Here is a 144,179-nt window from a genome sequence, read left to right on the forward strand (position 1 = left end):
AGCCATTTAGTCTTCATAAATCTTCATTTCTTATTCATAAAATAGGGTAATAACAATATCTATGTCATGAGGTTGTAAAGTACCTCAAAACAGATTTATGTAGCCATTCAACATATATTCATTCCCTTCCTTCTTCTAAAACAAACGTTCTGTGAAGTTGTGGTAGAAACTCATCCTTCACTGAAGCAGTCTAACAATGATGTTTGGCAGAAGTTCCAAATCCCTCCTATTGTTCTCACCATATGGCATTGAGGATTCTCTATAAATCAAGCCCAAGACCATGGGGACTGTGTAATTTCGTTAGGCAGGTAAACTCTGCAGCCATCTCCTTGGACTAACATTCTGTTGACTTCAGTAGCTGTATGACCTTCCATGAGCCACTCAATCTTTCTGTGCTTCTGTTTCCTCATCTGGAAATGAGCATTTTAATAAAACCTACCTATAGGTTGTTGAAGAAATTAAATGAGTTAAGATATGTAAAATGCTTATAACAGTGCTTCAGAGCACATACGGTAAGTTCAATAAATGTTAGTTGCTATTATCAATCTAATGAATTTGTATTTAAAATTCCCGATTATTGCAGTAATAATATGGGTGACTTTTAATGTATGCATGTTTTAGAGTATGCAGATATTTTCAGATAATTTATCTATCTCATCTAAGGCCCCTCCAGACTCTGTGAAACAGGCATTACCATTCCTCTTTTACAGATATGGAAACCGAAGTTTAGAAAGTTTAAGTACTCTACTTCCCCCAATGGCCAATAAAAAGTAAACAATGGAGCTGCAAGTTGGTTCAAATTTTTCTGATTTCAAATCCCACATACTCTTCTTGGTGCCACAAATGCAATCAAATTTTTGATTGGCTTTTGGTATAGCAGATTGTATATGAAAATCTCAAAACTCATTACTGAGAAAGAATGTTTTAAAAAGCCGGATGAAGGATTTTCCTGTTGGCAATTTCTGTCAGTGTAGGAACAATTGCTTCTTTCCTAGAAGAAAGGCAGCTGTAGTTAGCCTCACCAGAGTGGCAGGTCCAGAGTGACAGTTCTTTCTTTGTCTAGTGGCAGTGAAAAGATTGGTTTGAGATATCAGATATATAAAAGGCTCAAGAGACAAGTTTCAGTATGGTGCTGGGAGATTTTCATGTACTTTAACAGAGCAAGCTAATCAAACTCATGGAATTAAACATCATTGTTCATGGCATTTACATATTGTGCGGAAGAAGAAGAGAGGAAAAATAGAGTTCAGAGGGGTTACCATAGGGAACAGCAGCTTTCCAATGAGATGGATACTTAGCCAGACTGCCTGATTTTAAATAGGGCATCGAAAATAGGTTGGATTCTTGGATAAGGCAAAGATTTAAACCAGACACAAAAAGAGCTAACCATAGATGCCAAGTTGGTCTTCATTGAAATTATGAACTTGTGTTTATTAAAACACATTGCTAAGAGTGTAAAAAGACAAGCTATGGAGTATGAGAAGATATTTGTAAGAATTTGCAAGCGAGGTATTCATTTATGTTCTTTCTCTGTTACTATAAAGATCAGTAAGAAAAAGGCAGAGAATCCTTTCCCCATTGCTTGTTCTTGTCAGATTTGTCAAAGATCAGGTGGTTGTAGATGTGTGGCATTATTTCTGAAGCATCCATTCTGTTCCATTTGTCTATATATCTTTTTTGGTACCAGTACCATGCTGTTTTGGTTACTGTGGCCTTGTAGTTAGTTTGAAGTCAGGTAGCATGATGCCTCCAGCTTTGTTCTTTTTGCTTAGAATTGTCTTGGCTATACAAATTCCCTGTTTAATAAATGGTGTTGGGAAAACTGGCTAGCCATATGCAGAAAACTAAAACTAGACCCCTTCATTACACCTTATACAAAAATTAACTCAAGATGGCTTAAAGACTTAAATGTAAGACCTAAAACCATAAAAGCCCTAGAAGAAAACCTAGGCAATACCATTCAGGACATAGGCATGGGCAAAGACTTCATGACTAAAACACCAAAAGCAATGGCAACAAAAGCCAAAATAGACAAAAGGGATCTAGTTAAACCAAAGAGCTTCTGCACAGCAAAAGAAACTATCATCAGAGTGAACAGGCAGCCTAAAGAATGGTAGAAAATTTTTGCAATCTATCCATCTGACAAAGGGCTAATATCCAGAATCTACAAAGAACTTTAACAAATTTACAAGAAAATAAAACAACCCCATCAAAAAGTAGGCAAAGGATATGAACAGACACTTCTCAAAAGAAGACATTTATGCAGCCAACAGACACATGAAAAAATGCTCATCATCACTGGTCACTTTGCAAATCAAAGCCACAATGAGATACCATCTCACACCAATTAGAATGGCAATCATTAAAAAGTCAGGAAGCAACAGATGCTGGAGAGGATGTGGAGAAATAGGAATGCTTTTACATTGTTGGTGGAAGTGTAAATTAGTTCAACCATTGTGGAAGACAGTGTGGTGATTCCTCAAGGATCTAGAACCAGAAATACCATTTGACCCAGTAATCACATTACTGAGTATATACCCAAAGGATTATAAATCATTCTACTATAAAGACACATGCACATGTATGTTTATTGTGGCACTGTTCACAATAGCAAAGACTTGGAATCAACCCAAATGCCCATCAATGATAGACTGGATAAAGAAAATGTGGCACATATACACCGTGGAATACTATGCAGCCATAAAAAAGGATTAGTTCATGTTCTTTGCAGGGACATGGATGAAGTTGGAAAACATAATTCTCAGCAAACTAACACAGGAACAGAAAACCAAACACTGCATTGTTGTGATTCACTTAGGATGGTGGAGAAATATCAAAAAGAAATATTAAGGAAAGTTATAGGAAATAGTCACAAACCTTTTAGAAAGACGAAAGGTTACATAGCTTGTAATAATTGAACAGGCTGAAGGCAGGAAGTTCTTACCTCAGAGCATTAAGTCATAAGGTAAATACTGAGGACAATAGAGGCTTCCCCAGTTAAGTCTGTTTACCCTACTCCATTAACTAACCTTTGAGCCAGATAGCCCTCTCAGGAGAAAGTCGACTAAAGATATTGCCCCCTAATAGTATTTACTTTAAACAGCAGTACCCGAGCTTTAATAATTCCTAGAACTACTCTCTTAACTACATTAATAATCCACAAGTGTGTTGACTCAGAACTTCTCTTATTAATTGTATACAAATAAATGCCTAGAGTGCGAGTTGTTCAAGGCCAGCCGCAGTAACAAGCCTCTCTTGGTGTGTAGGCGGTTAGACACTCAGCTGGACTGGCAAAACAGAGTATCTGTGTGCCAGTATACGTTTTATTCATCTGTCATTTAGGTCAAGGTCTGCAGGCAGAACCCCCACAGCTAATGGCCTCTTGTGAATAGCAATACCTCACTGCATGTTCTCACTCATAAGTGGGAGAGTTGAACAATGAAAACACATGGACACAGGGAGGGGAACATCACACATTGGGGCCTGTGGGGGTGGGGGGCTGGGGGGATAGCATTAGGAGAAATACCTAATGTAGATGATGGGCTGATGGGTGCAGCAAACCACCATGGCGTGTGTATACCTATGTAACAAACCTGCACGTTCTGCACATGTACCCCAGAACTTAAAGTATAATAATAAAAAATATTTAGAAACAAAACAAAAAAAGAAAAAGGCAGAGAACCCAATAGGAAAGTAGGCAAAAGACATAAACAGGTATTTAATAAAATAGGACTTCTGAAATTCTAGTAAGCATAGAGAAAGGCAATAGACTGTATCAGTTATCAGGGAAATGCAAACTGTAACGTGATACTACTAGCCACTGACCACATGGCTGCATGACTGATGAGAGCTTAAATCCGTACAAATACCTTGAAAAATTCTTTGATAGTATCAATGAATTTGTCATATCTTATGACCTAGCAATTGCACTGTGAGAGAGATCCTACTCTTCAGAGAAATATGTAAATTCATGACACCAAAAACATGTATATGAATATCCACAGTTAGCACTATTTATAATAACCTCAGACTGAAAGCATCTCAAATGCCCGTGAATAGCAGATTGGATAAATGAATTGTGTTATACTCTTACAATGGAATACTAAATAAAAATGAGAATAAACGAACACACACAACAAAATGATTCTCATGTACATAATGTTGTGCTTAAAGAGACAGGCATGTAAGAGCACACATGGAGAAATTCCACAGAGTTCAATGCAGGCAAAATTAACCCATGATGATAGAAGTGAGGACAGTGGTTAACTTTGCTAGAGAATAAGGACTAGGAGGAGACTCAAGGTCTACCAGGATGCTGGTAATGGTTTCTTTCCTGACCTGGTGTTAGTTACAATGGGAAGTTCACTTAGTGACAAATTATCAGGCTGTTCACTTAGAAGTTGTGCACGTTTCTGTTGTATGTTGTACTTCACTATAGAATTAAAAAATGGATTGGGTTGCAGAGAATCTTATATGTCAAAGAATATCTTTTCTTTTCCCCCTAAATAACAAACGCATTTCATTTGCTTCACTCTAGAGGAGCTCTGAAAGAAGCCAAATGCAGAATGCGCATTTTATTTAAAAAGGAAAAGGAGATCAAGACCTTTGGCAGTAGGAATTTCTGTGGAGGCCAGGCGCGGTGGCTCACACCTGTAATCTCAGCACTTTGGGAGGCCAAGGGGGGTGGATCACAAGGTCAGGAGTTGAAGACCAACCTGGCCAAGTTGGTGAAACCCCGTCTCTACTAAAAATACAAAAAAATTAGCCTATAATCTAATAGTGGTGGGTGCCTATAATCTCAGCTACTCAGGAGGCTGAGGCAGAGACTTGCTTGAACCCAGGAGGCGGAGGGTACAGTGAGCTGAGATCACGCCACTGCACTCCAGCCTAGGTGACAGAGAGAGACAACGTCCCCTCCTGCCCCCCCCAAAAAAGTTTCTGTGAAACAGAAGGACAGTGGCCAGTTTGGACATGGGTCCAAGGCAGCTCTGGATTTATGGAAACCACAGATTTTTTTACTCCTCAAAGCCAGCTGAAAGGATCAGGAAAGTTGACTCTGGCAGCCTTAGCCATTTCTCAGCTCAACATTCGGCAGCTGCCACTCGGCTTCCACCAGGAAGGTTCTGGCCTGATTTGTTCCATTTCTCAAAGAGTGGGGCGGCTGTCCTGGCATCCTCCTCTTCACGTCTGGTTGGTCTGAGAGACACCATTCAAGTCAGGTTCTGCTGATCTTTCCAGACTGGTAGCTCCGACTTGAACACATGTTGTACAGTGTTACCCATGGTTCAAGTGAGAAACCCTCTCTCATGAGGGAAATGCAGTGGGAGCTATTTAAGGCAGTCACTGTTGTGACACAGAGCGCATTTCTGTGTTCAGCTGCTTCCTGGTTCTTTGTTTTCTGCTTCATCCCCTTGTTATATTTAAGCTATTTTAAAAATCATTCTGCTAAAATGACGATTTTAATCACGTCACAGTCATTTAGTGGGGACTTTTTGAGCATTTGGGACAACACTGTCCTCTTCTATCCTGTGACAAGGACAGCTCTTCATGGAATACATCACAGGCCCCTGCTGCCACCCCTGATGCAGGAAAGGAAAGCTTGTGAGAACATGAGAGGGATGTGAAAAGTGGTGGCTCACTTACTGTGTGTGACCCCAGTGTGGACCGCTGACAGCACCTCTCTTCCCTATACAATGAAATTATTTTCAGTAATAATTTTAAAATGGCATAAATAATAATAACAGAGGCCAGAAAAGAAATACAGACAATAAGCTCTTTATTTTATTGAAGCTTCTAATGATGCCAGGAAAAACAATTCTATTCAGAAAAACGTAATAACACCAAAATGTTGCAAACGATCCAATTCTGACCACCATTAAAAAGTCACATTTTATTTTCTTGGATGACTAATAATTAAAAACAAACACATTTCACATTTAAAGATATTGCTTAGATTCAGTAAAATGTTTTATGCATAAACTAAAATTTGTAAAATTTATTAATTTTGTAAAACAACAAGTTTGTGTCTAGCACACTGTTTTAAATTTTAGATGTACATAAAAACTCCAAGTGGTCATATAGAATGGCAGAATTGAAATAGCTCAAATTCTATTTCTTTGTTGTCATAATTACTGTTCTATCATTTTTCATTTAGAATATATTTTAATGCAGGAAGATGTAGTTCTCTAAGAGTTAGAGAAATAAACTGCACCTGAAGTTATATGAAACCTTCCTGTTATAAACATACTCTCCAAAAGAACTTGTGCAGTTGAGTCTGCATGTCTTGGGGATTGACTGTACAACGGGCATTCTGTAAATTAACTTCCTTGCTGAATATAATGTTTATTAAAAGATAAGTAATAGAAAAATTCTAACTTGAAGCATACAAAGATAGTATTAAAATGCAACAAATCAACAAAAAACCCAAAGCAACCCGATTTAAAAATGGGTAAGAGACTTGCATAGATATTTCTGCAAAGGAGAAGTAGAAATGGTCAATAAGCACATGAAAAGATGCCCAATGTCAGTAATCATTAGGGAAACGCAAAGAAAATCACAAGGAGATACCATGTCACATCTATTAGGATGGCTACCATCAAAAATCAGAAAATAAGAAATGTCAGCAGGATGTGGAGCGATTGGAAGGAACCCTTGTGTACCATTGGTGGGAATCTAAAATTGTGCAGACACTATGGAAAAAATCAGCATGATGATTTGTCAAATGACAAAAAAAAAAAAGAATTATCATATGGCCAGCAATTCCACTTTTGGGTATGTACCAAAAAGAATTGAAAGCCATATCTTGGAGAGATAATTACATACCTATGTTCATAACAGCATTATTCACAATAGCCTAAAGGAAGAGGCAACCCAAGTGTTCATACACAAATGAATGAATAAACAGAATGTAGTATACACATCAATGAAACATTATTCAGCTTTCAAAAGGAAGGAAATTCTGACACATACTGTACCATGTGTGAACTTTGAGGACACTGTGATTAATGAAATAGTCCAGCAACAAAAAGATAAATATTGTATATTTTCACTTACATGAGGTGCCCACAGCAGTCAGAATCAAAGAGACAGAAAGTAGAACGATGGTTGCCAGGGCCTGAGGCAGGGAAGAATGAGGAGTTGTTGCTTCATGGATACAGAGTTTCAGTTTTGTAAAATGAATGAAAAAAGTTCTGGAGAAGGATGATGGTGATGGTTGCACAAAAATATGGATGTACTTCATGGCACTGAAATGTGTACTTAAAAATGGTTAAGATGGTAAATTTTATGTTATGTGTATTTTACTCCAATTAAAACAAAACTCAACAGAAAGCATAGCAATGATCTAGAATTTAAACCTAAAAAGATGTTACATAGAAGACTATTTTGTCACTGATATTGTTTAGAACTCTTGGGGCATGGTGATAATGAAGAGCAAACTGGCTCTCAGTTGGTTTTTAAAATTTAAAATTTTCTACAGCCACAGCCCTTGCTTCAGCGCCACCTCTAGACAGGGCTGGCTGCCTCTCTGCCCAGTAAGGCTTACAACCATCAGGCCTGCAGCCTCTGGGAGGGAGTATAAGAACAGAGCCTCATCAGAAAGAAAATAATTTTGCTATTACCTTGTCATTATTACCGGTCATGTCCCAAAGGATGCTGTGATCTTTTACTCAATGGAGTCATTTTCCAGCTCCCAGGCCTTCTGCCTTTTCTCACCATCATCTCTGTGTGGTTCTGTCCTTGTCCACTTCCCCTAAGTGGCAGCTGCATTCATTTTGGTGGCTGGAGAGACTTTGGTTCCTTAGAGTTGGTGATGCTTCTTCTGCCCCTTTCTTATGACATAATCTCTGTGGGAGTTCAGGACTTGTCACTCCAAAGCATACCACTTTGGCATATTGATTGTTTTGAACAGACTGAAATTAAAAATCAGCCAATGCAGGAAAAGGTTGTTACCTCCTGTATTAGCCCGTTCTCATGCTGCCATAAATAACTGCACAACAGTGGGTAATTTATAAAGGAAAGAGGTTGAATTGACTCACAGTTCTGCATGGCTGGGGTGGCCTTAGGAAACTTACAGTCATGCCAGAAGGGAGCAAACAGATCCTTCTTCACATGATGACAGGAAGGAGAAGTGCCAAGCAAAGGGAAAACAGTCCCTTATAAAACCATCAGATCTTGTGAGAACTCACTCACTATGATGAGAACAGCAGCATGGGGGTAACCACCCCCATGATTCAATTACCTCCCACTGAGTCCCTCCCACAACACATTGGGATTATGGGAACCACAATTCAAGATGATATTTGGATGGGGACACAAAGCCAAACCATATCATTCTGCTCCTTACCCCTCTCAAATCCCATGTCCTCACATTTCAAAACACAATCATGCCTTCCCAACAGTCCCCCAAAGTCTGAAGTCATTCCAACATTAACCCAAAAGTTCAAATCCAAAGTCTCCTCTGAGACAAGGCAAGTCCCTTCAACCTATGAGCCTGTAAAGTCAAAAGCAACTTAATTACTTCTTAGATACAATGGATATACAGGCATTGGGTAAATACACCCATTCCAAATGGGAGAAATTGGCCAAAAAAAAGCGACTACAGGCCCCATGCACATCTGAAATCCAATAGGGCAGTCATTAAACCTTAAAGTTCGAAATGATTTACTATGACTCCATGTCTCACATCCATGTCACACTGATGCAAGAGATAGGCTCCCACAACCTTGGGCAGCTCCTTCTTGTGGCTTTTCAGGGTATAGCCCCCCTCTAGACTGTTTTCACAGCTGGCATTGAGAGTCTGTGGCTTTTCCAAGTGCATGGTGCAAGCTGTCAGTGGATCTACCGTTCTGGGGTATGGAGGATGGTGGCCCTCTTTTCACAGCACCACTAGGCAGAGCCCCAGTGGGGACTCTGTATGGGGCTCTGACCCCACATTTCCCTTTCACACTGCCCTAGCAGAAGTTCTCCATGAGGGCTCCAACCCTGCAGCATGCATCTGCCTGGATATCCAGGTGTTTCCATATATCCTCTGAAATCTAGGCAGAGGTTCCCAAAACTCAATTCTTGTCTTCTCTGCACCCACTTGCCCAACACCATATGGAAGCTGTGAGGGCTTGAGGCTTGCACCCTCTGAAGCCACGGCCTGAGCTGTACCTTGGCCCCTTTCAGCCATGGCTAGGGCAGCTGGGGTGCATGGCACTAAGTCCCTACGCTGCACACAGCAGGGGGGCCCTGGGCCCAGCCCACTTTTTTCTCCTAGGTGGAGACATTTTCCCCGTTGTCTTGGTGATTACCATTTGTTTCCTTGTTACTTATGCAAATTTCTGTAGCTGACTTGAATTTCTCTCCAGAAAATGGGGCTTTCTTTTCTGCTTCATAGTCAGGCTGCAAATTTTTCAAACTTTTATGTTCTACTTTCTCTTGAAGGCTTTGCTGTTTAGAAATTTCTTCCACCAGATACCCTAAATCATCTCTCTCAAGTTCAAAGTTCCACAGATCTCTAGGGGAGGGTCAAAATGCTGCCAGTCTCTTTGGTAAAGCATAACAAGAGTCACCTTTGCTCCAGTTCCCAACAAGTTCCTCATCTCCATATGAGACCACCTCAGCCTGGACTTCATTGTCCATATCACTATCAACATTTTGGTCAAAACCATTCAAGAAGTCTCTAGAAAGTTCCAAACTTTCTTACATCTTTCTGTCTTCTGAGCCTTCTGAGTCTCTAGGAAGTTTGAAACTTTCCCACATTTTCCTGTCTTCTGAGCCCTCCAAACTGTTCCAACCTCTGCCTGTTACCCAGTTCCAAACTGGCTTCCACATTTTCAGGTTCCACATTTTCAAGTGGCTTCCACATTTCAAGTAGCAGCAACCTACTTGGTACCAATCTGCTGTATTCTTATGCTGCTATGAAGAACTGCCCGAGACTGGGTAACTTGTAAAGGAAAGAGGTTTAAATGACTCACAGTTTCTGCATGGCTGAGGAGGACTCAGAAAACTTACAATCGTGCCAGAAGGGGAAGTAAACATGACCTTCCTCACATGATGGCAGGAAGGAGAAGTGCCAACCAAAGGGGGAAAAGCGCCTTTAAAAACCATCAGATCTCATGAAAACTCACTCACTATCATGAGAACAGCATGTTGGTAACTGCCTGTATGATTCAGTTACCTCCCACCAGGTCCCTCCCATGACACATGGGGATTATGGGAACTACAATTCAAGATGAGATATGGATGGGGACACAGCCAAACCATATCACCCCCTGTCAACTGCCTAAAGTATTTAATATAAATTTCCCCTTTTTAGAGGAAATTTACATTTATAAAGAAATTTTCAAAGTAAAGATATTGTACCAGGAAGAGAGCTATTCCAAGACAACTTCCATTACCTGGGAGACTCCTGGCATAAAAGGACAAGGCTCTCTCCCTCTCCTTCCCATACTTTGTCTCTACACCTATCCCCCCAGACAAGCCCCAAACCCATATTCTTTTCCGTAGCTCAGGATAATATGTAAGTCTCAATCATCTGGCTCCTTCCTGGAGTCTCATATTTTTGTTGGACTCTTGCCTGTATGTACGTCATTAATATTTTCCCTAGTTAATCCATCTATGTCTATTTAATTTTTAGTTGAGCCAGAGAACCCAAAAGAGTAGAAGGAAGTGCTTTTTATTCCTCACATTGTTTGTATGTTTGTGCTAACAAGGACTGTGTCTCTTCACTCAGGCTTAACAAGGCATCCACCTATACAGAGAAGTAGGGAGCAGCATGGAGAAGAAGCAAAAATTAGGGAACTAGGAGGAAAAGAAAGTTGTGCCATAACTGGATTTTAGGCTTTCATCCATGGTTAGGACAGGTGGGAAGACATCCAAGTCCTTGCACTAAAAAGTAGGTCAGCACGAAAGTCCTGGCAGGGCCAGGCTTGCAGAGACCTGCAGGAGGCAGAAAGAGCTGTTCTGCCTTCCATACGCAGCAGGGGGCTGAGTGTTCTGCCAGATTTCTGAGTCCTCTTTGGACAGGACCAAAAAGGAGTACAGTCAGCAATTGTGTATCATCTGGGCTTTGTAGTGAAACTACAAGTAGAGGAGAAAACTATTTCCCCAGGGTGAGCTGTCCAAACATGGTACCTCCGTAACCTGCCTGCATGCTCTTCCAAAGAGCATGAAACCTAAAGCTCCAACAGGACTACCCTGACAGTTTTTGTACTACTGAACTTTGCCCTCTTGAGCTTCCCTGCATTTCTGATTTTGTCTTGATCCCATTCTTTTTTGCTAATGACCCGAATATATTCTCTCTCATGTCCATCCATGCCTTGGCATTTGGACCTTGGCTTCTACCATGACAATCATATTGATCTGTCATCTAACCTTGCTACAGGCCTCTCCAGGTACACTCCATGCACTTTGGCCCAGGCTGGAATGTCTCTACTCACACTCATTCTCTAGAGATGCAAGAGTGAAAACTGGACACCCTTCTTCTCTTCTCTGCCCAGAATTAAATCTACATTATTGGAAAGGTCTACACATTAATTCACTACAAAGGGTATTGAATGTGACCTTATACTGATTGCTGGTCCTTTCTTACAGCTCTCTAGACGTGTTGAGCTGGTCTCAGGATTTGCCTTGGGTCTCCTCTTTCTCCTTCTCCTTGCTTCTTGCACTTTCTCCACTGTTCCTTTTTCTTCTTTCAGTTCTTTTCTTTTTTTTTCAGACAAGGTCTCACTCTGTCACCCAGGCTGGATGCAGTGGCATGATCATAGTTCACTGCAAGCTCCAACTCCTAGGTTCAAGTGAGCCTCACACCTCAGCCTCTCCAGTAGCTGGTACTACAGGTGTGCACCACCATACCCAGCTGATTAAAAAAATTTTTTTTGAGTAGAGATGGGGTCCCACTATGTCGCCCAGGCTGGTTTCAGACTCCTGGGCTCAAGCAATCATCCCACTTTGGTCTCCCAAAGTGCTGGGATTACAGGCATGAACCACCGTGTTCAGCCCCTTCTTCCAGTTTCCACACTCACTTTTATGTCCCTTATTTCTTATTGCAGGCTTTATCTGGTGAGAACGCCATTTTTGCTCAGGGCCCTATTCATTGCAGAGAATTCTTGGTCTTTGATTATACACTTACTTGAAGTACAGTTTTAAGTACTAGGTTTTTATAATAAATTTCTGTGTAAGGCTCTGCAGAATGCTGGCTGTTCTACCATCTCTGGCTGCAATGAATTCCCTGGTGTTTGGCATACTGAATGATTTCCAGGTGATCATCTCTCTCTGTGAACTGTAGGGACCTTGCAAAGCCACTTTGGTGGGAAGAGTCACCCGCTTCTTGGAGCAGGAGCTGGAAACCACTGTCCTTATGGGCAGGCCCATGACTCTGCCGGAGTCCAGGTGTGGGTTTCTTCCCAATAATAGCAGCTCACAAGCATTGCTGCGTGGTCACTTCTAGGCTAATGTGTACTTCCACTTGTAGAACACTTGTGTTCTAAATTATTGTATGTGAAACCCTGGTTCTAAGAGATTTTCTGAAAATAAAAATGGTCCTGAAACAAAAGAAAGTTTAGAAGACCTGAAAACCAAACTTCCATCAAGATTTGCAATATGCATTAACACATTGAAAGCTCTAAGGAAGCTTAAGGTAATAAATCTGCTTGAATTTGTTTAGCCTAGTATCTCTCAGACTTAGTTGATCATACATTATCTTTTTTCTTTATGCAACACCTATTAACTTCCTGCAGAAGTTAGGTTATTCAAAACATTCTTTGAGAAATGCTATGTTACCTTATTATTACATTCATTTTACAGACAAATCAACAGATCTCTGCCAAGTGGTACAGCAGAGGTCAGGTCAGGATTCTGTGACCCTCTTCTCACTCCCCTGGGACTAAGACATAAGGCTTGGGGTCTAAGAATGGCAAACAAACAGGAGAAAGAAGATTAAGACATACACACACACATTATGGTAATTCGAGTAAAAATAATGCCATTGTTTATGACATTTTATGAGTGCCAAAGTGAATGAGACACTTTATTTCTCATTCACTTTTCCTGCCAGCAGCTGCAGGTCAGGTCTTATGACTTTGTTCCAATTTCTTCTCTGGGATCTAGACAAGTCATTCTTATCACAAAGGGAATATAGCAAAAGGCTGCTGGAAATTCCCTGAGTGATTTGCCTGTCACAACAGACATCACTTCAGGTCATATTTCATTGGTCAAAGCATACCACATGGCCACACCCATTTCTGGTATTGATTTTGTATTTGTCTGCTTTGCAACAAGCGGTGGTAACAAGAAACCTTCCAAATCTTACTCATGTTGCACAGTGGTTACCATAAGCTGGCTGCTGTGCACCTTTTCCATACCTCATCTTATTATTGCACTACATGCTGCAGGAGCAGCGATTCCCATGGCCTTCTCATCGCAGACATACCATTCTCATGGCAGTGGGAACAGAATGAGATGGTTGGGAAAAACTCTTGGTGCCTCTTGGCCAAAGTACCTGAGCTGGCCAAGCCTAACAACAATAGGGAATGGATGTTCTGCTTCCACAGTGAGGGAGCACTGCCAGTTATATGACAATAAATAGGTGGAGATGCACAATCCTCTTAGAAACCAGAGGGAGACAGTAATTAGTTGGGAGTAATTTCACTTAAAAGTAGCAGAATATCCAACTAACAATGCCTTAAACTGGTAGGGGTTTATTTTTCTCATAAAGTATAAAAGAAAGTCTGGAGGCAAATAGTCACTAGTGTTAGTTTGTTAGTTGTAGTTTCTCAACAATGCCATCAAGACTCATTCTTTTATTCCCACTCTCTTTCTTTCTTTTTGCGTTTTTTTTCCTAAGACAATGTCTCACTTTGTCACCCAGACTGGAGTGCAGTGGAACAATCATATCTCACTGCAGCCTCAACCTCCAGGTTCAGGCGATCTTCCCACCTCAACCTCAGGAGTAGCTGGGACTACAGGCAGACACCACCATGCCTGGGTAATTTGTATTTTTTGTAAAGACAGGGTTTTGCTATGTTGCCCAGTCTGGTCTCAAACTCTTGGGCCCAAGTGATCTGCCTGTCTCAGCCTCCCAAAGTGCTGGGATTACATGTGTGAACCATTGCACCTGCCTCCCTCCCTGCACCCAGTCTTGATTACACTATCTTCAATGTGTTAGTCATTAATATCTATGCACATTGCCTTTATATCACAAGAAGGCTACACACCTCTAAGAATCACATGCATATTGAGGAGAGGAAGAAAGAAAAGGGATAGTGTAATTTCATTAATTTATTTTATCAAAAATTCAAACACCTTTCTACAAGCCTTCCCATGCCCCACAGTGAAGACGTTTACTTTCATCTCATTGTGTGGCACATGGTTCCTCTGCATTGCAAGAGAGGTTAGAAAGGAGGATAAGAAAGATTCTAGTGAAGACAGGCAAAGGAGAATGGAGCCTGAATGTCAGTTGGATTATCCACCAATATTGTCTTTCACAGAAAATTATTAATGAGAGTAGATGTTTGAATTTGAGCTTCCTTTTTCATTGTTTACAGCTAGGGACAAAAGGCAAATTTACATCCTCTGTTGGTTTAATTAGTTAGCTTTTCATTTGTTATGCACATAATTTCTTTAGTAATGCTATTAAATCCCTCAAACAATATAGTTCCATAGAATTTATGTAGGCGTGTTTTGCTATTAAGATTGTTGTTGCTACATATGTAATTTACATCTTCCCTAAGAGAGAAAAATGATATCCAGTTATGAAATTCCATTGCTTGATAGGCTTTAGGAGAAAAAGAAAACTGTTCTTATCATTTGACTTGCTTATATTTTAAATGCTTTGTAATTCTTTCAAAAGGACTCTTTTGTGTAACTAAAACAGAAATAATTGTGTTGCCCAAGGTGATACATAGATGTCAGGACTCGTTTCCAATGACAGAAACACATTCTTGTTTCTTGAGAGGGATGTGTTATAAATGTCTCTCCCCTGTTAAAACTGTGAACTGCTAACAGGAGTCTGACTGATTTGTGATAGTAGAATATTTTAGAAAAGTCTAATGAAGAAAATATATTTCTTTTACAACAACTTGGTCTTGATTTTCTATGAATCCAGAAAGGAGATAAGTATGAATTTTGGAAGGCATAGAAGGTAGGGACATGTTCTCCACCTTCTCCTGGTGCCATCTCCCTGCTCTTGAAATCACAAAAACCACTGCCTATGATTAGTCATTAAGAATGGAAGGGCCTTGACTGTATTCAGAGGGCCTTGACTGGATATCTGGGAGGAGGTCAGTCAAGGGGAGTGTACTGGTTTCTTAGGGCTGCTATGACAAGGGACTACAGGCCAGGTAGCTTCAACAACAGGAATTTAGCTCCTCACAGCTCCAGAGGCTGGAAGTTCAAGAGTCAGTGGGTTGGTTTTTTTCACTTGTTTTTCCTTCTGTGCATGCCTGTCTGCTCTCCAATTTCTTCTTCTTATAAGGACACTAGTCACATTGGATTAGGGCCCACCCATATAATCTCATTTTACCATAATGACCTCTTTATTTTATTTTATTTTATTTTATTTATTTTATTTTTTATTTTATTTTATTTTTTTAATTTTATTTTTTTAATTATTATTATACTTTAGGTTTTAGGGTACATGTGCACAATGTGCAGGTTTGTCAGATATGTATCCACGTGCCATGTTGATTTCCTGCACCCATTAACTCGTCATTTAGCATTAGGTATATCTCCTAATGCTGTCCCTCCCCCCTCCCCCAACCCCACAACAGTCCCCGGAGTGTGATGTTCCCCTTCCTGTGTCCATGAGTTCTCATTGTTCAATTCCCACCTATGAGTGAGAACATGTGGTGTTTGGTTTTTTGTCCTTGCGATAGTTTACTGAGAATGATGTTTTCCAGTCATAATGACCTCTTTAAAGGCACTGTCTCCAAATACAGCCATACTCTGAGGTATTGGGGTTAGGACTTGAACATTTGCATTTTGAAGGGACACATTTCAGTCCATAACAGAGAGGTATATAAGGAGGTGTTTATTTCTCCAATCACTGATAGCCTATATCCAAAATGTTACTTACTTCTGTGTCACTACTGCCCAGTGAGTTTCCTTTTTTTCTGCTATTGCTTTTGGGTCTGTTCCTACTTCACCTTTGCGGACAAACATGCATCACAGATAGTGGTAGTGGTGTCTGTTAACCCCAAATCTCTCTCTCCTCTCTCTCTCTCCTTCTCTCTCTCTTTCACTCTCTTTCTCACATACACACATGCACGTGCACACACTGCTTTTGCTGACTTGTACATGTCTATTCTGACTGTTGGCATCAGGTACCCAAGGCCAGGAGAACCTCCTGTCAGTCTCCTATCAGCTGGATTTCATGACTGAGTTCTATTTACCCAGTCTGGCCAATGCCAGTTATTTAAATCAAGAAAAAGAAGAGTTACACAATTTCACAATAAACTTGCTATTTGCGATTTTGTTGATGTATGTATTTATTTTTAGGACTGCATACTCAAAAGTAAGCAAGCCACATCTCATTTAATTTTCTCAGTATCAACATTTTTTGAACTTGGATAGAAAATTCCTATTTTGATATTTTACTTCATCAACAAAAAAGGCTAGCATGAACCCAAATGCGTAGAACTTTGTGATTTTTAAATATAACAAAATCTATATCTACTTCTCTAAGGAACAGGAAATCCAAGTGCTTGAAGCAGCCATTGGACATGTATCAACTCCAGCTCATGACAGTCTTTTCTGTGCTTCACCACCATCACGTTGGTTTGTGTACCTTTACTGGAGTGAAAATTATGTTACCAGAAACCTCTCCAGTAGAAGAAGTTCAAATTCTGTTTTGTTTGACAGAGGTGCCCTTGAGACTCTCCAGGCTTGGTTTATTTACATAGAGAGATGGAAGAGTCTAGAAGGTAGCAATCACAAATCTTAAGGACAGCAGCCGGTTTCACTCTGCTGACATAACTGTTGTCTCCCCCTGAGGGGTGGGATCACCCAGAGAGCTGTGAGACTCACCGGCTGTTCTCAGGCAGAAGCAAAAACCCCCTTTGCATCAGAAAATCCAACTGCTTCCCGTTTCTGGTTCCAAACTGGCATTCTGAACTGTTTATTTTTGCACTGCAGCAGCAGGCATTGTAGCTTTTGAGTCTGGTTGCTGGTCACTTAGCAGCATCTCATGGCAGCAGGATGCAGATGCACGTCAGGTGGACGTGGCAACCTCGAGAGCAACGTGAACAGAGACAGGTTTTGGCTGTTCTTCAACTGGTCTTTTATTTGTCTGCTTCGATCATCACTGCTGCTGTAACCTGAATAGGTCGTTCCATTAAATGTGAGCTCGGCCAGTGCCTGGAAAAAGCTGATAGATTTATGTGAACTTGAAATGCTACTTTTACAGTCAAATATATGGGGCTCTGAAGAGCAGGCACATCAAGCTGTGAAGAGCTGTAATGACCCAAAGGTCTTACTAGCCATTGAAGCAAAACTACCAGAGGCAGCCCTTTATTTTATCAATTTCAGATGTACTGCCAGTGTTTTGAGAGACAGGCAAGAGTTGACTATAATTTCACAGCCAGGCTTAAGATGTTTAGAGTGTTATTGAAAGGAATGGGTTCCCAGGCTGGGAAGAGAAGAGCTAGAGTAGATTGTGTGGAGGTTTGCCCACTGTCTAGCTGGAGAACTTGTCATGGGTGGAAGGGAGTGGGGTTATGAATTGACCCTACAAGTAGATAAGCAAACATACCCTTCGCTGAAGGAGCTGGTCGCGTATTAACAACAACAACAGCAACAATAACAACAGAAAGGTAGTCAAGTTTGAGGATTTTAAGTGTTGAAACCCACAAATTTCTAACAGGTCTATGTAATAAAGCACAGGTTTATACTTGGGCATTAAAATTAGTTCTATGACAAATAAGGCAAAAACCCCAAACTCATTAGGTAAAGTGGCTTTGATTTTTGACTCTAGGAAGCATACAAATTCATCTGTTGATTTTTTCCCTGGAAGAAAATATTTCAAAAACTTTTAACAGGTCTATTCTGAAAAGGATCAGCATATGGGAAAAAATATTCTTAACCATAATTTTACAAAAAAAACCCCACAAAAGCAAAAACGTTTGGCTGTACATGTGTACCTACTCTCTGTATAGGAAGAGAACATAATATTAAATTAAGTCATAATAAAGGGAGTCTGGGAGAGGTGTGTTAGCATAGAACAAACGTTTTGTTTTCTTATAAGTTTATTTAAATGCAGGGCAAGAGCTTAAAAAAATTCTAATAACACGATTTCTGAATCTTTGAATGGATTCTGAGTTTTAATCACTTCACAATTGTCTTCTAATGATAACAGTGAAAATTTTTCACAGCACATGATTGATTGCAGTGAGAGTGAACAGTTTTGATACTAGTCATGAGGAAAGAAGAGTTGGCATTTGGCCATGAACGTTGGTAGGGTGGACTTGTACTTGCCCAGAAAGCAGCAGGACAGGCATAGCAGGGTCACCATAGATGGAGCAAACCGATTGTTCTTTCAAGAAGAGTTTAATAGTGTCAAGCTGTCATTCTACTGATTTACCCACCAAAGTGTCGTCTGCATCTTACTACAGGAAAGTATGACATTAGTCATACAAGAGAGTATGGCATTTTAAAAGTAAGCTACATTGATTTATATTCTTTCCTTAAAAAAACATCATTAAGACTTTGGTATTCTAGATTTTAAAAATGGCCTCCCAGGATTAGCTAACCGCCAATTCTAAGTACACCTTTAGAAAGCTCAAGTCTACCAACTAAATCTTTGTAAAGACCTGCCAAATACAATTGTTTTAGTTTCAGCATAATTGGTGCTAATCGATTTCTTTGGAAAAGAGGTTTCCAAAAAATTTAACTACTCCTAGTTACAACTACCAGAGTAACTAAGTAACTAACTAAATAAATAAACAAATTACCACTACAAGGCAACTAATAATATCTTTACTTGCTGTAACAAGGGAATGTTAATTTAATTATTTTAGTCATTATACCATTTTCTTTTTTAACCTTAAAAGCTTATTTTATTTTATTATTTTTTTGAGATGGAGTCTGACTCTTTTGTCAGGCTGGAGTGCAATGGCGTGATCCTGGCTCACTGCATCCTCCACCTCCCGGGTTCAAGCGATTCTCCTGCCTCAGCCTCCTGAGTAGCTGGGACTACAGGTGCGCACCACCATGCCCAGCCAATTTTTGCATTTTCAGTAGAGAAGGGGTTTCACCGTGTTTTTAAGCTTACAGATTGTTTAAAATTAGGTTTGTATAACTCACTCAAATTGGACAACCGACTTCTTCACAGAAGGGTGGCTGAAGCCCTGAAACACAGTCACTTTGCAGTGGCTGGGTGTCACTCGAATGGAAATATGAAGTCAGAGAACAAATAAATGGGAAACACCCTGAGGCTCATGCCTGTGTCTGCAGCTTTCCTTCCTCTTCCCTCATCTTCAAGGCTGATTTCTTCTCTCCTGCTTTAAATCCCATCCCTTCTACTTGCTATGAGTTCTTGCTCTAACAGTTACTCACTCTCTTCTTTATTTACAGTGCCTTTTCTCTCCTGGCTCTTTCTTCACAATCTAGAAACACAACAGATTTCTTGTACCACAAAAAAAAATCCCTTCCTTAATTCTGTGCCTGCTCATATCTCTCCTTCCTTTCATAGCTAATCTGCAAGAAAGCACTGTCTAATCAACCTTTCCTTCCCTACCTCACCCCTGGCATATGTCTCTGTGGCCAGGCTTTCCCCTCCCTTCTTCCTTGAATCAATTCTGGAAAACATTGCCAGGGACTGACTTCCTAACACCCAAGCCCAAGCACCGCTTTTTTAAACTCTCATTTTACCCAATCTCTTGGGAGCATTTTGTAGATAATTTTCTTAAAACTCTTTTCACTCTTGTTTTCTAAGAAACCAATTATTCCTGTCTCCTTTTTTTCTGATTGCTCTTTCTCTGCCTTCTCTAATGGCTGTTTTCCTTTCAAGAATAATCTGCACTCCCCCTGGTTCCCTCTCTGGCCCTGTTGACTTCTTACCTGCAATATCTCCGTGGTGGATTTTGCTGTGGTCTTTATAGTGATGACTATAACCTCCTTAGCTCTAGCAAGGCATATCCATCTGCTTAGCAGATACTTCCAGTTGGATGCTCCCCAGACATGCAACTTTGTATGTCCAGATTGAGCCATTTTGCCTTGCCTCTCAAGTTGCAACTCTGTCTAGGCTTCCTGCCTTGTTTTGTCATCAGCCCTTAATGCAGTCTCCTCAGTGAGAAACCCTGTGAGTCCCTTGCCTTCATTTACAACACCTGAAAAGCAAGCAAGTAATTGCAGTAAGACACCGAGAGCTTTGAAGTGGAACTTTGACAACATAAGCCTTCAGATCATGAAAGCTGATTTCACTTTTTAAGCTCTCATACTTTGGTGAGAGGTTTGCTTGGCTCACATTAGAATGAAGGAAGTGTGATTTGGAAACAGGACCATTTCCTGGAGCTCTCTGTTTCATGAGCACGCCCAGGTTATGTGTACATGGATTAATGGAAATGGGAGACTTGGCAGTCTGGAAATATGGTCTTGAGCTTAAAGTATCTGATATTTGCCAAGACTTTGGATTGTGTTGAATTGAAAATAAGATTTTTTTAAAAAACATAGGCATAATAAAAATAATCATCCCTGGCCAGGCATTGGTGGCTGACGCCTATAATCCCAGCACTTTGGGAGGCTGAGGCGGGTGGATCACCTGAGGTCAGGAGTTTGAGACCAGCCTGGCCAACATGGCAAAACCCCGTCTCTACTGAAAATACAAAAATTGCCTGGGTATAGTGGTGGGTGCCTGTAATCCCAGCTTCTCGGGTGGCTGAGGCAGGAGAATCGCTTGAACCTGGGAAGTGGAGGTTGCAGTGAGCCAAGATCATGCCACTGCACTCCAGCCTGGGCAACAGAGCAAGACTCAGTCTCAAAAAAAAAAAAAAAAATCATCCCTTGGTTATGCATGATATTTACAAATTACTAAGTGTCTCAATCCAGGAAGAAGATAATGAAAAAAGGAATATGATGTTAAATGTGCCAAAAAAATTGCCTTGAAATACCCTATTTTCAAAATTACTGATATATGATTGAATTTTCCTTGCTAATGGTGTTAAAAACATGGCAATATTTTTTAAAAAGTGTTATTGAGAACAAATAACTGCTATAAAATACAGCATTTAACCACTAGGATCAAACTTCATGAGAACATGAACTTGGTGCCTTTTGTCCATGCTAAGAGTACCTCCTGGAATTATGTACCTGCTGAAAAAAAGGTAGGTGTCAAGGTAAGACTCCAATTATGTCTTCATATTCAAATGATTAATTCTGTAAATGTGTGTTTGTTATATTCCCTCTGATGTTGCTTATGAAAAGCAGTAAAGAATCTTAAGAAACAGAAACTATAAAGATATTCTGAATTTGAAGAGGGACTGCAATTCATTTATTTCCATGCCCTGGTTGTATCATGGTCTTTGATGTATAAGTAAAATATCCAAATATTGCATTAATGTAATAGTTTAGATTACATGAACTTAGGACTTAATTTTCATTTAATCAAATGAAAACCATTTAGCATGTATAATTTATTGTTATATTGAAAACACATCTTTTGCTTCCAAACTTGCTGATGATTATTTAAGCTTAGGACTATAAAACTGACAAATATAAAACAGCACGATTATCACTTGGATTGTTCATTAAGATTCAGAGGAAGATAAATAAGAAACAATACCTATTTATTCAAAGCCATCTGGAATAATGTTATATATTCTTTCAGGAATGAGACTTACATAAAAAGGAAGAGTTTTAAAAATGATACAGACTGGGGGAAGTCATTGTATGGATGACTATCAAGAACTATTCAGATCCGCTCAGATTTGGCTGTGATAGAAGGCTGTTAGATTAACTTGACTTACATTTGCCTTTGGAAAGATATGTTTGGAGAGAACAGCTTTTAACTTGCTTATATCAGCATTTACTAACTGCTGCCACTATTCCTAATAACCTTTTTATTAATAGCTTGCCAACATCTGCACTAGGGGATAATTAGAGGATCATCAGATTCCTAGTGGAGACAGACATCTGATTTCACTTTAAATATGTTATTGACTAATTACACGACCATAATTTGGGTCTGCTGTAGTCTTTTAAAACAGCACTGTTTGTTCTTGTGATAGACTAAATGTTTGTGGGCCTCTCAAATTTACATGTTGAAATCTTAATACCCAATGTGATGATATGAGGAGGTAGGGCCTTTAGGAGGTGATTAGGTCATGAAAGTAGAGCCCTCAGGAGTGGGATCAATGCCCTTATGAAAGCACTCTCTTGTCCTGTTTACACCATGTGAACACACAGTGAGAAGCCAGCAATCTTCAACTCAGAGAAAGACCCTCACCAGAACCTGACCATGCTGGTACCCTGATCTCAGACTTCTAGCCTCCAGGACTGTAAGAAATAATATTTTTTTAATAAGCCACCCAGTCTATAGTACTTTGTTATAGCAGCCTGAACAGACTAAGAGAATTTGTACAAGCAAGAGACAAGAACAGAAAACAAAGTGAGGATAAAATCTAAATCAAAGTTTTCTGGAAACTAGGTATTCCTTCAAATTTATTGGTGCTTATTTTTATTTGGAACCGTGATGCCATATACACCTTGAGCATTTTAACCTGAAAATCTGGAATCCGAAATTCAAAATACTCCAAAATCCAAAGCTTTTGAGTGCTGACATGACACTCGAAGGAAATGCTTATTGAGATATTTTGAATTCAAATTTTTGGATTGGAGATGCTCAACCAGTATTTGGATGTTCTTTGCATTCTAAGCTTTCAGTGGAAAGAAACTTTCTATTTAGAAAGTGCTTCTATGAGATAAGGAAGAAATGATGAAATAAAATTATTGGTTTCATAAACTAAATAATTCATTTTTCAAGTTTATACCCAACTAGAACAAGGCCAAGTAAGCAACTAATATTCATTAGAATCTAAGGAATAAACACTGGGCTAGATACTGGGGTTATAAAGATGAATTAGACATGTTCGGTGTCCTCAAGACAGTGTAGGGAGGGGATAGACAGACAGCAATGCTAGAAGGTGCAATACTCAGTGCAGTGTGACGACTTTGGAAAGTCTCCCTTTGCCTGCCTTCTCTCTCCTCTGTCCTAAGTCTCCTACCATGTGTGTCCAGAAAATACCATTGTCTATCCTATGACTAATTCAATCCACTCATTCACTCATCATGCATTCTTTGAGTGCCTCCTATTTGTCCAACTCTGTTCTGTGTGCAAAGGATACAGCAATGAAGGAAACATGTATCCCATCATCATAGAATTACATTATCATAGGGGGCTGATAATACCTTGATAGCATATCGGGTAGTGATAAATGCAATAAAAGAAAATCAAGCTGGTTAAGAATGATAGGAGGGTTAGAGTTTTAGACATTTCAGAGAGGTTGTTGGGAAAGTTCTTCGGAATAAGCTGATATTTGTATAGAGAACTTGCGACATAATGACTGGGGTCCAAAACCTGCCAGGTACTTAGTGGAACGGAGTGAGTCCTACTTGTCTCTGCAACCCTGAGATCCAGTAGGGTTTGAAACAAAGAAACTGCTCATTAAATATGTGTTGGGTAAATGGGTTTCAGAGTGAGAAAACTCATTCTCATAACTTGGACATGGGCATTGGCAACAGGGTGGGCTGGAGAGTAAGAGTCTTGACAGTTGGAAACACATGGGCTCTAGGAGTGAGTCCAGAGGTCCAGGGCAGCCTGGGACTCAGTTCTGGAAACCATCAGCACTGGGCATTCATCAGGTAGGCAGCGAGGTGTAGGGGATGTAGCTGGATATCAATGTCTTTAGTGAGGGTTGCTTCATAAGGCTGAGGAGGTTGCACACTGAAAAACCCTAAGAAAATATCACAGAGTCAATGTCTATGTTTGCTACAGAAGTCTTTTGGCAGATGGCAGTAAAACATCCTGCTGTGACACTCCATTAAGTGTCTTGGCAAAGCCTACCTGGTGGATGCTAAAATACGTTCACAGGGTTTCAAAGGCGCCACGAAGGAGACTGAGTGCCAGTGGTCAATTATCCTTTTTTTGTTTGTTTGTTTGTTTTGTATTGTTTTCTTTTTTTGTTTGTTTGTTTGTTTTTGAGACAGAATCTCGCTCAGTCACCCAGGCTGGCGTGCAGTGGCGTGATCTCCAATCATCCTTTCAGGATCGCCTTCAGGTTCAGCTTTATGCCTAAAGCTGGACTATTTGTCATGAATTCTCCTTCCAACTTTGTTAATTTGCGAAGTTGCAATTGTCACAGGAAACTCCACTTTCTGTGAGGACCAGCCCCTGCCTGATTTTTCAGACTCTGCCTGGCACCACAATTCACAGCTGGGCCCCTGGTGGCCTCACTTGTGATTTCTGGGGCACCGTTTCCAATTCCTGAGTTCAGTTGGCTTACGACAGGAAGTGGATCAGCAGCCTCCATCTTCTCTCCCACCCCAGCGCTTGTCCATTCAAAACCTGTCCCTCAAACAGAACTGAAGGGATTGGCCTAGGACTGCTCACTGGGCTCCTAAATTTTCCACCTGAGTTTCTCTGCTTAAGCCCCTGCCTCTGTTGGATGGGCAGCTGGCACCTGCCGTCCCCACTCTGCTCTCCACAAGCTGACTTTAAACATAAAGCAGGCAGCATTTTTCCTAAGTCTATTAATTACTCAGCTAGTATAATGGTCTTTTCTGGGATTACAGCTCTATTCTAAACCCTGTCACTGGAAGCAGGGTCCTGCGAGTCTAGTCTTGGGAGCCTGGGGTCCTGCCGCATTTCTAGCCTGGGGTACGGGGCCCTGCTACTCATAGACAGGTTTATTTCCTTGGTGCCTGGGCCTCTGCAGGCACAGAGGTGACTTTGTGTGAATTAGAAAACAGCACTGTGAAGAAATAAATAGATACATTTATCTATATACATTTAGATATATATTGTAAAAATATATATGTAAATATATATTGTGATGTATGATATGTATGTTTTCTCCTAGTTTCTTCAGTGGGTATGTAAATAATATGAATGTGTATTAAGTAAGTGTTTGCAAAACTAAGGTCATATTAAATATGCTGTTTTTGAACTTTCAGATAACATTGGCTTAGCATTTCTTTTACCATTAAATATTTGTTGACAATGCACTTTTAATATGGGTGCATAAGATCCCATCATCTAAAAAATATACCACAGTTTATTTAGCCAATTCCTAATTGTTGGCCATTTGGGTTTTCATTTTTTGCTGTTATAAATAATGCTAGGACTGTTATTCGTCTGTGTGAACCTTTGCATTTCTGACATTTTCATCAGGGGATTATTATTAATAATCAGCCTTCAACCTTAATCAGCCTTTGGAAACAGCTATGCTCTCTTTGGTCCTCTAGTCAGAGGTTTTCTTAGCTGTATTGTGCAATTTGATTTCATATTTACGTTTGACTGGGTTTAGATTTCTATTTCTTTATTAGTGTAATGGAGTAAATCATTCAAGAACAACCAAGAATGTGCATTAGCCTTTCTTCCTAGTCGATACTCAGCAATCTGTCTCACGTGTATAAAAATGTCCCTTCAGGGACTGGCTCAGAGAGGGCGTGGGGTCATTAGAAAAGCAAGTAGTTGGGGAAGTCTGAGGGGGACACTGTGGTCCCAGTGAGTGACTGGTATATCCTGTGCTGTCTCCCAAGAACTAGTGTTATCCTTATTCCCAGTCTTCAAGATGAGTGTCTAAAAGAACTTCTCATCAATTAGCTGTAATGCCTTGACTGAGCCTTGCTGGAAACTCAGTAGAGTGGGTAGGTGCTTTTTAGTGTTAAACTATGCCCTCCTCCCAAAAAGATCCATTTAAGTCTTAATCTGTAGGAGCTTAGAATGTGACTTTACACAGATATAGGGTCTTTACAGAGGTAAACATGTTAAAATGAGGTCATTAGGGTAGACTTTAATACATATAACTGGTGTTCTTATAAAAAGGAGAAATTTGGTCTTGGGAAAGACATTCCATTTTATTGCTGTCTTCACAAAGAGAGGTCTGTGTGAAGAGACATAGGGAGATGACAGCCATGTGAAGACTGAAGTGATGCTGCCACAAGCCAAGAAACGTCTGGGGCAACCAAAAGCTGGGAAGAGCAAGGAAGGCTCTCTCTTCTACAGACTTCAGAGGGTGCAGAGCCTGACGACACCTTGATTTTAGATTTCCAGGATCCAGAACCGTGGGTAAATACATTTCCTTTTTTTGTCAGCCACGTAGTTCTTGATACTTTGTTGTGGCAACTCTAGGCAACTAATACATTACTTCTGTGCTATAACCAGTGACACCACCAATACTTGGCCAGGGAGTTTTAGACTGTAGTACTTATAACCGTGTAACTGCTGATGCATGATGCATTCATCTGTCCATTTATTTCTTCATTTGACAAATGCGTTTTTAGTATCAACTGGCTTCCTCATATCTCAATTTCTTTCTTTCTTTTTTTGTTTTTTTGAGATGGAGTCTCGGTCTGTCACCCAGGCTGGAGTGCAGTGGCGCCATCTTGGCTCACTGCAAGCTCCGCCTACTGGGTTCATGCCATTCTCCTGCCTCAGCCTCCCAAGCAGCTGGGACTACAGGCGCCTGCCACCATGCCTGGCTAATTTTTTTGTATTTTTAGTAGAGACAGGGTTTCACCATGTTAGCCAGGATGGTCTCTATCTCCTGACCTCATGATCCACCCACCTCGGCTTTCCAAAGTGCTGGGATTACGGGTGTGAGCCACCGCGCCCGGCCCTCATATCTCAATTTCTAATGAACCAGTGCCACAAACACCATTTGACTATTTGGCTCAGTCATTGTACCAAATTTTAGGGATTTTTTTCCCCTTTGCCTATAACTTAGTGGCCAAACAAAATATTCCTACAAGAAAGCTATACCTATGTCAGTCCTCTTTCTCCCACTGCCTGGCCATTCTACATATTATTTGATGATATGTGATCCTGTATTGCTTGGTGGTTCTGCCCATTTATCTCATCCGCTTAACTCAGTGATGTTTGAGCCAACTCAGGTTGATCAGTTCAATATACTTCCACCCATAATAGACAAGTCTTTATTACCCATTTCTTACCTTTTATTTGACAGGAGAAATATGTCCACTCATTCAACATAGAGCCTAGCAGTTAAGCAAATACATCACTTTCTTTAGTTTATGAAGAAACAGTTTATTCCTTGACAATAGTAACCAGAATCTCTCCTATAATCTGATAAGTTTAGCATAGAAATGAGCACACAATACTAGTTTAGTAAATATTTGACAATAAACTATCTGTGATCTCTGTGTTCCCGTCTGTTTCAGACAGAATGGGGCTGAGTTTCTTGCCTAAGCTGGTGTCTTTCCAACCCTTCACTTTATCCCTTAAAATGTGTCACTGTATTTGGGGAGAGTTTGGTTAGTATTATTGGCAGAATCGTTGGAAATCATGGTGGCCGTGGAGAATCATCAAAGGTCTGATTCTCTGATTCTGGTGCAGCCTAGCTGGTTAAGACAAAGCCTTGAGACCCAGTTCCCAACTCTCATGCTTATGAGGTTAGTGACTTGAGGAAAGTAATTAATTCTGCCAAACCCAGGTATGTTTTCTGTAAAACAAGAATAATATAATAATACTTACCCCAGTAAGTCATGCCTACTCAATGAGATAATGGGTTTAGACTAAGAAGCACCATAACTGGCCCCCTAGTGAGTGCTTAATAGACAGCACACTATTATTACTTAGTAGAGCCCAGCATTGTATTTCTAGGTGTTATCTAGTGACTAAGAGAATGCCATTCATTGCAGGTCCTTCGGGGTAGTCACATGCCAACAGAGTGCTCTGGCTGCCATTGGTCTGGGCTGTATGCAGGTCTGGAGCTGCAGGCTCACCTCATGGCCTCTAAAAATACAAAATTCTGGGGGCCTTTGCATTTTAACCCTTAACCTTTAATTTAGTTTAACATGTTTCTTTTCTCTACCTCCCCTGCCTCAGCTTCTGGGCAGTTGGCAAAAGGTAATAAGACAAAATCAGATGCTGCTAGGGCCTTGTTTCAGTTCCTGTTTTATTTTTCTCCACCAACATTTACATCTTATACTAATTTTTATTTTCATAAAATTCTCCTGTCAGTTATATTAGAGCATTGTATGTAGATATCATCTTCAATAGAATTAAACATTTTCAATAACTATCTTAAGAGCAATACTTTCAACTTTAGGTCTGTGCAAAAGGCAAGAGCAATGTTATATATTTACCTCATTTTGCTAAGTCACTTAAGAACTTGCTTCTTTAGCCCTGGAGATTTATAGAGGCTAACTTTATGAGTAACAGAAAAATAGTCCTAAGGCAGAAAAGCCTTATGTAACCTTGGTAAAAACTGAAAGAGCACACAGGTTACTGAATAGAAAGACGCTGTAATGTAAAGTGTTTTATTATGTCAGACAGCATCAAATTTTCAATCGGCTTTATAGTAAAGAAAACGAGAGCAATGGTTTTTGATTAAATTATGAACATAAAATCTACCTCAATTGTGGTAATAGAAAACCCTAATGTTGATCCTGGCACAACTTCCAAATTTTTAAACATTTATGCTTTTCATTAGTCATAATCACCATTAACACTTGAGCACTATCCATAAAAGTAGACTTACTTGCAGATGCCAAAACCTAAAGCAAGAGCAATTGAAGATTCTGAACGTAATAAAATGTCAGGCAGAAATATGAGGCCATAGAAACATTCATTTCTTGCAGACTTTTAGCTCCCTAGAAGCTATTGGTAGCCTATTCTATGTATTCATATCTCTTCACTTATTAGTATAATCTTATAATCTGGGGCATTTCTGTAAATAGTTTCATTTATTACTATGCCTTCTAATGTTGGAACATTTCTGTGATACTAAATGGTCCTGCAAATGGTTTTAAACCTGCTATTATGTTCCTAAGACTTCTGACCTCCATTTCCCTCAACAAATCTTTTAAACCTCTCAATATAAGTGGCTGTGGAGCTTGGGAGATGGGAAATGTAATAACACCAGTCACATCGGGCAAGCAGTGGAACTTTTCTCTAATATGCTTCAGACTGACTGGAATGAAAGAACACTGCAGACTCTTCTTCAGGCTAGCTGCAAGTGGAGGTGAGCTGGGGGAAGCATTCATGATGTGAATAATCCAACCTTCAGAAGCTAAAAGGCAATGTTAAAACTCCTTTCTTCTGACCTGTGCCAAGACTTTATTCCAGAGGTGAAATGCCTGTGAGGTTATGGAGCAGACATTCTATTCCTGGATGTCACTTACTGTATCATTGTAGAGTTGCCACAAACAGAATTTCCTGATATGAGCCTCTCTCTATTTCATAGCAAATTTTCAGGGTTATCTTTGATATTTAAGGTATAAATCAGACTAATGTTTTAAAATGACTTCTGACTTGCAGCCTCATAAGCTCTCAGTGCAATATTTAGGAAACAATGCAAAATGTGAAAACTCAGAATTCCACAGAAAATTAAGTCAGGCAGAGAAATATGACCAGAATTTGGGTAGAATTTTCAACAATAAAGCAGATGTAGCTATATAATGAAAAAATTAAAGCAGGCTGTGATATATTCTTAGCCTCATGAAACAAAGGAGTTTCACTTTCCTTGAAATGACTAGAAACATGATTTCTCTCTGTCTTCCACTCTGTGACTGCATCTGTGTCAGGGACCCTGGCAGGGCCTGGTATGTCTAAAGTAGCAACAGCAACATCAACAGCGTCCACAAACAAAAACCAGAAATACATCAGCTACTGAGTGAGGGCAGAATAGTGTCCTCCTCCTCCCCAACTGGCACTTGCTTTGTTCATTAGCCTCAGTCCAGCAATATGGAATAGCTTGTGGGGAAGGCCTGGTAGATGTCCCCTCACTTGAGGACTAAGCTTCCTGTAAGCCAGGAGTTATAGTGAGGGCTGATTCTAAATAAAGCCTTGGCACTAAAAGGAGTTTATGCATGGAAATATTTTTTTCATATATTTCATCAGAGTAGAGGCTAGTCTATGTAAAAAATGTGTTATTTTAAAAAGGCTTCAGTAACCAAATGCATGAATGTCAAAACAGACTTCTATCAACTTAATGGAAAAAGAGGGGACTAGGGAGTTGTATTGAGGGTTTGGAGACAACTAGAATTATCTTGGTCTTTATTCATACTACAGCCTTCATATATGGAACACATAATGAGTGGGGAAGGAAGGAGGGAAACAACATAGGGAACTTTGAAAGCACGAGGTTTCCCCAAATATGACTAGGTGTACTGAGAGTGTCTCAGATTTCTCAACAACACTGGGGCCTAAGTGCCTCAGAGAATATCCTCAATTGTTTTTTTTGTTTTGTTTTGTTTTTGCTTAAAAAACCACAACACAAAACTTAGGAAAGCCTCACATGTACTTGGTACATGTGGTACAACAGCTAAATTACAAGGGGTATCCTCTCCTCTTGTCCTACAGGTTACATCCATGGATTATTGAATGTGAGGGTCATTCTTGACCCCTCTGCTATAGCCACACTATTCTGCTCAGAGGGCACATAGGTTAATAAAAGTTCTAGCTGGAAAGCAGAGCTATTCCAAGACTGTGCAAAGCAAATGTTCCAAATAGTGAGTGGAGGTCCTTTTTCAGTGCAACCCTGGATGAATGCTGCTGCACACTGGCAATTCAGCTGGGAATTGCACTAATTAATCTTTGAGGTGGTTTGTCTGGAATTTATTCCTTCTGGTGAGTTCTTGGTCTCACTGACTTCAAGAATGAAGCTGCGGACCTTCGCAGTGAGTGTTATAGCTGTTAAAGATGGAATGGCTGGAGTTTGTTCCTTCAGCTGTTCAGACGTGTCCAGAGTTCCTTCCTTCCGGTGGGTTCGTGGTCTCGCTGACTTCAGGAGTGAAGCTGCAGACCTTCGCAGTGAGTGTTACAGCTCTTAAAGGTGGCGTGTCTGGAGTTGTTTTTTACTCCCAGTGGGTTCTTGGTCTTGCTGACTTCAGGGATGAAGCTGCAGACCCTCGCGGTGAGTGTTACAGCTCGTAAAGGTAGTGCAGACCCAAAGAGTGAACAGCAGCAACATTTATTGTGAAGAGCGAAAGAATAAAGCTACCATACCATGGAAGGGGACCTGAACAGGTTGCCACTGCAGGCTGGGGTGGCCAGCTTTTATTCCCTTATTTGGTCCCACCCATGTCCTGCTGATTGGTCCATTTTACAGAGCGCTGATTGGTCCATTTTACAGAGTGCTGATTGGTGCATTTACAATCCTTTAGCTAGACACAGAGCGCTGATTGGTGCATTTAAAATCCTTTAGCTAAACACAAATGTTCTCCAAGTCCCCACCCAACCCAGAAGCTCAGCTGGCTTCACCTTTTGGTGGGACCAAGGGAAATTTATACATTGACCAGATCTCTCCAGAAATATATTGAAAAAAATTCCTTTAGCTTTTCTGGTATGTAGAAGTGGGAACATTATCCTGAAGACTCAGTGGAACAGCAAAGCTCCTAAAATGTTTTATCATGAGAAGCATAAGACTATTTGGAATGCCTTCTAGAGGAATATCCATCAATAGGAGGAAAAAAATATGTGACCTCTAAGAAACAAGTCCTGAAAGCAATGAGAAGAGAATGGGTTGTACTGATTAGAATTCATTGTTTTGACATTGACAGAAAATCTAATTAGAAAATGGTTAGAGCAAAAACGGAATTAAGTAACTCCCCTAAACAAAACATTCAGGGGTATACTGGCTTTATAGTCTGGAGGGGCACAAGTAGAGTTCTCATAAACTGATTTCTCACTGTCTATATCTTGAAGAGGACAACCCTCTTCCTTTATCTGTGTTCTATCCTCAGAAAAGATTCTCCTTTAGAGTAGAAAGATGGCTACAAAAACATCAGCCACACTTTCAGGTTATGTCCCTGTAGAAACAGAGCAGCCGCCCCTCACCCAGCACATTCTCTTCTGGCCTCATTGGCTGACTGGGCCATGTGCGCTTCCTGGAAACAGTCATTGGGGCTGGAGATCATCTAGCTGATAGGCTTTAGCCCAAGACTCCTGTATTTCTCTGAGTCTTGCCAGGTCACAAAGACTAGAGTAAATTCCCGAGATAAATCAGGATCCTTTGTTTAAAAAAATAGAAATGAAAACCAAGTAGTCAAACAGCAAAGACCCACTACTTAGAGTGAGATTAAAATGAAGCAGAGCACAATAAGATTCATGAAAAATAAAAATAAAACAGATTGGAGTACAAGGACTGTTAAATAGTAATATAGAATGACAGAATCAAAACCTGTATCAATCCAGTAAAGAGAGGAAATGAAATGATATGAAAATTAAGTTGTGATATGAAAAAAATTAAGAAAATCTTCCAGAAAGCAGAGGAGAAGGAAAAGAATAAATGATATAAAAGGCAGAGAAGGGAAATCCAACTTAGAAATTATAGGTATTCTTGAGCAAGAATTCAGAACAATGAACATAGACATACTTGTGCATAATTGAAAAGACCTCCCAGACACTATGAAAAAATGTGTATCTAGGTCAGAGTATTTATTAGAGTCCAGGAAATATTAATGAAAAAAAGGCTTCCACCTAGATATAGTCCAGCTAAAATTTTCAATTACCAGAATAAAGAAAAATTAAAATTAGACAGAAAAAATAGGCTATCCAAAGAGAAATAAAAGGAATTCTGGCTTGATTATCAACTTCCAGAAAATAATGGAGTTTGTATTATCTCCAGAATTTTGAGAGAGTAATGTTGTGACCCAGAAATTTTATAGTCAGCTAAATTACTATTTAAGTATGTAGAAAATAAACATGAATTTAATGAAAAGATGATATTTACCTGCATATATTAAAACAAAATTACTTGTAGACACAGTTCACCAACTGAGAATTGTATCAAAATAAAAATCATAAAGTGGAAATGTATGACATATACTGTGGACTAAATTTTTCTCCCCAACTCCACATATTGAATTCCTAATCCCCAGTGAGATGGTATTTGGAGGTGGAACTTTTGGAAGGTAATTATGTTTGGAAGAGGTCCTGGGGTTAGAGCTCATAAGGGGATGAAGAGACTACAGCTCTCTCTCTTCATGATGTGAGGATACAGCAAGAAAGTGGCAATCTAACTCAGGAAGAGGGCCCTCATCAAGAACCTGACCCTGCTCACATCCTGATCTTAGACTTCTAGTACCCAGAACAGTGAGAAATACATGTTTGTTGTTTGAGCCACCTATGCTATGGTATTCTGTTACAGCAGCCCAAACTGACTAAGGCAGTATGTAAAGATTGATGGTGGAAACTGGAAACTGCAGTCCAGAGTCAAGTCTAAAAAGTTGTAATTATGGGTTCTAAGAATTAACATCATTGTATAAACGATTATTAAAAATAATATGTATATACTTTGAAATAATTCAATAACAATGCTCTGGTTTTGTAATATCATGTTTTACTAGCAAAAAAGGTGTTTTTCCCCCTAAAAAACCCTTTATATTATACTTGGTATTGGAGAACAAGGAAACAATGAAACATACTTGTTTTATATTGAGGAAGTTCAAAAGATATCATTCCGGTTTCACCTTCATAAGTACATAAAAGAAAGTTAAGGAATGTTTTTTGAAAATTCAAAAGTAATAAATAGTAGTATTCAAATAAAATGTATAATTTATAAAATAACAAGAAAAAAGAATTAAAAAATTATAGCCCAAAGCTCATATAGAAAAAGGCTAAAAGAAAAATGAAGTGATGAAGCACTAAAATTACGACAGAATCAAGGAAATTTAGGACAACATATTGTTTGTCAGTATACTTAATGTGTTAATATCTTCAAATAGAAGTTGAGATGTTCATATTGTGTTACAAAGACAATCAAAGTTGTAAATACTGGTTATAAAAACAAACGATAGTGATGTTAACAAAATTGCAAAGTAAACAATTATAAGCGCTCATCCTCAAACTGAAACATTGAAAAACAGGCAGAATTGACAGAACCAACATTTTCAGAACACTGAAAATGGGAAAACTGTTTACAATAGCCAAATAAACGCTAAGTCAAAAAAAGAAAAAAGTCAACTTCAAAATGATAGGAAACCATTTTGGCATTTTTACTTGCCCTTGACTCTCCCTGTAGACAGAAACCCACATTCCCATAGTGAGACCCTAGTCTCTGTTTCTGGAGGAAGCAGAGATGACCCTACTTACAAATTGTTGTGTATGTATGTTTTAACATATTTGGAGGCTACTTGAAGAAGTGCTGATCTCTGTTATTCCAACCTTGAAACTCAGGCTGGAAAAGCAGCAAGTATTGCTCAAAAACAATACTTGCATGCCAAACTAACAATTCGTAGACTCCCAAGGGAAAAGATTACATTTGAACCATAAAACAGACTGCTCAAGAATGCTTAAGGAGCAAAAACTGGGAAAGTATCTTTGGGAAATTGGAACATACAAAAGTATATTGTGAAATTTAGAAGGGTATATGCATGTCCAGGGTAAGACACATGCTTAGATAATACCTAAGAAAATTCTCAACTTTCACCATGGGCTCAATGCAAGCCCGGCTATATGTTGAAGAAGCACTCTGGAACAGAATCAATCTGTAGAGACAAGAGAAAATGTCTTTTGTTGTTTATTTTATATTTAGCTCCTGAAATTCAAGTAATCTCCCTCCAAACATTAGCTAACACAAGCTAAAGAACAAAGAACTAAGTGACCACAAGAAATAGTCTTTGCAAGAATTATTTGGGATAGTCATTAAATAAATGGACTGTTACAGCCTTTAATCTAACAAGCAAACAAAAAACAGCAAACTTTGGGGAAGGGTGTTAATCTGATTTTCAGAGTTACCACATTATAATACTCAAATGTCCAGTTTTCAACAAAAAACATCGCAAGGCTTACAAAGAATCAGGAAGGCATGACTCATCTAAAGAAACAAAATAAATCAATGGAAATCATCCCTGAGGAAGTCCAAACATCAGACTTACTAGAAAAATACTTTAAAACAACTGTATTAAATATGATAAAAAATCTAATGAAAACCATGTATAAACAAAGGGAAATTAGGAAAATAATGTATGAACAAACTGAACATATCAATAAAGTGAAATTATAAAAAGAAAGGAAACAGAAATTCTGGAGCTGAAAAGTGCAATAACTGAAATAAAAAATTCACTAGAGGTGTTCAGTAGCAAAGTTGAGCAGGCAGAAGAAAAATCAGCAAGCTTCAAGATAAAATAATTAAAGTTATCAAATCTGAGAAGCAAAAGAAGAAAAGCATGAAGAAAGCTAAATAGAGACTAAAATACCTGTGGTATACCGTCAAGTGTATCAACATATTCATTATGGGGGTCACAGAAGAAAAGAGAAAGAAAAAGGTGGAATGAGGATTTTAACAAAACAGTGGCAGAAAACTCCTCAAATTCAATGTAGGACATGAGTCTACAAATCTAAGTGCTTGAAGAACTCCGAGCAGGATAACCTCAATGAGAGTCACACTGACACACATTAAAATCAAACTGTCAAAAGTCAAAGACAAGAAAAGAATCTTAAACACAGCATGAAAAAAGCAACTTGTCATGTACAAGGTATTTTCTGTAAGATAAATAGCTGGTTTTTCATGAGAAATCAAAGAGAACAGAAGACATTGGGATAACATTTAAAGTAGAGAAAGAAACTACACTTTCAATTGAGAGTTTCACATCTGGCAAAACTGTTCTTCAAAAATGAGGGAGAAATTGAGACATTTCCAGATAAACAAAAGGTAGACCTGCGGTATTAACCATGTCTTTTAATTTTGATGTTTTGACATCTGACATCTTATTGACCCTGGAGAGATTGCCCCTCTTTTGGCTAGCCAATTCCTAGAAATAGAAAACTATTTGTCTGTGAACATGGCTTTTACATAAATGAACTAATAGAGAGTCCCTTCCCGCTTCCTCTATCACTTCCTCTTTACATTCTAAGCCAATAGTCCCCTACCCTAGTTACCCCAGGGTCAAGTACCAGACAACTCAAGAGAGCTTGTACACTACAGAGCCCACTGAAATTATTCAAACTAGTCAATTCTAAGTCTGCTTACTCTGCTTCACCTATTCCTTGTCACAGAAACCTCAGTAAAGGCTCTTGCTCATGTTTTCTCTGTTCCTCCTGCTTCCTGACCCATCCTAATGCTTCCTTGTACAGCCCTTTATGATGAGGTGTGCTCCTTCCTCTTGGGGACTGTGAGTAACAAACTATATTTTTAATAAAAATAATGCCCTGATCTTTTGGCCTTGCCATACTTGAATAACAAAACCTACGTTTTAAAACACCTGTCTTAACAAGAAATGCTAAAAGATGTTCTTTAAGTTGAAATGAAAGGACACTCCACAGTAACTTAAAGCCATATTGAAGAGATAAAGATCTCCATTAAGGAGAATACATGAGCAAATCTATAAGTTAGTATTGGTATAATTTGATTTGTAACTTCACTTTTTATTTCCTAAAGAATTTAAAAGACAAAAACATAGAAATAACTATAAATTGATTATTGGAGTAGACAATGTATAAAGATACAACTCAACAACAATGACATAAAACAGATTGTGTAAACTATTGATGTTAAGTTGGTATCAATACAAAGTAGGTGTTATAAATTTAAAATGTTACATGTAATCTCCATTGTAACCACAGCTAAAATATCTAAAAAACTGTGTGTAGGAGGCAATGATAATGGAATAAAAATGGTTCACTATGAAAAAATCAGCTAAATAAGAAAAAGCAGTAATGGAGGAAATAGGGATAAAATATTTATAGGACATATAGAAAACAAATAGCAAAATGGCAGAAGTAAATCCTTTCTTATCAATAATTACTTTAAATGTAAATTAATTAAACTTTCTAATCAAACAGCAGAGACTAGTAGAATGAAGAAACAAACAAATAACAACAGTAAAACATAATCCAACTATATGCAGTCAAGAGATTCACTTTAGACCCAAAGATAAATTGATTGAAAGTGAAGGGGTAAAAAAAGATGTTCAAAGCAAATAGTAAGCATAAAAGAGCTGATATGAATTCATTAATTCAGACAAAAGACTTTTATTTAAAAACTGTTATAAGAAACAAAGATAAACATTAACTGTTGCCAAAAGAGTCCATTCTTTGAAAAGAAATAAGAATTATAAACAAGCATTCACCAGATTACAGAGTCCCAAAACATATGAAATAAACATTGTCAGAATTGAAGGGAGAAATAGAGAGTTCTACAATAACAGAAGATTTAATGCATCATGTTCATTAATGGATAGAACATCTCGGGCTCAATAAAGAAATAAAAGACTTAAACAATGCTATAAACTAGCTAGACCTAACAGACATGTATAGCACTATCCTCCCAACAATGGCAGAATACACATTTTTCTCAAGTGCACATAAAACATTCTCCAGGATAGACTATATGTTAGGCCACAAGTACCAAAATAAACTTAAAAAGATCGAAATCACACAAAGTATTATTTATGACCACAATGGGATGAAGCTAGATATCAATAACAAAAGAAAAACTTAAAAACTTAAAAATATGTAGATAGGCCAGGCACAGTGGCTCACGCCTGTAATCCCAGCACTTTGGGAGGCCGAGGTAGGTGGATCACTTGAAATCAGGAGTTAGAGACCAGCCTGGCCAAGATCGTGCCACTGCATTCCAGCCTGGGAGACAGAAAGAGACTCCCATCTCAAAAAAAAAAAATAAAATAAAAAGATTTATATTGTTAGGATGTCAAGACTATCCAAGATCCAAGTGATATACAGATTAAATATAATCTGTATAAAAATTCCAAAAGCTTTTTTCTTTGTACAAATGAAAAAGGCTTAAGTGACTACTAATGTACTCTTTGCCTTTGTCGATTTTTCTATTCTGGATCTTCATATGAATGGAATTATATAATACGTGGTCTTTTGTGATGGCTTCTTTGGAAGTGGTAAAATATTAAATCTAAAGGAGTGATAAGAAAGTATATTATATTACAAAGAATTGTCACTTAAAGATACTCTTAAATTCTTTAGCTAAAATGCTAATATAGGAATTAAAATGGCAGGCTGATAATATCATATACTAATATTTACATTGAATGTAAATGGATTAAAAATCAAATTAAAAAGTGAAATTATCAGACTATATAAAAGCAAGGCCTATTCGTATGTTGTCTCCAAGAGACATAGTCTAAATACAATGACAAAGATAAATTAAAAGTAAAAAGAAAAATACATCTAGAAAACACTAATCATGAAAAAGTTGGGTGGCTATATTAATAACAGAAAATATAGGTTTCAAGAAAATAAGTGGACACTTTGTAGTGATAAAGATTCAGTTAATCATGAAACTAAAATAATCATAAATGTCTAAGTACTTATTTAATAACTTAAAAATATATGAAGTAATATTGACATAGCTAAAGCAAGATATTGGCCTTGGTAATTGATAGAGTAACGAGATAAAAGTTAGAAGAATATAAAATATTTCAATAACACTAGAATCCACCCTGACCCAATTAGCATCTATAAAATGGTATACATAATACCTACAAAATTCATACTTTCACATGCACATGGAATGTTAAGCAAGGTGTAACATAAAATTTCACAATGTATGTTTTTTAATATCAGTAGCATTATTTTATAAATCCATAGCAATAAAGTTTTAATGAAAGCTGAATTATTTTGAAATTAAACAACAGACTATAAATAAACCATGGGCCAAACAAATCACAGAAAGAATTAGAAATTATTTTGAATTAAATTATGATGAAAATGCAAAATAGTAACATATCAAAATTTGTGGGCAGCAACTAAAAATGCTTAGACATTTATAATTTTGAAATTCAGAAAAAAAGGATTAAAATTGATTGATCTAATTTTCTACTTTAAGAATGAAGAAAAAAATTATTAAAATTTCCCCCAAAATAAATGGCAGGAAAAAATAATAAAGATAGAGAATAAATCAAATACACAAGAAATAGTTAAACTGTAGAGGAAATTAACAAAGCCAGAAGTCAATTTTGAAAAACATTGATGAATGCTAGCAAGATCTATCAAGGAAAAAAACTAAAAAAAAATCAAATTATTATAATATTTTAAAAACCACAAATTATTTATAATAAATAAAAAAGTAGATTTTGCAACAGATCCTACAAACATTAAAAAGACAATAAAGGAATATTTTGGACAACTTTACACCATTCACTAAGAGCATAAAAATAGAAACAGAAATTCTTGAAAAACACAACTGTCAAAACTTCACATGAATAAAATAGAAATCTAAACAAACCTGTACATATTAAAGAAATCAAATTTATTGTGAAGCTCTTTCCTCAATGACCTCTTCAAACCTGAAGTATTTTATTGTCAAACAATTGCAAGGGATAAAAATAGTCTAATGTATACTCTTTTAGAAAATATTGAAAGGGGAATCCCTTCCCATCTAGCTTTATGTGGCCAGAATAACCCTAATATCAAGAATTAACAAACACATTATAAAGAATCTAGAATAGTCAAAAATTGTGAGTTTACACTATCTGACTTGAAGACTCTCTATTACCAATAATCAAGACCATCATATTGACATAGGAATATTCAAATATATTAATAGGACAGAATCAATTCCAGAAATATTTATCTTTATACAATAAACTAATTTCAACAAAGATGTTAAAGTAATTCCATAGAAAAACAGATCTGTTCCATGAGTGAAGGTAGAAAAGCTGAATGTCTATACAGTAAAAACAAACCTTGAGCTCTATTTCAAATCATACACAAATTAATTTAACAAATATTCATATGTTAAGCTCCTAGCACCCAGCAACTCAAAATATGACTGTATTTGGAGATAGGACCTTTAAAAAAGTAATTAAGGAAAAATGTCTTTATATGTTTGGGCCCTAATACAATGACTGATGTTCTTCTAAGAAGCAAAGATTAGGAGATGGCCAGTGCACAGAAGGGTGATGGTGTAAAGACTTGCAAAACTGTGAGAAAATTAATGTCTCTTGAGGTATGGTTTATTCTGAGGCAAAATTCCTCAACTGTGAGTCTACAAAATGAGACGTGTGATTTTATTTATTTATTTTTATTTTTATTTATTTATTTCGAGACAGAGTCTTGCTCTGTCACCCAGGCTGGAGTGCGGTGGCGCGATCTTGGCTCACTGCAACCTCCACCTCCGGGGTTCAAGCAGTTCTCTTGCCTCAGCGTCCCAAGTAGCTGGGATTACGGACACACGCCACCACGCCCGGCTAATTGTTTTGTATTTTTAGTAGGGACGGGGTTTCACCATGTTGGCCAGGCTGGTTTTGAACTCCTGACCTCAAGTGATCCTCCCACCTCAGTCTCCCAAAGTGCTGGGATTACAGGCGTGAGCCACCACACCTGGCTGATGTGTGCTTTTAAAATATCATGAAAGGCATTTCCATACCAAAAGGGGAAAATCAGAAATAAGAAATGGATGGTGGGTCCCAAGCAAGTCTGAAACCTAGCAAGGAAAATTTCATTACATTTTAAAGGCTCAGGAATAATTCTATTTGTTTCCTGGCTCTGTCTTCCGGGATTATCAGGGCAAGGATCCTGCCCCCTCCATTTTGGGCAGTGGCCCTGACACCTCTGGAATTCAGGAGGAGACAGCACTCTACCCCAGGCCTGTTTCCTCTGGGTCTGTGGTGGGGCAGTAGCAGTTCTGTGGATGCCTGGACTGCCTTCTGGGTCATTCTTCCTTTTTCTTGAAGGATAACACATGTTCACTGCCAAATATCTCTACTGGATCATTCTGTAGAATCCAAGAAGTCAGATAGTCTTCCTTAACTGTCTCATCCTTGTTTCCTTCAGTCCAAGCCAGCATTTTTGCTGGTACAACCCCATCTCTATTCTTGGCCTCTGCTGATATGGCTGATTGGATCCATAAATCACACACCTGTAATCTCTATCAAACAGCAACATTCTTGATTTTTCTTCCCAGAACATAATTTTTCATCTTTTGCAATGTGGACAGCCCGAGAATTTTTCAAATCTTCAAGTTCGAGTTTCTGTTTGTGTAACAATTCTTTCAACTTATCTCTCTCCTCTCCCATTTTGCTATAAGCAGTAAGGAGAAATTAGGTTGTGCCTTCATCACTTCCCTGTGCTTTGTTTCACCTCTCTGTGCACTGGCCGTCTCCTCTTCGTTGCTTCTTAGAAGAACATCAGTCATTGGATTAAGGCCCAAACATACAAACACATTCTACCTTTACTTTTTTTAAAGGTCTATTTCCAAATGCAGTCTCATTTTGAGGTGCTGGAGGCTAGGAGTTCAATATATGAATTTTAGAGGGGGACACAACTCAGCTCCAACTCATGTCAAGGGTCTATTGAGCTTCCTGACTCCACTACATATTGATCTTCACCTTTTAAGAACTCTTCTGTAATTTATCATTTATGATACAATTAATTAGATGTCATCTTTTATTTTCTAATCCATTAAAGTATTGTCTTTCAATAAAATAATAATTTCTTCATATCCATCCATTATGTTTAGCTGAATATGACAGCCCCTACCAGAACACTGAATTTAAGCAATCTCAAAAATGTTTTGGTGAAACAGTGATTTTACTTCCCTAATATAAGACTGAGGTACTCTGGATAAGAAATAGTTCCAGTGTTTATTAAATTAATTCAAAAAATTATTGCATCTTTGGCAATGTTATAGGCTTCTGGGATAGGGTAGTCAACAAAATGAAATTCCTGCCTTGATGGAACTTAAAATTTTATTTGGTGAGACATGTAATAAGCAAGTAAATATAAGCATGATGACAGTTTCAGTCAAAGGAAAATACAAATACACACACACACACACACACACAAGCAGAGTAAAAATTAATAGATTGGAATAGGGCTAATAAAAATATCTAAATAGTTGAGATTCAAAATGAGTTGTGATATAATTTTTTTTTTTTTTTTGAGATGGAGTCTAGCTCTGCTGCCCAGGCTGGAGTGCAATGGCACGATCTCTGCTCACTGCAACCTCCGCCTCCTGGGTTGAAGTGATTCTCCTGCCTCAGCGTCCTGAGTAGCTGGGATTACAGGTGTGCCCAGCTAATTTTTGTATTTTTAATAGAGATGGGGTTTTGCCATGTTGGCTAGGCTGGTCTGAAACTCCTGGCCTCAAGTGATCTGCCCACCTCGGCCTCCCAAAGTGCTGGGATTACAGGCGTGAGCTACCATGCCCAGCTAAAATTAGTTGTGATAAATTTGTTATAAGGTGATGTGTTTTTCTTCTGATTTTAAAGAATAAAAAACAATTGTGGGAAAAAAAGACTATCTTCTGTAAACAGAGGGGTGGACAAGACGTTTCAGTCAATGACAGACTGTATATAGTTGGTCCCATAAGATTATTAATGCTATACTTTATACAGCACCTTTTTTATGTTTAGGTATGTTTAGATACACAAATACTCACCATGGTGTTATAAAGGCCTACAAGATTCAGTACAGTAACATGCCGTACAGGTTTGTAACCCAGGCTATACCATATAGCCTGGGTAATGTCGTGAGCTATACCATCTAGGTTTGTGTAAATACACTCTATGATGCTCACATAATGACAAAATCGCCTAACAAATCATTTCTCAAAACATATGCCTGACATTAAGCGACACATTGCTGTACTTCCTTTGCCCCAGATATTTTCCTATACTATGGTTTCACGATACTATTACAAAAATTATACATATTTTCTTCTTTTAAACTTTCATACCCATTAACATATAAATGGTTTCTTTTTAAGCAGCTTGATTTTGTCCTTCAGAAACTTGATTACCAGTGGCAAATTATTAAAAAAATTATATTATTTATTCTGCTTTTCCAAAACTATATTAATTAAAACCCTTCAAATTTGAAGATTACAACTTCCTATTTTAAATTGTGGTTACCTAGCAGAAAGACGCTCATGGCAAACCTGCATGTGTCAACAAACTTATTCTGGAGAAATTAGTTCAGACCCTCCAAGATTGCTTAGAAGATGCCTTTCATCCAGGAAGGCAGCAAGAATTCCAGGTTATCTGTGGGGCTAAATTACTGGGCAGCTCATGAAGAGACCAAAATTCCATGGTCCCAGACCTGAGACTCCCAGAAAGTTAAATGTGAAATATGTTATCCATTAAAGAAATTGAAAAGACTGTCAGATCTGCCCATTCCATCACTTCAAACTCAAAGAACAATAAAAATCAATTATAAAATGTTGTTAAATGTTAGGCCTTATTGTGTAAATAGTTCGGTATCTGGTTTTAAAAAAAATCCTGAATGGGTTTGCAAAGATTTTAAATTTTGTCTTATTTGTTTGACTTCAGTATTAATAGACAGATTCTCTAGCCTGCAGGGTCTTTTCTCTTAGTCTACATTTAAAATTAGGTAATTAAATAGCTTTGAATGTACTTAGAAACTACAAATAAGAAATCACAGAAAGAAATGAGGATATAAAAATGAAATTTTTCAGATTACAAACAACAAATTCAGAGAGCAAGTGAGCCCCTGCTCACAGCAGGCTGTGCTTCAGGTGGGGTTGAGGAAGGGATGCATTTCAGTGGTTCTGTCAGTTTACACGGATTGTGTTCTGTAGAGAAACTAATTGAATGAGACCCTACAGAGTTCACTTTAGTTTTTCAAAACCCATGTAATTTTCATTGCATTATGCGCTGGTCGACATAAGCAGAACATAAATTAGCTTGGTTAGAGAGCATTGTGTGCCTGTCAATAAGCTCTTTAGTTGTAATTAAGTTATATCACCATCATACCACTAAGTCCTGGGTTAGGAGGAGGAAATGCTGAAGGGAAACCTTCTCAGTGCACCTACTTATCTCAGCCCTCTTTCATTTCTCCCTCACTTTCCTTCCCCTCCTTGACTGTGTGAAGCCTTTGAAAGGACTGTTATCAGCTATCATTAAACCAGCTGTCTGTCTCCTTGGCAACCCTTATCAAGCTGTACCAGGCTTGGGCTGCTAGTGAGTACATTCAAACCTGCATTGAGTAAGGTGCTTCAAAATTTTACCATCTGCTATACTAAACTCTTACAAAATATCAGGAGAAGAACTATATCTTAGTCTGCCTACAGTCTTTATGGTCTAAGAAGATGCACTGGAATTTACCAGCAGTGAAACAAAAAAGGTGGGAGGAAGAGAGAAAAGTAATTTCATAGATGCAGAAAAAAAATTCTCTTTGATCCCTTTTTCAAACTGGTAATTATTATTATTATTATTATTTTTTATTATACTTTAGGTTTTAGGGTACGTGTGCACAATGTGCAGGTTTGTTACATATGTATCCATGTGCCATGTTGATTTCCTGCACCCATTAACTCGTCATTTAGCATTAGGTATATCTCCTAATGCTGTCCCTCCCCCCTCCCCCCACCCCACAACAGTCCCCGGAGTGTGATGTTCCCCTTCCTGTGTCCATGAGTTCTCATTGTTCAATTCCCACCTATGAGTGAGAACATGCGGTGTTTGGTTTTTTGTCCTTGCGATAGTTTACTGAGAATGATGTTTTCCAATTTCATCCATGTCCCTACAAAGGACACGAACTCATCATTTTTTATGGCTGCATAGTATTCCATGGTGTATATGTGCCACATTTTCTTAATCCAGTCTATTGTTGTTGGACATTTGGGTTGGTTCCAAGTCTTTGCTATTGTGAATAGTGCCGCAATAAACATACGTGTGCATGTGTCTTTATAGCAGCATGATTTATACTCCTTTGGGTATATACCCAGTAATGGGATGGCTGGGTCAAATGGTATTTCTAGTTCAAGATCCCTGAGGAATCGCCACACTGACTTCCACAATGGTTGAACTGGTTTACAGTCCCACCAACAGTGTAAAAGTGTTCCTATTTCTCCACATCCTCTCCAGCACCTGTTGTTTCCTGACTTTTTAATGATGGCCATTCTAACTGGTGTGAGATGGTATCTCACTGTGGTTTTGATTTGCATTTCTCTGATGGCCAGTGATGATGAGCATTTTTTCATGTGTTTTTTGGCTGCATAAATGTCTTCTTTTGAGAAGTGTACTGGTACCACAACAGAGACATAGATCAATGGAACAGAACAGAGCCCTCAGAAATGATGATGCATATCTACAACTATCTGATCTTTGACAAACCTGACAAAAACAAGAAATGGGGAAAGGATTCCCTATTTAATAAATGGTGCTGGGAAAACTGGCTAGCCATATGTAGAAAGCTGAAACTGGATCCCTTCCTTACACCTTATACAAAAATTAATTCAAGATGGATTAAAGACTTAAATGTTCGGCCTAAAACCATTAAAATCCTACAAGAAAACCTAGGCAATACCATTCAGGACATAGGCGTGGGCAAGGACTTCATGTCTAAAACACCAAAAGCAATGGCAACAAAAGCCAAAATTGACAAATGGGATCTAATCAAACTAAAGAGCTTCTGCACAGCAAAAGAAACTACCATCAGAGTGAACAGGCAACCTACAGAATGGGAGAAAATTTTTGCAACCTACTCATCTGACAAAGGGCTAATATCCAGAATCTACAATGAACTCAAACAAATTTACAAGAAAAAAGCAAACGACCCCATCAAAAAGTGGTCGAAGGACATGAACAGACACTTCTCAAACTGGTAATTATTTTTATGAAGAATGTCTGTTTCTGGCTCTGATCAACTATATGGTGTTAATATCCTTATTGTCTTCTCTATATTCACATCTAAGCTTACATGGCACATGTTGAATCACTGAAAGAAAACAAGAAGCCACCTCTCTTAGCTTCTCTGATGGTTCAATAGTTAAGACTAAACAAGACACTGTTGGCTGCCTGCTGTCTCTAAATAATTTCTTCATTCTTTATGACTGCAGAGTTCCAATTTTGCTGAAATTTTCAATCTCTTCTCCGCTTCCACATTGTTCAAGGTAAATCTGACTAATTTAAGCCAATCATAGTAATTTTATTCCTTTTTCCAGTGATTGATTAGAAGATTATGTGACCTAATGTTGGTTAATGAGAAAGAAGAGGAATTCAACAGGGAGGCTTCAGAATGCTGCTATAATCAAGAAGAGACATAAAGAAGTAAACCACCAGGGGTAACCATCTTGTGATCATGAGGGGTTGCTGACCTGAGGTTGGCAGAGATGAAAGTCATAAAGATTCTGGACCTCTGTGATGTCACTGAGCTATTGAATCTCCTAAAATTGAAGTAGTCCAGCACTGAGACTTCTTTTAAAGTAACAAAACAGAATTTCCTTATTCGTTATGGCATTTAAATTATGCACATATTTATTTTACTTTCAGCATCCCAAATACACTCATAATTCTTTATTCTTCTCATTTTCAGTTCCCAGTTTCTCAAAGTACTTCTTTAGAAATCTTGCTCAGATTTTAAAATCATCCAATCCATTCTCACACATGTAGGAGCACCTTGGATTAAGCTATTGATTCAGAAAATTAGTTAAAATTCCAATGTTTTCTGGGGAGTCTGACTCAAAAGCATCCTTTAACATGGAATAGTTAGCCATGTTGAGCCATGTTGGCTCAAATTCAACTAGTTCCTTGAGACAATTTTATCCAGGAGAGGGAAGATTCCATATAAAGAAACGGTCAGGAAAGACCGAGGAAATGTGAACTCCATTGGGGGCTCTTAGAGAAAGAACAGCAGGAGGGCCAACGGGATATGGGAGGGTGGGCTTGGAAACCAGGAATAGAGAGAGAATTAAATTTTTTAGTAGTTGTACAAAGAAAGATGAAGAGTGAAAGAACCAAACCCTCACCACTCTTTCTGAAAAGGTAAAGAACTCTTGTCTAAAGTTGATAAATCAGGAAATAAATGTATAAGCTAATTATTTCCAGAGTAAAACTCTTTTTGTTGTGATATTTGTGGCACTGCAGGCCTAAATATAGGTCACTCCTACCTCAACACATATGCATTAAAATAAAGCCCAGAAAATGGCAAGTAATAACCAGAACCATATAAACAACTCACATTAAAGAGACAGACCTAGTGAGGAGTTAGACCTTCCTAGAACACAGCAAAGAACACTTACCAGCTAGTCTTTTTTTTGTTTTTTGAGATGGAGTCTCGCTCTGTTGCCCAGGCTGGAGTGCAGTGGCATGATCTCAGCTCACTGCAACCTCTGCCTTCTGGGTTCAAGCGATTCTTCTGCCTCAGCTTCCCAAGTAGCTGGGATTACAGGTACGTGCCACCACACCCAACTAATTTTTGTATTTTTAGTAGAGACAGGGTTTCACCATATTGGCCAAGCTGGTCTCCAACTCCTAACCTCATGGTCCACCCACCTCGGCCTCCCAAAGTGCTGGGATTACAGGCGTGAGCCACTGTGGCTGGCCTTGTCATTTTTTTATTCTTAAATGTGAACATAACCCAAGGATCACCATGTCATGAGGAAATAGAAAACAGAAAATATAAATATACACACATACACATGCAACTATATACATATAGAGAGATATACAAATATATGTATGTGTATATAGATATACATACATAGCTATATATGTATAAATAATATGTATGCAAACAGCCATAAATTTGTACAGACACTATATCTACAGCTACATCTATATAGCTGCTGTTTAAATTTAGAAAAGTAACAAGTAGTATAACTAAAAACAATATAATCTTCACACATTCTTAGGAGAATTGTCAAGCAGAGCAAATGCTCATCTTTCATTGCGGGAAGGCAAGAAATATCTGTAGTTGATAAATCAGTCTTAATGACTTTGAACTCCAGAACTCTAGTTTCCTCTGCTGGAATATAAGTACGTAAGGGTCTGCCCCTCAATGCCTGAAGGAATTCGGAGGAATTATTTTCTTTTTTTTTTTTTTTTTTTTGAGACGGAGTCTTGCTCTGTCGCCCAGGCTGGAGTGCAGTGGCGCAATCTCGGCTCACTGCAACCTCCGCCTCCCGGGCTCACGCCATTCTCCTGCCTCAGCCTCTCCGAGTAGCTGGGACTACAGGCGCCCGCCACCACGCCCGGCTAATTTTTTTGTATTTTTAGTAGAGACGGGGTTTCACCGTGGTCTCGATCTCCTGACCTCGTGATCCGCCCGCCTCGGCCTCCCAAAGTGCTGGGATTACAAGCGTGAGCCACCGCGCCCGGCCTGGAATTATTTTCTAGAAGCTGTAACTGTAGGAAAAGACTTCCATACTCTGGCATTTCTGGATCACACAGCTTATGGGCTATAGCACGCTTACTCACCTGAATGGAGGGTTGTCCAGCGCATCTACAGACTTCCTAACCAGGTTTTTAGTGACCAATTCTTTTTCATTTTTTTCTTTATTTTCTTCTTATGAAATAATATATGACACGCAAAAGAATATGTGATGTACATATAAGCTATGAAGCCAAATAAGGAACAAACATTGGTGAAATCACAGCCCATGTAAAAGCTAAAGTAAGAGCTGCTAATAAGCTGTAAACACTGTGTGAATTTCTTTTCTATATCACATCGATTCTTCTTACCCATAGTTTATCACAATCCTGGATTCTGTAGTCATCCTTCTCATGCTTTAAAAAAATACAGCTTTACCCGAGGCATGTTTTCTGCTGGATAATATATATAGTTTTTCTTTGTTTTGAACTTTATAAAAATAATATTCTTTATATATTTTTCTGAATTATGTTTTCAGTCATTCAACCGTGTATTTGTAAGATTTTCCTGGAAAAGACCAGATAGTAAATATTTTAGCCTTTGTGAGCCATATGGTCTCTGTCACAACTGCTCATCTCTGCTGTTTTAGCAGGCAAACAGTCATAGACAATATGTAAACAAATGGGCATGGCTACGTGGTTTACAAAACCAGGTAGCCTAGGGGCCTGGCCTGTGGGTTTAGTTTGAGTAAATCTGCACTACAGTGTACAACACAGGTGAGCAGGGTGTTTGTCTTGTTGAATATACTGTTACTAGATGCAGTGTTGAAGCTCAATAAATACTCTTGAATAAGTAAACACATATATACATACATTCATCTTGGTGACATACTTCTCTGAATATTTCCTTGAGATAAATTATTAGAAGCAAAATTTTTGCACCAAAGAGTATGCGGTTGTGATTTTTATTTCCAAGGCTTTACATAGCTCTTAAAAGTGTACCTTGTTTATTCACAGAAGCGATGTGTAATAATGCCCATTTTTTCATGCCATTATCAAAATTAGTTATTATCAATTTCTGCTGCCCTTACCTTCCAAAATGAAAATAAATGAAACCTTGTTATTTTATTCAACAATTTTTTTTTATTACCAGTAAGACTGGCCACGCTCTTAAATAGTTTCCTGGTGTTTTATTTTCTTTTTTGGTGAAATAGATCTTCATATCTTTTGTATGTTTTTCTATTCAATTTGTTTTTTGATGATTCATAAGATTTTTTGACTATAATAGAAATTAACCCCATGTATATGTTAAAGGATGATGAGGCATTATTCAATATCTTAATTAAAAAGCTGAAGTTATTGCTTAGTATATTAAAGGAGAGTGATGCTGGTCAGGCACTGAGTGACGATTTTGCATAGGGTTTTTGGAAGGTGGTCAGGGATTAAGAGACTTCCAGAGGTGGAAGTAGGTTGAAATCCCTTTAGCAGAAGCCCGGTTACGTGTATGAGACTTTGTTGATTGGTTTATATTCAGAAGTGCATTTACTGGAAAGTAAATCCATGATGGGCTGAGTCAGAAACTCTGGGTCTCAGATTGGTTGGTTTACAAAAGCCTATTCACTGAGGTAACTTGTCTTTGATGTGTGGAACAGATACACAGAATGGATTCTTCTGACTAGTTGCTAACATTGCTGAAGGAAAGTCAGGTTTTTGTCATAAGAAAGTTTGAAGTTTTATATAAACACATTTATTACTGTTTTACTTTTTAATTATTGAGTTTGATGTCATGTTTCTCATGAATATCCTCCACCTCCATCATGGTTATAAGAAATCAATTTTCCTCTGAAACATTCACAGTGGTTTTTTTATTGATGCATAATAATTGTACATATTTATGGGTACATGTGATATTCTGATACATGCATACAATATGTAATGATCAAATTAGAGTATTTAGGATATCCATCGCCTTGAACATGTATCATTTCTTTGTGTTGGGAACATTTCAAATCTTTTCTTCTAGTTATTTAGAAATATACAATACATTATTATTAACTATAGTCACCCTACTGTTCTATTAAATGCTAGAACTTTTAAAAAAAATTTTATTTCAATAGGTTTTAGGGAGCAGGTGGTGTTTGGTTACATGGATAAGTTATTTAGTGGTCAATTCTGAGATTTTGGTACACCCATAACCCAAGTAGTGTACACTGTACCCAATGTGTAGTCTTTTATCCTTCAACCACCCTTTTCCCCGAGTCCCCAAAGTATCATTCTTATGCCTTTGCATCCTCATAGTTCAGCTTCCACTTATGACTAAGCACATATGATATTTCATTTTCCATTCCTGAGCTACTTCACTTAGAATAATGGTCTCCAATTCCGTTCAGGTTGCTGCAAATGCCATTACTTCATATATTTTTTATGGCTGAGTAGTATTCCATGGTATATATACAGCACATTTTCTTGTTGATTGATGGGCATTTGGACTGGTTTCATATCTTTGCAATTGCAAATTGTGCTGCTATAAACATGCATGTACAAGTATCTTTTTCGTGTAATGACTTCTTTTCCTCTGGGTAGATACCCAGTAGTGGGATTGCTGGATCCAATGGTAGATTACTTTTAGATCTTTAAGGGATCTCCACACTGTTTTTCATAGTGGTTGTGCTAGTTTACATTCCCATCAGCAGTGTAAAAGTGTTGCCTTTTCACTACATCCTCGACTGTGGCCATTTTTGCAGTAATAAGATGGTATCATACTGTGGTGTTGATTTGCATTTCTCTGATGATTAGAGATGTTGAGCATTTTTTTTTATATGTTTGTGGGATGTTTGTATATCTTCTTTGGAGAATTGTCTATTCATGTCCTTAGTCCACTTTTTGATGGGATTTTTTTTTCTTGCTGATTTATTTGAGTTCCTTGTAAATTCTGAATATTAGTCCTCTGCCAGATGTATAGATTGTGAAGATTTTCTCCCACTCTATGGGTTGTCTGTTTTCTCTGCTGATTATTTCTTTTGTTATGCAGAAGCTTTTTATTTAATTAAGTCCCGTGTATTTATCTTTGTTCTTGTTGCGTTTGCTTTTGGGTTGTTGGTTATGAAGTCTTTGCCTAAGCCAATGTCTAGAAGGGATTTTCCAATATTATCTTCTAGGATTTTTATGGTTTCAAGTCTTAGATTTACGTCTTTGAACCATCTTGAGTTGATTTTTATATAAGGAGAGTGATGAGAATCCAGTTTCATGCCTTTATTTTTTCAAAAATGTTTTGTCAACTGGAAATATATATATTTGGTATTATGTCTTTTTAACTTCGTATTTCATTGTGACAACAAACTTTTTTTTAATTAAACTTTAAGTTTTGGGATACACGTACAGAACAGTTTCATTCTTCTACATGTGTCTTGCCAATTATCCCAGCACCATTTGTTAAATAGGGTGTCCTTTCCCCACTTTATGTTTTTGTTTGCTTTGTCAAAGATCAGTTGGCTGTGAGTATTAGGCTTTATTTCTGGGTTTTTATTCTGTTCTCTTGGTCTATGTGCCTATTTTTATACCAGTACCATGGTGTTTTGATTACTATAGCCTCATAGTTTACTTTGAAGTCAGGTAATGTGATGCCTCCAGATTCATTCTTTTTGCTTCATCTTGCTTTCACTGTGTGGGCTCTTTTTGGTTTCATATGAATTTTAGGATTGTTTTTTCTAGGTTCGTGAAGAATGATCATGGTATTTTAATGGGAATTGCATTGAATTTGTAGATTTAACAGTATGGTCATTTTCATAGTATTGATCCTACTCATCCATGAGCATAGGATATTGATATGGTTTGGCTGTGACCCACCCAAATGTCATCTTGAATTGTAGCTTCCATAATTTCCATATGTTGTGGGAGGGTCCCAGTGGGAGGTAACTGAATCATGGGAGTAGGTCTTTCCTGTACTGTTTTTGTGATAGTGAATGAGTCTCATGAGATCTGATGGTTTTATAAAGGGGAGTTCCCCAAGCTCTCTTGTCTGCTGCCATGTAAGACGTGATTTTGTTGCTCATTTGCCTTCAGCCATAATTGTGAGGTCTCCCCAGCCATGTGGAAGCATGAGTCAATTAAACCTCTTTCCTTTATAAATTACCAAGTCTTGGGTATGTCTTTATTAGCAGTGTGAGAATATGCTAATACAATAAACTGGTATGAGTGTTGGGGCACTGCTGTAAAGATAACCTGGAAATGTGGAAGTTATTCTGGAACTGGGTAACAGGAAGAGGTTCAAACAGTTTGGAGGGGTCAGAAAAGATAGGAAAATGTGTGAAAGTTTGAAACTTCCTAGAGACTTGGAAGGCTCAGAACACAGAAAGATGTAGGAAAGTTTGGAGCTTCCTAGAGACTTGTTGAATAGCTTTGACCAAATGCTGCTGTCTCAGATGGAGAAGAGGAACTTTTTGGGAACTGGAGCAAAGGTGACTCTTGCTATGTTTTAGCAAAGAGACATGACATTTTGCCCCTGCCCTAGAGATTTGTGGAACTTTGAACTTGAGAGAGATGATTTGATTTAGGGCATCTGTTGGAAGAAATTTCTAAGTAGCAAAGCATTCAAGAGGTGACTTGGGTACTGTGAAAAGCATTCAGTTTTATGTATTCACAAAGATATGGTTTGGAATTAGAACTTATGTTTAAAAGGGAAGCAAAGCATAAAAGTTCAGAAAGTTTGCAGCCTGACAATACAATATAAAAGAAAACTCCATTTTCTGGGGAGAAATTCAAGCTGGCTGCAGAAATTTGCATAAGTAACAGGGAGCCAAATGTGAATCCCCAAGACAATGGGGGAAATGTCTCCAAGGGATGTCAGACACCTTCATTCCAGCCCTTCACATCACAGGCCTCCCAGAGGCCTAGGAGGGAAAAATGGTTTCCTGGGCTGGGCCCAGGGCCTTGCTGGTTGTTGCAGTCTCAGGACTTGGTGCCCTGCATCCCAGCTGTGGCTAAAAGGGGCCAATGTACAGCTCAGGCCATTGCTTCAGAAGGCACAAGCCCTAAGCCTTGGTGATTTACACATGGTTTTGGGCCTGCAGGTGCACAGAAGTAAAAGAATATCTTTGGTATTTTGATATGAATGGGATTGAATTTGTAGATTGCTTTGGGTAGTATAGTTACTTTAACAATATTAATTCTTCCAATCTATGATTGTGGATGTCTTTCCATTTCTAGGTGTCATATTCAATTTCTTTTATTTGTGTTTTGTAGTTTTTATGGTAGTTGTCTTTTACCTCCTTGGTTAAACTTTTTTCAAGATATTTTATTTTTTGATAGCTATTGTAAATGAAATTGCTTTCTTGATTTCTTTTTTAGTTAGTCATTCACGTGTAGAAATATCACTGATTTTTTATACTACTTTTTATTCTGAAACTTTAGTAAATTTGTTTATCAGTTCTAAGAGTATTTTGGTAAATTCTTTTTGTGTAGGACTCTCATAAGCATTTCTTCTAGGGCAGGTCTAGGGGTGATGAATTCCCTCAACTTTTGCTTGTCTGGGAAATACTTTATTTCTTTTTTATTTCTGAAAGATAACTTTGATGGTTATAGTATCTTTGACAGATTTTTCCTTCAGAACATTAAAAGTATTACTCCATTCTCTCCTGGCTTGTAAGCTTTCTGCTGGGAAATTTACTGTTAGTGTGATGGAGGTTCCCCTATATTTCACTTGATGCTTTTCTCCTATTGTTTATAGAATTCGCTGTTTATTTTTGACTTGAAAGTTTGAGTGTAATGTGCCATGGATATGACTTTTTTGAGTTGGATGTATTTGGGGATCTTTGAGCTTCCTTTTCCTGGATGTCTACCTCCCTCGCAAGACTTGGGAAACTTTAAGCTATTATTATGTTATATAGGTTTTCTGTACCCTTGCTCATTCCTTCTCCTGGAACTTTCAAAATTTAAATATTTAGTTGCTTTATGGTGTCCCGTATGTTACATAGGCTTAAAAAATTGTTTTTTACTCCCTCTTATTTTTTTTTGTCTCACTGGGTGAGACAAAAGATTTGTTTTCAAGTTCAGAAATTCTTTCTTCTGCTTGATCTAGTCTATTGTTTAAGCTCTTTCATGTAAATTTTATTTCATTTATTGAATTATTGTGTTCCAGGATTTATTTTAAAATAATATTATTTCTTTGTTGAATTTTTGCTGATCATAAATTATTTTTTCTGCTTTCTTTGTATTGTTTATTTATGTTCTCTTGTATCTTAGCTTCTTTAATGTCATTATTTTGAATTCTTTTTCAGGCATTACATAGATTTCTTTTCCTGTTGGAAGGTATTGCTGGAGAATTATTGTTTTTCATTGCAGATGTTATTTTTCCTTGCTTTTTCATGTTTCTGGTGTTCTATCATTGATGCCTGTTCATCTACTGTAACAGTACTGCTTCTAATATCACAGATTTATTTTGTACAGAATGATTATTTCCTATTTATGTATCTAGTGTTGTTTGGGTAGGGCTCTTTGGCTTTGATTCTGGGTGAGTGCAAAAGTCTCCGTATGACTTCTCCTGTAATCAGTGTCAGTGATGCCTGAGATCCTCAGTGGCCTAGGCTACAGTCAGGTAGGCTGGTCCTTGGGCACTAGTGGTGGCAGCAGCAGGCTGGATATGCCAATTTTGAGGCCTCCAGTTGGGTTGTTCAAGTGCTGGTAAGGGCAGTGGTGGGCCAGGTGGATAGGTGGATCCTCCGGCCCTTGGGTGGCATGAGTGGCATTAGCAATGGCAGTTATAACAGTGGGCTAACCCTTGGGTGTCTCTGTCCTGAGGCCCCTCAATAGTGCACACAGGTACAGGCCGTGGTGGGCAGGTTGTTTGATTCCCAGGCTCCCAGGTGGCATGCTGGGGCACTGGCAGTGCTAGCAGTAGATAGGGTAAGCTTATCTTCAATACCCTGGATAGTGTGAATGCATGCCAGCATTGACAGTCAGGGTGGATCAATCCCCAACCCCCCAGAGGATGCATGAAAGTACTGCCAGTGGAGGCTGCAGGCAGGGTGGGCTTGTCTTCATGTGCCCAGATTGCACATGCATACACTGGCAATGGATGGGCCAGGCCTGTTTTCAGGACCCCTGATTGTGCTCATGGGCTCCAGCTGTGGCAGGCAGGTGGGCCTGTCCATCAGTTGATGGTGCTCAAGTGCACCATGTGTTGTGGGCAGGGAAGATTGATTCCCAAGCATCAGGACAACGCATGTGGGCAGTGGCAGTAGGGGCAGTGGGCAGGGTAGATCCCCAGATCTACCAAGTGGGCCAGTCCCCAGACCCCATAAAAGCACCTGCCAGTGTGCAGTGGCTCTGCTGCTTGGGGATAGGATGGGGCTGTCATCAGTGGCAGCAGCCCTGGGCATGCTGCTCTTAGAATCTTTGGAACATGGGCTTTGGCACCCTTTGTCCCAGGGGCAGCCTACTTACTGTGCTGCACTGCCTGCTCCTCAAGGTATAGGACATCGTGTTGGCTAGACTGCTGGGGACCTGGTCACACAGCTGGGTCCAGCTGGCATTATGACCCTACAGCTCTCTGGGTTATTCTCTATTTCATTATTCTACATTTCATTATTTGCTAGCTGTGACTTCTCCACTCGCTAGCTGTGTAGAAAAATCACTTGCACCTTCATACCTCCATTTCCTCATCCTTAATGTGGTAATGTTCAAGGTAACCTAACTCTTAGAACAGTCTTTCAAGTACTTATGTGACATATGAATTAATTGTCATTATTAAAAATAGATTTTTTCCAGTTAGCTAATTGCTATATGTGTTCATTTCCATTATTGAAAATATACTATTTTTTCAAATTAATTATTTTACTGGGCCATTTACTAACTTTCTTAAACAATTTTCAAGTTAAATCTCTCAAATTTTTAAAGTAGTATATATCACTTAAAAATAATAGTAATCTTGGCTCTCCCTTTTCAATATTTATACCTTTCATTTATTCTTTGGTTGCTTTTCATTGGCTAAAATTTGCAGAAAAATATAATGGTAGTACATGTCTTACTTGGCTCTAGTGTTTCACTATTAAATACGGTTGAAGCTGATGGTTTTTTATTATAAGAGAATAGACTGCCATTCCTAAAACTAATAAGGGATTTTATTTTTGACGATAAATAAAAGGCAACTTTTATCAACTGCTTTTTTGGAAAATTCTTGGAATCATAATATTATCTTTCTTAAAATACATTATAATAAAATATATTAAAATAAAATATAAACAGTTCTATTAATTGGCTTATAAACACTGGTCCTATAATTAAAATTAGACTAGTGTGGGATATTATATTTTAATAATAGCTGGACTTATATTATTAAGGCAATAGGTATAATCTGAGTCCATATATTTACATGTAATTTTATTTATTTTTCTATACATCAGTTTTGATTCTGTCTCTGAGCCTTCATCCTGCCAGCTTGTGACCATTTGGAGGACTCATCACTTCTACAGGTGTCAAAGGTCCATAGTCTAAGGAAGTGCTACATTCACAGATTGTCTACACAGTTTATAGCTAAGACATTAGCCGCTATCCTTTTTGATCCAGTGGCACTGTTCTACTTCCATGTCTCTCTGGGGACTTCAGAACATTTGCAAGCTGAAAACATCAGGTCAGTGGTTGTGTCTCTGTAGATAAACCTTGAATATATTTGTCCCTGGGACATTGCCAGGTGGCAGGCATTTACAATCCAATATTCCCACTGCCTGAGTTTTCAGCAACCTGAAGATGACTTCCTCTTTCAGGAAAAGCAGCAAGAGCTTTGCTTCAGTTTCTTCCCATTGGTGATGAAACATATAAATATTCTGTCATAATAAAAGGGCAAAGAAAGGGTATGTTTCCACCTTTAATCAGTCTAAATGTTTATATCTGATCTCACCAATATATTATTTAGGATTTCTTTATCTGTATTCATAACTCATAAGTGAAATTTGTCTGTAATTTTTTTCTTGGTCTATCTTTGTCAGATTTTAATGTCAAGGTCCTAAATACATCTGAAAGCTCTATGTCATTTTGTATATTTTGGAAAACATTAACTAACATCAGAATTACCTGTTCCTAGAGGTTTGATGGAACTTACCATCTGGATGTGAAGATTATTTTAGGTTTCAGTTTTGTTAAACTTCTTTTTCATACCATATTTTAATAAAGTGTGTAACTCCATGGAAGCTAAATAGTCACTTGTGATCTACAGATCTTTTCCCGCCAGTTCATTATGGCTTCTCTAGCAAGTTGTTACGTATTCCCTCTGAGTTATGGCTTATGGAACTGTCTATTGCTAATTAAATTGTTTTATGATTCCCATACATTCAGCCAAACTTTCCTTATTATTTATTTTAATTATCCCCACTACCACTTCCAACCCAATTTGCTGAATATTTATTCTTAAAAGAGAAAGTGGTAGGGTATATTTTGAGCTGAAGAACTGTGTTCACGGCCCACATCAAATAATTGGAATTAAAGGTACTACAGGAATTTCCTCTAAAACAATGCTGTAATTTAAATGACAGTAGTGGCATTAGTCAGCTGTAGATTGCTGCTAGATTTTTAAATAATGAAATATGGAATAATGAAAAACGTGCTAGACATGAAGCTCAGAAATTGAATTCACTACTTGAGTTCTAAAAATTTTATTATTCTATTCTCTCATTTTTTGAAATACTTATACAATATGATTGATGCCTGAGGAAGGGCTCAAACAACAACTAAAACTAAAATGAAGTTTTCCATTTACTCAGGAAACAATTTGTAAATTATAAAGCTAAAGGGTTTCTGCAGTTTTTATATTTTTTGTTTTCTCATGAAAATAGTGCCAAATTTCACCTTATTTCATGTTTTAGAAATATAGTTTTACATTGCTCAGATTCCTACAGTGCCATTATACTTATTTGTGAAGAAATTAGAAATTAAAATAAATTATCTGAATATTATTGGGATATAACTGACATGTACATATATATCTTCAAATTGGATTGCCTCTATACTGCACAAAAGAATTGATGAAAATTTTTTTGAAGATTTTTCTCCTTTCATCAAATTCAGCATGTTCGTTGAGAAATGTGACTAAGATAAAAGAGAATTTTCCAGAAAACCATGACTCTGTGTCATTCAACCAGATGGGACCATGTTGCAATTAGTAAAATGCCTTTTCCAAAGATTAGCAACTCACCCCTGTAGAAAGAATCAAACCGAATTAAAACAAGTCTAGATTCAACAATCTGAGTCCTCAGCTAACATAAGCAGAACACTCACATTCTCTCTATATAAGAAACCTGCTTAGTTTCACTGATTTTTAGTTTTTATTGTGATTTTCTGTTTACTGAAATTCATACATTGGGAATGTACTACTTTTGAAATTAAGAAAAATGCAGTAATAGAACCATCTGTTATACATATACATATATATGCATGTATATGTATGTCTCCCTCTATCTATATATATTTGACTTTTTTCCTTAAATAAAAGCTCTGAAGATAGAATTATTGAATGAAAGTATGTAAGCTCTTTTAGAATTCTTTGTTGATAGGGTTAATTGAATAATCTGTATTCTTATCTACTTTTCTTAAAATTTCTTTTTTCATTTCTGAGACGAGAATATTAAAACCTGCCCCTATATGAATGAACTTTATCACATTCTCCTGACATTTCTAAGTGTTTTCGTAAATATTTCAGTACTATGTCATTAGATGTATAAAGGCTTATAAATCTGATTCCTTAGTAGTTTGATTTTTTTCTCATTAAAAATATCCATCTTTGTCTCAGTAATATTTGTGTTTCTGCTTTTTTTGTGAAAGGCAGTTGTCAGACATTTATTTTTGCTCTTGTATTTTCTTTAAGACATGCTCCTTATAAATAACATTCTAATTAGATTTTGTTTTTTAATCAAATCTGAGTGCAGTTATCTTTAAAAATAACTTTGTTCTCATCAATTTTAATTAAGGTTATGTTAGTCTTATTTTTTCTATCGCCTTTTATATTTACTATTAGTATTATTGTTTTTTATTTTCCCTTTTTATACACTTGTTGGATTGATAAAATTATTTACATATTTTTTCCACTCTGATAATTTGGAATTTTCTTGTATACATGTGTTTTTGCCAGTGCTTGGCCTTATATTAATTCATATTTAAACCTGTGTTTCTTTGTTAATCGAACACAATGAACAATACTTTTTCTCCGTCTTCTTCCCCAAACAATAAAAATGGACAAGTTTTTTCTTATCTTAAGTTTATTATTATCAAGAATTTTTTTGTGATATTCACATACCAGTTTATAATATTATCATCCATTTATTATGCTCACTGCTAACTAGTATCTTATATTCTTTAGTCCCCAATCTTGAAATTCTATTATACTAATGAACTTCCTCAAGTTATTTCAACAAAATAAGCACATGAATAGACTATTTCTTATTCATATTATGTACACACACACACACACACACACACAGAGGAAAAAGAGAGAATACAAATGATGGATTGTGATGCTGAATTTGAAGTGCTTCCTTCCTCTTTGCCCTTCTCCAAGTTTAACAGTTTTCCATATCTGATACATATTTTAATATATAATGATATACAATATTATATCTTATAATTTCATTATAAATTATTTTATTGTATCAGTTTATATACGATTATATTAAATATATAATTTTATATCATATATACTATCAAACATTTTTAAATATGTTTATACTATATAAATATATTTATATTTATAGTATAAAATATACTATAGTCTCCATATATATGTATATATTTCTCTTGCTTTCTGTCACAATACTGATTGCAGGAACCATCTCTGGATGCTGTATATACATATATATGCAGACAGAGAGAGAGTATATAGTATAGATACTATACTATATATGCATATGTATATACATATATATATGGAGAGAGAGAGAGACAAGAAGCTTAGAAATACAGAGCATTAATGACCCTGGTGGTAACCTTTAACCAGTGGGGCATAAGGGATGGTGAATAATTCTGGGTTGCATTCTGTATGCTTCTTAGAGGAGCCAGCAGAGTTGGGGCCCCATTGCTCACAGCAATGACTTTAGTAGCATACTTTTTGTTGGTCTTTCTACTTTCTGTTTCTACAATAATCCACAGCCACCTGTAGCTACCAGGTCATTCATGTTCTCTGTTCCCTCACTCATGTTTTCGGGGATTACATTGCAAATAAAATCCTTCACCCAAGTTTCAGTTTAGGCTATCTTTTGGGGGAACCCAAGTTAAGATACTGGGCCTAATTTCAAGTAAAAGAATAAATTTAACTGCTGTAATTAATCAGTATATTGAAGTTGTTTATCTTGTAATAGGCAGCAAGGCCAAAGGGCCAACCAGAGTGCCTTGTCCTCTAGGAATCTGAGGTGACAGCTAATAGATGCCATATTCCTAGGGGCAAGATAGACAGACAACCAACTAGGGTACTTCTTGACTAATAACCAGAAAAGGACATTACTACAGAAGAGAAGGGTATGTGTACACTGTGCCTAGTGGTTACATCGGAAAATAGCCATCTCTTACTCAGTTTCTAGATCTTAGCTGTTCTCAGGTGCAGGTCCCATAGATTACAGGGAAGATTGATTTTCTTTGAGGAAAAACCTGCAATGCCACCACTAACATTAAATACATCTCTACTCCTCCAAAGAGGCCTCTGGTCATTTACTAGAGTAAGAGTATACTAGGCAAAGAAAGTCACCCAGACATTTGAGAGCTGTTGAACACAGGTCTTGAGCTGACACTAATACTAGGGGACATGAAATATCAATGTGGCTCCAAGTTAAGGGGAGCCTTGTAAAGACCATGTGATAAATGGACTGCTGGTCTAAGTCCATTTCACAGAGGGCTCAGTTGGTATATTGATCCACTCTGTGGTCATTTTCTCAGTTACTTCCCTGTGTGTATAACTGAGATAAATACACTTAGCAACTGGCAGACCCCTCAGGTTTGTCCCATATCCTGTGGAGTAAAACATTATAGTAGAAAAAACCAAGTGAAGATTTCCGAGCCTGCCTCTACCAGCAGATATAGTAAATCAGGTGCAATACTACCTCCTGGGTTTAATAAGAGAAATTAGGCCTCTCTCAGAGAACTAAAGGTTACAAAGGTAGTAATCCTAATCCTATTATCATTCAATTCACTTTCCTGTGAAAACCATTTGAATTTTGGTGGATAATGGTGGACTACAGAAACTTAACCCAAGATTTGTTATGCAAATGGCTTCTTTACTGAAATAAAGATAACCTCTAGTGCCTGGTGTAAGGCCACAGATCTGATGATTATATTCTTTCTAATATTAAGAATAGAAATTACCAAAGGCAGTTTTTGTATGGGGAATACAGCAGTACACCCTCACTCTTACTCCAGAGCTGTTAGTTCTCTTGCTTTCTGTCACAATACTGATAGCAGGAACCACCTCTGGATGCTCTGTTGAATAGTACCATTATCAGAGTGCTTTGAGAATGCCTGATTTACTGACATGGGATCCTGAATAACATCATCTTGGACTCAGGGACTCATTTTATTCAGCAGTAGAAGTGTGACAGAGGGCACGTGACTGTGGGACTCATTTTTTCTACCATAATCCGTGTTAAGTGACTTATTAAAGGCTCAGCTAAAAAACCAGTTCAGTCAGGATAATACACTTACAAAGCTAGCTCTGTTCTCCAAAATAGTCTATATACAGTAAATATTCAATAACATTATGTGGTTTCTATAGCTGGTCTCTAATAACCGACAACATGGGTCTGGGAACAAAGAGTGGAAATACAACTGGTGTCCTTCATTAAAACTCTTAGTAGCCTACTTGCAGAATTTACGAGTCCCAGCTCCACTATTTTAGGTTTTGCTAGATCAGAGGTCTCAGATTCCAAAGACAGAGTAAGCGATCGACCAACTTGAAGCTACAATTACAACTCTGGTCGCTTTGGGATCCTCATGCTGGTAGGGCAACTCTCAAAGAAAGGAGTCAGCAGCCAGGAGAAATACCCACAATCATCATGAGGAGCTAGAGATGCTGGTGCAGGGAGCAGGGACAGGGAGGCATAATCTAGAACTTGGGTTCAGTGGGATCACCTCTTGGTGCTCCCATCAACAGTGACAATAGTCAACATGCAACTGTAGCAACCAACCAGAGCTACCAAAGGTACTCAGAACCTAAGAGGTGAAAGGCGGGGTCATCTAATCTGGCAAGCCCCCCAGAGCAGCTAAAGGGCTGGCTGAGGGAAGAAAGCGGGGAGTGAAGAGGGAGAGGACAAAGTCTAGTGTCGACTTTGGTACTAGCTGTGCAGTGGGATGTTTGCTTGTCCTACTACCTATGTTTGTTAGGGATTATGCTGGCCACCTCTTTGAATAGGTGACAAAGTTTATCAAGTATCAAGTAGCCTCTGTAGATCCAAGCCATGTGACGGTGAACCAACGCAAATGCTTTCCGTGTCCTCCATTCTTCTCCTGGGCCCACTTCTGACTTTAACTATGGCTGTGGTGAAGAATCTGTGTGCATGCCGCCTGCACCCCACCTCAATCACCCTCTGTTCCTCTCTCTGCTTTTCTGCCTTAGAATTTTTTCTTTCTTTCTTCTTTTTCTTTTTTTTGGTAAGAAACAGAAGCCCTTTTCAGCCCCAGATACAGGCAGGCACAGCTGAGAAGAAACACAGGGGAGTTAACACTCCTAAGGACAGCTCTCAGGCAGTGGCGGATGGCAGCTGGTGTGTGTGTGCTTTTTTTTTCCCTTCAGCTCTGAGAGGCATCCTCACAGCTGCAACCTACATTGTGGACTCTTTATGGGATTTTCTCCCTCTCCATCTTGCTCCTCCTGCTCCTTCACTTCTCTTTCATTTTTTCCAACTTTATTGAGGTATAGTTAACAAATAAAAATTATATACATTCAAAGTGTGTATTGTGATGTTTCAATATACCTTTACATTATGCAATTGCCATAATCAAGCTAATTAACACATCCATCCCCTCACATAGTGTGTGTGTGTGTGTGTGTGTGTGCATGTAAGAATAGTTAAGATGTATTGTTGTCTTGGCAAATTTCAGGTATATAACACATTGTTATTATTTAACTACAGTTACCAAATTTTGCATTAGATCTCCACAACTTATTCTTCTTATAACTGGAAGTTTGTACCCTTTGACCAACAGCTCTTCAGTTTCCCCACACCCAAACTCTGGTAACCAACACTACTCTCTATTCAACTATTTAGATTCCACATATAAGTGAGGTCATGCATTATTTGTCTTTGTGTGTCTAGCTTATTTTACTTAGCATTCTGTCCTCCAGGTTCATCCACTTTGTCACAAATGGCAAGATTTCCTTCTTTTTAAAGATGAAATAGTGTTCCATTGAAAATGCCATTGTAAAATTCCAATTCCACATTTTCTTTATCCATTCACGTATTGGCAGACACTTAGGTTGTTTCCATGCCTTTCTTGTAAACTACCTGCATCCAAGCACTTTTCTCTATTTGTGGGGAGCCCAAACTAAGACACTGGGCTTACTTTTTTCTCGACAGAATTAGCAGTCTTTACCCCTTTGGGATTAAATCATTTATTCCTCAGCCACTTCTCATAGAAAGCATGAAAATATCAAATTGTGATTTGAAATAAATAAGTAGAATTTAAGTATTTATTCAATGAAATCTTATTTATTTTTGTTTTGCAAACTCATAAGAAAAAGAGATTTTATCGGATGAAAAAATACAGGACCTCTGAATGGTAGGCCAATACAAGATTGTCACTTGTAAAATGAGAAATATGTTCATGAGTCACACATACCCCCTTGTATGATGCTATTGTGATACAGCAACTACAAAATACCAAGTAATGTCAATCCTGAGCCTCTGTCTCAAGGCTACTTTTCATTGTCTGGGCTACTGCTGTTTGTGTCTACGTTTTCTTTGTCCCTCTCTTTTCAACAATCCAGACTATTTTTCATATTCTGTTTCTCTTCTCTCTGTTTTTCTTTTAATAAAATATTTCTTTTGACATTGAATAGCTATCATTTTGCCCCTTCTCCTCATTCAGCTGATAAATAATTGTGTTATCTGAAGATTTTGTAATTCAGCTTCCCTTTCTCTAGAGGTTTCTTGAAGTACCGGTTCTCCCCCTTTTTTTAAGGTTGGTACAGTGATTTTCAGGAAAATCTGACTTGAAGGGACTTTTGCAAATCCAAGATTTCAGATAGTATCTAAAGATTCTTGAGTATGTTCTTCATTTCTCAATGCATTGCTAGTGATGCGTTAGCCCTTAAATAATTTTTGAACAAATTAGAATCTCAAAAAAATATGATGAATGTTTTTTGGAAATTCTTAACCTCAAGGTATTGAAAGCCAATTTCAGATCCAGAATTCTGTAACATAAGAACCTAAAAGCAAAATCATTCACATGTAAAGATACAGTAGTTTTTATTTTTAGATAATATCAAGAACATAGCTGTGCTGTGGATTCACTGACACGTTCTTGCCTCAATGTCTTAACAAATAATTAAGACAATGCCCATGGATGGCCATAATCCCAAATCCTGTAGATGAAAACATGGGATGCTTGCTGTGGCTTTCAAAAATAACTATTCTTTTATTATAAAAACCATTAAAGGAGCATATGTGTAAAAAAGTTTTATGGCAAAAGAAAAGTTTCAGAGTGATATGGAAGAAGGGACGGTACTAACTGTGTCAGAAGCTAACTGTCCTTTCCAGAAAGAAAATAAGAAAAAGTATCTAGACTCCAGACATGGACATGTGATGAGAAAGCAGAATAAAAACCATGGAAACTCATTTTTCCTTTCACCCTTCTCTCTTCCCCTTTTACCTTCACTTCTCCAAGTTTTCCACATCTTTCATTTAGAAATAATAACATTTAAAATGAATGGGCAGTTTGTTATTCGTGCTAAGCATTTATATACAGCAGGGCAGCATGAAAAACGAACCCAGTGACTTAAAACCCAAAGTCCTATCCATACAATTTATAGCTTCATTGTCCATTACGGACTAGGTTTTCACTTTCTTAAATCAGTTCCCCATCCGCCATCTCCAAGCCATTTTCCCAGCTGCACAGCCAAGATAGCACACGATCCACTCTTTCACACCTGGACCGCTGAGTTCTTGGATTCCTGCAAGCATAGCTCCCTGTCCATCCCTGGAATCGAATTCTGTTCCCATCTTCTTGGCTCACACCAAGACACCTGAGACCTGACACACTTCCTTCAGGAAACATTGCTTCAAAAGCAACAGGGGTGAGTGAACATGCAAAATAGGATTTCTGGAAAGCAATGTTATTTGAACATGTGTCACCCATCTCCTGTGCCCCCACCCTCAGTCAGTTTTTTTTGATACAAAAACCAGTGTTCACCATCTTCCTCCTGAGAACCACTGCCCCGGGGCGGGGGTGGGTGGTGAGAATCAGGTTGAATTCAGAAACAACGTGAACTATCTAGTGGGAAGAGTGAATTTGAAATCTCTTTTTAAATGTACTCTCTCACACAGATAGTTTCTAGGTGTGCCCTATGTACAGATTCAGTTTCTTTTTCTTTTTTTTTTTTTCTGAGATGGAGTCTTGCTCTGTCACCCAGGCTGGAGTGCAGTGGTAAGATCTCTGCTCACTGCAACCACCGCCTCTTGGGTTTAAGCGATTCTCCTGCCTCAGCCTCCCTAGTAGCTGGGATTACAGGCACACGCCACCAGGCCCAGCTCATTTTTGTATTTTAGTAGAGATGAAGTTTCACCGTGTTGGCCAGGCTGGTCTTGAACTCCTGACCTCAAGTGATCCGCCCGCCTCGGCCTCCCAAAGTACTGGGATTACAGGCATGAGCCACCATGCCCAGCCATACAGATTCAGTTTCTAAGGAAGGTTTTGCCTCATGCAAACACCAAGGTGGCTCCCAAATACAGCAAACCATGGGAAAACCTCCATGTGAGTTTAAATAGGTTGAGTCTGTCACTATAGTAACAAAACTGATTTGCTAAATGAGTTTGCAGTATCCCACAAAAGACAAAAAATAAATTGGAGCTGATTTGGTAGGAAATGTCATTTTTCAAAAGTTGCTATAGTTAATGAGGATTCAGAGGGACTATTTCCTTTTAATTATGAAATGTTGACATTTTAGTGCTTGGTAGCTTGGGAATGGAGGGACATCTGTGGAATATGTTGGGTACTTGTATCCTTCTCCTTGGATTTTTTTTTTCTTTTTTTTTTTTCTGAGGGAAAGCCTATTTCAGACTACTGGGTTTACAGTTGAATGGCAAAATGGGATCTTTCCAATTACCAGATTTATTTAATATATTTTACAGCAAGTGAGAAAAATATTTATAAGCTAAGAATAAGCTTTAAAAAACCAAATATGCAAAATCCCACACATTAGTTCCCATTATTTGCTACCTGATCTGTGTTTAATGCTAAGCCAAATCTGTATTCCCAAGTATTTACTATTTAATTAAATGTTCCCTTCTGTTAACTGCAGACCTGCTAAGCCATTATTTATTACCAGTCTCTCTCTCTCTCTCTTTTTTTTTTTCCACGCAGACTGTATTCTGGATTACATAACTGGTCGGAGTGAACTGTCAAGGCTCGGCATTCACAGGCATACCTCCCACCCAAACGCCAGCCTGGGCTTTTCAGCCTCAGCTGCTTTCCTTTATTTTCTCCTGGCGCAAGTCATAATTCTGTTGACTTAAGGCAGATCATTTTGTTTAACCATATATATTTATTTAAAATGAACTTTGGACTCAAATAATGCCTATGTTGTCAGTGTGAGTGCTATTTCCTTTCGAAATGTAAAGAAAGTTGATTTTGCTCAATTTGTAGTTTGAAAGAAGCCAGACTCCCAATACAGAACACTAAAAGCTTGGCTTTCGCTGTAGAGCATGGCCAACACTAGAATAAAATTTCTTTGCATAAATCTTTGGCTAAACTCTTTTGATGTGATCTATGGCCAAGTTCTCATCTCCTTTCCCTCGGCAGTGTATTTTCTCAGAATACAGAGTTTTCATTAATATCAGTGGGTCAACACCTACCCCAGGGCTTTTTTCTAAAAGAATATACGAATGATGACAAAACAAAAACAAAACAAAACAATGTGATTGATGTTAACCTGAAACACTCATTTTTAAAAGCAATTTCTGAATGTTCTGTTTATTTCTATGATACTTATCATTGATCTATACCAGGACTTTTACTCTTTGTTAGGAGGACAGAAATATTTGGAAAGGTGCTGAGAAACACTGTCAATTTCCCATTGCCTATAGTTAGACATAAAGGCAGATACAAGGCTGGGCGCTATGGCTCACGCCTGTAATCCCAGCACTTTGGGAGGCCGAGGTGGGCAGATTACAAGGTCAGGAGATCGAGACCATCCTGGCTAACACAGTGAAACCCCTTCTCTGCTAAAAATACAAAAAACTAGCTGGGCGCAGTGGCACCCACCTATAATCCCAGCTACTCGGGAGGCTGAGGCAGGAGAATCGCTTGAACCCGGGAGGCGGAGGTTGCAGTGAGCCGAGATTGTGCCATTGCATTCCAAACTGGGAGACATAGGGAGGATCCGTCTCAAAAAAAAAAAAAAAAAAAAAAAAGACAGATACAAAAAGCTATTTCCTAGTATCAGTTCATCCCAAGAAATGTCACATGTCACAGGATTCTAAAATGTTTTGGCTAGAATGATACTATAGAATAATTTCTTGTTTCCTTTGTGTTGATTATAGTAGCAGTAAAAATTACACCATGCTCTGCTTTTGTTTATTCAGTTATTTACTGGTACATGGGATTTTGTTTTTTGGCAAGGGATTTATTGAAAATGAAATACCTATATTGAAAATTTAGTAGTGATTTAAAATAAATAAATGATTTATTCAGGTTTTTTAAAGGATAAAAATTATAAGAAGTTAATGAATCACTTATGTAGCCCAGGCTTCAGTGTTCATGAACTCTAGCAGATTTTTAGACAAAGTTAACACCACGACACATTAAAAATATGAAAAATTATAAATAAAAAGTCATGCTTGCTTGAAAACATGTCATGTTTATTTAATGTCAGTGCTTTGTTACAAAATTTCACAAAATGTATTTTCTCAGCCAATGTAAATGCTTCACATTTGTGGCCGGACTTTGATTAGTGGCAGTGGTTTAAATGGTATTACTGAGAAGTTTTGAAATCAGTACTTTAAACAAGAGGAACGGTGTCTTGGTAATGAGAAGGTTGTGCTTTAGGAATGTGCCAATTTAATGAGAAATACACTTCCAAGGAAACTTTTGATAGAAATAATTCCTGGTGTGCAAAACACTGAATGTTTGTCTTCCTCAACAAGTGATTTTATTGCTTCTGCATAAACATATAAGAATGTATCATAGTCACATGAAAAATAGTGAGTAACTTAACAGGTAATTTTTCTATTTGATCCAACAAGTGTTCAGGGTGCAGGAAATAGATCGATAGCATATTACCATTCATTGTGTCTCCGAACTTGCTTACATCATGCATTTAATGGGAAGTTTTCTTCTTGTGATGCAGCCTTGTGAGGAAGATTCTTGCCTGTCTCGTGTGACTATGGTTTGTCTCCGGTCTCCCCTCACCTCTGGAAGTTACGATCCCAGCAAGGTTTGTTGATAATGCTGCTCCGGAGTTTGGGGTGTGCAGTTCGAGTCTTGCTTTCATTATTGTGAGGAAGCTGCAGAATGCCAGACTGTCTCCGAGGCATTACTATAAATGTAGATTGTGAAGTGCAAAGCACCAGGGAAATCATGTTTCACGATTTGGGTATAGGGAGAAAATTCAACTTTAAACATAAAAGGGTCAATTTAACGAAGGCTTGGGGTGATTTAGGCAGAAGCACTGTCAGTAGCAGGGCTTGTTCTCTCCAAAGACCTATGTGAATTAGGTGATCAAAGGTATTGTTCGTAAGGATTGAATAGGCAGACACATTTAAAGAGCAGCTGAAATCATTAGTAAATGAGCAAGATTGCATGTGGGTAGAATGACCAATGAATAGGCTGATAGACACATTTAAAGACCAGCTGACATCATTAATAAATGGACACGCTTGTTAAAATAAAAATTCAATTTTTATTTTAATTTAAAATTGCGTAATTTAATTTAGTCTCTATTTCTTAACAATATGATGCCAGTGCACGTATTTTAAAAGGACACTGAACCGTGAGGACAATGACATGAAATTTCTTAAATATACTAACATATTTGTGTAGAGAAAATTACTTTGTCCTTAGTATATAGATGCCCTCCCTGCCTAACCCCTGGTTAGTGGGCGACTCCAAGATCAAGGCAGATACAACCATAGCTCAGGTGAAGTATGGTGGATCATTGCTCTTGTCAAATCTACTCTGTGCAGATTAGACTTTTCCATGTAATTAAATCACACTTTTCACACATTTGTGGCCAATGGTTCTATTGAAGTAGACTAGAGAACATGTGGATTGTTACAGTGTACAAAGGATTCTGTGATTAGTTTGCTGCTTTTTGGGACTTCCAGTGATCTTGGCCAGCTTTTTAGCCAAATGATTGATTCCGAAGCTCCTGTCAGCTCTAACAGTTGACAGATGTTTGATTTTGGTCTGCTTTCTTAGGAGAATGCCTGAGAAAGTCTTTGTTAGAATCACTTATTAATTTATAATCCACCAAAATTGATTTTCAAATCATGTTTCTTACATCAAAGAACTATTTTGACCAATATTTTTAATTTGATCAGACAAAATTAATTTGTTTTCATTTGCTCTACTTTGCCAATATATTTAGAGCCAATCGGAGAGTTCTCTGATCTTCAGTTTTGTGTGGAATTGCATGTAGTTTATCAGGTTTAATCATGTAATTGACAGACTAGCCAGAAAGATTCAAGATTTCAAGGGCTAAGCACAGTTGGTAAAGTGCTAGCCTTTTGTAATCCAATCTGACTAATTACAAGGGATGAAAATAACATTAGAATAAAGGCACAGGAACCACAAAATCGAACAGCAGTGAACTTATTGTTTTACTTAAGATTATCAAAAAGTAAAAGTTAAAAAATGAAAACTTTAAAAAGTGGTTTTTAAATGCCATAGCATAAACCCATGTTTTTCTGAAAGTGCTTTGTGCATTTTTTTCTTATAATTCCCATCTTTTTATCTATAACAGAGTGTTAGTCTTCCAAGTTAAAATGAAATTTGAAGCATTTAAAGATCACTATTGATAACACAAGCATCATGCTGATTAGGAACGAAAGTAGCTGAAAAAGTGGTATTGGTAAAACTTATAATGGTTTTTCTAATGTCAGATCATAAAAAAATGCTTACATTTACAAAATGTATTTTTACTAGAAGACTATTATGTTCATTATAGTTTTGCTCTAGATTATATGCTTCAAAAATGTGTTGATTTAATACTTTTTATTTATAAAGGAAGTGATTTATTTTCAATGAACTGCCTGTATTCAAACTCAAGTTCTACCATTTACTAGCCGTATAACCTTGGGCAAAATAGTTAAATGCTTATTCCCCATGTGCCTCAGTTTGTCTGTAACACGGGGATGATAATCAGCCCTGCCTGTTAATTTCTTAGGAGGATTCAATGAGTTAATTTTTTTAAAGTGCACAGAGTAAGTTGCTACGTGTCTGTTAAATAAATAAATAAATCACATTTGACCTTTTTTCCTTTGTCATTTGTCTGTTCCCTTCCTCTTTTCCTCTTTCCCTACTTGACTTTATGCCTTCCTTCACTCTTTCTTTTTTTCCTTTCTTATCTCAACACACCAGAAGGCTGAAACAGAAGTTGTATTGAGATCTTTTTTATTAGTTTATTGGCTAACAGATATTTTTAATGGCTTTACTTCTCCTATATATTTTATGTCCTTCTGTTTTCGTATTTTTTTTTTGGTATCATAAGGAAACACTACTCTCCATGGAAAATAAATATATAAAAATCTAGACTGAAAAGCCCAAGGTGTGTTTCATAATTAAATCGTCATCATGTAGGTGAGATTAGGAGAAAGGGAACAGTCTGACATTTACTGACATTACTGATGCCCAGAAGTCAGAGCCTATTTCTCAGAGCTTGTTTGAAGGTAATGGTGCCCAGAGCCTCTTAATAAAGATAATGGGCCAATGTGATTAAGGAACTTTCCTTTAGGGAACTTACAGTGATATCAAAGATCTGATGCCTCATTGAAAGCATGTCAGTATCAACTCATTTTAACATTGAATGAGTTCACCTTAGGATTACATTCACATTAGTGTGAGTTAGATGTCCAGGCTCAAGTATCAAGGAGCAAGAGAAGAAAAAATGAAAATATATTCATCTAGAAATCAACCATACACCTAAAGAACTCATTTTAAAGATCATTATAAAAGATGTGTACTAGGTACTGTGATTTCCAATATAAATTAACAGAGGAAACTCTTGAAATGGGGGCAACTGAGTTTCAAAGAATTTTCTTAATCATGAAACTAACATTATCATTCATGAGAACCATTCTAGGAAGTATGCCAAAGAATATGCCTTTGGAAATGCCTAATATTTATTTTGACTTAGATTGTCTTAGTTTAGTATCATTTGTTTCCCAGGATTTGGCTATTTACAGAGAAAATAAAGAATTTCCTACCAATGTGAAGGAACTAAATTTAGATATAACTCACTGCAAATAATAATTCATTGACTAATTGTACATGTGACAAACACTCACTGTCTTTATGAAACATTCTTGGTTGAATCATCTTCAATGTAAAGGCCAGTTTTAGTATAGGAATAGTGACCTTGAGCACCTTCTGCTGAGGCTGTATGAACAGGCAAACAGGCACAGATGCCCTGGGCTTGGGGTGGGTGCTGTTAATCCATTGACCAGGCACTCTTTCCTGCTGAGCCTGGAACCAGCCTCGGACCCCTTCTCAGCAGTGTTCCAGGCAGGTACCAAGGATGGCACATAAGATGAAATTTATTTTTCATCCCACTGCAAGTTCACCTTTCAACAAGGTGCATGAAATACCATAGATCCTTAGCTCTTAAAGCCAGGAAGGAACAGCCACATCCTGACCTTGCATCTTCAACTTAGGGGGATATTATATATTCCTGAAGAGTAAGAAGCAGAGGAACAGCCACGCTGGAGATTGCAAGGCCTGCTATTCTTATTCTATCTTTTTGTGAACGCTTTGTGCTCCTTGCTCATTGTTATTTCCCAAGCAAATTATTGAAAGAAGCTTCTTCAGTTCAATGCACACAAGTTAGTTATGGTCACTAGCCTCAATTCATTACGGTGAAAACAAATTATCTAATTAACATAGCTGGGCAAGTGCTATGATGAAGACCAGGCTGCTCTTGTTGGTGACTGCCATATTCCACCTTGAGATTGGGCTATTCTGGCAGCTTACTTTATGCTCTGGGGACGTAGCACAGGAAATAGGAAAGGGCCTCATTATACTCCAAAAGAACATATTGCAGGTAGCTGCTTCCATCCCTAGTGCCTGCCTGCTGTCCAACCCTGTTCAGCCCTCCAGGGTAACCATCAACTTACAAGTACCAGAAACTCTGGAGGGAAACACTTGCTTATCTGTCCTCTGTGCTTGATACAGGTAACCACACAGTTATCTATCCACATGAGTCCCTCATATAGACATACCTTGGAGACATTGCAGGTATGGTTCCAGATTCCAGATCCCTACAACAAAGTGAATATTGCAATAAAGTAAGTCCAAACTTTTTGGCTTCTCGGCACATATAAAAGTTGTCTTTACACTATACTGTGGCCTATTAACTGTGCAATAGCATTATGTCTAAAAAAATGTGCATACCTTTTTTAAAGAATAGTTTGTTACTAAAAATGCTAATGATCATCTGAGCCTCCAGCAAATGGTAATATTTTTGCTCCTGGAAGTTCCATCTCAATGTTGATGGCTGCTGACTGAGTAGGGTGGTGGTTGCTGAAGACTGGAGTGGCTGTGGAATTTCTTAAAATAAGACAACAATACACTTTGCCTCATCAATTGACTTTTCCTTTTACTAAATATTTCTCTGTAGCATGTAATGCTGTTTGATAGCATTTTACCCATCATAGACTTGTTTCAAAATTGAAGTCAGTCTGCTCAAACCCTGCCACCGCTTTATCAATTAAGTTTATAGAATATTCTAAATCATTTATTTTGATAGATCCTTTGTTGTCATTTCAATAATGGTTACAGCACCTTCACCAGGAGTTGATTCCATCTCAATAAACCATTCTCTGTTCATCCATAAGAAGCAAGTCTTCATTCATTTGTTTTATAGTGAGATTGCAGCAAATTCAGTTACATCTTCAGGCTCCACTTCTAATCTTCTAATTCTAGTTCTCTGGCTATTTCCACCACATCTACAGTTACCTCCTCCACTGAGGTCTTGAACCCCTCAAAGTCTTCTATGAGGAGGCTTGTAATCAACTTCTTCCAAGCTCCTGTTAATGATATTTCAACCTTCTGTGAATCACAAATGTTCTTAAGGGCATCTAAATGACAAATCCTTTCAAGAAGGTTTTCAATTTACTTTTCCCAAATCCATCGGAAGAATCACTGTCTGTGGCAGCTAGAGCTGTACAAAATGTGTTTCTTAAATAATAAGACTTGAAAGTCAAAATTACTCCTTGATCCATGAGCTGCAGAATGAATACTGTGTTAGCAGGCAAGAAAACATTGACTTCTTTCTACATCTTCTTTAGAGCTTTGGGGTGACTAGGTACATTGTCAATGAATGATAATATTTTGAATCTTTTTTGTTTCTGTAGCAGTATGTCTCAACAGTGGGCTTAACATGTTCAGTAAACCTTGCTGTAAACAGATGTACTGTCATGCAGGCTTTGTTGTTTTATTTCTACAGCACATGCAGAATAGATTCAGTTTAATTTGTAAGGGCCCTGGAATTTTTTGAAATGGTAAATAAATAAGCATTGGCTTCAACCTAAAGTCACCAGCTGCATTAGCCCCTACTAAGAGAGTCAGCCTATCCTTTGAAGCTTTGAAGCCAGGCTTTGACTTCTCTTCTCTAGCTATGAAAGTCCCACATGGCATCTTCTTTCAATCTATGGCTGTTTCATCTACATTGAAAATCTGTTGTTTAGTGTAGCCACTTTATTGGTGATCTTAGCTAGATCTTCTGGATAACTTGCTGGAGCTTCTCCAGCAGGGCTTGCTGCTTCACTTTGCACTTCTATGTTATGGAGATGGCTTCTTTCCTTAAGCCTCATGAACAAATCTCTGCTAGATTTCAATTTTTCTTTTGAAGCTTTCTCATCTCTCAGACTTCGCACAGTTGAAGAGCATTAAGGCCTTATTCCAGATTAGGCTTTGATTGAAGGGAATGTTGTGGCTGGTTTAATCTTCTATACAGACCACTAACACCTCCTGCATATCAGCAATAAGGCTGTTTTGCTTTCTTATCCTCTGAGGGTTCACTGAAATAGCACTTTAAACTTCCTTCAAGAACTTTGCCTCAGCATTCACAACTTGGTTAACTGTTTAGCCCAGGAGGCCTAGCTTTTGGTCTATCTTGGCTTTTGACATGCCTTTCTCAGTAAGCAAAATCATTTCCAGCTTTTGATTTAAAGTGAGAGATGTGTAACTCTTCCATTCATTTGAAAACTTAGAGACAATTGTAGAGTTATTAATTGGCCTAATGTCAATATTGTTGTGTCTCAAGGAATAGGGAGGCCTTAGAAGAAGGAGGGAGATGGGTGAATGGCCAGTTTATGGAGTAGTCAAAACACACATAACATTTGTTGATTAAGTTCACCATCTTATATTGGCAGAGTTTCTGGTGCCCCAAAGCAATTACAATAGTAACATCAAAGATCACTGGTCATAGATCATCATAACATATATAATAATAATGAAGTTTGAAATATTATGAGAACTACCAAAGTGCAACACAGAGATACGAAGTCAACACGTGCTGTTGGAAAAATGGCTCTGACTTGCTCAATGCAGAGTTGCCACAAAACTCCAATTCATAAAAACAAATAAATAACAACAACAACAACAACAAAACCACACACAAAAAAACTGGAGTATTTGAAAAGTGCAATAAACTGAAGCACATCATTAAGATGAGCGTCTGCCTGTAATTTAACCCATCACCCTTTATTCTTTTGGAAGCAGGCTTCTTTTCTCCTTCTCTGTTTCTTTGGCATTTGATCCTTCAAATTTGAATCTGTCTTTGATCATGACATTTACCCCTCCAGACTGTCCTACTTCTCTATTACAGCAACGCATCCAAAGACCCATTTACTTCTGCCTATACCACCTCCTGTTTTTTCAGTTGTTCAGTATTCACACTTATTTCTTGTATAGTAATTGTATCTGAGAATGAAGAAGTAAGAAAATTAAAATATTAATCAATTTATGGGAGAATCAAACAAAACAGATTTTCTGTTGTTAAGAGGAAGGAAGTGCTTTCTTGCAGGCAGCATGGCACTCATAAAATTCAGCAAGTGAGGAATGAGGCATTCGAAGGAATCTTTTATAGTAGTAAATGAGCCACAACAAAAAGTGATCTTTGATTCTTGGCCAGCTCTTCCAAAAAAAAAAAAAAAAAAAGGCAGATAACCATGGGATCTAGCTGGAAGGACACAAAGATTTTCTGCTATGAAACACTACTCTTGTTAGTTTGGCTAGCCAGCATTGCTTGTTTGAATTAAGGGGTTGCATTAAAATTGCATGACTTGAAGCTTCACGGTACTGTGTCAGACTCTCACGGGTTGTCTAGGGGAGGTGAGAAGTTCAAGTCATGGGTTCCAAACACCCCATCTTACTTTAATCACAGAAATTCTGCTCTCATTTTATATATTGGGGGTTCATTATTTAGAAAAAATGTTACTGATTAAAAAAAACTTAGAATGCCCATAGTTTAATGCATTATTTTTAGAAAGATTTTGATAAAATGCAAATCTGTCTCTCTGTAAGAGGAGCATACTCATATCTATACACACACAGACACATACAAACACACAATCACAAACACATATAGCTACCCAAGCAGAGCGTAAATCCCTAGGGATTTAAACAAGTTCATTTTTGATGAGGATGGGGATGGGGGATCTATGGTCTGAGAGGCTGGGACCTGGGAAGGACAAAGCCAGGCTGGGTAGGATGACTATGGGGTACTTAGGAGGGTGGAAACGGGGGAGCTAAAGGCAGATGTGACCCTTTCCCAAGGCTGTTCCGGCTCTGAGACTCCTTTCCGGGCAACCCTGATTTTTGGAAATGCCTGACAAGTAGCTTTACATATTAAGTTGTATGGCACAGTATTCTCAAATGTGCTTCAGGGAATAAGCTCCTGGCTAGCTGGCATTCACACTGAAGAGAGAACAGACTGAATTATATTGCCTCAGGGACAGTACATCCCATTCACTGGGCAGAACTAAACCATTCCAATAGAGTGTTCAGCTTTAATCCCTGCTTCAGCTAAAGAGCAATTTTACTTTGCCTTGGGAATGCACTGGCTCTATAAAATTGGAATTTCAAAAGGGTTTTATCTTTAAAGACACCCTGGATATTGCCTTATTTTCTCTCTGTATGTTATCATTTAGACATGAAGCCATTTCCATTTACTATTATGCAAGATGGTAAAATAAACAGTTCTCATTAATATCTCATTTGATTTTTTTCCTAATACTCAGTGTTCTTTTGCCATTATATATGGACAGAACTTGAAGAAATTTTAAAATTTGTTATGGTTTCCTATGATCCATATATATTCCCTAGTCATTTTTTTTTCTTTTGAGAGGGAGTCTCACTCTGTCTCCCAGGTTGGAGTGCAGTGGCTCGATCTTGGCTCACTGCAACCTCTGCCTCCTGGGTTCAAGCAATTCTCCTGCCTCAGCCTCCCAAGTAGCTGGGATTACAGGCATGAACCATCGTGCCTGGCTAATTTTTTTTTTTTTTTGTATTTTAGTAGAGACGGGGTTTTACCGTGTTGGCCAGGCTGGTCTCGAACTCCTGACCTCAAGTGATCTGCCTGCCTCGGCCTTCCAAAGTGCTGGGATTACAGGTGTGAGCCACCGTGCCTGGCCCATTTTTTAAAATAGAAGCTGAATTTGATTTTTTCTCCTTTAAATGTTTTCTTCTCTTTCTCTTGAAATAGGTACAAGCATTTGTTAGTTTTTTTCATTCCTCATCCATTCCTCAGATATTTTTTATTACCTAAAATATGTCAAAAACTGTGCTAGGAGATGAATATCCAAGAATAATTTATGTTTCTAGGTCAAAATTTGAGTGTCTATTTGGAGAAAGAAAAATCAGTGATGAGCCAGGCACAGGAAAATTTGAAATCTTTTATAAATACAGCAAAAGGAGGATATATATGAATGGTACTGAATCCAAAGAATAAAAATATATTTAGTTGTCTAAAAAAGGGAAGAATATAAATTCAGAACAGGCTCTAGACTTCAAATCATGTTTTCATTCAAATAAGAATTTTAATTAATTTGCATTCTTAAAGGAAAATTAAATATGTCTTGGAGACTTTTGTCTTCATTCTATTTTACACTATTTAATATTTTATATTTTTTGTTATAAGAATTTAAGCATATAGATAAGTAGAGTTAATAGTATAATCAATCGAACATCAGCTTCAATAATAATCAACATGTAACTATTCTTTCACCTGTATTGTCTGCTGCCAACACTTTCCCTCCACATTCTTGAAACATTGTTTTAAAGCAAATTCTATCATCATATAGTTTGTTTAGTAAATATTTAAGCATGTACCTCTAAGAGAAAAGGATTTTTTTTAACATTACCGGAATACCATTACCATACTTAAAAAATTTAATAATTTAAGGCAATTTCCAGAAATTACATAGTTTCATCCACAAATACTATTTTTTATATATATGTGTATATATATATATGTGTGTGTGTGTGTGTGTATGTACATATACACACTTATATACTGCTAAGAGATAAGATTTTTTAAACCATGGCAATACCATTATCATACCTAAAAATGACAGTCATTGTTAAATATAATTTATTATAAGGTGAGTTTTCAAATTTACTCAGTTATCTCATAAAAAGTCTTTCTACAGGCTGGGAGCGGTGGCTTACGCCTGTAATTCCAGCACTTTTGGAGGCCAAGGCGGGGGGATCACGAGGTCAGGAGATCCAGACCATCCTGGCTAACACGAGGAAACCCCGTCTCTACTAAAAATACAAAAAATTAGCAGGGCATGGTGGCGGGCCCCTGTAGTCCCAGTTACTTGGCATGCTGAGGCAGGAGAATGGCGTGAACCTGGGAGGCGGAGCTTGCAGCGAGCCGAGATCATGCCACTGCACTCCAGCCTGGGCAACAGAGCGAGACTCCGTCTCAAAAAAATAAATAAATAAAAATAAATAAGTATTTTTGCAGTTACTTTGTTCAAGTCAAATTCTGAAGATCCATGCAACAATGCATTTGGTTAACCAGTTTTTTAGGTCTATACCAGTCCCTCCCTCTCTTTGTCCACTGCTGTTTCTGCTGACGATTAAAGGTATTTTGCCATATGAAATTGCTCACTATTTGTCTTTGGTTGATTGCATCCTCCCAACGTCATTAACATGTTCCTTTGTCCTTTGCATTTTGCATATTGTTGGATTCAGAGGCTGAATCAGGCTTAATTTTTTGGCAATAATACTTATTAGGTGATGCTGTGTATTTAATTACAGTACATCAGGAGGAACACAATGTTGGGTTATTTCTTTTTGTCATGAGAATATTCATTAGTAAGTTTAGATATTGTTGGCTTAGCCATCCATCTATGAAGTTTCCCATTATCTTTTCAACCAATGGTGTTAGCAGCCATTGATTATTATTGTCCCAGCCCATCATTTTATTATTTTGTTAAAATGGTAGTATTCTAATTAGATTACCCTTACTGCTTTTCTTAGCTGTTATTTTTCTATAATGTTTTCTCTTCATCTGTTTGATTATCCTGAAATATAGTTTGCATAAGAAAGGTAGGATGTATTATTGATTGCTTTCCTTTACTTAACAGTTTTAGAATAAAGACTTAGCCTAGCAGCCTCCAAAGCTAACCAATAAGTTTTGCCCCATCATTAAAAATCCATATTTTAAAAATATATTTAACTTAATGTTTTAAACGTATTACATTATTTATTATTGATTTATTGTCCTTTATTTTATTATTTTATAAATGTAAAAATTTATGGGATCTTTGTGAAATTTTGTTAAATGTCTACAGTGCCAAGTAATCAAATAAGCATATTTGGGGTGTCCATTAACTATTGTCCAGCACAGTACACTTTTGTTAAGTGTAGTCACACTGCTCCACCATCAAACATTGTATTTATTTCTTCTATCTTATTGTATGTTTGTACCCTGTAACCCACTTCTCTTCATCTTTCTCCCTCCCCATCACACACCCTTCCAAGTCTCTGTTATCTGTATTTCCACTCTCTACCTCTGTGTAATCAAATTTTTTAGGTCCCACATCTAAGGGAGAACATGGAATATTTGTCTTTTTTGTGCCTGGCTTATTTTCACTTAACACAATGACCTTTGGTTCCATCTATGTTGCTACAAATGACAATATTTTATTCTTTTTCATGGCCAAATAGTCCTCCATTGTATATAAGTATACCTCATTTTCTTTATCCATTTTTCCATCAATAGACACTAGGGTTGATCCCATAAAATTGCTATTGTGGATCATGTTGAGATAAATTTGTGAGTGCAGGTATCCCAGCAGTGGGATTGCTGAATTGAATGGTAATTCTATTTTTAGTATTTTATGAATCTCTAGACTGTTTTTCATAGTGACTGTACTAATTTACATTTCTACCAATAGTGCATGAGAGTCCCCTTTTCTCTGCATTTTTGCTAACATATGTTATTTTTATTTTTTGTGTTTATTTATTTATTTTGAGATGGAGTCTCACTCTGTTGCCCAGGCTGGAGTGCAGTGGTACGATCTTGGCTCACTGCAACCTCCGCCTCCGGTGTTCAAGCGATTCTCTTGCCTCAGCCTCCCGAGTAGCTGGGACTACCGATGCATGCCACCACGCCTGGCTAATTCTTTGTAATTTTAGAAGAGATGGGGTTTCATTGTGTTAGCCAGGATGGTCTTGATCTCCTGACCTTGTGATCTGCCTGCCTCGGCCTCCCAAAGTGCTGGGATTATAGGCATGAGCCACCACACCTGGCCTATTTTTTTTGTCTTCTTAATAGCAGCCATTCTGACTGGAGTAAGATGATATTTCACTGTGGCTTTGATTTGCACGTCCTGATGGTTAGTGATGTTGAGCATTTCTTCATAAATCTGTTGGCTCTTTGTATGTCTTTTTTTTCGAAATGTCTGTTCATGTCTTTTACCTACCTTTTAATGGGATTATTTGCATATTTACTGTGGAGTTGTTTGAATTTCTTCAATATTCTGGATATCAGTGCCCTGTTGGATGAATAGTTTACGAATATTTTCTCCCATTCAACAGGTTGTCTCTTCACTTTGATGATTATTTTGCTGTGCAAAACTTTTTAGTTGAATTGTCTTGTTTGTTTTTGTTGCCTGTGCTTTTAAAGTCTTACTCATAAGTTCTTTGCCCAGACCAAAATCCTGAAGTGTTTCTCATATGTTTTCTTCTGGTAGCTTTATCATCTTGGGTCTTATATTTATGTCTTTAATCCATCTTGAGTTCATTTTTGTATATAGTGAGAGAGAGGGATCCAGTTTTATTCTTCTGCATGTGGATATTCAGTTTTCCCAGCATCATTTACTAAAAATGGTGTTCTTTCCCCAATATAATTTTTTGCCATCTTTGTCAAAGATCAGTTGTCTGTAAGTACGTGGCTGTATTTCTAGGTTATGTATTCTGTTCCATTGGCCTATGTGTCTATTTTTATACCAATACCATATGGTTTTGGTTACCATAGTCTTGTAGTATATTTTGAAGTCAGGTCAGATGCCTCCATCTTTATTCCTTTTGTTTAGGATTGCTTTGGCTATCCTAAACAACAAATGCTATGTTGTTCCATATGCATTTTAGAATTGTTTTTATTAATTCTGTCAAAAATGACATTGGTGTTTTTATAGGAATTGCATTGCATCTGTAGATTGCTTTGGACAGCATGCTTTTTTTTGTATAAATTTGTGGTGTACAACTGAGGTTTTGTTACATGATTATATTGAATAGTGGTGAAATCTGGGCTTTTAGTACAACCATCACACAGACAATGTACATTGTAACCATTAAGAAATTAATTTTAATTATATCGATTCTTCTGATCTGTGAGCATGGGATATCTTTCCATTTACTTGTGTCCTCTTCAATTTCTTTCATCAGTGCTTTGTACTTTTTCTTGGAAAGATCTTTCAGCTCCTTGGTTAAATTTTTTCCTTGGTATTCTGTTTTGTAGCTATGGTAAATGGGATAGCTTTCTTAATTTATTTCTCAGCTACATCATTGTTGGTATATAGAAATACCACTGATTTTCAAACATTGATTTTGTTTCCCGTAACTGTATCATATTCACTTATCAAATCTAAGAGTGTTTTGGTGGAGTCTTTAAGTTCTTCTAGGTATGAGATCATATCACAAGCAAAAAGGAACAATTTGAATTTCTGTTTTCCAATTTGGATGCCTTTCATTTCTTTCTGTTGCCTGATTGCTGTGCATAAGACTTCCAGTACTAGGTTGAATTACAGTGTTGAAAGTGGGCATCCTTCTCTTCTTCCAGTTATTAGAGGAAAGACTTTCGGCTTTTCCCCATTCAGTATGATGTTAACTGTGGGTTTTTGTACATGGCCTTTATTATTTTGAAGTATGTTTCTTCTATGCCTAGTTTGTTGAGAATTTTTATCATAAAGGAATATTGAATTTTATCAAATGCTTTTTCGCCATCTGTTGAGATGACGATATGGTTTTTGTCCTTCATTCTGTTGATGTGATGTATTATATTTATTTGTTTGCATATGTTGAACGTTTCTTGAATCCTTCCTATAAATCCTGCTTGATCATGGTGTAATATCTTTCTGATGTGCTCTTAAATTCAGTTCACTAGTATTTTGCTGAGGATGTTTGTATCTATTTTTTCAGAAATATTGACCAGTAGTTTTCCTTTTTTGTTGTGCCTTTGTCTGATTTTGGGATCAGGGTGATGCTTGCCTCAAAGAATGTAACTCATTCTATGAAATCCCTCCTCACTGATTGTTAAGAATAGTTTCAGGAGGATTGGTGTTAGTTCTTCTTTGTCCACTTTGTAGAATTTGGCTGTGAGTCCATCTGGTCCTGGGCTTTTCCCTGTTGGGAGACTTATTTTTAATTACTGCTTTCTATTGATCTGTTCAGGTTTTCTATTTCTTCCTGATTTAATCTTGGTCAGTTGTATATTTCCAGGAATTATTTTGGATGCCTATATTGTCTTATCTTTGGCTTCTGTCGTTATGTTGACCTCAACCCAGTAGTTGTTGAAAGCTTTCTTGCATTTTGATATTACAAGATGTTCCAACCTCCTTTGCTACACTTTTTGCTGCAAAAATAGAATCAGCCATTTCTGTAATTAGCACTAGATTCTTTTCATGGGAAATGATTTTTAGAGTCAAAAATTTGGGCTATAATTGTCATTGTTAGTGAATTGGTCACTGCTAAGCTATTGAGTATGTGAAGCAAAAATAGATATATTTTTAAGAGAAAAGTAAATCATTTTCACATGATATTTTCAATTCAGATTTAAGTCTTTGGACTTCCCATTTAACCTCTTTGATTCTATGTGTGCATTTATTTGGTCTTAGGCTGAAAATTTTATACCCTAATAACATTAATTATTTATTTGGTTTATAAAATAAATAATATGTTGTGTATGTTTTAGATAGTAGTTTCAAATATAACAGTGTTATTACTCTCTTTCTCATTATTTTACTTCTTATTATTTCTTTTTCTTAATTAATTTCTTTTTTTTTTTTTTGGAAAGACAAGGTGTCACTATGTTGCCCAGGCTGTTCTTGAACTCCTGGATTCCAGTAATCCTCCCACCTCAGTCTCCAAAAGTGTTGGGATTACAGGTGTGAGCCACCGCACCTAGCCTAATTAATATTTAATTCATTATTTATTCATTATTCATAATTCATTATTAATTCATATATTTCTATCTTAAAGGGTGGCAAATTATATACATAGTGGTACACTTCTTTTTAGAACTTTCTTGGAATGCCAGCAATAAAAATAACTCATGCTAATTTATACTTAATAGTGCATATTTATAAATGCAGTTTATATACTTAAAATAGTGTTATTATATTTGATGTTAATTCTTTTCTAATGACTTTAAACTTCTGACTTCTCTAGCCCTTTTCTAAGCATCAAACCATCTAATGTAACAAAAATTCACATATTCTTCAAACAATTTATTGTTTATCAAATTATTCAAACATTTGATAAGCATTAATCATTATTCAAATGATTTGTTACTTATCACTGAAAGCCATATGTGAAGAGACCTATGATATTAATCCTTTGTATTAGTCCGTTTTCACGCTGCTGATAAAGACACACCCGAGACTGGGAAGAAAAAGAAGCTTAATTGGACTTACAGTTCCACATGGCTGGGGAGGCCTCAGAATCATGGCAGGAGGAGAAAAGCACTTCTTAACATGGTGGCGGCAAGAGAAAATGAGGAAGAAGCAAAAGCAGAAACCCCTGATAAACCAATCATATCATATGAGACTTATTCACTATCACGAGAATAGCACAGGAAAGACCAGTCCCCATGATTCCATTACCTCCCCCAGGGTCCCTCCCACAACATGTGGGAATTCTGGGAGAAAAAATTCAAGTTGAGATTTAGTGGGGACACAGCCAAACCATATCACTCTTTTTATAGACGTTTACAATTACAAATTGAAGAAAAAACTACACATTTATATAAATTGCAGAAAAATGCATTCTAAGAAATGGCTTATTTCATTGATTGAAATATTTCTATGACGTAAAACTAAAGACTTAGGAAGATAGGTACTTGATTATAGCCAAAATGTTTGGTAAAATTGTTGAAAATAAAATTTATAGGGGTGAGTAGTGAGGTGGTAAATTATTTATATCTGGCATTGCAAATCTCATGGTTGTCCAGGAGCTGGAAAGTGGAACTACGGAAATCTTTCTGCAGTATTATCTTGATATTTGGTAAAAGTAGATATGAAATTAACTATACCTGGAAATTTCACAAAAATCACACTGATGTGTAATTAGATTGCTTTGCTTTGGATTGATTAGGTGCTGAACTGATTTCCTAACTTTCCTGCTTCCCCCAGTGTAACAAAGACAATATAAAACATATGTAACAGCAAGAAAGTAACCTTGGTCCACAGGTTGCACTGCGTATCTTCCCTTTTCATTGATAGTTAGGAAGCATAGAAAAGTAAGATTAGATTGTAGAAATATATGATACTTGTTAATTTTCGAGCTAATGGCCACAGATCCTTTTTCTGTTTTTAAGAGACATTCACCAAAAGTAGAAGCAAGAAGTGAGTCACAGAAAAACCAGAGGGTGAGTGAGATGAATGTATAAAAGCATGAACTTTTGACCTAAGCATTTTGGTGTTTAAGCTGGGCTAGAACTACATCCTCAGATGATGTATTCTATGTTTTTGCAATCTTAGGAGAATTTATTTATATTGAGATGATGCAGATGGTATATGTACAAGGCTTAAATGAGTGCTCCAAAAATGAAAGAAAGAAGAAAATAAAAAAGGAAAGAAAAGGGAAAAAAGAAGAAAAGTGTTTTAAGCATTTCAAAGACTAAAAGAGTTGAATATATTATCACAATTTTGAGAAGCTTATGATATCAGAGAACATATGGGGTAAAAATGGCTCAATACAGGCAATGGAAATGTTATTTACTTTTCTGTGACTTTTTTTTAACATACATATTTGGAAGCATTGGCAGCTTTATTAAAAGACACACAAATCTGGAGGGGTTGCAGGGGTACCTTCTGGTTGGGAAGTCTTCAGTTAGATGCTCACTGGGGATACTCAGCCCTGGGCATACAGGATTCTGTTAGAATGCTAAGGTTTCTGTCTCCTTTGCAAAAGAGAACTTTGTGTGTGTGTTTGTGTGTGTGCTTGTTGCTTTTTAATGTTAATGATTGATATAATTTTCTAGGTTACTTTTCAGGAAGTTGGTTGAAAAACAAAATAAAATAAATAAGCTTTAAAAAATAAAGATAAATTTTCCCAGATTCTTACTATTAGTGCACATCACACCTTTTTTTACTATTGCACATCATACCTTTTCTTACTATTGGACAGGTCTATTTCCACTAGACTTGCTTTCGGCTGAACACTGATATCTCTAGTGCTAGAACCCAGGCCACTCAAATTAATCTGCTTTCTAGTCACCCAGTAGTTTCTCAATATCTCTGACTCAAAACAAGAATATATACACCATCCTGCCCCTTCAATTTGACAACTTGTTTTGTTGTTTCAGACTGAATGGGTCAGGATGATGTATATATTCATCTAGGAAACTCATTTAGAAAAATATAAAATATAGAAGCAGAAACAATTTTTTAAATTATTGCTAATTTAAATAATCACCATTAGATATACACCATGGAATACCACGCAGCTATAAAAAGTAAGAAGATCATGTCCTTTTGCAGGGACATGGATGGAGCTGGAAGCCATTATCCTCAGCAAACTAACTCAGGAACAGAAAACCAAACACTGCATGTTTTCAATTATAAGTGGGAGCTGAACCATGAGAACACATGGACACATCTGGGGAACAATACACACTGGGGCCTGTGGAAAGATGGGAGTAGGGAGAACATTAGGAAGAATAGCTAATGGATGCTGGGCTTAATGCCTGGGTGATGGGTTGGTCTGTGCAGCAAACCACTATGGTACACCTTTACCTATGTAACAAACCTGAACATCCTGCACATGTACCCCGGAACTTAAAATAAAAATTGAAGAAAAAAAATCACCATTAAGATTTTGGTGCAAAATAAGCGTGCATGCGTGTGTGTGTGTGTGTGTGTGTATCTGTATACGTTCATGTGCAGAAGCTATCGGTGCCTTTCTCTACTCCCTGGTTCTTTCCATTGAGGACACTGTGCTGATTAGACCTGTCAGGACCCACCTGTGGAGCTAGGGTTGGGTGGGGGTTGAGTGATAAAGGAGGAAGTGGGCATGGCAACTTACAATGCCACTGCAGATGCAGTACTCTCCCTGATGGCATTCCAAATTTCACAGAAATGAGTCAGCTGGCCCACATTTTCTCTTTTTCACTGCTGCTTATTTCAAATGTCATAAGCAGAATGTTCTTTTAAATTTTGTTGAGGACACAAATTGATATTTCAGAAAGAGTTAGCTAATATGAGTCTACAAAGCCAATTCCTCCCTTTAAACTTAGGAGTTTTATGTGGGACATATAATTTTTGAATTCATAATTACAAAGAAAAATGTATAATGGCTCAATATTAATATTTAGCCTAGTTTCTGAGCTGGTTTATCTTATAAGTTGGGTGTTTTATTTATAATTCCTAGAAGAAAGTTGAAAAAGCTGGAGCTGCAAGTTGATACGATTTGGGAATGGGGTTACAGAAGCCTCTCTTTCTACACCTCCAAAAATTATTTTTCTATTTGTTGTGGGCTCTGCCCAGATACACCCTGGTGCTCCTCTAATTACTGTAATCACATTACTAGGAAATGCCAATGGGCATTTTGAATACACACTTAGGACTTTTTGTTGCTAGTTCTTGGGACAAGACAGAGTTCGAATTGTGTCCTTCTGATGGGCCCTTGGGCGACTGTCACCCTTAGTTCTCGTGGATCATGTTGGGCATATAACAAGGTCTCCTGTCGACTTCTGAGTAGGATTATACTCTCAAAAATGATTTTTGTCTGTCATTCTTCTATTGCTTTTTCAGTCTAGTCTCTTCAGCATTATTTTTATGTAACATTCTTGAAGTCTGTGGCATGCAGATAATACTCATTCCTACTTTTGGAGCTGATGTATTCTCTTCTCATATATTATTGTTTATTAGGTACAGACATTTGGCAACAGAAGGGAAAAGAACTAAATGTATAGACTATCCCTAACTCTTAGAGCTGATTTGAAAAGAGAAGTCAAAGGGTAAAGGACAGAGGTTATGAATAGAAGGGCATAATATATATTCTATGTTTGAAGGACAGCTTAGAGATAATTGAGAAAACAGGCTCATAAAATTGGTTTTACTCAAGTTGGAAGATGTCTAGACTCAGTGGGATTTCATTATCAACACGAATCACCATTATTGCTCTTATCTTGAACAAAAAATAATATATGGATTCCTGTTTGTTTTGGGTTCTGTGCTAATTGCTGGAGATTTATGTCATAATAAGTCATCCTTGAACATGGTAGTTTCAGCAGCTATTATTGTGAGGACTAATGATGATACAGCGAGTAGGGTTTCAGTATATTGCCAGCTACTGAGTTCATCCAAGAAGGGAAAGGATGAAATGCAGGTTGATTTAGAAAGTGTTTACCAAAGTGTTTAGGAGAAAAGGCTTAGAGCCAGGAGTAGTGATTCATGCCTGTCATCCCAGTGCTTTGGGAGGTCAAGGTAAGGGGATTGCTTGTGGCCAGGAGTTCAAGACCAGCCTGGGCAACACAGCAAGACTCTCATCTCCACATGAGAGAGAGAGAGAGAGAGAGAGGGAGAGAGGAAATGTTTGTATTTCTGTGAACATTTATAAAAATTCTAGTAGAAGCTCTCTTCTCAAATACAATTAGGCATAGCAGTTCGTTAATTATTTTGAAAGAGTTGGTCAAAAGCAGGGCATCATTATAGAACCAACCACACTTTAACATAGATATCCAAATTATTATAGATAAGACACTGGGGTTCCTTCTCATCTGTCCTACATAAATCACATCTGTGATGTGGCTGATGGTCACACTGTATACTCTTCAGAGTGCACTGAGGAAGAAACTGTGGCTAACGTAAAGAGCTACGTGACAGGATCCCTTGCCATGCGTACCTCGTTTAGTTGGATATGCAATCCTTATGTAGTGGGAGGTCAAGTGGGATTTTTGCTCTTTCAAAAAATTGAGAGCAAAGAATATCAAGTGACCACATATTATAAAGAGAAGGGTCAGACCCCATATGCAGAACGTGCTTTGGGTGACCATCCCTCAAAACACACAATGCTCTGGGGCCCTTAGCCATCACTGATCTTAGGTATAGAGAAGGAGCCAAGGTGATTACTTGGAAGGTGAAGGAGAGACAAGATTTCCTTGGGAAGAGTTGCTGAATGGCTCTTTGTCCTGTGCTCCAGAATGGGTACTGGAACTCTGTCTCCAAAGAATGTGTCCTGGGCTGCTGCCAAAAGCCAGGAAGAGAGGTATGAGAATACCCATGAGTCCTCAGAGCTTTAGAGACACAGGGAATGGAGTGTGCCTTTTGCCTGAAGAAGTCTCCAGGTGAGCAGCTCCTGGAGTCATCCTGCTTGCAGGACAGTTGGAGAGGACAAGGGTGTCTGAGTGCAGAAGGCAGGAGGGACAGCCAAAGTGACAAAGAGTGAAGATATTGACACATCTTCCCTTCCCTACTCCAGGCCTTTGAGGGACACCTGAGCCAGGGGAAGGGAGAAGTCTGAAGATGAAAGAGATTGCAGCTGTAATTTTTTTTTAAAAGATAGAATAGAACGACTTGATATGGTTAGTGTCTGAAAGTGATGGGAAAGTCTATAGACCCTACCTGAGATACAGCCTGGAACAAGAACGGCAGGCACAGCACAGCACAGCACATTTGGCAGGCAGCAATGGGAACAAAGACTTTTGCCTACAGCCTATAAAACAGTGTGTGGAAACTGCCTAATGATTGGCCATTATTACATATTCAGGAAAAGTGATAATGGAGTGCAAACTCAGAAATAACTTGAGGTGGCTTCTAATCACTAGTTAGCCAACCTAAGGGATTTAGGACCACCTAAATTCTTAGATAGTTAATAGAATTGGGTATTTTGTCATTAATTTTGCACCCTGTTGGAATTTGTGCCATTACATAAACATAGCATTAATTAGAATAGCATCCAAGTTCCCCGATTATTGTATTTCTTAAACTTGACTGGTGTTCTTACTGCAATGTAACTTGAATTTTATAAAATGTTCAGTGCCTCTTGTTTATTTGGTCTTGATATAAGCAAACATTTGAAATTTATTTAGCACTGTGGGAAAATCATATCTTGAGACAGATCTACTATTGAAGAAGGAAGAATTCATAGAAGTCCATAAGCCCCTATTATCACCTCTGCTGCCCCCAAGTCTCATGCTTGTATATAACTCTTATGCCTTTAGATGACTTAGTCATGGATAAGTACAAGGTGACAACTGGTTAATGGGTATCTTGATTAAAGTGCAATGAGAAGGCTATTTTTACCACGGAGAAAATGTTTATTATTTACAGTAGGTCCAGAGAAGGTCAAGAGTCCATAAGGAAGGGAACAACTTATCCTGAAAGACCCACTGGTGATAGATAGAAATGTTCTTGATATGTTTCTAAATTCTGTAAAACTTTATGCCTTAGCATTGCAAGGAAAAGATTTTGAAATTTTTATTTATTTATTTATTTTTAATAAATAGAGACAGGGTCTCACTATGTTGCTCAGGCTGGTCTCGAACTTCTGGCCTCAAGTGATTCTCCCACCGAGGCCTCCCAAATTGTTGGGATTACAGCTGTAAACCACTAAGCCCAGCCAACAGAGACATTTTACCTGAAAAGTGCAAATACAAGACTCTTCTGCTTTGAAGTTATTCTTCTTAGAACTTATAATATTAAGTTGATTTCTCAAGTCCAATCAAATATTTATTGTGACACTTACTTTGACCTTTGCTTATGTTTGTGAATAGTTGACAATTTTTCCCCAGTCTTGAAAAAGCACCCATATTGCAAGATCTGCAGCCAATCCTGCGCTTCCTCATTGTGCATGTGGGTGGACAGTGCCTCCATGTCCTCACTGGCCCTTGTCTTGACCTGCTGTGCCCACTCACACTTCCAAGAAATGGAAGAATCTTTCTCAGGGCTGATGGATTTTTGTTGGTAGGGAGAAAGGAAACGTAGGGGAGAGAAGCTAAGAAGTAGTACATCTATAATTCAAAGGATTTAGATAAGTAAAAGAAATACTTTTGGAGATAATTGCTGAATATGTTGCTGATGAGATTCTGGGACCTCTATCGGTGGAGCCCTTTGAAGTTAGGAGCTGATGAAATGAGGTTTTGCCAGGGAAGCCAGAGTGTGGCCCTTGGTCTTTGCTGGTGGCATGGCAAGCAAAGCTCTCTGGCCATCTCTGGTTAGTCTATTTGGGGCCTCATAAGCTCCCTCGACTGACTGCATTGTCACCTCATTTGTTTTTACCATTAACTGTTTGAGATGAGAAGTGAAGACCAAGAAAAGCAGCCTATCTGCAGGCCAGGGAAAGATTTCATTCATTGTGAAGAATAAACCCATATGAAAAGTTTTCTCCAAACACATCCTGGGGCCAGGGTACTCATTAACAAAGAAGTCTGTGTGACAGAAATTATGCATCTGGTTCTATAAAGCGCTTCAGCTTTGCCTGGTTGAGTTGCTGTGGAGTTAATCCCAAGATAAGGAGAAAAGATGCTGACCTATTTTTGCTAGGATTAACTCCTCAAACAACTATTATAGGTGAACAAATGCCTAATCCATTTCCATGCATGAACACCCGTCTGGGCACTGATGAGGCCAGAAGACCTCCACTGAGTTGTAGTCAGGGAGCAGCGAGGGTTGCGTCTTTCAGAGGCCCATGGCACCACTACAAGGACCCATTCACCAGGCGAGGAGTCCCAGGAGTTGGTTTCAGATGCATGTTAGGAATCTGTTCAAGGGTTAGTTCCACTTTCAGAGCTTAACAGCACCTAGAGAGCAGCCAAAATCTTTGATCTGTATTTTGAAGCCAGCGTTCTTGTGGCACTGTGATTTTCCTCCATGTGCTGGTGCCCTCACTAGTTAAACATCTTGGAAAGAAAACTCAGTTCAGTGATGCTGCCTGCATCTCCTCAAGGAATGCCACAAGCCTGAATTTGCCAATGGTGTGATGCTGGCTCTTCACAAATCTGTGAGCCTATTGCCCAAGGATGGACAGCTCATTGACCCCAAGATGTTCAGATGCAGCCTATGTGTGGTTGTATGGTGGATTCTGGTGGCTGATTACCTGGATTTGAATCCCAGGTTTCACGCCTACTTGCTGTGTCATATTAGGCAAGGTACTTGACTTTTTCCTTCTAAAAAATGAGGATAATGATAGTTGCAGCTCACAGAGTTGACAGAATCCTAGATGAAGTGACATATGTGAGGCATTTTGCATAGTGTCTGATTACTAATATCTCACAATAAATGTAATAATCATCTAATAATCTACTACAAAGAGGCATAAATAAATAAATAAAGATATCATAAAATCCCACAACAAAGCCACCTGATCTCTGTCAGGTCTTGACACCTTTTAAGGTGTCTGGATATTCCCAATAGTGAATACCAAATAGTGAGTAGTGAGGGCAAACGTATCCTAGGAAATGGAAATTTTACATATTTTACAAGGACCTACATGAATCAGCACTATTCAAATGCATTCAGCCTTTCCCTGCACTCCCTCTCTCACCAGGCTATTAGAGCTTGCTAAGTTGGCTTCTTCCTGACAGACACAAATTTTGTCCTTTCAGATAATAAAGACGGGAGATCTCTGCTGGTTTCTATTTGGGACAAAAAGTCATAACTGAGAGGTGGGGGCAACAGGAGACAGCATGAGGTACATGCTTCTCGAGAATAAACCCCTCCATCAGCAGAGAGCTGAGTGTGCTGCTTGGAGTACAACACAGTGACTCAGCAAGTCCAAGGCCTCCGAAAGGAGCTTCCCACTCTGTCACTGATGCAGTTACTGGGTTCCCTACAGAATTTAGAAATAATAGAAGAAATATGTTTGTTAAGTTGTATAACTGTTAATATGTTGTTTATTAAAATGATCTTTATTAATTTCTTTGCTCTATGTTTATATGTACTTTAGTCACGGTATGTCGATTTGAATTTTTTAATGTGCAGAAGGTCTAGTGAAAAGAGAGCAGGGGCTCCAGATACTTCGAGGTGGTCAGCACAGGATTTGGGCATGTGCATGTGTTTTGGGGAGTGTATTAGTCCATTCTTACACTGATGTGAAGAAATACCTAAGACTGGGTAATTTATAAAGGAAAGAGGTTTAACTGACTCACAATTCCACAACTCTGGGGAGGCCTCAGGAAACTTGCAATCATGGTGGAAGGCAAAGGAGCAGCAGGTGCCTTCCTCACAAGGTGTCAGGATAGAGTGAGTACAAGCAGGGGAAATGCCAGATGCTTATAAAACCATCAGATCTCATGAGAACTAACTCACTGTCATGAGAACAGGATGGGAGAAACCACTCCCATGATCCAATTACCTCCCACCAGGTCCCTCCTATGACACATGGGGATGACTATAATTCAAGATGAGATTTGGGTGGGGACACAAAGCCAAACCATATCATTCCACCCCAGCCCCTCCCAAATCTCATTTCTTCACATTTCAAAACCAATCATGCCTTCCCAACAGTGCACCAAAGTCTTAACTCATTTCAGCATTAACTCAAAATCCACAGTCCAAAGTCTCATCTGAGACAAGGCAAGTCCCTTCCACCTATAAACCTGTAAAATCAAAAGCAAGTTAGTTACTTCCTAGATACAACGGGGGTACAGGCACTGGATAAATGCTCCCATTCCAAACGGGAGAAATTGGCCAAAACAAAAGGGCTACAGGCCCCATGCAAACTCAAAATCTATTAGGGCGGTTGTTAAACCTTAAAGTTCCAAAATGCTCTCCTTTGACTCCATGTCTCACATCCCGGTCACGCCAATGCAAGAGGTGGGCTCCCATGGCCTTGGGCAGCTCTGCCTCTGTGGCTTTGCAAGGTACAGCCCCCCTCCCAGCCTCTTTCACAGGCTGGCATTTAGTGCCTGTGGCTTATCCAGGTGCACGGTGGGAAAGGTCAGTGGATCTACCATTCTGGGGCCTGGAGGATGGTGCCCCTCTTCTCACAGCTCCACTAGGCAGTGCCCCAGTGGAAACTCTGTGTGGGGGCTCTGACCCCTCATTTCTCTTCCATACTGTCCTAACAGAGGTTATCCATGAGGGCTCCACTCATGCAGCAAACTTCCGCCTGGACATCCAGGTGTTTCTATACATCCTCTGAAGTCTAGGTGGAGATTCTCAAACCTCAATTCTTTACTTCTGTGCACCCATAGGCCCAACGTCATGTGTAAGCTGCCAAGGCTTGGGGCTTGCACCCTCTGGAGCAATGGCTTGAGCTGTACGTTATCCCCTTTTACCATGGCTTGGATGAAGGGCACCAAGTCCTAAGATTTCACAAAGCAGCAAGGCCCTGGGCCCAGCCCATGAAACCATTTTTTCCTCCTAGGATACCAGTCCTGTGATAGGAGGGGCTGCCACGAATGTCTCTGATATCCCTGGAGACATTTTCCCCATTATCTTGATTCCAAGTTACTTACGCAAATTTCTGCAGCTGGCTTGAATTTATCCATGCCAAAATGGGTTTTTCTTTGCTATTGCATCATCATGCTGCAAATTTTCCAAACTCTTATGCTCTGCCACCTCTTGAACACTTTGCTATTTAGAAATTTCTTCCACCAGATACCCTAAATCATCTCTCTCAAGTTCAAAGTTCCACAGATCTCCAGGGTGGGGGCAAAATGCTGCCAGTCTCTTTGCTAAAGCATAGCATGAGTCACTTTTATTCTAGTTACTAAAAAGTTCCTCATCTCTTTCTGAGACCACCTCAGCCTGGACTTCATTGTCCATATCACTATCAGCATTTTGGTCAAAACTCTTCAACAAGTCTCTAGGAAGTTCCAAACTTTCCCACATCTTCCTGTGTTCTTCTGAGCCCTCCAAGCTATTCCAACCTCTGCCTATTACCCAGTTCCAGAGATGCTTCCATAATTCCGGGTATCTTTATAGCAGCACCCGACTCTCTGAGGTACCAATTTATTGTATTAGTCTGAGACTGGGTAATTTATAAAGGAAAGAGCTTTAATTGACTCAGTTCCGCATTGCTCGGAGGCCTCAGGGAACTTACAATCATGGCAGATGGCAAAAGAGAAGCAGGCACCTTCTTCACAGGGCAGAAGGACAGAGTGATTGCAAGCAGGGAAAAAGCCAGGAGCCTATAAAACCATCAGATCTTGTGAGAACTCACTCACTATCACAAGAACTGCATGGGGAACTGCCCTATGTTCCAATTGCCTCTACCTGGTCCCATCCTTGACATGTGGGGATTATGGGAATTACAATGTGACGTGAGATTTGGGTGTGGACACAGAGCCAAACCATATCAGGGAGGTATGAGAATAGTGAGCAAGTATATGACATTAAGAAAATGTGGTCTCAGCCTTTGAGATCCCTCAACATAGAACCTAGCACCTAGAAGCTCACCAACATCTGTCAAATATATTTTTTACACTTTCTTTTAAGATGCAAGGTTTCATTCTGTTGCCCAGGCTTGAGTGCAGTGGTGGATCATAGCTCACTGCAGCCTCGAACTCCTGAGCACTGGCAATCCTTCCATCTGAGTCTCCTGAATAGCTGGGACTGCAGGTGCTTGCCTCCGTGCCTGACTAATTAAAAAAAAATGTGAAAATGGGGTTTTGCTATGTTATCTAGGCTGGTCTCTAACTCTTGACCTCGAGTGATTCTCCCAATCTTGGCCTCCTAAAGCACTGGGATTAGAGGCAAGAGCCACCACCATGCCTGACCCTTACTTTCTTGAGAAACCTCACATGTATGTGCAGTATCAAGTCAGCATGTGAATTTTGCTTCAGATTTAGCTTCTTGAAATACTACCAATTGCCATGTTCCTGCCTCCCTGCCCTACCAGGTGTAGAGGTGGTGAGCAAACCAGCTGTGGCTGGCCAATGGGCAGGAGTTAGAAGGACTGATTCCTTTTGGGGGCCCCCAGTCTCCTCCCCTTTACTCATTGGCCTCCCACTTGGCAGGACATCATCCCCGCCTTTGATTGAGTGGCCTTTTCTCCACAATTACACTGCTTTCCCAAGGCACTTCTCACACTGGTTAGCCACTACCTTAGTTAGCCATTCCTTGTGGTTGGCAGTATCCAAATGATGTAAACAACGGGACACTTACAGTGATACATAGGCAAGCCTGAGAAGGCACTGCTGATTTTCTCACCAGCTTCACTTCCTCATCTGTAAAAGAAAGAAGACATTTCAACACTCTTCTCTACAGTAATGAAACAAACCACAACAAAAAAGATGAATGCTCTGTGTTGGCCTTCTGCACATGACAAGGCTTATTTATTTATTCAATACCATTCAACATCAGGAAATACAGTATCTGGGAAGAACACTGACTATTGCTTATATCAGTTTCTCAATGGTGCTCATGTCCTGGACTTTTCACCAAGATAGCTGCAAAATAGTTCAGTCAGACAATGCTTCCTGGGGTTTACTTTTGAGCTGTTTTCTTGAAAAATAGCAGACAATGTATTCGAAGCACAGTATTTCCTAAGCAGCTATTTTATAATATCCTATGGCATTTATCAGAAGGATGTAAACTGCATTTATGTAAAACTAATGACAGATTAAGGTGGACTCATTTAAATTTGTTCTGGAATATGTCACATGAACTGGCTATTGTTCCATGGAAAACAATGCAGTTCACACCAAGTTTTACAGTTAAAGTCCTCTGTGACTTGGCTTCAACCACTTTTCCAGATCTGTGTAGCCACTCTTCATATGTCCTAGAAATACCCAAAAATTCAATGTTCTATTACTTCCATGTTTTTCTGCCTTTGTTTTTGCCAACCACTAGCATTTTACATCTGACAATAATGAGTTTGTTTTTTGAGTGCTTCTTAATGTACCTTTGTTGTTTCATATACTAGATTGTACAGAAATCTAATATGATAATGAGATAGAAATATTCATTTATTATCCTTTCCAGACAGTCTTATTGGGAGAGTGCATCTGATTAACTAAAAATATTTTCTCCTCTTTCGTCGCGGGATTTTGCCATGGCCCGGAGCCCCAAGAAGAACTTGAAGTGTGTTGCAGTGCCGAAGCATTGGATGCTCGACAAACTAACTGGTGTATTTTACAAGTTGTGCAAAGTGAGGAAGATTACTGTGGGGACAAAGGGAATTCCACACCTGGTGACTCCTGATGCTTGAACCATTCGCTACCCAGATCCTCTCATCAAGGTAAACAATACTGTGCAGATTGATTTAGGGACTGGCAAGATAATCAGCTTTATCAAATTTGACACAGGCAATGTATGTATGGTGATTGGTGGAGCTAACCTCGGTCGTGTTGGTGTGGTCACAAACAGGGAAAGACATCCTGGTTCTTGCGATGTGGTACATGTGAAGGATGCCAATGGCAACAGCTTTGCCACAAGGATTTCCAACATTTTTGTCATTGGCAATGGTAATAAACCATGGATTTCCCTGCCCCGGGGAAAGGGCATCCGACTTACTATTGCTGAAGAGAGAGAAAAGAGGCTGGCTGCCAAACAGAGCAGTGGCTAAATTATAATAGTGGAATATTTTTTTCTTTGCACAAATAATGAATTCTAACAACAACAAAAAAATTTTCTCTCTTTTTTGTATACAGACATTCATCGCTCTCCCTGTAATGTCTTTTGAAATGATTTTTTTTTATATGGGTATAGATAATGTATATATACATATACAAGATGTATAGATAATGGAGTCACATAGTTTAAATATCAAAAAAGATGAAAAGGAACACAATGACGTTTCTCCTTCCCACCCCTATCTGTTTTGTTTTTTCTCTTCCGTTTTATTCATTTTTCTTCATCTTTTCTGAGATATTTTGTGCATATAAAAGTCAACATTAATATTTCCTCCCCTCTCATGTTTTACACAAATGACACCACACTATGTGTACTATTCTGCAATTAAGTTTTTAACTGAACAATACACCCTGGATATTCTTTGCTACCAATCCACAATGAGATCCCTTGTTCTTTTTATTTTTTAATCTGACTAGCATCGTATCTTATGACTGTACTTTTATTTATCTAATCATTCACCTGTAGATTAACAGTTGAGTCCTTTTCAATCTTTTTCTTTTACAAACAACGCCACCATGAATAACCTTGTCTTACCACTATTTCCATGTGTTGAATGCATTCTGGGAAGAGGAATGGTAAAATTGAAGGTATATACTTTTGTAATTTGAGAGAAGTCAATTTTCTCTTCATAGATCTTATATCATAAACACTCCCATTCAGCTGTGGGGAAACAAATTTGCCCACAGCTTCAATCATTTTGTTGGGTTCAAATATGTGATATTTTGCTGGCCTGACAGGCAAAAATTGTTAAGGAATCTTTATACATTACAGTGATTCATTCTCTGTGTGTGTTCCATGTTTCAAATATGTTTTCCCCTTTTGTCAGTTGTCTTTTAGATTCACTTAAGAGGTTTTTGCTCCACAAAAGCTTTTATAAAATGACATATTTGATACCTTAAACATTAATAATTTTTTTATTATTACTTCAGGATTTTGTGTTATACTTCCAGCTTTGTCTCAATGTTCAGAATCAGCCTGGGTTTCCCTTCCCTGCACCTTAGTCTGGAAACTCCCTGCAGGCAGTAAGTTAAAACAATTACAAAGTATACCAAAGAGTATAATTGTTGAACCATAGATGTGCATATGTTCACCTTTGGCTTTTAAAAGTCTTTTCAAATTGCTATACCAACTTATACTCTCACTGGAAGTACCTCAGAGCTGGTACTGCCATATATCCTTGCCAACACTAGTTATGTCAGTCTTTAAGTTTATTCATTTGGTGGAAATTGACTTAAATTTACATTTTCTTGATAACTAATCATGTTCAAAAGAGGAAAAGATGGACTGTTCCTTAGTCCTGGTTCCAAACACTAAACAAGCAATCTTAGAACTGTTTCTTTTTTCTTTTTTCAACTTTTATTTTAGAATTAGGGGATGCATGTGTAGGTTTGTAATTAGGGTATATTTTGTGATGTTGAGGTTTGGAGTATGAATGAATTCATCACCTAGGTAGTAAACATAGTCCACAATCGGTAGTTTTTTCAACCATTACCCTCTCTTGTATTGCCCCATGCCTATTGTTCCCATTTATGACCATGTGCCCTCAATGTTTAGCTCCCACTTGTAAGTGATAACATGTAGTATTTGATTTTGTGCTTTTGTGTTAATTTACTTAGGATAATGTTTTCCAGCTGCATCCATGTTGCTGAAAAGGGCATGACTTCATTCTTTTTAATGGCTGTGTAGTATTCCACGCTTATACCTGAATATATATATATACACACACACACATATATTTTACTTTAAGTTCCAGGATACATGTGCAGAATGTGCAGGTCTGTTACATAGGAATACATGTGCCATGGTGGTTTGCTGCACCTATAAACCCATCATCTAGGTTTTAATCCCCGCATGCATTAGCTATTTGACCTAATGTTGTCCCTTTCTCCCCACAACAGGCCCTGGTGTGTGATGTTCCCTTCCCTGTGTTCATGTGTTCTCACTGTTCAACTCCCACTTATGAATGAGAGCATGTGGTGTTTGATTTTCTGTTCCTGTGTTAGTTTGCTGAGAATGATGATTTCCAGCTTCATCCATGTCCCTGCAAAGGACATGATCTCATTTTTTTATGGCTGCATAGGATTCCATGGTATATATGTTCCACATTTTCTTTATCCTTTCTATCATTTAGGTTGGTTCCAAGTCTTTGCTATTGTAAATTGTGCTGCAATAAACATACATGTGCATATGTCTTTAAAGTAGAATGACTTGTAATACTTTGGGTATATACCCAGGAATGGGATTGCTGGGTCAAATGGCATTTCTGGTTCTAGATCATTGAGGAATCACCACGTTGTCTTCCACAATGGTTGAACTAATTTACAACCAGCATTAATTAGTCAGTCCCCAAACACTGAAGGATTCAGTAACTTTGCTTTATTGTCTCGGTCTGAAAGTCAGCCAACCAGCATGACCCTCTCTGTGGCATGGATTTGTATCTTCTGAAGGATACATTTTGATAAACAGAAGTTTCTTATGTTAATTTGCTCCTATCTGATACTTTTTTCAATTATGAAGAATGCTTTAGTGTACTGTGTAAAAATTTTTTCTCTGCCACAAGGTTATGAAACATTTTTCCATGTCTTAGTTTAGAAACTTTATTGCTTTACTGTTCACATTTAGTTCTGCAGTCCCCCTGGAATTGAATTTTTTGTTTGGAGTGAGGTATGGGTTAGCTTAGTTTCTTATGTTATATATATCAATTTTACTATGGCTGTTTCCATAAAACTATTTGTTGAAAAAAAGATTTTTTCCCTTTTTCACTACTGCTCTGTAGTGTCACTTTTGAAAAAAATCAAGTGTTGTAAGTATGAGTCTGTTTCTGGACTCCAACTTGGAATTTTCTCTGCAGGAAGATCTGTAAATATAAATTCAATTTTTTGGATAGAAAGTTAAACAGGTTTTTTATTTCCTCTTGTGTTTGATTTGGTAAGTTGTGTTTTTACTAGAAATGCAGTTATTTTATTAAATTTTCTAATTATTGAGATAAACTTGTTCATTATGTTCTATTTTTTTCTGTATGACAAAAATTTCAGAAACATACAGAAGTTAAAAAAAATTTACAGTGAACACCCGGATACACATTACCTAGATTCTACAATTTATATTTCAGAAACCTACAAAAGTCAAAAAATTTTACAGTGAACACCCAGATACACACTACCTAGATTCTACAAGGTATATTTACTATAATTTGTTATTTATTTATCCATCTATTCATTGTTTCATTCTTCATCTTTTTTAATGCTTTTTAAAGTAAGTTGCAAAAGTCAGTGCAATTTCTGACAAATACTTCAGAATGCATAGTTAACTTGTGTTCAATATTTGTTTCTACTTTTTTCCTTTTGGGATAAAATTTACATACAATAAAATGCACATATCTTAGGTGTTCCATCTGGTGAGTTTCTAACTTTGCAAACCAAACTATTATCAAGATATGCAACATTGTCATCATCCCAGAATGTCTTCTTATAGATCTTCTCAGTAAATCACCTTTCCAGTTTCCCTAGAGCCAATTCTTGTTTTGATTTTCTTCTTTTCCATAATTTTTCCTGTTCTAGCATTTTATGTATATGTAAGAATACAGTATGTTCTTTTTAAAGTTTTAATATCTTTAAGATCTTTGGCTATGTTGCTTTTCTCATTCCAGATATTGACAATGTGTGCCTTCTTTCTTTCTCTCTTTTCTCTCTTTGTTTGTGGCAGGGATGGAGCAGGGGTGTAGTCTTGACAGAATGATGACAGTTTGGAAAGACTTTCAATATATGAAGTTAAACTTCATATTCAATGTATGAAGCATTTGAAAAGACATCAAAACGCTTTTCAAAAGTCTTTAATATGTGAAAAAATAAGTGTGAACTCATTTTCTATTTTGCTAATTTTTACTGTTTACTGTTTCTTTCCTTCTACTTTCTTTATATTGAATTTGCTCCTCTTATACAGATGCATTGAAATGGACGCTTAAATATTTGATTTTCATGCTTTTTCTTTATCTAATCTATGCATCTTTGGCTATTAACTACCTTAGAGAGATGGGTTCACAAATTTTGATATGCTTCATTTTCATTAGCACATGGTTGAATGCATTTTTTCTTTTCATTATGATTTATATATGGATTTGAACTCATGAGTTATATAGAAGGATATTGCTTATTTCTTCATAGGAGGGGAAGATATCTGTAGTCTTATGTTTTAAAAGTTAATTTCTAGCTTAATTCCACTGTGGTTACAGAAAATAGTGCACATAATTTCAATTCATTGACATTTGTTGACACTTCATTTATTAACCAGCATATATCAATTTTGACAAATTTATCTTATACACTTGAAAAAATGTATACTCTGCAATTGCTAGACTCAAATAGTATCTCATGTCTAAGTATAGATTTTACATCTTCCTTTTTTTTGTTTTTTGATGTACATCAGCTGTTTTTTGATATATGTCAACACTTTTCATGATGTTTATTTCCATTTTATATAATTCCTTAATTTCAGCTTCACATATTTTAAAGCTCTACTATTTAATGTACAAAAATTTATTATTATTTTATTTTCCCTACTCAATTAACCCTGTCTTTTGTGCTCTTTTTTGTTTTCAGTACTTCTACTATGATACACACTGGAATATATCAATTCTATTTATTCTACCTGGGTGCACAACATTTCTTGAGTCTGTGGTCTGATATCTTTTATCTACTTGGGAGTAGTTTAAGGCATTTTGTCATTAATTCTTTATTTCTGCATGATTGTCTTTCTACTTGCCTCCTACTACTTCTGTTACATATATGCTATACTTTTAAACTACATTTCATATGTATTTTAAACTTTTTTCTCTAACTTCCATTCTTTTTCCTCCCTATAACTCAGATTGGATATTTTCTTCTTATCTAATTTCCAGTTCAAGAATTCATTCTCTAGCTTTGTCTAATCTGCCAGCAAAATGATTCTTAATGGTTGTTTCATTTTTCAGTTTAATAATTTCCATTCAATAATTTTAAATTTCAGGTATTCTGCTAAACTTCTGCTTCTTGTCATCTAATATCATCAATATAACAACCAAAGTTAATTGTAAGATCCTGTCTCATCACTCCATCATCTAGGTCTCCATGAGTTCTGTTTCATTGTCTGAAGTTTTCCTTGGAATTTGGTCAGATAGTCTTATCTCCCGGTTTGTTAAATAATTCTTGATTGAGTACCTGCCATTATATTTGATGAATTAGAGAGAAAATTTGAGACTCTGAATATTATTATTTTCCCCTACAGAGGATTTGTTTTTGCAGCTTATAGGCAGATAGATCAGAGGCCATTCATCTTTATCCAATCACAGCTTCAGTGCCTTTAAGGTGTGGTCTATATCTTTTTTATCCCTATTCCCAGTGTGTAACGCTTTGATGGGGTGGGTTCAGCTAAAGTCCTGAGAGGGTCACCAATATTTTTTCTTCTAAGCAAGCTTTAAACTCTAAGATTCAATATTTATACACTAAATCTGTAAGGCTGTCAGTAGCTCAGATTAGCTTTTTCCCTCTCAATTGTCACTTTAACATTTTGTTATCTGCCTCCTCTCTATTCGGTCAGCAAATTTCTTAACAGAAAAAAATAATATCAGCCAACCTTTGAGTGATTCTCATTTTTTCTGGATCTTGACTACTCAAGTCCTTGCTGCCTTAAAAAGGTTTTGTTTGTTTTCTTAACCTCTTTTTAAAGTTTTTCTGGTTCTCGCAGTAGAATTGTTCTACAATTATTTAGTTCACCATTATTACAATATGCCTTTTAGATTCCTTAACATACTAAATATTATTTCAATTATCTTACTTTTTTATAAGATTCCTGAATCCCCGCTATTACAGATGAAGCAATTAGCATACATATTCTTTCCATTTCCAACTCTCTCTCCTTAATTTTATTTTATTATTTTATAATGTCAAGGCATAAAATATCTATTGTATTTTGCCACTCAAATATTCTGGCTTTTCTTAGTGTTAGTTTTACTATCATATATGGCTAATGTGTACCCCAAGTCTTTCTGACACAGTTTCCTTAACCATTAGTTGGCTGATGTTCTTCCTCTAGTAGTCTTTCTACTCATTTATTATTATTATTATTATTATTATTATTATTTTGAGACAGAGTCTCACTCTAATGCCCAGGCTGGGATGCAGTGGTGTGATTTTGGCTCACTGCAACCTCTCCCTCCCAGGTTCAAGTGATTCTCCTGCCTCAGTCTCCCCAGTAACTGGGATTATAGGCACATGGCACCACGCCCAGTTAATTTTTGTATTTTTAGTAGCGACAGGGTTTGACCACGTTGGCCAGCCTGGTCTCAAACTCCTGACCTCAAGTGATCTACCCACTTCTGCCTCCCAAAGTGCTGGGATTACAGGTGTGAGCCACTGCTCTTGCCCATAGTAGTCATTTATTAAAGGTTTTTGGGAAAAGTATTTCCTGAGTACTTGAATGCCCAAAACTGTTTGTCTACTGTAGCCTCTAGACTTGAAATAAAGTTGGCCTTTTATGAAATTATTACTACTTTCTATTTCTGTTTAACTCTTTCCTCATTTAGGAAAAAAAAAGTGCAGCTTGCTGCTAGTGCTCATTTAATCTTATATAAACGCACTCTTTGAGGTTGAAGCAAATTTGACTGTTTCTCAATGTGGAAATTAAATATTAAAACTGTTCTTGGAATTATTTCTAAACAGAGCTAACGTCACTATCATCTGAATCATCAGAATGGTTTATTTTGGAAAAATTGGATTCCTTAAATGAATCTTTGGCCAACAACTATTGGAGAATGATGTTAACATCATGAATAGGAATGCTACTATCTTCTAGGATTTGACATTTTCAGCAATCGAGAATTACTATATTTTGTAAAAGGAAATACCACTACTAAAACCAGAATACTTTAAATAGAATTGTGTCTTTTGTTTCCAAAGTTGAAATACTGGAGTGAAGTGAAAATAGTAATAAAAATGAGATATTTTGTGGCAAAATTATCTCGGGGTAAATGCTGCAGCTGCAAGTGCCACGGGCAAGTATTCTAGGGGCATATGGGAAAAGTATTAAAGTATCTTGCAGATGTTTCTTTATGTTCTAGATAACTTTCTCTGACAGGTTATGCCAGTTCAATTTGCAGAGTAAAGTTTTCTTTTATATCAGGAAAGTTTTCTTAAATTATATCTTAAGCATTTTTTCTATTCCATTATTTTGTGTTATTTTTCTCCTGGGAGTATAATGTAACATATATTGTATGACATCTGCTTTTCATTGTCATATGTACACATTCATAGAAGTTTTTTGTTTCATTCACTTCTCTTGTTTCTATTCTCTATGCCCATTTTACGTTTCCTGCTGTGTTTATTCATCTGTTTTCTCCTACTTTTACTTCATTTATTTAAAGGTGTTATATTTTCTACTTCCTTACTGAGCTCTGCAAGTTCACACTTTATCAATTCCTGCCTTCTCACCATTTTCCCCTTAAGTTCTTGCATTTCTAGCTCATGGTCTCTTGTTATAGAGATCATTCTGCCATTAAGTTATATTATTTTAAACTGAAGGCAAAATATTTGTCCACATTTTTATTGTTCCATGGAAAACTTTTGCGTATGAGTACTCCTCACCTTTTTTTTTTTTTTTTTGAGATGGAATCTTGCTCTGTCACCAGGCTGGAGTACAGTGGTGCCTTCTCAGCTCACTGCAACCTCTGCCTCCTGGGTTCAAGTGATTCTCTTACCTCAGCCTCCCAAGTAGCTGAGACTACAGGCGTGCATCACCACGCCCAGCTAATTTTTGTATCTTTAGTAGAAACAGGGTTTCACCATGTTGGTCAGGATGATCTTGAACTCTTGACCTTGTGATCCGCCTGCCTTGGCTCCAAAAAGTGCTGGGATTACAGGCGTGAGCCACCGCGCCTGGCCATATTCCTCACCTTTTAAGAAATCTTGCTACTCGTTCTTTCTGCCTTATAGTGTGTTTGTATGCTGGCTGAATAGTTCTTTTTATGACTTACGATTGAATGAATTCGGTTTTCTTTGACAAGCCATTTGCAAAATTTCCTATGTGCATGGAGGGTCCATGCATAATACATCTTCTCAGATACCAAAGTCTTACAGTTACTAAAAATAAGGCTTGTGTGATTAACTAGGGAGTCCTGTCTTCTCCGCTCGTCTGACCCAAACTAGATCTAGGAGTACTATCTGCCATCATGTAGGAGGCCCTATTTCTATGATGCTGTTGCCAAAAAGAGCTTTGGCTCTGCCCTTCAAAATGCTACCCTCACCTTCAGTGAGTATATATTTGGTGGCAAGTTCTCTGATGTGGTGTTTCTCAATCATTGTGAGATCTTTCATTGGTTTCTATCAAGCTCCTTGTCTATGGGGCTATGCATAAACTTGGCTACTTTTAGTTGTCTTTAACACATGTTTTTGAGCCTTGTTCACTGAAAATAAAGGTTGTGCTTTGGTGTTTTATTTTTGTTACTTTTGAAAAGTTTTAAAAATGAAAGGAGAAATGTCAAGTACCTGGGTTGTACCTTGTACTGGGCATTTACTCATTTGCAGAAAGTGATTACCATTAGATGTGCACATGCAGAAGTTTATTCACTCAGGTGAGTAAACTCAACTTACTAAGGTGCAGGGCAAGTGTCCATGCAACAGAGAGAGAACACTGGAGACTCAAGGAAGGAAAAGTCAGGAGGGAATGAGGAGGGAATGGGGGACATAACTGCTGAAAGCCAAGAAGAAAGACTGAGGTGAAAATGCCTACGAAGACATGGATGTATGTGTCTGTTGGGGATTATGGGGTGCTGTGCCCTGTACATTACAATCCAACTCTTTTGTCTCCCTGTGAAGTCATCAGTGAAGTATGCCTTCTCTCTTGTTCTAAGTGGAATTAATTTTATTTTGGAGAATGAGAAAGAAATCCTGCTCCAAAGTTGTTATCTGGTGATGATACAGACTGTTTGTGGCACACAATCATATCTGGTTTACAATGTAGTCCAGGAATTTTAGCTGGTTGGTCAGGAACTTTGGCTCATTGAAGATGAGAAGTAAATCTCTAGAGATATATATGAAAGATAAAAGTTGTAGATATCTAGGAAGAGATGGAAACAGAATAGATGTTAATCATTAGAAATATTTTTCAAATCCGCCTCTTCTCTGGCATGGGCACAGCAATGTGAAGCCAGAGTGGGCAGCTGGAAACACACACACAGATTATAAATACTTGGGACTGGCCAGGAGAGAGAGAGAGAAATGAGGAGAGCGAGAATGAGAGAGAGAGAGAGAGAAAGAGAGAGAGAGAGAGAGAAAGATTACTTCTGCTAGGATGGGTCAGAGAGGATTTCATGCTCAATGCCAAAATCTGTACACATTGCATGCAGGAGATCCCTGGGATCACCCTGACCGGGGAAGATGTGCCTTCATAGATCTGGGGTACGTGGTGGATGAGAGTATGAGCTGCATCCCAGGGAAAGTGGAAAGACTAAAAACCATCTCGAAGACTCACATGCCAACTGAAACAAGAAATAACATTGATTCTCAGTGTAATCTACTTAATACTTTTGTTGTTAAGTATTTTATATATTTAAATTTTAATTATAGCTTTTTGGTATTTTGGGTATTAATAGGAATGGTCCTGGGGAAAATGCTATGAACCTGCTTACCTAAAAAATTGAATTTTAAAATGTAAGAATTGAACTGCAAGAATAAAGACCCTTTTTGTAGATGCTTCACAGAAAACTGAGGGAGGAATGTTTGTTCTGAACCCTTACTTCAGAATCACAGGTGGTAATGAAAAGACACACTGTCCATTTTGCAATAATAGCTTTCAGTACATTATGTAATTCATGAAGGTTATATAACAAACCCAGTGTGGGAGTCTAATGATAAGTTATCACAAAGTAATAATGAAATGATAAAAGTGTGTGTGTGCATACGTGTTCAGTGCTAGATCTTGTGAGAATGTGGGAAGTATAACTTTTAGAGGTGATGGATCAATTTCCTTATAACTTGGAGATTAATCCATATGAGGTTTGGAACAGAAGGTGGGGGCATTGTGGAGGCATTCTTAAATATCTTAAAACGATTTTTCTCTGGTGCAGAAGGAAGGATCAGGCTAACAAATTGCAATGTAAGACAATTGCGTAAACACTTAAAATAAAAATATATAAAATTAAAGCCCATATGGCATTAAGGAATGAAATGCCTTCAGTCACCCCTGGCAACCACATGCCAATCTGAATACCTATGAATCTGCAGTTCCAGTGTGAAGACCACCATGAGGACACTGTGATTCCTCAAATAATGAAGAGTGACTGGCTTAGAAGTTGAATTGCAACTGAAATTGGTCACTAAGCAGAGTGATTTACATGATCAGAATCACTTCTCCATTCAAGTTTAGTATACACATAATTTAAGCATCTAGAAAGTCATTTGGATTTTAACCTGAGATCACCAATTTAAAACAAATGACACCAGCCTGGACAACATGGTGAAACCTCATCTCTACTAAAGATACAAAAAATTAGCCGGGCATGGTGATGCATGCCTGTAATCCCAGCTACTAGCGAGGCTGAGGCAGGAGAATTGCTTGAACCCAGGAGGCGGAGGTTGCAGTGAGCCAAGATCATGCCATTGCACTCCAGCCTGGGCGACAGGGAGAGACTCTGTCTCAAAAACAAAAAACAAAAAACACAAAAACAAAAACAAAAACAAAAAACAAATGACAGATCAGTGAAATGTTACTTTCTCAGAGATCATTCTATACATGACCTCCTAGTTATATTGTGACTTATTACCTGAGTGCTTTTGTTTATCTTTAACTGCAGGGTAATAATACTTAGTATCATTTATTTTAAAGACCTTTTCTGGTTTTTGGACTGGCAATACGCTAATATATTTAGGGTACTCACTCCAGAGCCTAAAGGTGGGTTCACACCAATTTATAGGGTGAATAGGCTGGGACAGCAGTTTGAAATTTTGTAAATTCTGTGAACTCTTGAAGAAAAAAGTGGTACAAATAGAAGGTACATATATTGTAATATGTGTGTAATATTGATATACACCCATCACACACACACACACTCATATAGAGTCACCTGGTGGTATCCACAGGCGATTGGTTCTGGGATAGCTCCTTCCTTAAATATCAAAATCCGTGGATGCTCAAGTCCTGGAATGTGAAATGGTGTAGTATTTGCATCAAATCTATGCACGTCCTTCTGTATGCTTTAAATCATCTCTGGATTCCTTGTGATACCTAACACAATGCCCACACATCGCTTCAGTTGCCTGGATTCAACATAGTATTCTGTGGGTGGCAAATTCAAATTTTGGTTTTTGGAACTTTGTGGAATATTTTTTCCCAATTATTTTACAGCCACAGTTGGTTGAATCTATGGATACAGAACTCATAAATACAGAGGGCTGACTGTATATGTACACACATACACATAAATAATATACATATATGCCTATATTATATGTAGGTAATTATAATTCATATATAAGTATTATATATAGTGCGTGTGTTTGCACATATATATGTATCTATACACACATATTTTTATAGATATTATAAGACTTACTAGATTTTGGTCAATTTCACTGACTGGTACCAAATCATTTTAAGCATCATTGCTTTGCAATTTTAAGTAAATTATCCCTAGCTTGGGGTAAGAGCAGCATTAAAATTACAGCATCAAAGTATAATTTCTTTGACTGTGTTCTGACCCACAGAGATGATTTGCAGCCTCAAAGTTTCTTCTATATAAGTTCTGTGTTACAGTCCTTGTTATTATTTTAGTGTGTACTCTGGCACCTCTCAGTATCCTCCCTCTTATAGAGGTAATGCTCAGAGGCTTTTCGTGTGTGCCTACAATGCAGTCCTCAAACCGTGCTCCTGTTCCAAAGGTCTGCCTTTCTCTCTGCCAATGCCCAGAACCTAGCCCTCCTGGTCTGGACACACAGCTGTCATTCCCCTCTCTGGCACTTCTTTGGTTCAATGACCCGCCCCCCTTGCCCCCTGGCAGTTGATCTCTGTTGCTTCTCGTCTGGTCCAGGTGTGGCTGAGGCTGGAATGTGCTCATCATGTATGATCTTCCTTCATCCTCTTCTCTCTACCTCCAGATCTCCCCTAATTCCCAACCTATGAGGTTACTCTGCTTTATTGCTGTTCTCTTTTCTTTTTCTTTCTTGCTCTTTATTCCTATCTTCCAAGGCCTGTTCTTCTGCTTCTACATTTCAAAGTCAAGAAACTAGACCGGAAAAGACAGAAGTCTCCTTAGAAAGCAAAGGGGGAAGAGAAGTTAAGGGTGCAGATAAAATTTTTTCAGTGAAAATGTTGATGGGAAGGATGAAGCAGAGAACATTCATACGCAAATACATTTTGACTGCAGCACACAAACATTTGTGAATATGAAATCCTTTCTCTTTAGTGTGTAAACATATTCTAGATTCCTACATGTCTACATTTTAAGTTAATGTTTAAATTTGAGCCTTCCTAATAAGGAATAAAGTGAAAAAAAACCCCAGTATTTCTTTAACTGTAATACACACAAGAATCACCTAGGGATCCCGTTGAAACAACAGTACAGATTCGGATTGAATACGTCAGACATGAGGCCAGACATTCTGCCTTTCTGACAGTCTCCCTAGGGCGCTTACGTTACAAGCTCAAGTCCACACTTGCAGTAGCAAGGATATATAGAGTTTGGGGATCTGAGATACTTCATAACTTCTAATTTGAGAGATATTTTAAATTGAGGTTTTAAAAATTGTATTACCAGTTGATGCAGTGATACAGCACTTTCTTAGTTCAAACGTTGAAAAAGTCCATTGAGTTTCATTCCTCAGAGTGTCTACTGCATTATAATAATAAGAGTTCTTGATTAGAAGAGGTGGACAAAATTTTGAACTATAATTTTATGAAAGATAGAGAGAACACATTCACCTCTATGGTTGTCTTATCAACAGATCTTCTACAAGCAACAAAATAAAACAAGCAAAAGGCAGAGAGTGTAATGTCACATGTCACAGTCCCATCGAGGAGGGGGGAGAAAGCTTTTGTATGACACCCAGATGATGAGCACTAGTAGGCATGGTTGGGCCTAGGATGAGGACAGCATGGGAGCAAAGAGAAGCCATGCTTGGAGCCAGGTCAACGTGATACATGAGAAGACAGGAACAGAGTCTTGGCATCAGTGTCAGGAAATCCAAGTTAAGTGAAAGACTGAGGCAGAAGAGAGATAAGCTGCATGGGAGTTAAACCTGTCCTGAGAGGTCCTTGCCAGATAAGCACACAAGAGTTGAGGACCCCATCTTGGCATTTAGAAGTCTTTCTCAGAGGAGATTCTAACTGTAATATTAGGACTCAAACTGGGCAAAAGGAAGACAATACACAGAGGGTGGGCATAGCGCCCTGAGGTCTAGAATAGGCAGGGCCACCTGATGAGAGAAAATGAGAAACTGTTATGGTGGAATAGAATCTTGCTGTTTTCTGCTTCAAGAACCCACAGTTATATCCGTAGAAACCCAGGTTCAGAAGGTGCTGTTCACTCTATATAATTGTACAGTTTTGAGCAATTTTCTTAGTATTGATTTCTATTTTCATTGTGCTATGGTCCAAGGGTGTGGTTGGTATGATTTTGTGGAGCTTTTTTTTTTAATTTTGAGAATTGTTTTATGGTCAATTGTGTGGCTGATTTAAAGTATATGCCATGTGTAGATTTCAAGAATGTATATTCTTTTGTTGGGGTAGAGAGTTCTGTAGATGTTTGTTAGCTCCATTGAGTCAAGTGTTGAGTTCACATCCTGAATATCTTCATTAGTTTTCTGCCTCAATGATCTGTCTAATATTGTCAGTGGGAGGTTGAAGTCTCTCACTATTATGGTATGGTTATCTAAGTCTCTTCATATGTCTCTAAGAACTTGCTTTATGAATCTGAGTGCTCCTGTGTTGAGTGCATATATATTTAGAATAGTTATGTCTCCTTGTTGAAGTAAACCCATTATCACTATGTAGTGCCCTTCTTTGTCTTTTTTTGATTATTGCTTGTTTAAGGTCTGTTTTGTCTGAAATTAGAATAGCAACCCCTGCTTGTTTTGTTTTCTGTTTGCTTGGTAGATTTTTCTCCGTCCTTTTATTTTGAGCATACGGGTGTTATTGCATGTGCGATGGGTCTTTTGAAGATAGTATACAGTTGGGTCTTGCTTCTTTATCTAACTTGCCACTGCATGTCTTTTAATTGGGGCATTTAGCCCATTTACATGCAAGGTTAATGTTCATATGTGTGGATTTGATCCTGTCGTTTTGTTAGCTGATAATTCGGCAAACCTGTTGGTGTGGTTTCTTTATAGTGGCAATGGTCTATATACTTAAGTGTGTTTTCGTAGTGGCCAGTAGAGGTCTTTCATTTCCATATTTGGCAATCCCTTCAGGACCTCTTCTAAGTCAGGTTTGGTGGTAATGAATTCTCTTAACATTTGCTTGTCTCAAAAGGATCCTATTTCTCCTTCACTTATAAGCTTAGCTCGGTGGGATGTAAAATTCCTGGTTGGAATTTCTTTTATTTAAGAATTCGGAATATAGGCCCCCAATCTGTTCTGGCTTGTAGGGTTTCTGCTGAAAGGTCCACTTTTAGTCTGATATAATTTCTTTTACAGACAACCTGCTCCTTCTGTCTAGCTGCCTTTAATATGTTTTTCTTCCACATTTGCCTTGGGCTCTCTGATGATAATGTGTCTTGGGAATTATCTTTTTGTGTCGTGTATTGTGCAAGGGTTCTCTGCATTTCCTAAATTTGAATGTTGGCCTCCCTAGCTACGTTGTGAGAATTTTAATGGAAAATATCCCAAAATTTGTTTTCCATGTTGCTTCCTCTCTTTCCCTCTCTTTTAGCAACTCCAATGAGTCATAGATTTGGTCTCTTCGCCTAATTCTATACATCTTGGGGTTTTGTTCATTCTTCATTGTTTTTTCTTTATTTTTGTCTGACTTAGTTATTTTGGAGACCTGGTCTTTGAGTTCTGAGACTTTTCCTCAGCTTGGTCAATTCTGCTGTTAATACTTGTGATTATACTGTGAAATTCTTGAAGTGAGTTTTTTTAGTTCTGTCAGATCAGTTTGGTTCTTTCTTAAAATGGCCATTTTGTCTTTCATCTCCTGTATCATTTTATTTTATTCCTTAAAATCCGTGGATTGGGTTTCAACTTCTCTTGAATCTTCAGGATCTTTGTTCCTATCCATGCTGTGATGAGCCATCTCAGCCCAGTTAAGAACCCTTGCTGAGGAACTAGCGCAGTCATTTGAAGGAAAGACATTCTAGCTTTTTGAGTTTCCAGAGTTCTTATGCTGGTTCTTTCTCATCTGTGTTGGCTGATGTTCCCTCAATCTTTGAAGCTGCTGTCCTTTGGATGTTTTTGTTTTTGCTTGTTTTTGTTTTTTTGCTTTTATCTTCTTTGATGCCCTTGAGTTTTGATTGTAAGGTAGGTTCAGTTGACTAGTGTGGCTTCTGGAAGATTTCAGGGGTCCAAGGCTCAGTTTAGTACTCCTAGGCTGCATGCTATAACTCAGGGATGCTAATATTGGGCTCCCAGCTTTGTTTTCTGGCCCCTCAAGGACAGGAGCCTACTGCACTGGAGGGTCCAAGGTGTTCCCTGACCACTGGCCACAACACTCCAATGGGTGGTGACTACTAAAGCACTTCATTGGATTGGTGGCAGTGGGATCTGTGCTAATTTGCTTATGCCAGCAACAGTGGCAGCATGGTGGGGTGCATGCTTCTTTTCCGTGGTGGGGCACTGGCAGATGTGTGACTGCCGGCTTCTGTGCCACCTTTACACAAGTGGTGGTGGTCTTGTGGTGCAGGAGGCATGGCCACTGGCCTCTGTGCATGCATTTGCACTGGCAGTGGTGTCAGCATAGTGGTGAAGTGTTAGTGGGTGCAGCCTACAGGCATACATTTGTGTCCATGGTGGTGGTGGGATGGGACAGGGAGTGAGGCCACTGGTGTCCATGCATGCATTTGCACTGGGGGCAGTAATGATACAAGGTGGAGGGACAAGTACTATTTTAAAAATCACTAAAAAACTAAAAATTATTATTTGCGGGCTGTTATTGATAAATGTAGAACTGAATACTAGGTTTTTAGACTAGACTTTTTCTGTTAGAAATAGGTATAATAAGTTATAAGCACCTCAGTTTGTCAGTCTTTTAGGTGATATTTTAAACATATTTTCCCATAGAAACTGTCAAAAGACAAAGGGCTAAAATATGCAACATGATGATTCAGTGAAACATATTGTCCACTCCTGTTTCAAATTTGGAGTTCCCATTATCCTATAAGTTTGCAAGGCCATTATGTTAATCATTCTTTCAATATGTGTGCTTTTTGCTGCTCTGAGATGTAGTCCATTTCTAGAAAGTATTTGTATGTCTGCTTCCAACACTGTGAAGTACTATCAGGGGTTCAATTAAGACAGGTAATAAAATGTATTAAGCATTTTAAAATCAAACAGTCTATGCCAGATACTACTCTGTCTTGCAAATATGAACTTATTTGATCCTCACAACAGTCTTGTGTCATAGGTGCTATTATCATCTGTCTTTTCATAGATGATAGAACCACGGTATGAAGCCACCAGTCTCCCTTGCAGAGCTGGGATTCGACCCCAGGAAGTCTGGATCCAGATTTCCTTCTCTTACCTGCTAGTCTATGCTGCCTTGGTTCCATATTGAAGATGGAAGCTTTTCAACATTTAGTAGCTCTGTCCTCTGAGTTTATTTTTTAACCTTGGGTGCATGGAATTGAGTTAACCATATGATAGATCTTTGTCATATGTTTCTGCAACCACTTCTTTTGTTTGATTATATTTTGATTTTCTCCACGCTTATATATTTAAGGTGCCTCTCTCCAATCCATCTTCTATATATTTATGTAGATTCATGTAGGTGTATCCACAAAAACAGTCAGGATATTTGTGTGTGTGTTTAAATTACATAAATTGTGCTGTGCCATGGACCTATTCCTGCTTTTCACTCCCTTTCTTTTCTATTTCAAAAGCTTCTGATCCAGCCATGTTGCTTTAAGTAAAACAATAAGTTCATTGTTTCTGACTCTTGCAGAATATGCTATTGACAGTATATATTACACTAATTATCTTTTTCTCCACCGATGAATACCTATGTTCTTCCAACTCCTTGCTACCATTACTGATGCTACAGATATTAGTCTATATGTTTCATGGTAGATTTGGATAAGAATCTCTCTAGACTAGACCTAGGGATGGAATTGTTAGATTATATTCATACTTAATTTCTGTAAGTATTTTCAGATTTCTCTTTTGCTGAGCTATACCAATTTATACTTTCACCTTCAATTCCTAAATATTTTCTCTCCACACATCCTACCCAGCCCTTGCTATTATTCAAATCTCTAAATTTTGCCAATATGATAGCTACAAAGGCTAATATATTTATAATAAGATGCTAAACTCACTAAGAATCAGAGACAGACTCTGAATTCCCACATTCCTATCATTATTTTCCCAAGAGAACTGCTGCTGAGGTGGTTGTGGGCAGCACTTCAAGTGCATAAGGGCAGGGAAGAGGGCAGAGAGCTCTTCTCACCTCCATACACCTCTGAGGTTCTGGAGGCCCAGAACAAAGCAATCACGATGGATCCTGTAATGTGGTAGATGCTCTGAGGAAAGAAACTCAATGTAGTTTTCAAAAGTCTTTAAGAAAATGTTGTAGCCTTGAACAGAGCCATAAATAAATTTTTTTAAACTCATTTTGAAATATCTCTCAATTTAGAAGTTAAGTATTTCAGATATTTAAAAATAATTTAAATATTTTTCCTGTCTTCTTATTGTTCAATGGTGTTTAGATGTTTTTACCTTTTATATTCAGGTATTTTATGAATTTGAAGTTCCTTTTGGGATGATTTCTGAGATAGGAATCAACTTTGGTACTGTATATCAGCCAGTGTTGCCAACACTATATTTTTAATAATCCATACTTTCCCGAGTGATTCATGATGACACACCTACCGTATACCAAGTTCTGAGTCTGTTTCTGGGATCGCTATCTTTTTCCATTGTTTTACATGTTCCTATGCTTGAACTAACCTTGTTACTCTTATTTCTGAAAAAGTATCTTAATTATTTGTGAAAATTTATGATTTCATGTATTTTTTAGAATCAATAGAAAAGTTCACTGCAGAGTTCCACTGTGATATTTACTCTAATTGATTTAATCCAATTAAATAATTTATGGGGAATTGACAACTTTTAGAGTTTCAAGTATCTTATCCATGAAACACGTATATACTCCATTAGTTTAGATTTTCTGTTATGTTCTTCAGTAGAGTTTGAAAGCTTTTCTTAATAAAGATCCAGTTGACTATTACTGGTTGTAGAGAAATACTGTTGATCTGCATACAGCCCCCATGATGATTTCTTTTTTTGTGAGACAGAGTCTTGCTCTGTCACGTAGGCTGGACTGCAGTGGTGCGATCTCGGCTCACTGCAACCTCCGCCTCCCGGGTTCAAGTGATTCTCCTGCCTCAGCCTCCCAAGCAGCTGGGATTACAGGCACATGCCACCACGCCCGGCTAATTTTTTGTATTTTTTTTGCAGAGATGGGGTTTCACCGTGTTAGCCAGGATAGTCTCGATTTCCTGACCTCGTGATCCACCCACCTCGGCCTCCCAAAGTGCTGGGATTACAGGGGTGAGCCACTGTGCCTGGCCGATGATCTTTATTCTATTATTATTCTTTCTAATCTTTATTCTGCCTATATTTTTATATATCTTTTATCTTTGGCCACCAGTTATACTGAAACTTATTAAAAATGCTTCTATGGTTTCTTCACTAAAAATGAGGTTTTGGTGTGGTTTTTAGTTCTCGGATTCTGAGTTTAAGAGGTTTTGGCCTAAATAGGTTTGCATTTTGAGTGTTTTTTCTATATTTATTAGGATTACCATATGGTTTTCCTCCTTTAAAGGCCTTTTTGTTGTAGTTAAATAATTCTTGAACTCCTGGGATAAGATATAAGTTAGCACGATGTATTTATTTTCATAAATGATGAGTTTGTGTAGTCTATTATTTAAATGTTTGCATTTATGTGCAATAGTCTAACAATTTTTTTTCTTGTACTATTCTTACACAGTTTGGGCATCAAGATTATGAGAGTGTCATAAAATGAGTTTGGCAGCTTTCTCTTTTTCCATTTTATGGAATGACTATAAGATAAAGGTGAGTTGTTCCTGGAAAGTTTGGTCCAACTTAGATGAAAAAGACCATCTAGTTTTAGCAGTTAGTTTGAGAATGGGAGAGGGAGTAGGAGTATGGTAGATAGCTTTTTGACCTGCATTTATGGTTACTGGTTCATTTATTTCCTTAACCATTTTATGATGTCTATAACATATATAAACACCCCCTTTCATGATTATTTTGTTTTTACATATCTTCTCTTATTCTTTTCTTGAGAACAAACAGAAGTGTATCTAAATTATTAGTCTTTTTAAAAGAATCCCATTTGCGTTATGTTAATTATATCTATTGTATTTTTGTTCTCTGTTTCAATTTTGGACTTTTTTTTTCTCTTCCTTGTTTTGCTTTATTTAGTTGCTCCTTGTCTGGCTAGTTTTGTTCCTGCCATTCTTTCTTGTTTTCTAAGTTAAGCTATAAATTTCCATTCAAGTAATTCTCTATTTCTTCACATATAGATGTACAGTGATTTTATTATCATTCAGAGATAAATATTTTTAAAATTTTCATTGTAATGCTTCATTAATTCAGTGTTTATTCTAATTTTTAATTATAGGATTTTTATGTGTTTTTAAATTTCAGGCACATAGTAAGTTTTTTAGCTTATCATTATTAATGATTTATATTATTTCTGGATTATCAGAAGACATGGTTATTTGCTATTAATTCTTTTTAATTTACTGAGTTTTCTTTGTAGGTTAGTACATACTCAGTTTTTGTGATTGTTTTCTTTGCATCCAAAAAAGAATATATAGTCTCTGTTTATAGGATGTAAAATGTTCTCTTTATCTATTAATTCAAGTACATTAACTTGTTCCCTTCTGTGTCTTTTAAAATTACTTTGACTATTGGCCAATTACTTTTCAAGAGGAATTTATTAAAAATCCCATCTTTTGTAAATACATTAACTTTTCCCTTGTAACCCTATTGATTGTTGAAACTATATTCCAGTAAGTGCATATAGTCTTAAGGTCATAAACTCTGATAGATTGTCCTTTTACTAACATTTAACAGTCTTGTTTATCTTTACTGATTTTTTTAAGCTTTAAATCTTATTTTGTCTTATGTTAAATTTCTTTCACTGGATATATTTGGGTTCGTATTTCATGGGTATATGTTTTTCTCTCCTGTTGTTTTTAAACTGCTTCTGGCTTTTTGTTTAAATTTGTTTCTATTAAATAATATCTTGATATTTTTCATTTGTATTCAATCTGAGTCTTTGTGTTTGTGAATTTAAGTGTTTTTTGGTAATAGCTGTCATTTAAAAACAATTTCTATTTTATTTTATATTTTCATTTAAAACATAGCATCTCTTTCTTCTAGTTTTTAACTTTCAATTGAATCTATAAAGTTTTATTTTTTTAACATTTTATTATTATGGCAATTGCCTCACTGCCACATTGTTTGTTTTTCTTGACATGTTCAAACGCTTCTCAATAATTATGCCTTCCTCTCAACTAAGACAAATTCTTGATAGTATCTTTCTCCTAGTCTCTCCCGCATTCATGTTAAAGTATTTTTAGCATTTTATGTACACGTTTTGATCATTGCCTATTTGAACAATAATGAAAGTCTTAAATTTCTAGTCATCTTATATTTTGTTTCACATTACTTCTTCTTCTTTCTGAAGAACTTTGCCAAGAGTGCTCTCAGAGAATCTTTGCATGATTAACTGTGTGAGGCTGAGTGTGTATAATATCTTTATTTTATCTTCACATTTAGATAATAGCTTAGTTCTTTGCCTTGAATCCTTTGAAACTATTACAACCTTGTTTTATTCCAGTTAGTGAAATCTGATGTTCCTTTGAAGTGACCTCTTAGTCCCCCCAAGAAACTTTTAGAATTATCTATGTCACTGATTTTCTAAATATTACTCTAATATGTCTAGTAGCTGATGTTTCTTATTGATCCTGTTCAAGTCTGGGACATTTTAAGTGTACGTTTCTTAGATATCTGAACCCTACTTGTTAATGCTTTTCTTCTGGAGTTCCCATTAGATACCTATCAATGTGTCCTCTCCTCTCCTCCCATCTTCTGATGTTTCCCTCATGTTTTAAGTCACTTAATCTTTCCCTGTTGCCTGCCCTGAGAGTTCCTCAACTGTACCCTCCAGGGCAGTAAAATATTATTTTTTCCTGTACATTCTGCTACTCAATGCATCATTTGCATTATTTACTTCAACGGTTACATTTTCACACTTAATATCCCCAGTTGAATGCCATGTGACTTTGTGCACTTGCCTCTTCTTTCTAGTGTCCTTTCTTACATCACTGAGTGCTGGTGCTTCTCAAATGTTGTCATTTGTTTCCCTTTGAGTTTTATTCCTCTTGGAATTCTTTGTTACTCCTGGCTCACAATATGGGTCTGGGAGAAGGAAAACACTCTGAAGTCACAGCTTGTTCTCTTCCATAGGAGGTTTAGCTTTGGTGCCTTAGGACATTGGAGCCTCTGGTCTTGCAATCAGAGCCCCACAAATACTCATTTTCTTCCCTCCCACTATGGGGAGGCTCTGCTCCACACAAACCTCACTAGCTCTCCCACGTGCCCCTCTTCGCCATGATGCTATTCTCTGAGACTCTTTTAATCCACAACGTGTGTATAGAGAGATGGAGAGAGTAGAGGATTCCCAGAGGTGGCCAGACCTCATGCATCTCTTGCTTTTGAGTTTTGTCCTGGGCCAGCTCCAATGCCTCCTCAACTGTTTCTCATGAGTGTTCTGTGATGTTCAGAATACTTAACCTCCTCACTTCTGTGGCTTTTCCAGGGTGGGTTCAGGGGAAGAAGCCAGTAGCATGTGCAAGCTTACCATCTTTTTTGGAACCAGAAATCCTTATTGACAGTAGGAGGAAATTCCTGAGATAACATCTATTATTTATTTATGTTTGAGAGTAATGAAAGCAGGACTTTAGCACTAGTGAAATCAGGAGACACAGGTGCAATTTTCAGCAATACATCCTATTGTCTCTGTGTCTCTGTACCTTTAACTTCTCTAAGTTTCAGTTTGGTCATTTGCAAGTTGGGAGAAGAAAATCGACACACTGTTTTATTCATCAGATACTGTGTATCAGGCACTAATATAAGGCCGGGACTACTTCATAAGACTTCTTGGAGAAGCAAAGGAGATAATAAGTAAAACAGCTAGGAAGATCAAAGTACACCATACTGAAGAGGGAAAACTGCATCAAGCTTAAGGACTTCGGCTCTTGAGTGAGAAAGATGTGGGTTCAAATCTTGTTTTTGCCACTTTGCTCTGTTATTTTGAGAATGTTATATAATTTCTCTGTGCATTAGTTTTGTAAGTTGTAAAATAGAAATAACATCTACATCAAAAGATCGCTGTGGGTTGAAAAGAGGCAATCTGGTGGAGCACTCAGTGGTTACTCAATGCCTGACATCGATTCTGCATTCAATAAACATTAGCTGTTATTAGTGAATATATTTTCTCCTTCCTGGAATGGCAGCATTCTAGTAGCTTTAATCACTTCTCAAAGGAAATTAAAGGGGCATCGGCCTTAGATAATTTAATGTTGCAGAATCTAAATCTAGCCAGTCCATTATTAAATATTGAAGAATTATGATCACTCTTTTGCCTTAAGAGCATCTCTTAGATTTTTGAGTAATCAATATTGTGGTCTTTGAAGCAAAAGCTAAAGCTTGTGAATCACTGTTCAGAAATTTGGTCTTGGGTAGCACTGAAGTGTTTTGATAAGAAAATGTTTTCAATAATAACAATTGAAAACTTGAGAAAATGTGTACGGGTTAGACTAGCTACATAGGGTGAAGAGAAGGGTAAGGGTGAAAATGAAGAAAGACAGAGGCTACAGACGGAAGATCAAGAATGCCAGAAGACGTGAGTCCCCAGTGATTCCAGTATGCATCATGACTGAAGCTGTGGAAATGGGGAGTCTTATTCTAGAACAGTGTTAATCTCTGTTGTCCATACTGTTGTCACCAGCAGCATTAGCTATTAAACAGTTGAAATATGGTTACTGTGGTTGAGCTGAAGTTAAATTTTATTTATTTTTAATCGATTTCAATTGAAATTGAAATAGCCACATGTGGTTAATGGCTACTGTATTGCATGATGCAGTGCTAGGAAAGGAAATTCGCAGAAATTATGTCAAATTAAAAGCGGGTAATGAAGGAGTGAGAAAAACAGGTCTCCACAAAGACCCTCAGGGGAAGACTTTAGGGAGCCAAGGGTCTATGGATATTCTCTGATTCCTTCAGGGGTCTTTAGACAACCATCTGTCACCACAACATTCAAAACCCTCTGCCTTCTGTAACGTTGTCATCACCTTGCAATGCTTGTTAATATTTTCCCTTGTCATAACCATAGCCCTATGCTCAGAGCCCAGGGGAGCAGCACACCATATGGCATGGAGTTCTCCCAAGGCCAGGAGAGAGACATTGATGCCAGAGCACAGAGACCAGTGTTCGTAGCATCAAAGAGTCTCCTTTTGTACACACAGCACATACCACCCAGCACACTGGCATGCAAAGGGCAAAAAGCTGCCTTGTGATGCAGCAACCTGATCTCCCTGGACTTAGTCATAGATAGCTAGAGCCTATAATTTGCTAAAAAGAAACTTTAGCTCCATTTCTTGTGCGTTTGGGCAAGATGTATATTTAGATATGGGCAATATTTGTGTGTGTGTGGTAAAAAAACAAATAGTACAGCACTGTAATAGCATGTTTAAAGAAAGGGAAAGAGATACTTTCTCTTTTAGAAGTAAAAAATTTGAAGATGACTTCATGCTTGTTTTGGCTTGTGTCTTCTCAGCCTTTCTCAAGATGTCTAGAGCTGTCCTGAGGCTTAAGCCCTGAGCTTCCCAGGTTTACACAGCATGTGGAGTATTCTCCCAGGAGCATTCTCTAACTCACCTGAGCATGGGACAGGGTGCCTGGGCTCCCTTTAGGCCACCATTATTGAAGCCATGTAAGGAAGAGGTCTTTTTTAAGCATCAGATATGTAGTGTGTTAGAGCTCTCCTGGGATCATTCTGGCTGCAACAGAGAAATTAGAAAATGAGGGTTAGAGAGAGACTGATATATGGATGGAGAACCTTCTTTGCAGGTCACAGGGAGAACTCCAAAGACAAGGACAATTAGCAGATGTCCTTTGCTTGGTCTCAGCAGGAGGGGGCAGAGGGGATGCTTCCATTGCTAAGGTGCACTGCATCGTGCCAACAGCTTTCAGCAGCTAGAAAGTTTCCGTGGCTTCAGAGAGAGACATAATGTGTCTTCTGTGGTTATGGTAAAAAGCATTTCCCCCCATCTACTGAGTGATGCTCGGTTATCTACAATATATTATGAAGCTGCATATCACAATTTATAGGAATATAAAAAGTTGCTATTCAATGTATTATTGGCCTAAATCCTAAATTAATACAAAGTTCACAAAGAAAAAAATAATCTTATGAGGAAAAAAATTCTCTTTTCATTATTGAACCAAGATAATATATTTAGATCTGTGACCTTCATCATTATTTATTTACACTCTGGGGCAGACTTCTGTGTTATACAAAATACTGACAGGAATAAAAATAGACAATGATTTCAAATAAAATGTATTTTTCTTCACCAAATGAATTTTAGGGATGATTACACATCCAACCCTAGCTACCCTACATACCCACAAACATGTACAATTGGCATGACAGGAGCTTGGCGCAGAACATTTGAGTTTTTCCTCCACTGTATGATACTTTGGTGTCTCCTCTAGTTAAAACTTGATTGACTCCTGTTTTGTAAGTGTTTGATTTTCTTTTGCTGTTGTGGCTGCTATAACATAAATGCATCCAATCTATCCGTTTGCTCAAAAACCCTTTATTAGGAATCCCTTATTCGCTCAAGGTCCAGGTAAGCAGATAAGTAATTGAGTATTAATTCTGCATAAAGTGGAAATTGCCGCTGTGACACACTCTTGGGCACTGTGCATCTCATCCTTCAAATGTCTAACAACAAAAAAAAATCCAAAAATAGTAAATTACAGTTTACTCTTATTCCTTTGGTGATGATAAAACTAACATCTTAAGGGATAACCCAAGCACAATACAAAACTTTTAAACTGTGGCCTTTTGATGTGGACTTGCTACTCCACAGAGTATACTTGTAAAAAGCACAGATTTTAGATCTGCAGAGCTGCACAGCTACATGCAAAGATTTACTTTTCAGTGGTTTTCTCCTTTGGCTTAAAAAAAGTTCCCCCTCTTCCAGGACATCCTCCTTTATCTACTGTGGCTACATTATCTCCTGTGAGAGCATATTCCTATGATTCCTTTAGTGCTCGTTGAGTGTACATGAATGCGACATCCTTAGTATTATTGCAAACGGGAATTAACTCTTGCACTGATGGCTCAGCTTCCCGATGTGTGTGAGTATTCTCTGCCAACCGAGTAGAATGCCCTTTCATGACAGACAGCACTAACCGCAGCTGCCACCACGCCACTCTGGGACAGTGCAATGGGAGCCAGGCATCATGGTGGAGTCCTCCGCATGCACGTGTCTCTCATGCACCCCTCATACCGGCCCTGGGGAGGACGGAGGGGTGACTGGTACTGAAGGCGGCTGGCAGCCTGCAACAATTTGCTTCAGGAAAGTGTTTGAATTGAACAATCTGTTCTTTCTTTTTAAAGGGCAGTTTTCAGAACATTTGCTTTATTTTTGGTTTGTCATGAAGACACAATGTATTTTCCTGGAGGAAATTCCTCTGTTTCTAATCAAAATCTGCTTCTGACTACCGGACTTGCCTGTCCATTCAAGACCCCACAACCACTGTTTTCAACTAGCTTCCCCTGTGTTCCCACTAAGAAAACCAAATCATCACTTCTACATGGCTTTTCCTCCTGACAGACACAGAACTAACACAACTGAACACACTGGATTGCCCCTAGCTGTTGAAAAAGGGATCGTCGTAAAAATGTTTTTGTTTTTAGGTTGTATGTCCTTCCTTCCTTCCTTGTTTCCTTCCTTCCTTTTTCTTTCTTTCTTTCTGTTTAGAAACAGAGACTAAAACAGAGGCTAGATCAATTATTTCTTAACTATTAAAAAGAGAAAGGCACTCTCAGGGAATGAGATTCAGGCAACAGCTTCACACTCCCGAATCTATTAGCGCTCAGATGCACCATCAAAACTCCTCTTCAGAAGCTCTTTAGGGAGGCAGAAAGGGAGAGTGAAACAAAATAGGGGATTTTTTCAAATGCCAGCACTTGAAAAGTGAGAGTGAGAAAGAGAGCTGCTGGCAGAAGGCATGTGTGTGTGTGTGTGTGTTGTGTATGTGCATGTGTGTGTGCGCATGTGCATGTGTGTGCCTGTGTGTGCTTGTGTGCTTGCTGGGAGTTTGGGGGAATGGGGCTGAGAGTAGAGAAATGCAGTGACATAAATCAGGCTTGTGCTGAGTTTCCTGCTTTTTTATTGGTTTGTTCCCTGTGGTGCTTTCTCTAAAGCTGCTTCCTCTTTCACTACGCTCATTTTGTTCCCAGTCCAGGAGGTCTTAGGATACTGGGGAGATGCCAAACATCTGGAGTTTGTGAAGGAGAGGGAGGAATCTCCATGCTTGACTAACTTAATCTTCATGTGTCCAAGGGGAGGCTCAGCATCCTGCGGCCCGAGGGTTCTGTAGTCTGTCCGCTTGGCAGACACCTGTTGAGTGCTATAGAATCATGCAGGATGCTCCACCTGTGTAATTAAGAGATAGGTAAGAGGTAGCGAAGTTTATAACATTTCCACAACAACTAGGGTTACAATAATTTTGCCGTAACCAAGTATGTACTTTTTTTGAGACAGGGCAACTCTACTATTTCAATCTTTCATATGTAATTACCCTATGTATTATTATTAAATCTCTCACTTTCAGAGCATTTACCCTGTGCCAGGCCCTGAGATAAGTGCTTTACACATGTTAGCTCCCCTAACCCTCACAATAATTCAATAGGTAATTAATATGTTGTCATTTCTATTATGTGGATAAGAAAATGGATTCATAGAAGCTATGTTATTTACTCAATATTGCCTATCCAGAAAATAGTATTCCTAGTAGTTAGTCTGGATTTTTCTGATTTAAGAATCCTGGATAAAGATTATTTTTGACATTTCAATTGATTATTGCAAATGTTAATGCAAATAATGTAACTAATAATGAAACACTGGGATCTCCTGTTTCTGTTCCCTGATAAAATGAACAGAACCAATTAAAATATTGGTTTTAATTTTCTACAGTTTATTTCTTTTCCTATGTGTTCTCTTCAGTAGTTAAAAAAAGAGTTTTTTATCAAAGACAAAATCTTAAATCAATAAATTTAAGACTCCATACTTGCTACAAATAATTAATTTAGGAAAAAAATCAGGCATTAGGTTATAATTTATTAACCATGGCTGTGAAAATGTTGCTTCGGCCAAGCACATTTCTTTCTTCTAAATTCTAAGAGGTTGAGCATAATTTCTGTGAATTACTTAATATTTTTATGTATGTCATTCAGTTACCTATTTCTATGTAAGAGACTACTCCAAAACTTAGTAGCTTAAAACAATACTGTTATATTTTATCTCACAGGTTCTGTGTGTCAAGAATTCAGAAATAGCTCAGCTGAATGGCTCAAGTAATACCGACTGAAATCACCGGGTTTTCAGCTGATGGTTGGGATGGTTGAGAGCAGCGCTGTCCAATTATGCAAACATATATACATAGAGAAAGAGTAATTTTAAATTTTCTAATAGCCAAATATAAAAATTTTAAGTAGAATTATTTTAATAGCCTATTTTGTTTAATACAATATATCTAAAATATTATTTAAACATAATATAAAATTCTTAATGAGATTTTTAAACATATTTTTAGAAATCCAATATGTGGCCAGGCATGGTGGCTCATGCCTGTAATCCTAGCACTTTGGGAGGCCGAGGCGGGAGGATCAATTGAGGTCCAGAGTTCAAGACCAGCCTGACCAACATGGAGAAACTCCGTCTCTACTAAAAAATACAAAATTAGCCGGGCGTGGTGGCACATGCCTGTAATCCCAGCTACTTGGGAGGCTGAGGCAGGAGAATCACTTGAACCTGGAAGGTGGAGGTTGCAGTGAGCTGAGATTGTGCCATTGCACTCCAGCCTGGGTGACAGAGTGAAACTCCGTTTCAGAAAAAAAAAAAAAAAGAAACAAAGAAAAGAAAAAAAAGAAATCCAATATCTATTTTACTCTTACAGCATATCTCAATTTAAATTACTCCCATTTTGAGTGCTCAGTAGTCACATGTGGCTGATAGCTATTGGATAGCACAGGTTGCTGAGGCTCCAAGATATCCTCACTCTCATACTTGCCCCCCTGCTGGAGTTGGCTGGAAGGTTGGGCTCAACTGAGCCCCTCTCCTCTTCCAAGTATTTTTAGTCTCTGTGTGGTCTCTCCCATAGGAATAGTCAGCCTTCTTCTAAGACAGCTCAGGGCTCCAAGAGACTGAGCTGAAAGCTGCCAATCCTTTTAAAGGGTAAGTCCTGAACTGGAGTGACATCATTTCCTCTGTAATATATACAACAAAACAGTCACAAATCAGCCTAGATTCAAGGGGATGAAAAACTGATCCATTCTTCAATGGAAGGATGGTCAAAGATGTGTTGCTATCTTTAAAATGCCAGAAAAACTTATTAGTTTATGTCAAAATAGGATACAGGCTGAATATCCCTTATCCTAAATGCTTGGGACCAGAAGTGTTTCAGATTTCAGATGTTTTTTCAGATTTTGAAATATTTGCATTATACCTATACCAGTTAAACATCCTTAATCTGAAAATCCAAAATCTGACCTGTTTCGGTGAGCATTTCCTTTGAGTATCATGTACACACTCAAAATATTATGGATTCTGGAGCATTTAGGATTTCAGATTTTCAAATGAGAGATGCTCAACCTGTACAATAAAGCTGCACATTTTAAAGTCCATTTATATAGATGATAAACCATTGAGATACAGTGTATAACGAAAGTGAAAGTAATCAGGAATGGAAAACCAAACACCGTATGTTTTCACTCGTAAGTGGGAGCTAAGCTATGAGGATGCAAAGGCATATGAATGATACAATGGGTTTTGGAGAGTGGGGGAAAGGGTGGGAGGCAGGTGAGGGATAAAAGACTACACACTGGGTACAGTATACCCTACTTGGGTGATGGGTGCACCAAAATCTCAGTAATCACCACTAAAGAACTTACTCACGTAATCAAATACCACCTCTTCCCCAAAAGCCTGTGGAAATAGTTTTTTTAAAAAAGAAAACACCAGTATACATTGCACATAGGAAACACAAATGTTATTTCTAAAGCTGTTAAAAAAAGAAGGTGAAATAATATGCCTAAATTTAGCAGATGCTGGAATATTATAGTAATAGTTGAATCAATTATGGATGATAAATATATGTGCATTTATAACCTAAACATCTATAATTGATCATATATGGTTTATTTTATATTAGATTCTTAGTGAACAACACAACATCTAATACCAAATATTAACATTGTTCTTACAAGAAAATTTTAAAAATTATTTTTCTGCCATGTTTCCTAATGCTACCAATATATAATGGTGAAAATTTCTTATTTTGTTCTATTTGGGCTTTTTTTTTTTTTTTTTAGAAACTGTTTTGCAATGGAGTTCCTGCCAGTGACTTTAAACCTTGTTTGGATGACTATTTAGCATGGAGATTTCTACTTGTTTGCAAATAATCTGCTTGAAATATCAAAGAGAAGACCACAGCAATCATGAAACAAACAGAATCTTAGGGACTTCTTTTTATTTTTTTCCCCCAGATATTTGGATAGGTCAGATGAAATCTCACATATTGAAATCACTTATTTATAAGTACTAACTACACAAAATGAAATCAAAGCACAGTGAATAAGGAATTCAAGGAACTGCTGTCCTGGGGTAGTAATATCTTGAGATTCTGAAATATATTACTTCTGTCACTAGGCTAAAGAATGGTAATTGAGCTAGACTAATTTAACATTGCTGTTGAAAGTCTTTGACTATTCTCTCAAAGGATGTGGTCTTTGTGACTAGTCACAGGTTTCACTTAAACTCATTGTTTTTGACAATAACAAGTCTCTCTTTTTTGGATTTGTCCGCATTGTGCCAAGTGGAGCTGAGATTAGAGAGTTTATCAGTTGTAGTAGATATCCATAATGGACCACCAACAACAAACACAATTGTGTGAACTGGAATTTAATTCCCAGCCATAGCAGCCAGGAAGAATTTACCAAATCTATCAATCGTCAAATTCCATGATGTGCCTGAAAATATGTGGTAATTAAAAATGTAATCACTGAGACTAGAAAGAAGATACTATGTTTTCATTTAAGGTCTTAATTGACTCATGCAGAAGATGTCTGTTAGTTTATTCTGCATGATTTGGTAATTTCAATTCCACGTGAAACTGCAGAGTCTTATGTACTAGTATTGATGTGAGAGTTTGGAAGGGCATAATGATCCATACATTTGCTGTTGACCTGGCACTTGGAGAATTTACTGTCTCAGAACTTCTGAATTGAATTAGAATTCCTCTCTGTGGTGTACACTCGATAAAGAAGGCATCCAGTTAAAATTAATCTGGTAAATTCAGACTCAACACACAGATAAGGTGGAATAATCACCATATTAAAAGTCACTTAGCTTTCATTCATTTAACTTATTTATTTACTATCTCACTATATTCTTTCTTTCAGTTTTATATTTAATGTCAAGAACATTCTATGGAGAGAAAGTGATCTAATATTTATTTAAAACATTTTAAAAGCCACTTAAGAAAATCTATTACTACTTGCTTGCTACTGTATAAGGAAGTTCACCTTTATGTTCCTATTTACTGCTCTCAGCAAACCCAAGAGATAAATACTATTATTAATGCCATTTCATAGATGGTGAAATTGAGTCTTAAGGTGATTAAGTCACTTGCCCACTATCCCGCAGCTAAAAATGGCATATAAGGGATGTGAGCCCAGGTTTGCCAGGCTGTAAAGGTCTAGTTCTTAACTACTCTGCAATAGTAGCAGGAGTACCAGTAGGAATCATAGTAGGAGCAAATAGCTAACCTTTACTGAGTACTCATTGTATGCCAGCCCCAACCTTTTTCCCAGACAGCTAGCTCAGAGCCATCCTAAAACCAAACCATACAGAGATCTGCGCCAGCCTGAAATAGCAGTGCCCAATGGCCAACAGCATCTCCCAGCACCTAGCAGGTTCTGAGGCATATGCATCCCTCTGTGGAAAGTCTCTCCAGCACTCCAGAGGAGAGACTTCCAGCAATTCCCAACTGTGAGACACCTGAGTGATTTCTGAGCCATCAGTGAGTCACAGCCATGCATTCTCCACCGTCTGGAGCTCAGCTACGATGGCCATGAGGAGATCTTCCCTGGGTGCTTCATGTCAGCCCTGGGAATCATGCCTGCTCCTTCCATCTGTGGCTCCTAGGTTCCTTAGCGCCCGGCCTAGTATTCTCTTTAATTCTTAACAGGCAACTCCCCATAAGCAAATCTTCTGTTAATAATTCCTTATATTACACTTTGTGGTTGTAAACATTGTATGAGTTCTGTCTCCCAACTGGGCCCTAACTCATATATTATTTTCATAAAAGCTCCATAAACAAAAACAATCATTAGCTCCTTTTCAGAGGTGAAGCAACAGAAGTGCAGAGCAGTGAACATGGTTTTCTCAAGTCTGCTAGCTCTGAGAGTTGATAGGTCTGGCTCTCCTATATCACCCTTGTCTTACAAAAGTTGGAGGCCCCGTGAGTCCCATTCTCAGTCAATTATCAGTCTAGTCAATTTCCTAGTTCTTTAGGCTCCAACTAGCACTGAATTAATTTTCAGTTAAGAAGTGAATTGTTTCTCCTGTCTCCCAAAAGATTATATTTTGAAGCCATTCTCTCAGTGTGACTGTATTTGGAGATAGTGAAGAAATTAATGTTAAATGAGATAATGAAAGAGTAATCAATCATGTTAAAAGTGATCGATGAGGGTCTTAACATGACAGGACTAGTGTTCTTACCAGAAGAGGAAGAGTCTCTTTCCACAAAAAAAGTCATGTGAGGACAAGTGAGCAGGTGATTGTTTGCAAGCCAAGGAGGTGGGTCTCACCAGGAACTGATGATGCTAACACCTCGATCTTGGACTTCCAGCCTCCAGAAATTTAAGAAAATAAATTTATGTTGCTTAAGCCACTTAGTCTGTGGTGTTTGGTTATGGCAGCCCAAGCAGACTAAGTCACAGCCCAGAGCTGGTAAATCCAAAATCCACACCTCTAGCATTAGTTGTCTACCACACATCTCCATGTAGTTTTCAAACTTTAATCTTGCCTCCCCAGTTTGTCCTCCTCATTAATTCTCCATCATCATTAAGGGCCTCACTAGCTGTGGAGTCACTTGAGCCAATGACCTTGGGATCTCCAACTTCTTTAGTGCCCCACAGCCTTCATAGTTATGACTATTCTAACTATTAGATAGTCTAGTTCATTTCCTCCTTCGTTTTCTATACCACTTGCTTATTTCATGATTTAATTATATTTCATTTGTTCTTTTGCAGAAGCAAAGTGTTCTTGTTGTCTTAGTGCTCCTTTTCTCCATCCCTTTTTACTTCATGCTATAAATCCTGATCTGATTATGCTGCTCTACAAGCCTTTGACAGCCCCTTGCTCACAGCAGCTTTTCCAAAGTCTGTCTCACAGAAGATACACCCAGGAGACAGTCTCATAAAAACAATTTTGTGGTTTGACTCACAACAGCCATTAATATAGTAAAGGCTCATAAAAGACCTGCAGAATGTCTTCTATTTAACTTTATTTAGTCCAGCATTTTTCAAATTCAGTAACTATCCATTCTCTCTGTCCCATTTTTCCCTCTTTGCACATGTTTGGCAGGATGTGCTGACATATTAGATAAAATAAAATCTCTTAATCTTGGTGTGGCATAGTCTGGTTGTCACCTTGTAGTGAATACTGCTGCTGTCCTGCACACATCTCCTTAGATCTTACTGTTTCTATGGGACTGAGCTCAGCCTCCATCCTTTGGGGGCAGCCTGAATGAAGGATTTCGGAGAAGCAGGAAAGCCCAGCTGTCTTATCTCAGGTCAGGATCACCCTGAGAGCTCATTTTCCTTCCAGAGCTCCCGCCGTGGTTCACGCTGACACTGCAATCCTGGGATCGTTGCCTGCAGTTATACAAGGCTAGCTTCTTTCTCTTTCCTGTCTTGTTGAGATAATTAATAAGTCATGTGCATACAAATCTTTGTCTTGGGCAAGCATCTGAGAAACCCAGCCTGAGACAGTACCCCAACATTCTTTCAAAGCCTATGTTATTGCATAGCAGTAATGTAGTTCAGAGAGAGCAGTAACTCCATTCTTCCTACCACAGTGATTGGCTTAGGAGAAAGGAAGTTTATGCCAATTAATGCATACAGCTACCCTAAAATAATCCAGAATTGGGATTATTTCTGGATTGGACATGAGGTCTACTCAGACCACTGACACATGAGGAGGGGATTTGCTGTATAAGTATATAAAGTTACATAAAAATTGGACCCAAAGGCATTTATTGTGAAATAATCATTCTTCCAGCTCTGATTCATCTCAGATGGAATGTTAGCTAATGGCGAATTGAGACTATTTGCAGTGACAGAGTTCTGTAGGAAAGCTTATTTGAGTAAAAATAAATAGCAAACAGCAATGTGAATCAGACCATTTTTGAAAAAGAAACAATGTGAAGGTAGTTTTAGTTTATTGGGAATTAAACAAATTTTCATTTAGAAAAAATCTAAATGAGCAGTTCTATAGTCACAGAAGCAAAGGAATCTGTTTCACCAAGCTTCGTAATAGCCTGGTATCAACTTTGCTGAAATATTTTAAACCTTCCTACATCAATGTTTCTCAAAGTGTGAACCCTAAACCAACAGCATCAGTGTCACCTGGGAACCTGTTAAGAGTTCGAACTGTTGAGTTGCATCAGTAAACCGAATGAAGTAAAATCTTTGTGGCTGGGGTGGGGGTGCCTGGCAATGTGGGTTCTAACAAGCCATTTGTTGATTTCACTACATGCCAAAGTTTGAGAAGCTCTGTCCTACATGAGGGCTCGCATTTTACCTTTCCTGTCTTTATTCCATTAACACCATTCTCATTATGTCTCCTGTCTATACTGTCTTTCATGTAAAATGAAAGACATATACATCAACCATCACTCTGATTCAAAATACAGTATATTATGAAAGGAATCAATTCAATTTCATACGTATCATAGATTTTTACCTCAGAAATAATTTGTTTCTCATTGCTACCATAGCAAATAATATCTCAGCAGCTAGAGTTTTCTTAATATTTCACAAGTTTGTATTTATGTTTCACATGCTGCTTTCTCAAAGGGAGATGTTTTACATATATATCTACATATATAATGACTATGGTGATGAATCAACATGTAGATTCTTTTGAACAAAGCACTGCATACTTTTTATTTTATATAAACAAATTTCGAGCTTTTTTAAACCTCTAGTTGGTTAAAAATGACCCCATAATCCGGTCTAATTATTAAAAGCTTTCAAATTGATTCATACTTCCCATCTATCCCCAACAATACTTAATAATCCTTTAGGGAAGTTCAGCTATTTCTACTTTTATGTTTTGAAACTGGGTTTTATTCTGCTTTGCTAAACTTTTAAAAGATAATTATCTCTAAGTATTCAAGTGAAGTAGATGAATCTCTGTCTAACTTATGAGCTGACTCCTAAAATTCTCAGAAAACTGGGTAAGTATAATGAATTATTTTTATAGAGCTATAAACTAATCATATTTTTATAATAATGTGAGTCTAGAAAACACAGATTGAGGTCAGGTAATTTTCAGGTTAACATTCTACATTGCTGTAACAATTTTTGTTATTCTTAAATGAAAATTCTTGATAAACATGAGCATGGCTCTTTAAAATCTTCCTACACTGGAAGATCTCCTACCTGGATTTCTGCTTCTCCATGGGAGAAAACACAAGCTTAAGAGGATGTGAGAGAAGGCAAAATGGCCAGTGGGGGGAGGCATGGCACAGCTCAGCAGGTGTCAAGAGCATGAGGAAATTTGCTTTTTTGCTCTTTGGAGGAATATACATATAAAAACAAACATGAATTTATTATGAAAGAAATTGTGAAATTTATATGACCTTGATTTCAATGCTGAATTTAAAAATAAATGGAAATAAAAATCTCATTGCTGGGAGCCAAGCTGATCAATGAGATGCAGCCAGGAAAAGCATCTCCCACTGAAAAAACAGACCATCAAGAAGACTAACACACTCCGAGCAGATCTTTGGACAGATGGATTGAGAGGGGACAAAGAGCATATGCAGACCCTTGGCTGAAGAGGGAGGAATCTGGGAACTCTGCATGGGTTTGCCAAATGCCAGGATTTGTTCCTGGCCCCCAACAACTTCAGGGGAAGGGATGAGTTAAATACAAGAGATGTGGCTCCCTCTCACCATAGACCTTCACAATCCTAGCTACAGGATAACCCCCACAGACATTTGAGCTGACAGAGCGAGTTGCTTGGAGAGGTGGCAGGGACAAGAATCCAGCCTGTCTGGAGGCAGAAGATTTGGCATGAGAATGGCTACAGTGGGGCAAGACCAGGTGCTCCCAACCCCAAGTCTTGCCACACTCACACTTCTCTAGGTGAGAACTAATTGGCTAGACCATTGCAGAGTTGTTCTTGCTTCTCTATGTCCTTTCTTTCCTCTGCCTTTCCGAAATTTCCAAATTGCTTAGATGACGGTTCCCAAAGAAGTGTCCAGTTCTTCATCCTCCCCCGGAGAAGTAAGTGAAGGGTAACAACTGTAGTCCTAAGGTTTAGAACAGTAGTAGAATTTATTTACAGTCATGTACAGCATAATGATGTCATGGTCAAGGACAAACCACATACATGATGGTGTTCCCATAAGTTTATAATAGAGCTGAAAAAGCTGTATTGTCTAGTGATGTTATAGCCATCCTAATATCATAGCACGTTTGTGCTATGTGTTTGTGGTGATGCTGGTGTAAACAAACCTACTGCACTATGAGTTGTATAAAAGTATAACACATACAGTTATGTACAGTACATAATACTTGATAATGAAAATAAACAACTATGTTACTGGTTTATCTATTTACTATACTGTACTTTTATCATTATTTTAAAGTGTACTTCATGTACTTATTTAAAAAAAACTGTAAAACAGTCTCTGGCAGATCCTTCAGGAGGTATCCAAAAGAAGGCCTTGTTGTCACATGATATGACAGTCCCATGCCTGTTATTGCCCCTAAACACCTTACAGAGGGACAAGATGTGGAGTGGAAGACAGTGATATTCATGACCCTAACCCTGTGTAGACTAGGCTAACATGTGTTTGTGTTCTACACTTTTAACAAAAAAGTTTAAAATGTGAAAAGAAGACAATTTTTTTAAATATAAAAAAGCTTATAGATTAAGGATATAAAGAAAGAAAATATTTTTGAACAGCTGTACAATGTGTTTGTGTTTTAACATAAGTGCTATTACAAAAGAGTCAAAAAGTTAAAAAATTAAAAAGTTATAATGTAAAAGTTTGCAGAAAGCTAAGATTAATTTATTATTGAAGGGAAATATTTATAACTTTAGTGTAGCCTAAGTGTACAGAGTTTATAAAGTCTCCAGTAGTGTATGGTAATGTCCTAAGCCTTCACTTTCACTCACCACTCACTCAATAACTCACAGAGCAACTTTCAGTCCTGCAAACTCCACTCATGGTAAGTGCCCTATAGAGGTGTACCATTTTTTATCTCTTATGCCACATTTTCCTGTACCTTTTCTTGGTTTGGATATGTTCCTGTATGCAAATACCTATGGCTTACTGTATTCAGCACAGTGACCTGCTGTACAGGCTTATAGCCTAGGAGCAATAAGCTAGACCATATAGCCTAGGTGTGTAGTAGGCTATGCCATCTAGGTTTGTGGAAGTGCACTCTATGATGTCTGCACAATGATGAAATAGACTAGCGACACATTTCTGAAAATATATCCCCATTGTTAAGCGTGAATATATATATGTGTGTCACTTGAAAAAAATCTAAGATCAGAAGAAATGTTATAAATGCAAATATCTGAGTTGTAATTTTTTTAACCAGTAAAATTGGGATAATAAGATCTTGCCAACTGTTTTTTTAGAAGATATAAGCAAATAGAATCTATAAAGAATCTTTCATATTACTTGCCAGGGCTCAATTAATGCTGATTTTCTCTGCCTATTCTACATCCATGAACCCACAAACACCACTTTGTAAGTCAAAGACAACTCTTGGAATTTGGTGATGGGAGGCATATTAGATTGTCTCATGCACTAAAATACTGTACTTTTGTAAAACTGGGTTATGTGTGAATGTGTATATGTGTGGGTGTGTGTGAATATGTATATTATTTATAAGCAAGCGCCTAGACCTACAATCCTAGGGTCAATTATTTTGAAGGCAACTGTTAAGATTTTTTATTGGGCTAATTTCAATTCAGCAAACTTGAGCTTTCCTTATAGGAAACTAGTAGCTGCCAGATGAGTCACTCTTTGAATATTTTATTATGAAACTGTAAGAAAAATTAACTTATATATTTCCCCAAATAAACTCCTCTCCATTTTCGCAGGCATCCGGGTATTGATGCCCTGGGCTTGCGGCCTGTGGACACCTCCCCCACTGATTCATATAGTTTCTCACTGTTCACAGGAGATTATTTCTCATAGTTATTTCACTGAAGGTATAGTCCTTTATGTATTCCTGGAACAGTGTTCCCTTCAGAAAAGCTCATTTAAACAATATTAAGCAGGGATCAGCTCTCACTTGAAAGTCGATTTGGGTCTTGAAATGTATTCTATAAAGACATATAGTGTTCTAAAGATGCGGTTCAGAAGAAGCCACTGGAAGATTTTGTTAAAATGTCTCAGTATTTTTCCAAGCCCCTGAATTTGTGAATATTTCTTAAGTACACTATTTAATACTCCACCTACTTTATACTCTGCAGATATAGAATCAATATGTCTAATCTATAGTAATTAAAACCAAGCAAAAAACAAAGATGACTGTGGTAAGTTAGAGCACTGCAGAGAGTCTTCTTTCTCAAGCTCGATGGCTGGACACTCCATCCCTATGGTGGCCTGAGGCACTGTGGGCAGGACCAGAGTTCTGGAGGGGAAGCATTTGGGTGGAAATCCCAGCTCACCAAACTTGGTCAAGTTACTCTACAACTCTGTGTCTGATTTCCCAATCTAAAACTTGGATGATGCTGACAATAATACTAACATCCAAGGGTATTATAAGAATGAAATGGATGCATCTCAAACACTAGAAGGTGTGTCATAGAGAGTATGCTCTCATAAGCATTAGCTTTTATCACCAAACACATTTTGAAGATATTATTTATCATGATTTAACCTTAAATTAATTCAAATTATGAAAATACTTGCTGATGGGGAAGGATTTCATGACTAAAACACCAAAAGCAATGGCAACAAAAGCCAAAATAGACAAATGGGATCTAATCGAACTAAAGAGCTTCCACACAGCAAAAGAAACTACCATCAGAGTGAACAGGCAACCTACAGAATGGGAGAAAATTTTTGCAATCTACCCATCTGACGAAGGGCTAATATCCAGAATCTACAAAGAACTTAAAGAAATTTACAAGAAAAAATCAAACAACTCCATCAAAAAGTGGGCAAAGGATATGAATAGACACTTTTCAAAAGAAGACATTGATGCAGCCAACAGACACATGAAAAAAATGCTCATCATCACTGGTCATTAGAGAAATGCAAATCAAAACCACTGAGATACAATCTCACACCAGTTAGAATGGCCATCATTAAAAAGTCAGGAAACAACAGGTGCTGGAGAGGATGTGGAGAAATAGGAACACTTTTACACTGTTGGTGGGACTGTAAACTAGTTCAGCCATTGTGGAAGACAGTGTGGCGATTCCTCAAGGATCTAGAACTAGAAATACCATTTGACCCAGCCATCCCATTACCAAGTATATACCCAAAGGGTTATAAATCATGCTGCTATAAAGACACATGCACATGTATGTTTATTGTGGCACTATTCACAATAGCAAAGACTTGGAACCAACCCAAATGTCCATCAATGATAGACTGAATTAAGGAAATGTCGCACATATACACCATGGAATACTATGCAGCCATAAAAAAGGATGAGTTCATGTCCTTTGTAGCAACATGGATGAAGCTGGAAACCATCATTCTGAGCAAACTATCGCAAAGACAGAAAACCAAACACCACATGTTCTCACTCATAGGTGGGAATTGAACAATGAGAACACTTGGACACAAGAAGGGGAACATCACACACCTGGGCCTGTCGTGGGGTGGGGGCATGGGGGAGGGATAACATTAGGAGAAATATCTAATGTAAATGACGAGTTAATGGGTGCAGCAAACCAACATGGCACATGTATACATATGTAACAAAACCACACGTTGTGCACATGTACCCTAGAACTTAAAGTATAATTTAAAAAGATTTAAAAAAATACATTGCAGAATATGCAGTGTTACAACTTCAAAGAATTGAACTTTGTTTTTTCTAGTAGTACACACTTACATTTTGTTGATCTCCAGTTAAATAATAACTTCTCAAGATCATTACTTTCATTATATTAAGTACTCCCAGTAATTAAGTTCTTTTGCAACTAAATAGAATTTGACTATTTTCCTTGAAAAGTCTATTCCAATAAGCAGATATACAAAGCTGGAGATCATATAATAAGAGGTGTTAAATTTATATTTTATTTTAAAAAACAGAAAAAAATATACGGCAAAGCAGTAGGTGAAAGTTGTAAATAAGTAACAAAAATTCACAATTACAAAAAAGTTTAAAAGCAAAGAAAAATTGTAAGTAAGCATTTAAATTTAATAAACATTTTCTGAAATTCAACCATGATCTAGGGCAAATGAATATTATTCAGTTGTTATCCTGGAGGTTTTCACGAGTTGCAGGGAGTCAAATGAATCAATAGTTAACTGAGTACAAAATTGTAAGTACTGTTATGAAGATACCTGTGAATTATTGTGGGAATCAAGGTGAGGATGGAGCCATGATGGAGGAAGAAGACATTTTTTAGAAAGAATGAATGTATTTTTAAGGTTAAGCAACAGGGAAGGGTGCCTTATTATTTAGGGAAATGCAATTTAAAAATAACAAGATATCATTTCACACACATTAGATTAGCAAAAATTAAAAAGATGACAATATTACATGATAGGGGAATTGGAAATAGAACACCCATATGATGCTGGTTGGTGAGAGTGTGAATTGGTACAAACACTAGTGGAGCAATTTGGCACTATCTTGTCCAACTGAAAAAGCATATCCTTACTCAGTTCTATCCTATGTGTATATCCCAGAGAAACTTTCAGATAGGAGCACAGGAAATAGGAAAATGAACATTCAAAGAAGCACTGTTCCCAGTAGTGAGCAACTGGATACAACCTAAATACCCATCAGTAGGGAAATGGATAATAATCCATTGCTGTATATTATTCTATATTCATATGACATATATAAAATTCCCTTACAGGCTAAAATTGCTTCAAGGCTATCACCCCACTAAAAAAATGCCCAGCATCCTCACCCTTGCTCTTGATGTTAACTGTGAACTGCTTGTGCCCACTTTAGAGCCTTTTTTCCAACTTCTCTTCCCACCTTTGTCTTCTTTTCTGCTCCCTTGATGCCACCTACCTTGCTATCTGCCCAAGGCTGCATCAGCTGTTCTCTTGGCCTGGAACAGTCTTTCCTCTCATCTTCAGACAGCTGCCTCCTCCTTGTGTTTCTGATCACACCTTAGCATTGGCTTCTTCGGGGAAGCCCACACTGACTTGTCTAAGGGAGACACCCTTTTATGTCTATCATCTTGCTATGTTTAAATTTTCTGCATAGTGGTTAACTATAGATTTTTTTTTTGCCTATTTCTTTATTGCCTTTCTCTGAATTGACCAGAGATGTAGTCTGGCTAAATTAAGCTGTATTATCATCATCTAGAACAGCCATTATACATATTCAGGAAATCTTTGTTGAATAAACAAAGGAATAAAATTCTGCCTATAAATATGTAAATGTTAAAAAACATATCTTCTGAATTGATTAGTCATTATTTTCTTTTCAAAACATAATTGCTCAAAATATAGTGTGTTTCAATAAACAAGTATTTAACATAAAAATCTAATGCTATTGGGAATACATTTTAGTTATAAGAATGAAACATTCTTTCCTTTTTGTTCCTGTATCTATCCATGATTATTACTGATTGCTAGAATGATTTAGAGTTCAGCGTCATTTTTATTCCTATTTTTAAAATTTTTGGACATACAAATGCTGAGCTACTTTGTTCAAATTAATACCTGAAAGAGTATGAAAGTAGTTTTAATAGTAGTGTCACAATATCTTTTATCATATGCCAAAACTTACTGTATTCTACCATCAAAAACATTTTTTTAAATAATTTATGAGCAGAGACTGTTAAGTGTCATTCCATCTTTTTTTGACTCAGGGTCTTGCAATGTTGCCCAGGCTAGACTGAAACTCCTAGGATCAAGTGATCTTTTCACCTAAGCCACCTGAGTAGCTGGGACTACAGGCAGAGCCACTGTGCCAGGCTCTCACTCCATTTTATTGACAGTAAAGATTTTGGGATCAGCTGACTTGAAAAAGGGCATTTACCTTTTCAACACAAGTTCCAACTTTAGGACCTTAGGATGGACTAGGCTCTGTCATACAGTTTACAAGGTGGGAGGGAGTTAAGAGGTTGGTTTTTACAAAGTGGGAGTATGGTGATTGTGAAAGAGGAATCACAAAGGAGAGCACATGTGATCTCAGGAGTGTTTTTTGAAGGTCAGATTTCACCAAGAGTATACCTGGGGAAAATAAAGTCCCTACAGAGGTAAAAGTGCCCTTGTATGCCAGAGGCAAGCATATCCAGTTTGAGACTCACCTACCTAGTGCTATGGGGACTGAAGCCTTGAGAGGCAGGTGCCAGGAAGCAGAAGAGGAGACATGTAGAAAGGGAGGTGGAAGGATGCCAAAGGGAAGGATTGCTCTTTTAGGTTTTTGAATCTTACTAGACCTGCCTGCATTAAAGGGCACAAAACACCTTCCCCTCTTTATCTTCCTGCCTGCCATTCTCTCCCAGGCTTTCTATTTCCTCCCTGCTCCAGAATTCCTTCCCACAACAACTTTTTGAGTATGCCCCATTTCAGAAACACTGTGGGTTAACACAATATTGATATTGCTCAGGAAGCAAAAATGAGCCCCATAACTATTTTTCTCTATTAAAAAAATGAATCCAAGTTCCAAAACAAGACTTACACACATTTATAGACAGTTTTGTCCTTTTAAAATGTTCACATATTTTGCAGACTTACAAGAGATGAAAAGAGGATGGTTTAGGTAAAGAAGCAAGGCAACTCTTCTCTGACAGTCATGGAATAGATGGGTGGCTTCATTCCTCACCTTTGAAAATGATTCATAAGTTCACTCCTCTTCAGAGTTCTTGGGAAAACTAGTTAATAACCACATGCCTGCCTGTGGTGAGGGGCCCTGATGGAAGCTCAGGTGCTCTGTAAACCACATTTCATCATGTTCTGTCTGCTGTCAGGTGATCCCAAACAGATAACCACAGTGAATGCTTCCGACTGCCATGGTGAAACAGCCCCCATTATCTCTGAGATCAGAGAACAGAAAGAAAGCAGGCTGAAAGCAATTTCAGTCAGTATAAAAGAAAGCATGTTAGGGGTTTTTCCTTGCCTTTACTTGTACTGACAAGTTATTTTTGTCTTTTCTGGAACAGAAAATATAGAACATGAGAATCATATTCATTATGAGAATGCACCAACATGTTTCAGGACATAATAGGTGCAATGAGTCTTATGGTTATATGTTTGATTTCCCTTGAAAATTTTATTTCTGGCTTCCTGGAGATCATTTAAAATAGCTTTCCTTGTTAATAATGATAATGATATTTCTAGTTGTCACACTCTCTGTTCATGTCGTTGAAGAAGATCTTTTTCTCCTGAGATCTCTTTCACCTGAATTCACTCTGTCATCCTGTCTGTCTCATGGATCAGGAGTGTAACTTCTATACACAGTCACTGCTCTTCCAATACTCACTTTCCTGCTGTCTCTTTCTTCTGCGATTTCTAGTTTCCTGTGTGCTCTCCTCCCAGTGGCTCCTTAGTGGGTCTGAGCATCCTCCACTTTCTAGAGTGAAAGGGAAAAAATAGCAACACCTGCTGCACCAGTTACACCCTCTACCAGCAGCCTGTTTTATTTCTCTGCTATACTCTGAGCACTTTGCCTTCAGCTTCCATCCCTTTTGTTCAGAAAAACTCTCCTACCCAGGGCCACAAATGCATCCACAGCAGAACAGAAGCACATGCTCACGCGTGCACCTCCATTCTCCTGGCTGCCCTTTGGCACACTGCCCAATGATCACCGGGGACTTCCTGCATCCTTTGAGTTTTAATTTTTGTGGAAATTGCCTGCTCTGTGCCCACTGAGTTTCTTGTGTCAGGAGGGTCCTGCGAAACTGCGACCAAAGACTCAAACCATGAATCATGATTTGAGTGGAATTTGGAGGGTCTTTGGTGGAATTTGGAGGGTCTTTGAAAGAGGGACTGGAGGCTTGCTGGGCCTCTAAATGTGAGCGGAGGACGGATCACGGAAGCATTCAGAACAGGGCCTGCAGCTCCAGAGCACTAGAGACATTCGCCAGTACTTTCGCTTCTCCTGAAAGCCAGTTAGCCCTGTAAGCTGAGAACATGCATTTTTATTCAAGAATTAGAACATCAACAGCTCTTGTCTAAAACTTTAAAAGTTTGATTATATATATGTGTGTGTGTGTATATACACACACACACATATATAAATAACTGAATGTATATATAAATGATTCTTCCATTTATATCTGCATTATTTATACTTCCTGCTCTAGTTCCACTTTCCTAAAATAACCACAGTTTAGCTAAGTGAAATGAAGGCAAGCATGTATGCATATACTTCCAGGCTTTTCTACTGATATTTTATATAATGAGAGATAACTTTAAATAAAAACAGAATTACACCACACATACTACTATTCAATTTGATTTTTTCAAGTTGATCATGAATATTTCACCATGTACACACTAAATTTATTCTTTAAATAGCTACATGGGATTCCAATGCATATGATATTTCCATGCCCAAAGTTAATTTTCTCTAGTGGGAAGGAGTGATATCATAAACCATTTGTCACTTTAAACCTAATTGCTGCTCATTTCAGTCAAACAATTTATGTGCCTAATATCTTTTCCTTATAAGTTGAATGGCTGATTGAATCATCTGAAGCGGTTGAGTGTTTAATTTTAAATATGAGGCAACTATGAAATTTGAAACTAATATTTAAATAAGAAAAAAACATTTTCATAACATTCTAGAGTCTAAGGACCTGACTTGAAAGGTCACTTAAAGAGACATCTGTTTGTGTGTAAATCTCCTCTTTGTCACTAAAGGTATACGGTCCTTAAGCCTCAGCTTGTATATGACAATGACAGGGAATGCACCATTTCCAGGAGCAGTAAATTCTTTTGAGACAACAAGCCACAGTGGGAGAAAGTGTGGGTTTGGGAGTCACCCACACCTGGGTTGAACTACTTTCTTTTAAGTCACTAGATGTGTAACGTTGGACAATTTACTAAAATGTTTGCATACCTGCCACATTGTGGCTTATGTTAAAATTATATGCTCAGCCTTCAAGCCCAGGTCTTCATATGAAAAGCTTTTGGAATTTAGAAAACCCTTGCTTCTCTCTGCAGAGCTAGGGTTCATGTCTATTGCCTTACTGTGGGTCAAAAATTCTAATAGGAAACTCAGAGCCAGTAAGTACGCTTTTCTCTAGGTTTTATTGTCCGTCCCTTGAAGAAATGAATGATTTTTAATTAATGAAATGAGAGATTCAGGGCAACAGAATTTACAGGGACTGAACAATACTTTGGAAAATGTTTTGTAATATGTTTTTCAAGACTATTATCCTCATTCTCTGTGCTTGGGTTAACTGTGTTATCCACGCACTTCAAAGGACATCCACATATTGAATGATCCTGTATCTCTGTTGGCAGTTCTCACCTCTTTTTTGGGGTTAAGTCTTATATTATCAGTTGTTAATTAGTTATCTTTAACTGAATTCATTGGTTCTGCACATTTGCTGATCATCTTTTCTATGCCAGGTTGATAAGGGAGAGGAAAAGATGAGGAAGTTATTGTTCTTGTCCTCAAGGCCTTCTGGGGGAAGATAGGCAAGTGAACAGGGTACCACAAGATCATATGGGAAAGCCAGAGAATGCTAGAGTGGATGATGCTTAAACCAAGTCTTGATGAATTAGTTGGAGTTAGCAGTCAGGCCTAGCCAGAAGGCTGGGAGTAAGAGGTGAGTATTGGGGCCCATTTGACTTAGAAAGAAGAGAATTAAAGGAAAGAACATTCCAGGCATCATGATCAAACCCAAGATATTTGAGAGAACACCTGTTTCTAGGGCATCCCAACTGCGCAATATAGAGTGTGCACAATATAGGTAGGCAAAGATGAGACATGAAGGCAAAGATGAGACATGAAGGCAAATTGTACCTGTGCATTAGGTTTTTTTTTTTGTTGTTGCCATAATAAATTACCACAAACACAGAGTTTTCAAACAATGCAAGTTTCTTATCTCCTGGTGCTGTGGGTCAGAAGTCCAGTACAGCCTGTCTCAGCTGTGTCCTCTGCTTACAGTCTCATAAGGCAGATATTAAGGGGTTGGCAGGACTGAATTCCTTTCTGAGTGCTCTGGGGAAGAATCTGCTCCCAAGCACATTAGGTGGTTGGTAGAATCCACTCCATGTGTATAGGACCCAGGTTGCTGTTTCCTTGCTGGCTGTCAGCCAGGGGCCACCTTTAGCAACAGAGCTCTGTCTCCGGTCCCTCCATGAGGCCCTGTACATCTCAGCAATGGAGCATGGAATCCTTCTTGTGCTTGAAGTTTCTGTGGCTTTTCCTTCTGTTTCATCTCTTCTGATCCCAGCCGGACTCAGTTTTCTGCTTCAAGTGCTCATGTGATTAAATTAGGCCCATCTACATAATCAAGGATAATCTTTCCATCTCAAGGTCCGTAACCTTAATCATGTTTGCAAAGCCTCTTTTGCCATGTGGATTAGGAGTTGAGCATCTTTGGGCACCATGATTCTGTCTATTATAGTGTAGAGACACCCTCAAGGAGTGTGCAGATGTGTGTGTGTATGTGCAGATGTATGTGTACCTGTTCATATGTATGCATCAAGATTCTTTAGACAAATTTGTGAAACACTGAATAATTTATTTCATTCTTGGAACACTGAATAATTTATTTCATTCTTGGAGATTCAGAAAACTCATTACATGTTGAAGACTCTAATGAGAAAACCTTACATGTAACTGGTTTTTTCCACAGTTCCCAAAATTATTTCACCATAAATTTTTTTGTCCTCGAAGATCCCTTATTAACTTCCAAGGAACTGCTGTTGTACAGACTAGGCTTTGGAAAGTTGAGTTAGAGAGGTAAACAGATGCCCACTCACTAAGATAGTCCTAAGTCATGTGTAGATGTTTAGATAAGGTCTGGAAGACTGTGAGAGTCAGTGGAGGAATTTTAGCAGGGAAATACATCATGTGGGCTTCAATAAAATGCCTCCAGATATAGAGAATGAATGGTAGGGAGGAAAGGGGTGTGGTAGGAGGAAAGAGCCTGGAAGGCAGGAGTAGAATTTTATGCAAGAAATGGTGTTAGCATGAATTAAAGTAGTGGCAACAAGTGAAAATGGGAACAAGTGAAAATATTTAAGGACACTGATGTAGTTTGGATGTGTGTCCCCTCCAAATCTCACACTGAAATGTGACCTCCAGCATTGGAGATGGGGCCTGGTGAGAAGTGATTGGATCATGAATGGCTTAGTGCCATTCCCTTGGTGATGAATCAGTTCATGCAAGATCTGGTTGTTAAAA

Source organism: Hylobates moloch, unplaced genomic scaffold, assembly GCF_009828535.3.
Source record: "Hylobates moloch isolate HMO894 unplaced genomic scaffold, HMol_V3 SCAFFOLD_9, whole genome shotgun sequence".
NCBI lineage: Eukaryota > Metazoa > Chordata > Mammalia > Primates > Hylobatidae > Hylobates > Hylobates moloch.